The 144,179-nt window shown below is 38.4% G+C and overlaps 9 protein-coding genes, 1 long non-coding RNA gene, 1 other non-coding gene and 1 pseudogene across 22 annotated transcripts; 5 read left to right on the forward strand and 7 right to left on the reverse strand.

Annotated features, from left to right (window-relative positions):
* The first annotated feature begins 384 nt into the window (after window positions 1–384).
* LOC126609656 (uncharacterized) lies at window positions 385–1,929 on the forward strand. Its single transcript, XM_050277532.1, has 3 exons — window positions 385–491; window positions 559–634; window positions 718–1,929. Exons 2-3 carry the CDS (start codon window positions 625–627, stop codon window positions 1,875–1,877), a joined length of 1,170 nt encoding a protein of 389 aa, XP_050133489.1. The 5' UTR covers window positions 385–491; window positions 559–624; the 3' UTR covers window positions 1,878–1,929.
* A 10,607-nt stretch (window positions 1,930–12,536) lies between these two features.
* Window positions 12,537–13,220, reverse strand: LOC126609672 (uncharacterized). Its single transcript, XR_007618226.1, has 3 exons — window positions 13,085–13,220; window positions 12,873–12,937; window positions 12,537–12,611 (listed from the first exon to the last, which is right to left on the reverse strand). It is a non-coding gene; the product is annotated as an uncharacterized LOC126609672 (long non-coding RNA).
* Window positions 13,221–33,315: 20,095 nt separating this feature from the next.
* On the reverse strand, window positions 33,316–49,415 carry LOC126609647 (uncharacterized). 5 transcript variants are annotated; one of them, XR_007618218.1, is made up of 21 exons: window positions 49,055–49,415; window positions 47,564–47,716; window positions 46,861–47,039; window positions 40,610–40,717; window positions 39,802–39,972; window positions 39,157–39,720; window positions 38,837–38,911; window positions 38,559–38,687; window positions 38,399–38,473; window positions 38,097–38,306; window positions 37,733–37,885; window positions 37,430–37,644; window positions 37,137–37,254; window positions 36,915–37,047; window positions 36,638–36,833; window positions 36,455–36,560; window positions 36,234–36,374; window positions 36,018–36,143; window positions 35,753–35,864; window positions 34,618–35,050; window positions 33,316–33,781 (listed from the first exon to the last, which is right to left on the reverse strand). XR_007618218.1 is itself a non-coding variant. In XM_050277501.1 (20 exons), the coding sequence occupies exons 1-20, from the start codon at window positions 49,251–49,253 to the stop codon at window positions 34,677–34,679; spliced, it is 3,537 nt and encodes a 1,178-aa protein (XP_050133458.1). In that variant the 5' UTR covers window positions 49,254–49,414; the 3' UTR covers window positions 34,147–34,676. The 5 variants fall into 5 exon arrangements, 3 of the variants coding, with proteins under 3 accessions (XP_050133458.1, XP_050133459.1, XP_050133460.1); XR_007618217.1 differs by lacking the exon at window positions 33,316–33,781 and adding an exon at window positions 34,147–34,507; XM_050277501.1 differs by lacking the exon at window positions 33,316–33,781 and having other exon boundaries at window positions 34,147–35,050; window positions 49,055–49,414.
* LOC126609653 (protein PLASTID MOVEMENT IMPAIRED 2-like) lies at window positions 33,692–95,691 on the forward strand. 6 transcript variants are annotated; one of them, XM_050277523.1, is made up of 3 exons: window positions 92,684–92,907; window positions 93,222–93,352; window positions 93,591–95,690. In XM_050277523.1, the coding sequence occupies exon 3, from the start codon at window positions 93,618–93,620 to the stop codon at window positions 95,319–95,321; it is 1,704 nt and encodes a 567-aa protein (XP_050133480.1). In that variant the 5' UTR covers window positions 92,684–92,907; window positions 93,222–93,352; window positions 93,591–93,617; the 3' UTR covers window positions 95,322–95,690. The 6 variants fall into 6 exon arrangements, with proteins under 6 accessions (XP_050133484.1, XP_050133480.1, XP_050133483.1 ...); XM_050277526.1 differs by having other exon boundaries at window positions 93,629–95,690; XM_050277525.1 differs by having other exon boundaries at window positions 93,234–93,352.
* Window positions 40,890–46,034, reverse strand: LOC126609661 (uncharacterized). The gene is made up of 2 exons (XM_050277540.1): window positions 43,853–46,034; window positions 40,890–43,634 (listed from the first exon to the last, which is right to left on the reverse strand). Exon 2 carries the CDS (start codon window positions 42,690–42,692, stop codon window positions 42,018–42,020), a length of 675 nt encoding a protein of 224 aa, XP_050133497.1. The 5' UTR covers window positions 42,693–43,634; window positions 43,853–46,034; the 3' UTR covers window positions 40,890–42,017.
* LOC126609660 (thaumatin-like protein 1a) lies at window positions 55,482–56,876 on the reverse strand. Its single transcript, XM_050277539.1, has 2 exons — window positions 56,725–56,876; window positions 55,482–56,314 (listed from the first exon to the last, which is right to left on the reverse strand). The coding sequence occupies exons 1-2, from the start codon at window positions 56,789–56,791 to the stop codon at window positions 55,635–55,637; spliced, it is 747 nt and encodes a 248-aa protein (XP_050133496.1). The 5' UTR covers window positions 56,792–56,876; the 3' UTR covers window positions 55,482–55,634.
* Window positions 58,212–58,282, reverse strand: TRNAG-GCC (transfer RNA glycine (anticodon GCC)). Its single transcript has one exon. It is a non-coding gene; the product is annotated as a tRNA-Gly (tRNA).
* On the reverse strand, window positions 69,139–69,758 carry LOC126611955 (transcription initiation factor TFIID subunit 8-like; annotated as a pseudogene).
* Window positions 95,692–98,107: 2,416 nt separating the features above from the next.
* Window positions 98,108–100,618, forward strand: LOC126609649 (receptor protein kinase-like protein ZAR1). The gene is made up of 2 exons (XM_050277514.1): window positions 98,108–99,569; window positions 99,878–100,618. Exons 1-2 carry the CDS (start codon window positions 98,123–98,125, stop codon window positions 100,531–100,533), a joined length of 2,103 nt encoding a protein of 700 aa, XP_050133471.1. The 5' UTR covers window positions 98,108–98,122; the 3' UTR covers window positions 100,534–100,618.
* Window positions 100,619–121,323: 20,705 nt separating this feature from the next.
* Window positions 121,324–125,333, forward strand: LOC126609658 (putative lipid phosphate phosphatase 3, chloroplastic). Of its 2 annotated transcripts, none has more exons than XM_050277536.1 (8): window positions 121,324–121,627; window positions 123,072–123,293; window positions 123,413–123,500; window positions 123,641–123,723; window positions 123,839–123,929; window positions 124,072–124,260; window positions 124,341–124,400; window positions 124,907–125,333. In XM_050277536.1, the coding sequence occupies exons 1-8, from the start codon at window positions 121,565–121,567 to the stop codon at window positions 124,993–124,995; spliced, it is 885 nt and encodes a 294-aa protein (XP_050133493.1). In that variant the 5' UTR covers window positions 121,324–121,564; the 3' UTR covers window positions 124,996–125,333. The 2 variants fall into 2 exon arrangements, with proteins under 2 accessions (XP_050133493.1, XP_050133492.1); XM_050277535.1 differs by having other exon boundaries at window positions 121,327–121,627; window positions 123,614–123,723.
* A 3,743-nt stretch (window positions 125,334–129,076) lies between these two features.
* LOC126611956 (uncharacterized) lies at window positions 129,077–130,125 on the forward strand. The gene is made up of 2 exons (XM_050280259.1): window positions 129,077–129,672; window positions 130,027–130,125. The coding sequence occupies exons 1-2, from the start codon at window positions 129,077–129,079 to the stop codon at window positions 130,046–130,048; spliced, it is 618 nt and encodes a 205-aa protein (XP_050136216.1). The 3' UTR covers window positions 130,049–130,125.
* A 3,702-nt stretch (window positions 130,126–133,827) lies between these two features.
* On the reverse strand, window positions 133,828–135,523 carry LOC126609657 (agamous-like MADS-box protein MADS1). 2 transcript variants are annotated; one of them, XM_050277534.1, is made up of 2 exons: window positions 135,502–135,523; window positions 133,828–135,036 (listed from the first exon to the last, which is right to left on the reverse strand). In XM_050277534.1, exon 2 carries the CDS (start codon window positions 135,034–135,036, stop codon window positions 133,945–133,947), a length of 1,092 nt encoding a protein of 363 aa, XP_050133491.1. In that variant the 5' UTR covers window positions 135,502–135,523; the 3' UTR covers window positions 133,828–133,944. The 2 variants fall into 2 exon arrangements, with proteins under 2 accessions (XP_050133491.1, XP_050133490.1); XM_050277533.1 differs by having other exon boundaries at window positions 133,828–135,039; window positions 135,502–135,517.
* Window positions 135,524–144,179: the final 8,656 nt, after the last annotated feature.

Here is a 144,179-nt window from a genome sequence, read left to right on the forward strand (position 1 = left end):
AATTTGAGCCGCTCAAATACAGGTCGTATGGTGGAAAGTATAGTGCTTGATCATGCTTTTTGGACTCAAACAGAACATGTGTGTCAACTGTTTGAACCTCTTTACAAAGTTTTACGGATCGTTGACACAGAAGTGTATCCTACTATGGGGGCAGTATATGAGTTAATGCGTGTAGTGAAGGATGAATTGGAAAGAAAACATGGTGCAAGGTGGGTCATTAAGATAATTGAAGACCGATGGTATAAAACACTATACCACGATTTGCATGCAGCAGGTATAAATTATGTCATAATTTGCAATTCATTTCTTTAGTTGCATAAGTATTATTTCTCTTATTAGAGTATGTGTTTCTTTGAACAGCATATTATTTGAATCCCTGATACCAATACAGACCCGGTGTTGGAGATGATGGTAACCTTATACGTGCTGTACATAATGTATACTCTAAATTAGACCCTGCATCACCAGCAGTTGGCCAATTTGGAAATGAGGTACACAATTACTTAAATTATAATAATTACTTTGTTGGATTAAACTAACACAATTTATTGTATTCAGCTAACATGGTTTAAAGATGCAAGAAGAACATTTGGAGAACCAACATCAGTTGCTGCTCGAACAAATATGTCTCCTAGTGAGTATAAACATATTTCACTATAAGTTTATAATAGAATTTGTTGGAGTTATTAGGCTTATCAACATTATTTTTCATTGTAGCTGAATGGTGGATCATGTATGGGACCGATGCACCAACTGTGAGAAAGTTAGCAATAAAAGTATTATCACAAACAGCTTCCTCATCTGCTTGTGAAAGAAATTGGAGCACATTTGCACTCATACACACAAAGCAAAGAAATAAGTTGGCTCATAGTAGCTTGGAAAAATTAGTTTATTGCTACTACAACATGAAGCTTCAAATTCGAGATAAGGAAGCAGAAATCGATCATGTCGACCGTGGTGACCCACTAGATGTGTTTGATATTGTTGGTGAAGATGATGATACGGAGGGTAACCAACTTTTTCAATGGATTAGACCTCTTCATTTAGATGATGATGAAGGCAACCCAGCTTCCAGAGTTGCTGAAGAAGCACGTAATGAAGGGATAAATGTAGAAAGAGTATTAGAGGAGGAGGTGGGATCTAGCAGCTCTGACTCTTTCGAAGAACTTTTGCAGCCAAGACCAAGAAACACTGGAATTCCACATTCTTCCAATCCTACACAACCACAACATCGTGCTGATACTAATGATAGCTCTAGTACAAGATCAGGAGACTCACCTACCACCGGAGGTGGGAATGATGAAGGACATAGTGGAGCTGGAGGTAGTGGAGCTGAAGGTAGTGGTGGTGGATATGGAAACTATTATGGACCACCACCTCCCAGATATATGAGCCCCTTCACTAGTAAGGCAAACTTCACGCATGCAACACAGGATGATGACCATGGCAGTAGGCGGGCAGGACCAGGAATTGGTGCCATAGGGAAGGACTATACTCGCAGAGAAAGAGGCAAGGGGATTTTGTCAAGTCAAGAAGATGACTCGTTATCTAGAACTTCAGACTCTGTTGGATTGGGAAGTAGTAACTATGGTTATACTCATAACCAACCATTTCCCTACCCTTCATATCCCATTTCTGTTGGGATGGAATCGAGCGACTCATGGAAACAATCCCAGCCTCAATCTTCAAATGATTTTTCTTATGGACAACCTCAACCAATCTCGGATCCATATGGGTGGCATATTAACAATTACATGCAAAACTATTTTGGGGATTTATCATTTGATAACTACTCTTCACAATACACTCATTCTACACATAGAGATGATGAAGATAGTGACAAATTTGAACCTCATAGGAACTCTATGTGGTACTAAAGTGTAAAATATTGTAATAATTCATTATATATAAATGATTATGGTGTGTTTAGACTTCTTTCATTAATTACTACATATTTTCTACACTCACAATGTTTGTCAGCTCGCTATATAATCAACTTGATAATGTTAAATCCATCATGCAATGCATTTCCTTCCAATTTTTTGTGATAAACTAATAGATAATTGACTAAATAAACATCCTACAAAGTTTCAATAAAAATTTCCAAGTTTTTCTTACAATTTCCGTGGTTTCCATGTAATTTTTATCGATATCGATATTTTACCGATATTTCCATCGATATTTCCGTGTTTTCGGACTACCGATATTTCCGATATTACCGATATTTTCTTCCTTGACTATGATATATCTTTGTGTTCTTGTGCGTTTATGTGATTTACGGTCGGATTTATATTGAACTAAGATCGACCGATTTTGTGCATCAACATTTGGCGTTGTGTATGAGAATCAATATGAAAAGCCATGTCAGTTTTCTCTCATTTTTTGACCTCAACACCGTGAAACCCTCACAACCACCACTGTCCACCAGAAAAAACTTACAAACCGAGAACCCAAAACCCCTCTCTCTGGCCAAATTCTCCAAGAAGCCTAGACACCCCCACAATGAAACCCTTACAACATCCACATCTCACCCGACACCGTAGCCTCAACCACGAGGCATCCACCCCTAGAACTCCACTTCCCTCTCACGACTGCGATTTGGGTGAAATGGGCCGATCTATGAAATCCATACGAAACCACAGTCATCGCACTGCCGAAAACCCAGGCAAAACCAAGTCGTCACACCGCCGGAAATTTCTCTTGCGGCTGCCATGCGTGATTGGCAGCTTTCGCTCCGTCTCCTTGCGACACCACCGCTATCCTGGAATCGGGGAACTCGGACTGTCAGTTCCCCACTCAACCCAAGTGACGCCAGTTCGGGAAAATTCGTCGGGGATCGACAAAGGCACTGCAAACTCGCCGCGGCCACCAGTGGAAAACTAACGAAGAAGATAAGTCTTCTTCTAATTCATTAATTAGTTTATTATTGTTATTTGTGATGAATATAGTTAATGAGGATCCTCTCCGGAGGTTCTTTGTGAGGATTTTAAGGATTTTTAAATTGTGTCTATTCATCATATATCATACGGTCAGAAATCATTTTAAATACTTCTATTTAAAATTAAATATAAATAGTATCTGACAAAAATTGACCGCACGATGTATAATGAACAAATACGATTTGAGAATCACTAGGATCTTTCACAAAAAAGATCTGGAGAGAATCCTCTTTCAAATATAGTCTTATTCTAATTGCATAATCAATTGCCTTTTACCATTATATGATTATTTAATAATTTTATCACATGATTATACTACAACAGGTGACATATTTTGACCAAACTACTTATTTTTATTATTTGAATGTTAGGGCACGGTGGGCACGGTACACAATACAAAGTTCTGATACAAAGCACAAAGTTATGTGTGTATATATATGTATATAAAAGCAAAGATGTCCGCGCTTTGTTGCGGGTTTTGAAATCATACCCACAATTTAACACACCCATCTCCAAATAATCTAGAAACCGATCAAAGCATTTGAATCCAAATGGTAGAAATAATTCTTCACTTTGCATGTATGTTCTATTGAATTTACATTAAGAGATTATGTACAACTAAAATGACAGCATTCTAGGTACAAATCACAGAGTAAATAAATTGTTCCCATAATCAATTTGCACCTGATTATACTAACTTTATATTAACAACCTATGTACAATAAAAATGATACACATGCTTTACCTCTCAGGACTTAATTTCTTACTTTACTGTTCTTATGGCTCATCACATTCTTCTTGTCCTGCATTCGGAAACACTTTGAAACTTCCTTTTAAAACTGTAAAGACACAAATTTAATCAATTAAATACAAATATATTGAAACGCCGAGAAGTAGAAACAATATTGAGACATAAAGAGTTCATGGAAAGATCAAACAGTGAACAAATCATGATTTTTTATTTATTTAGAAAACATACTAACAAATAACTAAATGAGTACCGACTAATGCCCTTAAACCATTGTTGTAGAAATAAAGACAAATACTTTAGAATAAAGTTGAGATAATTATGTAATGAAATAACTGATTGATTTGGAAGCCATTAAATCCAAAATCTAGCCTCTTCTTCAACACCATATCTCAAGCATACATGGCAATTTACAATCATCAAACACAGAAAAGATAAATCCCATATACAAACCCACACTAAAGGGTGCTTAATTTGTCCGAGAGGTATACAATTCTAAGTATTGGGTTTACTTCATATTGTGTGAAATCCTATTTAGAGAATGTGGATAATTGTTGGTCTAATCATTAATAACAACCTCCATGCGATGTGCAAAACACTTTAAACGTTATCGACATAGAGTTGATTAGCAATTACACAGTGGGTGGACAGTCCTTGGTTTAACTACATACTTGGAGACGCTTACCTTACAACAACAACAACAACAAAGCCTTTTCCCACTAAGTGGGGTCGGCTATATGAATCCTAGAACGCCATTGCGCTCGGTTTTGTGTCATGTCCTCCGTTAGATCCAAGTACTCTAAGTCTTTTCTTAGGGTCTCTTCCAAAGTTTTCCTAGGTCTTCCTCTATCCCTTCGGCCCTGAACCTCTGTCCCGTGGTCACATCTTCGAACCGGAGCGTCAGTAGGCCTTCTTTGCACATGTCCAAACCACCGTAACCGATTTTCTCTCAGTTTTCCTTTAATTTCGGCTACTCTTACTTTACCTCGGATATCCTCATTCCTAATCTTATCCTTTCTCGTGTGCCCACACATCCAACGAAGCATCCTCATCTCCACTACACCTACGTGTTGATGCTTCACCGCCCAACATTCTATGCCATACAACATTGCCGGCCTTATTGCCGTCCTATAAAATTTTCCCTTGAGCTTCAGTGGCCTACGACGGTCACACAACACGCCGGATGCACTCTTCCACTTCATCCATCCAGCTTGTATTCTATGGGTGAGATCACCATCAAATTCTCCGTTCTTTTCCAAGATAGATCCTAGGTAGCGAAAACAGTCGCTCTTTGGTATTTCCTGATCTCCGATCCTCACCCCTAACTCATTTTGGCCTCTGTTTGCACTGAACTTGCATTCCATATATTCAGTCTTTGATCGACTTAGGCGAAGACCTTTAGATTCCAACACTTCTCTCCGAAGGTTAAGCTTCGCGTTTACCCCTTCCTGCGTTTCATCTATCAACACTATATCGTTTGCGAAAAGCATACACCAAAGAATATCATCTTAAATATTAAGTTTGTGATCTTCGCTAGATTGCTCCGGTCATTAGTGTGGATAAGTATGTTAATGGATAGAGACAGGAAGCAAACACAAGATGTACGTGGTTCACCCAGATTGGCTACGTCCACGGAGTAAAGGAGTTCTCATTAATTGTGAAGGGTTTACACAGTATATAGGTTCAAGCTCTCCTTTAGTGAGTACAAGTAAATGATTTAGTACAAATGACATTAGGAAATATTGTGGAAGAATTATCTCGTAATCACGAAACTTTTAAGTACCGAAGTGTGGTATCGTTTTCACTTGCCTTATCTGTCTTATAGGTAGATGTGGCATCTTCTTTGGAAGTACTCTTTCTCCCTCCAGGGGTGGTATCTTTAACTGGTGGAGATGCACAAGGTAATATATCAATTTCACTTGACGCTTACTTGTAGTTTCAGGCTTGGTCAAGCGCGATACAAACCATGTAGTAGGAGTCCCCCAAGTCGCAGAGCTAGGGGATCTGCTGAAAGAGGTGACAGACAAGGTAAGCAATCAGAGCTCCAAGCAATCAGTCCCAGATCATAAGTTTGATTTCGAGTTCCGGCTGATTGTTATCCTTCTCCTTATCTTGTAGGTAGCATGAAGGATAAAGAGAAGAAAATGAGAAAATGTGATATGAGATACTTTTGCTTTTGAAGAAGTAACTTTCCACAGGCTTATTCTTGAACTGGGCTGGAGGGTTTTCTTGTTTCCGCCAGAGTATAAGGCCGACTGAAGAATTTGAGGGTCAAAACAAGTCCATCAAATCTAGAGTACGTTCGACCCTGCTGATATGGGATACTTTTGTTGTTGACAAAGTAGTGGATGTATCGGCACGTGTTATGTTGCGCTTGTCTCCACATGCTTCCTTGTATCCTTCTCACTTGCCCTATTTGTTCCTCAGGCAGATGTGGTATCTTCTCGGGAAGCATAAAATGTTGAAGATGAGTACTCGAGAGCAATGGGGTTCCAGGCAGTCAGTTCCGGACTGGAAGCTTGATTCCAAGTGCTGACTGATTGCTCTCTTCCTTGTCTTGCAGGTAAGAACAAGGCTATAGGAAAAGACAGGGAAAAAGCATGATATGGGATACTCTTGCTTTTAACCCTGATGATATGAGATATTCTTGCTTTGGTGTAGCTTGTTTGCAGAGGTATTCTCGGGGGGAAAGAAAGTTGAGTATTTCGAGATGCTTCGTTGGGAGTGCCCTCTCAGATATGAGGAAGGGTTGAGCATTTTTGCAGGTCTGCCTCTCCGTTGAGGATGGAGGTCGACATATATAGGAGTTTCCCTAACAAGAAGGAGTAATACTATTCTTTTACCCTGCTTGGTCATAGCACGGTAGTGGGAGCTGCCAGCTTCACGTGTTTTAACTCTGTCAGAGCACTTTGAAAAAGTGGTCTGTGGTATCTGGAAAGCTGATGTTACGTGTGAAGATTACAGACAAGCTTTATCCAAGGAGATCTGGCTCTCGAAGTTAAGAAAGCGGTGTGAGGATTACAGACAAGCTTTATCTAAGGGCTCTCGAAGTTGAGAAAGCGGTGCCTCTACGGTTTTCGAACAAGCAATCCTGTTGGGGATCTGTCTCTCAAGATTCGGAAAACGGTGCCTCTTCGATTTTTGAGAAAGAAATCCTGCTAGGAGTCTGGCTCTCGATATTCGGAGAGCGGTGTCTCGTCGCTTTTTGAGAAAGTAATCATGTTGGGAGTCTGGCTCTCGAGATTCGGAGGACGGTGCCTCTTCGATCTTGAAGCAATCAATCTTGTTGGGAGTGTTTTCTCGAATGTGAGTAAAGGTTAGGCCTGTTTGCTAGTCTACCTTGCCACGGAGCACAGAGGTTGACACACAGGGACTTTCCAATTATCCAGCAGTGGTCCTGTTCCTTTGCCCTTGTGGGTAATAATATGGTAGCTAGACCTTCAAAATTTATGTGTCTAAACTTTGTTAGTGTTGTTTCTTTGCTATTCTTTTACCCTTCTTGGTCATAGCGATGTAATGGGAGCTGCAAGCTTCACGTGTCTAAACTTTGTCAGAGATTTTTGGCAAAGTTATCTGTGGTACCCGTGAGCTGATGTTGTGTGTGGAAAGTGGATGATTGAACAGTAACATTCACGTGCTTTCTACTTCACCAGAAATCTTCGACAGAATGCCCGTAATTTCCGCAAAGTTGAGTGTGCATGTGACAGGTGCTAACAAGGCTAAAAAAGCAGGTGCCTCTTCGATTTCTGAGATCGGCCCTCGTGGTCTCTGAGCAGCCCAGCTTTTGAGAAAGCAAGCGCCTCTTCGATTTCTGCGATTGACCTTCGTGGTCTTTGAGCAGCCCAGCTTTTGAGAAAACAAACGCCTATTCGATTCCTGAGATTGGCCCTCGTGGTCTCTGAGCAGCCTAACTTTTGAGAAAGCAAACGCCTTTTCGATTTCTGAGCAGGCGCCTCTTCGAAATCTGAAGCTTCATCGAGTGCAGATTTTTATAGAGGCTGGTATTAAGTTCCAAAGCACACTTGAATCTCCACCAGTAGAAGCTCCCTTCTTGCATTTCTAAGATCTTGATTTGTCCGACCTTTTTTCTCTTCAACACCTTTGAAAATGTCTGGCCCCTCCGACCGTCGTTTTGACTTGAACCTTATTGAAGAGGCAGCCACGCCTTCTCCAGACAACATAGGCGCCCATCCTTCATATCCCCTACTGGTCCTCTTACCATTGGGGATTCCGTGAGGAAGAATGATATGACCGCTGCGGTGGTGGCCAGGAACCTTCTCACTCCCAAAGATAACAGACTACTTTCCAAACGGTCTGATGAGTTGGCTGTTAAGGATTCTCTGGCTCTCAGTGTTCAGTGTGCAGGTTCTGTGTCTAATATGGCCCAACGCCTATTTGCTCGAACCCGCCAAGTTGAATCATTGGCGGCTGAAGTGATGAGTCTCAAACAGGAGATTAGAGGGCTCAAGCATGAGAATAAACAGTTGCACCGGCTCGCACATGACTATGCTACAAACATGAAGAGGAAGCTTGACCAGATGAAGGAATTTGATGGTCAGATTTTACATGATCATCAGAGGTTTGTGGGTTTGTTCCAAAGGCATTTATTGCCTTCGTCTTCTGGGGCTGTACCGCATAATGAAGCTCCAAATGATCAACCTCCGATGCCTCATCCTTCTAGGGTGCTGTCCAGTACTAAGGCTCCGAATGATCCCCCTCCGGTGCCTTCTCTTTCTGGGGCTCTGCCGACTGCTGAGACTTCTCCTAAGCAACCTTTGTGAAGGCTCCCTCTTGTTTGTTTATTTTGACTCATGTATATGTACATATTTGTAACTTCTTAGAGATATCAATAAATAAGCTTTATTTCATTTCAACGTATTGTGTTAAATACACCAAAGCCTTCTTCACTAAGTTCTTCGAATTTTTCTTTTGTTGAAGCTTGTATGTTGAAGCTTTGTGAGTGGAGCATGTAGGTTGAGGTAGTGTTCCCTTAATTTCCCGAGTGGGGAAAACTTCTCGATTAGAGACTTGAAAAATCCAAGTCACTGAGTCGGGTCGGCTATATGAATCTTAGAACGCCATTGTGCTCGATCCTGTGTCCTGTCCTCCGTTAGATCCAAGTACTCTAAGTCTTTTCTTAGAGTCTCTTCCAAAGTTTTCCTAGGTCTTCCTCTACCCCTTCGGCTTTGAACCTCTGTCCCGTAGTCGCATCTTCTAACCGGAGCGTCAGTAGGCCTTCTTTGCACATGTCCAAACCACCGTAACCGATTTTCTCTCAGTTTTCCTTCAATTTCGGCTACTCTTACTTTACCTCGGATATCCTCATTCCTAATCTTATCCTTTCTCATGTGCCCACACATCTAACGAAGCATCCTCATCTCCGCTACACCCATTTTGTGTACGTGTTGATGCTTCACCGCCCAACATTCTGTGCCATACAGCATCGTCGGCCTTATTGCCATCCTATAAAATTTTCCCTTAAGCTTCAGTGGCATACGACGATCACACAACACGCCGGATGCACTCTTCTACTTCATCCATGCAGCTTGTATTCTATGGTTGAGATCTTCATCTAATTCTCCGTTCTTTTGCAAGATAGATTCTAGTTAGCGAAAATGGTGGCTCTTTGGTATTTCCTGATCTTCGATCCTCACCCCTAACTCATTTTGGCCTCCATTTGCACTGAACTTGCACTCCATATATTCTGTCTTTGATCGGCTTAGGCGAAGACCTTTAGATTCCAACATTTCTCTCCAAAGGTTAAGCTTCGCATTTACCCCTTCCTGAGTTTCATCTATCAACACTATATCGTCTGCGAAAAGCATACACCAAGGAATATCATATTGAATATGTCTTGTTAACTCATCCATTACCAACGCAAAAAGGTTAGGACTTAAGGATGAGCCTTGATGTAATCCTACAGTTATGGGGAAGCTTTCGGTTTGTCCTTCATGAGTTCTTACGGCAGTCTTTGCTCCTTCATACATATCCTTTATACCTTGGATATATGCTACTCGTACTCCTTTCTTTTCTAAAATCCTCCAAAGAATGTCTCTTGGGACCCTATCATACGCTTTTTCCAAATCTATAAAGACCATGTGTAAATCCTTTTTCCCATCTCTATATCTTTCCATCAATCTTCGTAAGAGATAGATTGCCTCCATGGTTGAGCGCCCTGGCATGAACCCGAATTGGTTGTCCGAAACCCGTGTCTCTTGCCTCAATCTATGCTCAATGACTCATTCCCAGAGCTTCATTGTATGACTCATTAACTTAATACCCCTATAGTTCATGCAATTTTGTGCGTCGCCCTTATTCTTGTAAATAGGCACCAATGAGCTCTTTCGCCACTCGTTTGGCATCTTCTTCGTTTTCAAAATCCTATTGAAAAGGTCAGTGAGCCATGCTATACCTGTCTCTCCCAAGGCTTTCCACACTTCAATCGGTATATCGTCTGGGCCCACTGCTTTTTTATGCTTCATCTTCTTCAAAGCTACAACCACTTCTTCCTTCCTGATTCGACGATAAAAGGAGTAGTTTCTACACTCTTCTGAGTTACTCAACTCCCCTAAAGGAGTACTCATTTCATGTCCTTCATTGAAAAGATTATGAAAATAACCTCTCCATCTGTCTTTGACCGCGTTCTCTGTAGCAAGAACCTTTCCATCCTCATCCTTGATGCACCTCACTTGGTTTAGGTCCCTTGTCTTCTTTTCCCTTGCTCTAGCTAGTTTATAGATATCCAACTCTCCTTCTTTGGTATCTAGTCGCTTATACATATCGTCATAAGCCGCTAACTTAGCTTCTCTCACAGCTTTCTTCGCCTCTTGCTTCGCTCTTCTATACCTTTCACCATTTTCATCGGTCTTATCCTTGTATAAGGCTTTACAACATTCCTTCTTAGCCTTCACCTTTGTTTGAACCTCCTCATTCCACCACCAAGATTCATTTTGATGTGGAGCAAAGCCCTTGGACTCTCCTAATACCTCTTTTGCTACTTTTCGGATACAACTAGCCATGGAATCCCACCTTTGGCTAGCTTCCCCCTCTCTATCCCACACACACTGGGTGATTACTTGCTCTTTGAAAATGACTTGTTTTTCTCCTTTTAGATTCCACCATCTAGTCCTTGGGCACTTCCAAGTCTTGTTCTTTTTTCTCACTCTTTTGATATGTACATCCATCACCAACAAGCGATGTTGATTAGCCAAGCTCTCCCCCGGTATAACTTTGCAATCCTTACAAGTTATACGATCCCCTTTCCTCATTAGAAGAAAATCTATTTGTGTTTTTGACGACCCACTCTTGTAGGCGATCACATGTTCTTCTCTCTTCTTAAAGAAGGTGTTGGCTAAGAAGAGATCATATGCCATTGCAAAATCCAAGATAGCTACCCCATCCTCATTTCTCTCCCCAAAACCATGGCCATCATGAAAACCTCCATAGTTGCCTGTCTCCCTGCCCACGTGTCCATTTAAATCTCCTCCTATAAATAACTTCTCCGTCTGAGCAATTCCTTGCACCAAGTCTCTAAGGTCTTCCCAAAATTTCTCCTTCGAACTCGTATCCAACCCTACTTGAGGTGCGTACGCACTAATCACATTGATGAGTTCTTGTCCTATTACAATCTTGATTGCCATGATTCTATCTCCTACCCTCTTGACATCTACAACATCTTGTGTCAAGGTCCTGTCCACAATGATGCCAACACCGTTTCTTGTTCTATTTGTGCCCGAATACCAAAGCTTAAACCCTGAGTTTTCTAGATCCTTTGCCTTAAGACCAACTCACTTAGTTTCTTGTAGGCACATAATATTTATCCTTCTCCTCACCATAACTTCCACTACTTCCATAGATTTTCCCGTTAAGGTTCCTATATTCCACGTTCCTAAACGCATTATACTCTCTTGAACTCTACCCTTCTGTCCTAGCTTCTTCACCATCCCCCGTCTAATAGGATCAAAGTACTTCTTTTGTGTGTCCTGTGTAAAGTTGATAGGAGCATATGCTCCCAAACAACTTTGAGTGGAGTCGTTCGAAAAGAAGTTTCTATGGCCCCCTTGCTCATTTAACACTGCATCCGGGTGCCGATGGAGATACAGCGACCCTTGCTCACTTATCACTGTGCTCGGGCCACACAGCGCGCCACTTACGGGTGACGTTCTAGCTTTAGCGCGATTTCGTTCTAGATTCATTGTCATAAGGATTCGACGTAACTGTGGAGTGCCGGTTGTCGACTACATGACGCCCTCCCCCTCCTCCTTTATCCGGGCTTGGGACCGGCAGTGTAAGATAAACTTACACAGGCGGAGTTACTTGGAGACGCTTACCTTGATTGAAATATTTTCCTTGCGCTTTTTTAAGATGTCTAGAAACACTTGGGTTTAAAGTCTCCACACTCAAACACCATAAAACATAATTGAAAAAATCACAATTTAAAAATGGTTGAAAAAATTAAAACTTGGTAAGCAAAATCTAAGAGGGCTAACAAATTACCTGCACTTGGAACAGAGACTGGCAAATTTGCCGATCCACAATGATCAGCCTTTCTTTCATTCGTGTGTATTGGCTGTTCTGCACGAATGATTCATGCAAACCTTGAACCTCATTGCCCAAATTCAAACTCTCTAAAACCCTAAAAGCAAATAAAACAGAGCAATCAAACCTAAATATCTAAACCCCTTTTGACCAAAACCCATAAATTAGAACATAAAACCCAGCATTAACCTGGTAATTTTTTATTATTTTTCTTCTCATTACTCATTTACAAAATATATTAAAATTCATATAAACTAATAAAACCCAAAAAAAAAAAAGGAAAACAGAGTTTGATCGAATACACCATGCATATTTCCCACCACCAATCAACCATAACTGATTTCAATACCCTTAGCTGCTCTAGTAGACCATCTAGTGACACCTAACTGCCACCAAAATAAAAGACATGATCAAGACCATACATATTACAGACTAAGCTTAAAAACAACTGTTACCTATTAAGCAAAACTTGAACTCCTTGATATGGCAACCTCTCAATCCATTATGTAGAGTATAAAAGCAAAATTATTGACAAACCAAAAAATAACAATTTAACTTGCACAGTAAATGAATATTAATAAAGTTACAGAACTCAATGGATTACATATACTAGTAAAAAAGGAAAACATCAATGTTTGGGAAGTTACTTTGTTTGAAATGTCAGGAGCATCTGGTGTACATACCAGGTAAACAGTCCTTGCAAAATTCAAGGCTTCAAAATAAAATAAAAAATAAGTTCAAAAGAAATCAAAACTATTAATCCTAACAACTGTTTAGTAAACAATCTTTCCATAAAACAAATTTGAGAAACAAAAAAGGGGAACTAAATTTAAGTTGAATAGAGTTGACAATTGCTTACCTAGAAATCCAAGCGAAATCCCCAAAAATTCACTCCCCCAAAACCCTACAAATCACCAGAGTCGAAAACCAACGCTACACCAGGATCATCCACACAACGACAAACTCCGATCATCATCACCGATCTCCATCTCCTTACAAAGTCAAAACCCTTTTTAAGAACGAAAACAAAAGGTTCTAAATTTACTCAAACCCAACAATAACAGACGAAATTAAAATTAATTAGAGCAAAGTTAGGGTACAAATTTGAAATTCCAAAAACCCAAATTAAACGCAAAATATCAGAATTCATAACACAAAGACTCAAATTAACACAAAATCAATGTGCTTTCAAAAGAACGTGAAAAACTGTAACTTATCGAAAGTGCAGAAAGATTGAGATCGAAAATACAATCGGGGTTAAGTTCGTGAGATGAATGGGAGACGACTGGTGGTAACGATGAGGTCCGAGGCATGAAACAGCTGTTTCTTATTCCTGAGATGAAGGGGAGACGACTGGTGGTAACGATGAGGTCTGATTCGCCGACGTTCAGATGGCAATAGCTCTCTGTCCTCGCTAGCTGAGTCACGGAGAGGAGAGCGAGAGGGAAGAGAGATAACAGAGTAGAAAGAACCAAAAAAATATAAAAAAAAATTCAGTATATATAATTTATAAAACAATGGCATGCCTGTAATAACAAAAACTTAACAGGGGCAAAAAAGGAAGCACATTGTGCTTATGAACAGTGTTTCGGTTATATTTGAGTTGGATTGTCTGCCGTCCCCATCCCATACCCTTCCATGCCCTCCTATATTATGTGGTCACGGTTAAGCCACGTCAACATTTTATATTGATTTTTTTTTTATAAAAATAATAATACAAAAAGTAATGAGAATATAAAATGTTGACGTAGTTTAACCGTAACCACATAAATAGGAAGGCATGGGAAGGGTATGAGATGGGGAGGGCTGACAATCCAAGTCCTTTTAGTATATATTGAATTTGCCTGCATTCATCATGTCAAGATTAATATGCTCAGAATGCTTTCGGTATGCATGACTCATATTTCACTAATCTCAGTCGCATCATACATTTTTAAATAGGCATTTACTTGTGCAATCTTAACCCTAATATATTGTGATTGCCTTTAACGATGTCAGATATGAAACAACTCATTAACCACACAACTTACATAGTATCACATTATGCTTTTACCAAACTTTTTTGGTTAATTTATTGAGTATGCGTCCATGCTTATACTATCATTTATTGTCAAGACTCTATTGATCAACATTATTACTGATTAAAGAAACTTGTCGACCACTACTAATGAACTTATAGATGAATGAGCCACATCTTTATGGTGACAAAGATTTAGTCCCAACGGTGGTCTCCTGTTTGACCGAACACCTGCTTGCTCGAACACTAGCTCATTTGGACACCTAAGCGATCGGACACCTGCGAGCTCATGCACCAAGTCGTTTGGGCACCTACGAGATTGGACACCCACAAACTTGGACACCCTTGAGCTCAAATCTCGACTTACAGACCTAACTCAAAGTCCCCATGTATGGCCCCGACTCAAAGACTTGACTTGTGGACCTGATCCGTGGATCCAACACATAGACCCAATATACGAACTCGACAAGCGGACCCAAGTCATGTCGAGAGTTAACTAATAATGAGTGCACATTGACGTCGAGTGTATACTGTCACACCCCGACCCTGACATACGTCTAGGATCGATGCGCGAGGGTAGACTATAGGGGATGCCAAGAAATACAAACTGAAATACTGAACTGAAAATAACAATAATCACAACTGTTTAAGGAAAAATATAGGGGCAACCTAACACTCCAAGCTCTCTAAACTCTGTCAGCTACCCCAAAGCTCTTCGTATCTACTAAAACTTGCACAATTGCCCCTACACCATGGGAATGGTGCACCGGGCAAACAATAACCCAGATAAACTGCGAAACTCTTGTGAGTGACCATAATTCTACGTATGTGATACTATTAAAAACCAATCATCGATTCGGTTTATAAACGTCAAATATAAAATCATAATCAAGTCACTGAAAATCTCAAATGAGTCATCCAGACATCCAACGGCTCGTTTGAAACAAATCACAAAAGCTCACAACCATAAACTCATACAACACAATGAAAAGTAGGGTTAGAGTGACACAGTTCGACCGAAGCCTACATCACTGAAGCTATCTTAATCCAAACTCAATCCGAAGAATCAACAAAGCAATTAATCGGTTCCAGACCTCTCAACGGAACCATAATACCAAATGGATTCCAGACCACTCAATGGAATCCAAACAAGATATGATTCCAGACCACTCAATGGAATCGCGGAGTAGAAGGGATTCCGGACCTCTTAACGAAATCCGAGTAGATACAATTTCGAACCTCTCAACGGAATCGTGGAGTACAATGATATCAGACCACTCAACAAAATCCAAGCTGGATACGATTCCGGACCACTCAACGGAATCACGGAACACGAGGGATTCTGGACCACTCAACGGAATCTAGACGGAGCAAGGAACTAGACCACTCAATGAAAACCCAGTTCTGGATCACTCAACGGAACCAAGCGGAAGGCCAATAACCGTACTGTACAATGGCTTAAAGAAACGAGACAAGGCACAAGTTACTCAATTTACAAAAGCTCAACGAAGTGAAACAAGGCACAAATACTAATTTAGAACGAATCAATGAAGCGGGAAATGAAACAATATCGAAGCAACAAATCCCCATCACAATAGGTTAACGGTCCACTACTAGCCCTCACAGTTCATCACAACATGCCAATCATACAAATCAAACCATATTTCAAATATACATGTCAAATCTCATTTCATAAACATAAATCGATGGCTAAGTATTAAATATAACAATTCAATAGAAAACGTATTTATAAAAGCAAGTCATATCCACACAGGATAACAATTACAGAAATAGGGTAATCACCAATATCACATATATTAAAGTCACTCACCTGGAGTTTGCGCTAACGCACCCTAGCACAAGAATTGAGATGTCACGCAATATCGTCGCCTAAAACAAAGTACAAGTCCACTTTTAGATTTTCTTCGATAATTCACATACTCAAAAACTCTCATACATCCCCCACAACAACATTTAATGAAAATCAAACCGTCGTTCAAAGGTAGGGTCCATGATCCTACATCACTTGCTCTGTAAGATCCAACCTCTAGATTTTCGATTCGTAAATTCCTCAGGTCCTTAAATATTACATACTATAATGTATCAAAGTTTGGTGATGATTCAATGGTCGGATCGTTGATTGCTATAATGTTCAAGTGGCGGACCTTAACGAAATTTCGCCGGATTCTGCAGATTTTGCAGATTTTCTGGGCATCTTTAGAACTCCATATCTCACTCGTTTCTCAACCAAATCTGACCCATAATATACCAAAACGAAGCTAGAGAAGTGTAGAACAAGATTATACCTGCTTGGATCCAAAAGGTTGCCGGAGGTGGCCGGAAAATGGCCTGAAATATGGCTGTCTGCGGGAAAACTGGTAACTCGCTGGAATTTCTGGGCAAACTTTAAATTGTTATAACTTTCTCATTTCTTAACCAAATCACACGATCCAAACATGAAAATTTATCTACACATCACTAGGAATCCAATTATGGTGCTTAGAGTTCTTACCTTGGTCAGAATATATGAGAAATTGACCTGCAAAGTGACGGCTCAAATGGAGGTTCTTGATTTGTTTGATCCCGAGGTAAACTCGAGTATCCAACACATGAAACAGGTTCCTGGGATGATGGTGAACACAGTGAGGATGTTTGCAAGGTCCAATTTTCTGGAAAGGAAATGGTGGTGGATGATGGCGTGTCTCAGTGAAGAAGAGTGAATGAGAGAGAGAATAACGGGAGAAAGAAGAAATGGAAAAGAAGAATCCAGAAAAATGGGGACCAATATGTGGTCCCACGTGGTAGATAACAAATTTCACATGTGTTCAATTGTCAATTTACCAAAATGCCCTCAACAAGTACTATCCAAATATATAAAGATTAAAAAATACGTAGGGACTGTAGACATTGAAATTTCGGTGGCATAAATGTTAGCCATTGCATTAAGATCACATTTGTAAAACATTAAAATTTTAGTGTAATAAATGTTGACCATTGTATTAAAATTACAACCTTCATTCACTTCACCTACAACATACACCCAAGTTTCACCTACAACACCCACCAAAATTCACCTACAACACCCACCAAAAATTCACCTACAACACCCACCAAAACAAATGGATGGTGGTGATTCATTCCCAAGGCCTATAAATAGGCTCCTCCATCAAAGAATCAAAGGAGGATTTTTGGCATACACTTTCTCTACTCCCAAATTGGAAGAGAATTCACACCATACTAAAGCCTTGAAGCCTCGAAACTCTGAAGCTCTCAAGCAAATCCCGAAGGATCAAGAAAGCCCTCTTCATTCTTCGTGAAATCCTCATTCAAGATCAAGCCCTAACGCCCCCCTTGAAGAACTTCCACCAATTCAAGATCAAGCCCCGACGGCCCTTGAAGAAGGTGTTCATCATTCCTCAACCGTTCGTCCAAGATCAAGCCTCGACGGCCCTTGGATCAACAACACTACATCTACACGTTTCAAAGATAGAATCAGAGGATAAATTTGTAGAAGAGATTGTAACCCCTAAATCATTAATACAAATATTATTTTGTACACGTGTTCTTGTCTCTTTCGTTTCAGGAATTTCCGTGTTCACAAATTTGGCACGCCCAGTGGGACAGTCTCTACCTCTCATCTCTATCTGTGAACCCGCAACAAGCACAAATGGCGTCAAAAAAGGCCCGAGTTGTTCCCGCTGCCGATGCAAGAAACAAAAGCGTCATCACGGCAGGGGGCATCACTTCAGGCATCATAACTCGAAGCAAGGCAAAAGCTCTTTCCGCCGCCTCTTTCGCCCCTTCATCAACTCCGCCGAAGGCACAAGAGCACCCGAGGTTCGAACCGGTGATCACCCTGGCCTCACTCAGGGCGCCAAGAGAGGAAAGCCAGAGGAAGTACTCTGAATCCTTACTTTTCGATGCCGACTCGAGCAGCGGCATAGCTATGCAAGTCATGGTTACTGGAACAACTTCAATTGAGGAGCAGCTGGCTCAGATGAATGAAGCAATCGCAAAGCTCACAAGGACTGTGGAGGAAAAAGACCTGCAAATCGCAGCACTCGTTAACCAACTAGATGCAAAGCCCGATGAAAAAGTCAGGCAAGGGGATAATCCAGTAAAGAAGGAAAACGACGAGGATGAGGAACCTCCATTGGAGAACGTCGAAGAGACGCTGAAGCCAGACCAAGCGGCAACACTCATGGGGTCTCTCTCTATCCAGCAGCTGCAGGAGATGATCGCCAACACCATCAAGGCGCAGTATGAAGGAAGCTCACATGATTCCGTACTATACTCAAAGCCCTACTCCAAGAAGATTGACGCTTTGAAGATGCCGAGGGGTTATCAACCACCAAAGTTTATGCAGTTCGATGGAAAGGGGAACCCGAAGCAACATATCGCCCACTTCATTGAAACCTGCAGCAATGCTGGAACAGAGGGAGACTACCTCGTCAAGCAGTTCGTGCGCTCGCTGAAAAGCAACGCCTTTGACTGGTACACCGACCTCGAGCCCGAGTCTATCAACAGTTGGGATCAGCTAGAAAAGGAATTCCTCAACCGCTTCTACAGCACGCGCCGCACCGTAAGCATGCTGGAGCTGACCAGTACGAAACAGTGGAAGGAGGAACCCGTCGTCGACTACATCAATAGATGGCGTTCATTAAGTCTAGATTGCAAAGATCGGCTTTCTGAAACCTCTGCCATTGAGATGTGTGTTCAAGGCATGCACTGGGGTTACATTACATTCTCCAAGGCATAAAACCAAGAACGTTTGAGGAGCTGGCAACGCGTTCCCACGACATGGAGCTGAGTATCGCCAATCATGGAAAGAATGAGCCGATCACCCACTTCAAGAAGGATAAGGTGTTCGCCCCGAGTGCGGACAAGACTGGAAAAAAGCCTGCCAAGGAAACTTTTACTGTCAACATTACCCCCATCAAAACCCCATCCGCGCCTATCAAGACCACCTCTACGCCTATCAAGATTTCCTCCAAGACCAAGGCAAAGGAGACAAAGAGAAGTGAGCCTCCTCGCACCCAAGACAAGTATAAAAACACCTTGAGAGAGTTGGAGCAAAAGACGTACCCTTTTCCTGACTCAGACGTGGATGCGATGTTAGATGACTTGCTGGAAAAGAAGGTAATTGAGTTACCAGAGTGCAAGCGCCCTGAAGAAATGAATCGAACGAACGATCCTAGGTACTGCAAGTACCATCGTATCGTAAGCCATCACGTGGGCAAGTGCTTCGTCCTCAAAGAACTCATTATGAAGCTAGCGCAACAAGGGAGAATCGAGCTAGACCTTGAGGACACAGCCGCAACACATACTACTACGGTGGCGTTCGGATCCTTCGATCCCGTGCCTCTCCAAACGACACCTGACCATTCCCATCAATGTGCAAGCTACACGGCGCCTTCTACACAACCATCGCTGGGGGCAAACGAACAAGATGCGTATACCGATGATGATGAAGGGTGGACATTGGTGACCTATAAAAAAACAAGGAAACCAAAACCACAAGCCACGAGACCAAAGGTGGAACAAGTGAGAAAATACCGTCGCCGCAACAGTAGGAAGCCTAAAAGAAACGTAAAAGTCAATAAGCCAACGTATGCTGGGGAACCTATGGAGCAGGAACCACGCATTCCTGTCTCCTTGTACGAGTACTTCCCGAATGACTTCTTCCAACAGTGCACTATCGCTGCATGCCATATGGTCGAAGTAGAAATGGAAGAACCTTCAAAAGGCAAAGATATAACCACTGAGGGAGAAAAAACTTTCACGCTCGAAGAAGGTCTGCCAACACACTTTAGCATTGAGGAAGCGTTACGATTACCAAAGAAGATGCGAATAGCATTAGCAGCTGTCTTGGAAAGTCCCAATGAACACGAAGGGCAAGAAAGCAAGAACGAAGGCTTGAAGCCTCGGCCACATGAATGTGCCACATGTTGTGCCATCGAGGACGCAATCCATTTCACCGATGAAGACTTGCTGCTAGGATCCAAGCCTCACAACCGTCCTCTCTTCGTCTCTGGGTATGTAAAGGGGCACAAAGTCAACCGCATGCTTGTGGATGGTGGATCAGCCATAAACATCATGCCAAAGTCGACAATGACTACAATCGGCATCAAGGCGGATGAACTGTCCCTAAGTCGTCTACTAATCCAAGGTTTTAATCAAGGAGGACAAAGAGCGATGGGCATGATCCGAGTGGAGATGACTATTGGTGAACTCAAGTCGAGCACGATATTCCACGTGATTGATGCAAGAACTTCCTACGGCTTACTCTTAGGAAGGCCTTGGATCCATGCGAATGGAGTAGTACCGTCCACCCTTCACCAATGCTTAAAATTCTACCGAGAAGGAGTGAAGGTGATCTATGGCGACACCAAACCATTCACTGAAGCCGAATCACATTTCGCAGACGCCAAGTTCTACATGGATGAAGACATGGTGCCCGAAGCTCTTCCAAAAGAGATCAAATCCACGGGCAAAGCAACACCTAAAAAGCAGGAGCGACAAGCCATGCCCAAGAAGCAAGAAGAAGAAGTTACGCCGTCTCCAAGCAAGAACGATAATGAGCTGGCTAAACGTGCAACAACAAAGGGGAGTAGGACGCCCTCAAATGGACCAAACACACCCGTCTTCCGATACATCCCGATGTCGAGAAGAAAGAATGGTCAATCTCCGTTCGAAACTGGAGCAAACAAAGCCGATGCACAGAGGCATATGGATAATGTAAAGTTGCTCAAGACTATGGATAATGCAGTTTTACCTCTGACACAGCTAGGCGGCACTAAGGTCGCAAGACTACCGCAAGGCTTCATAAAAGCTTTACCAAAGGGGGTGGAACCAAGCTTTCTCCCAACCCAGAGGACCGAAGAAGGTTTTGATCCAAACGCCTATAAACTCATGTCGAAAGCTGGCTACGACTTCGCTTCTTCTTCGAATCATGGAAAGAAGGTTTCAAACACCATTAACAATAAAGAACGTGACCTCACCGAGACTCAAAAGAAGTTGAAGAAGCACGGTTACGGAGTTGATAACAACAAAGCTGGACTAGGCTTCACATCAAATGCACCCGTGAAGATTTCAAGCAAAGCGAAAAATGCTAGCACTCAACACATCAGCGTGAGTATTGAACAAGATCATGATGAGCCTAAATCCACCCCTTGGACGTCAGTCTTCGATAGGATGAATCGTTCAAAACCCAGAATGTCAGCACTTAACCGCATTGGTGGTCAAAACCGAACCTCCGTCTTCAAGAGACTTAACATGCCAGCATCCCAAAGCTCTGTTTTTGAAAGGTTGTCAAAACCTAAGAAGCAAAGCAACACGACTAGCTCTCTTCCTCGTCAGTCAGCTTTGGAAAGACTTGAAGACAACAAGAAGTTTTCTAGAAATAGGAACACAACGTCAAAGGAAGAAAAGCTCGACATGATAGCAGAAAAATGTGATATTCGAAGCTCGATTCCTTCAAGGATGAAGCGCCAAGCAATCTTGGAGGTGGACACAAATGGACCACTAAAAGTAAGAAGGCGCACCATCATCCACACTGGACAATCTTCATGCCAACCAGCCCAAGAGGACGACACCGAAGAGGAATTCCAAGATGTCTTCCACATCACGATCCAAGAAAGAAAAGAAGATGAGATCCCCGAAGAAGATGTCACTGCTGCGCCACCGCAACTTGAGGATGGGGGGCAATCCACGGTCGATGATCTCAAGGAGCTCAACTTAGGCACAAAAGAGGAGCAGAGACCTATCTTCGTGAGTGCGCTGCTAAGTGCGGACGAGGTAGACGAGTATTACCAACTGTTATCAGAGTACAAAGACGTCTTTGCTTGGACTTACAAGGAAATGCCCGGCCTTGACCCTGTCATCGCTGTACATCATCTTGTAGTTAAGCCTGGAACGAGACCGATAAAGCAAACTCAAAGGCGCTATCGATCCGAGCTCATTCCACAAATCGAGGTAGAGATTGACAAGCTAATCGAAGCAGGATTCATTCGAGAGGTGCAATACCCCAAGTGGATCTCCAACATCGTCATCGTCCTTAAGAAATCTGGACAAATACGTGTTTGTGTAGACTTTCGGGACCTCAATGACGCTTGCCCGAAAGATGACTTTCCCTTGCCGATCATCGAAATCATGGTGGACGCAACCACTGGCCATGAGGCACTGTCATTTATGGACGGCTCTTCTGGATACAATCAAATTCGTATGGCTCTCGAAGATGAGGAACTAACAGCATTCCGCACTCCAAAAGGTATCTACTGCTACAAGGTGATGCCCTTTGGTCTAAAGAACGCTGGAGCCACATATCAGCGAGCAATGCAGAAAATCTTCAATGACATGCTACACAAAAATGTAGAATGTTATGTAGACGACGTGGTGGTCAAAACAAAGAAAAGATCAGATCACTTGAAGGATTTGCGAGTAGTGTTCGAAAGGCTGCGAAAATACAACCTCAAGATGAACCCGTTAAAGTGTGCATTTGGCGTCACCTCTCGAAAGTTTCTCGGCTTCGTTGTCAAGCACTGTGGCATTGAAGTGGACCAATCAAAGATCAAGGCCATTCAAAACATGCCCGAGCCAAGAAACCTGCACGAGCTAAAAAGTCTACAAGGACGACTAGCTTTCATCAGACGCTTCATCTCCAACCTTGCAGGGCGTTGTCAACCGTTTAGTCGACTCATGAAAAAGGATGTCCCGTTCGTATGGGACGAAGCGTGCCACAATGCTTTTGAAAGCATAAAAAAATATTTATCAAGTCCACCTGTCCTGTGGGCGCCTGTGCTCGGGAAACCACTCATATTGTACATCGCCGCTCAGGAAAGTTCAGTGGGAGCACTCTTGGCACAGGAAAATGAATTCCAGAAAGAATGAGCGCTTTACTACTTGAGTCGAACACTCACCGGTGCTGAGTTGAACTACTCCCCAATAGAAAAAATGTGCCTTGCCTTGGTGTTTGCCATCCAGAAGCTCAGACATTACATGCATGCTTACACCATCCACTTGGTTGCTAAAGCTGACCCGGTTAAATACGTCCAAGCCAGTTTTGACAGGGCGACTAGCTAAATGGGCGTTGATTCTCAATCAATACGAGATCATTTACGTCCCAGCTAAAGCCGTCAAGGGACAAGCATTAGCGGACTTCCTTGCCGATCATCCAATCTCAGCCGATTGGAAAATCTCAGACGACTTGCCTGACGAGGAGATATTCTACATTGACATATTCCCGAGATGGACGATGTTCTTCGACGGATCCGCACGAGCAGACGGAGCGGGGGCAGGAGTAGTATTCATGTCGCCACAAAGGAAAATACTACCTTATTCATTCCAACTAAGCGAATTATGCTCCAACAACGTCGCTGAGTACCAAGCACTAATCATCGGGCTCCAAATGGCGATCAACATGGAAATCACAACCCTTGAGGTATATGGCGACTCCAAGCTCATAATTAGTCAACTCTTGACTGAATACGAGGTGAGGAAAGATGATCTCGTTCCGTACTTCCGACTGGCAACTCAGCTGCTACAAAAGTTCGAGGCCGTAACACTAGAACATGTGCCAAGAAAAGAAAATCAAATGGCAGACGCTCTCGCTAACCTGGCCTCGAGTATGACACTAGGAGAAGACGAAGCTGCAGATGTGCCAGTTTGCCAAAGATGGGTCATCCCCCTCGCCACTGAAATGCTACTAGATGATACAAATGTCATCTCGGTACTTCCAGTCGATGTTGAAGAATGGAGACAACCATTGATTGACTACTTGGAGTATGGGAAACTTCCAAATGATCCTAGACACCGCTCTGAAATACGTCGACGAGCACCTCGCTTCCTCTACTACAAAGAAACACTCTACCGGCGCTCTTTCGAAGGAGTACTTCTGAGATGCCTAGGTGAGGAAGAAGCCAATCAAGCCATGGAAGAAGCACATTCAGGCGTGTGCGGGGCGCATCAATCTGGACCAAAGCTACATTTCCAGCTCAAAAGAATGGGTTACTACTGGCCAAGCATGGTGAAGGATTGCCTGGAACATGCCAAAAGGTGCCAAGCCTGCCAATTCCACGCCAACTTCATTCATCAACCACCTGAACCATTACACCCTACAACTGCTTCATGGCCATTCGATGCATGGGGACTGGACGTCGTGGGACCAATTACTCCAAAGTCATCTGCAGGAGAAGCCTACATCCTAGCTGTAACAGATTACTTTTCCAAGTGGGCTGAAGCCATACCCCTAAGGGAAGTAAAAAAGGAAACTGTTGTCCGTTTCATCAAAGAACATATCATCCACAGATATGGTGTGCCTCGCTACATTATCACGGACAATGGAAAACAGTTCTCCAACCGACTTGTAGACGAGCTCTGTGAGAAATACAAGTTCAAGCAGCACAAGTCTTCCATGTATCATGCTCCGGCCAACGGTCTCGCGGAAGCATTCAACAAAACATTGTGCAACCTCTTAAAGAAGGTGATCGGCCGAACAAAGAGGGACTGGCATGAAAGAATAAGCGAAGCACTTTGGGCATATAGGACGACGCATAGGACTCCTACCCAAGCTACCCCTTATTCTCTCGTATATGGCGTGGAAGCTGTTTTACCGCTAGAAAGTCAAATCCCCTCACTTAGGATGGCTATACAAGAAGGCTTGACTGATGAAGAGAATGCAAAGTTGCGCCTTCAAGAGTTGGAATCACTTGACGAAAGAAGGCTCGAAGCTCAACAACACCTGGAATGCTACCAAGCATGGCTATCCAAGGCATTCAACAAGAAGGTCCGCCCAAGGTCTTTCCAAACTGGAGATCTCGTCCTTGCATTACGAAGGCCTATCATCACAACTCACAAGACAAAAAGCAAGTTCACATCAAAGTGGGATGGACCGTACGTAATACAAGAGGTCTACACGAACGGCGCCTACTTAATCATGGCAGAAGACGGCTTGAAGATCGGTCCCATCAACGGCAGATTCTTGAAGCGTTACTACCCCTAAAAGGCGACGACCAGACTCCTAGCCTGCATGAGCCTAAACTGCACAGGACACAAAGCTCCTGGCCCGCAAGAGCGTAAACTGTGTACGGCAAAATCATCATCAAAATCACCATAAAAAAAAAAAAAAAAAATTCATCGCTCATTTGAACTACGTTATGACTTGATCTCTTCTTTAGAAGAGTACGTAGGCAACTTGAGACTTCAAAATTTCAAGTACAGTCACATCATCATAAAAAAACACAAACACTTTGAAGAATAAAAAGCGAATTCAAAATATGAATACTTTATTTCTTTAAATGAATGATTTGGTTACAAAGCCGTATCACAAAGGTGAGCATTACGCCAACGTCACCACAGAGGAAAGTTGTGACCAAAAGGCACTACACAGCATAAACTCGTTGCAGTCTTTTGCACAACCCTACAAGGTAAAGGTGACGCATTGGAACAAGCTCCAAGCAGCAGCGACAACGAGCCCATGGCAAGCAGCAAGGTCAATGTGCACGGCAACGTCCCCCACCGAGGAAAGTTGTAACCAAAAAGGCACTACACAGCATAAACTCGCTGCAACCTTTTGCACAACCCCACATGGTAAAGGCGACACACTGGAACAGGCTCCAAGCAGCATCGGCAAATAAGGCAGCTATAAGACAGTCCTTCAAAGCACGCTGCAGTGGCAGAGGAAACCAAAATGCTACGCAAACTCGCGGCAGAGGCCCGCTGCAGTCCCTTGCACAGCTCCACACGGCAGCGCACCACCGAGGGAAAACTATGATCAAAAGGCACTACACAGCGAAACCTCGTTGCAGTATCTGGCACATCCATGACCTGCTACCACGACCCTACAAGTTTCGTGAAGATCCTGGCGTCAAGCTCCGCCTTCTCAATATTAGAGATTCCTGACATTATAAGCAAAGAAATCCATCAGTGGAGGCATACACGCATTGTGCATAAAAAAAATTATATATATATATATATATATATAATGAAAAAATCAGCTTATATATATATGCATGGGTGCAACCATCAGCCAACTTTCATATATATATATATAAAGGTATATATATATATGTGTACATGTGTGCGTGCGGTGATGGAACAAAGAAAGCCCGTGTGTGTATGTGTGCACGGGGTGATGTGACAAATCAGCAAACCAACTTCCATATATATATATAAAGGTATATATATGTGTACATATATGCAAACTGTGATGGGCTGTGTGAGAGGACAACCACCTGCAACATACATATATATATATATATATATATATATATATATATATATGCAAACCGTGATGGGCTGTGAGAGGACAACCACCTGCAACATATATATATATGCAAACCGTGATGGACAACCAGGTTCCGTATATATATATATATGAATGCATGCATGCACGACCCCAGAACATCAGAGTCGTCCTCAACTTGAAGAAGATAAGCCTTACCGTGTAAAGGCTCCGCAAAGGAAGGCTAGCGACTGCCTTCATTTCTTCCTTCACCACGGCCTTCAAACCTACACTTGCAGCTACTTTTTTGTCCAGCGCCAAGTTCAACAGACAGCAGAAGCGAAGAACGCAGTGTAGCGAGGAAGCAGTGCACGCAGTTGTGATTGCAGTCAGCAGCAGCGCATGATTGCCGGACAATGGTGCAGTGGCGATGCAAGGCAGTAAGCAATGCAGTGGCTGAGGTTGTGCAATGGTTGTGCAGTGACGGTGCGATCCCATGTATAAGTATACATATGTATATATATATGCAGAAGAGACTCAGAGGAGCAAAAGAAGTGCGGTGATTGTGCAAATAATGGTGACTGTCGCAAACAATGATCCGCGTGAAGAGAGGAGTGCAGAGAAGAATGCAGTACAGTAGTTGTGCAAAACAGTGATCCGCGTGAAGAGAGGAGTGCAGAGAAGAATGCAGTACAGTAGCTGTGCAAAACAGTGATCCGCATGCGATGCAGTGACTGTGTAAAAAGCAATCCGCATGTAGTGAAGAATGTAATAAGGTGACTGTGCAAGTGAAAAGATGGTCCGCATGCGAGAAGAACGCAGTGCAGTGAGGAAGGCCACCAAAAAAAAAAACCCAGCCGTGCTATTGTCAAGCCACTCACGAGTGTGTATTACTATTAGCAAGTCACCATCTAAAAGGAAATGGGTGGTGATGACAAAATGATGCTTCCAGTCACCATCTAAAAAGAAATGGGTGCACTAGTCACCATCTAAAAGGAAGTGGGTGCATAGGGAAGTAATGCATCTTAGTCAGATATGCGTTTTATTTGCGTTTCAACACAACATACTGAATAAAATAAGGCATGTCCATTAATATCTCCGAGAAATTACACAAAAAAAACAAAAAAACAAAAAAAAACAAAAAAAAACAAAAAAACAAAAAAAAAAACAAAAAAAAAACAAAAAAACAAAAAAAAAAAACAAAAAAAAAGAGCATTCACGAATGTCACTTGTGTGAAGCCTCAGTACTTGGAGCCTTGGTACTCGGTGGAACCCTAAAGGAGGGAGGCACTGAAGATAGCTTATTCGGAGCCTCAATACTTGGTCGAACTCCAGATGACGAAGGCAAAAAGTGCCTCTGGAATACATCCACGAACTTCCGATGGTCACTTTGAATTCGACCTTCGGAGTCCATCAGCTGATCAAGCTTCCTCTTCATGCTCGTCGAATAACTATTTGCAAGCACATGCAACTCTCTATTTTCACGCCTGAGCTGCCTAATCTCTTGACTAAGAGCTGCCACCTCGGCTGTCAATGATTCAACCTGGCGAGTTCGAGCAAGTAAGCGTTGGCCCATGTTGGAAACAGAGTTCGCACACTGGACACTGAGAGCCTGAGACTCTTGAACAGCTAACTCATCGGACCGTCGTGAAAGTATCCTATTATCTTTAGGAGTGATGAGGTTTCTGGCTACAACCGTAGCCGTTGTTGCATCCCTCATCACAGAGTCTTCAACTGTAAGGGGACCATTAGAAGAAAAAAAGGACGGGCGCCATACATTACCCTGACGCGGTGCGCCTGTGTCATTGCTGAGACTCAAATCTAAGCAAATGTTAAAAGGGGAAGCCATTTTCAAAAATACTAAAAGAACAGGGTTAGAGGAAGTAAAATCTCAGAGCAGCAGAGATAATTTTTCACGGGCAGGCAATCTTCAAATTGTGCATGTTGAATACAATTGACACCTCTTTAAAATGAGAGGCAGCACAACCATTCGTTCATAAGTCGAAGAGACACCACTCTCCGAATTTCAAAACCCGGATTTTCCTGCGTAAAGTCCGTCGACACTTTTCAGACACAATCTCAGCTTTCGGCTATCACGTGCAACTTTGTCAGAAATCACTGACAAAGTTGAAAACGTGTGAAGTCCATTACGCCAACTACCGCACTTCTGCCGACAAGCGTGGGTGACAAGGCCACGCTCACCCTACCACTTGATGTTGAGAGCTCACCATATAATTCGACCCCCATCCTATACCAAAACTCAGTTTTCTTCCTCCCTGAAAACACATCCAGCCTGACCCCTCTTCCTTGCCGAAGGCATTTGCAACCAAAACTCAGTTTTCCTCCTCCCTGAAAACACATCCAGCCTGACCCCTCTTCCTTGCCGAAGGCATCTGCAACCAAAACTCAGTTTTCTTCCTCCCTGAAAACACATCCAGCCTGACCTTTCTTCCTCGCCGAAGACATCTGCAACCAAAACTCGGTTTTTTCTTCCTCCCTGGAAGCGCCTCTTCAACCAAGCCACACTAGAGCAAAGGTATCTCATATCACAGGGGTTGAGAGCAAGAGTATCTCATAGCATGCTTTCTCCCTATCCTTTTCTTTGTCCTCCCTCTTCACTGCGAAGACAAGGATAAAGAAAGCAATATGTCGGAACCTCCACTCAAGCTCCTGATGATGCAGGTGAAGATGATGCAGATGAAGATGATGCATCGAAGCATATGGAGACAAGCGCGACGAATGCATGTGCTGATCGTCCGCTACTTCTTCAAAAGCAAAAGTATCTCATATCACTGGGGTCGAAAGCAAAGGTATCTCATATCATGCTCTTCCCCCATCTTCTCCTTTGCCCTTGCTCTTGCCTGCTGAACAAGGAGAAAGGAAGCAATCAGTCGGAACCTGAAATTAAATGTTCGACCAGAAACTGATTGCCCGGAACCTTTGCCTGGTTACTTACCTAGCGTTGCTCTCGAGTGCTCATCTTCAACTGCTGATATGTCTCGAATTCCCTCAGCAAACGCTTCAGGAGTATGGATCTGTTGACATCGGCGCTTTGCACTGAAGCTGCCAAGCATGAGTGAGTCGCTGAGAGGTGGTGCTCCGAAGAACCATTTAAAGGTAAAAGGTTGCATACCGCTTCAGCTATGCAAAAGAAACAAGCAGAGAAGAATGCAACACAACGAGCTGGAACAAATCATGAAGCACGAAGCCTTCCCTGCATGACCACATAATCCAGACAGAGGAGTTCAAGTAAAGATCCAAGCTGGACACCGTTGCTCTAACCAAAAGGCTCGAGAAGCTTTAACAACCTTTTGCTGGCACCGTCACCGAAGAGCAAAGCCTCGATAATCCTTAAAGATCAAGTCACCAACTGGAAGAAGAGCCCATCGATCTTGAAGATCATACTGTTAACCAAACTGCTCAGGGTTCATATGAAAATGCTGCGAACTTCCTTGATCTTTCAAAGCATGCATGTCCTGAAACTGCTCGTGGTCATGTTTAAGTTCGAAATCAAGCCTCAACGACCCTGACTCAAGATCAAGTGTCCACCACCCTTGAGTCAAATCCAGTTCAAGATTAAGTCTGTGGAAAGTCCTTTGGAGGAAACCAGAAAACTCCTCCAGCCTAGTTCAAGATCAAAGCTGTGGAAAATCAACAAGCATAACAAAATACGTGCTAATTCATCCATTATCAAAGCCAAGGATCGTCTACTACACGAAGCTCCTTGTGGTCCAATTTCATCCAAGATCAAGCCTCAACGGCCCTTGAAGAAATTCCAAACAAAATTCAAGAACAAGCCTAACGGCATTTGAAGAAACTCCCAGACCAGTCCAAGATTAAGCCTCAACGGCCCTTGGATCGACAACTGCATTAAGGGACTTCAAAACGCATCTTCTACATGCAACAAGCACATGTATACAACGCGTCTTGAAGTGGGGGCATTTGTAGACATTGAAATTTCGGTGGCATAAATGTTAGCCATTGCATTAAGATCACATTTGTAAAACATTAAAATTTTAGTGTAATAAATGTTGACCATTGTATTAAAATTACAACCTTCATTCACTTCACCTACAACATACACCCAAGTTTCACCTACAACACCCACCAAAATTCACCTACAACACCCACCAAAAATTCACCTACAACACCCACCAAAACAAATGGATGGTGGTGATTCATTCCCAAGGCCTATAAATAGGCTCCTCCATCAAAGAATCAAAGGAGGATTTTTGGCATACACTTTCTCTACTCCCAAATTGGAAGAGAATTCACACCATACTAAAGCCTTGAAGCCTCGAAACTCTGAAGCTCTCAAGCAAATCCCGAAGGATCAAGAAAGCCCTCTTCATTCTTCGTGAAATCCTCATTCAAGATCAAGCCCTAACGCCCCCCTTGAAGAACTTCCACCAATTCAAGATCAAGCCCCGACGGCCCTTGAAGAAGGTGTTCATCATTCCTCAACCGTTCGTCCAAGATCAAGCCTCGACGGCCCTTGGATCAACAACACTACATCTACATGTTTCAAAGATAGAATCAGAGGATAAATTTGTAGAAGAGATTGTAACCCCTAAATCATTAATACAAATATTATTTTGTACACGTGTTCTTGTCTCTTTCGTTTCAGGAATTTCCGTGTTCACAGGGACAAATACGCCGTAAATATAAAAGGGTCGAAACTAAGAATATGAAATACGGAATACGTAATTTTAAACAGTGAAATCCGAGAACGGGATTTCACATATACTCATAATGAGGAACGCCATGAGCCGAGCCGCCTCACAACGAGCACCGCCTCCAGCCGAGCAACCACCTCCCTGCGAGCATTGCCTCTATCCGAGCAACCGAGCAACGTGTGCTACCTCTAGTTGAGTATTGCTTCATGTTGAGCACCGCCTCATGTCGAGTACTGGTTCCAAATGACATCTAGTCACTTCAGCCTGCACATGGATTGGATTTGAAGTCTTCAGCCAAAAGACTCTCTTGACTGAAGATTTGGGGAACTCATGTTGTAGCATATATTAGGCACTAGTATGTGGGCCTCACAACCTAGCCTATGAAGCATGTAGGAGGTGAAGGGTTCCCTTATATTATACCTCACTTTAAAGGGAGAGAAAGAGAACAAACACGTCTATATAGCCTCCATGTACATTGTAACCTTCATTGATATAGTGAAACCAACTCAACACCATATGGACATAGCCCCAACTTGGGGTGAACCACGATATATCTTTGTGTTCTTAAGCGTTTGTGTGATTTACGGTTAGATTTACATTGATCTAAGATCGAATGATTTTGTGCATCAACAAATCTTCACTTCTTCTAGAATCTCGAAAGCATGGCCAAACAAGCATATGAATGGAACATTCGAAAGCACCAGAGCCGAAATGATCAATCTAAGCTCTGGAGCCAGAGTCTTAAAAGCCAAAATTGGCTAACACATTCGTAGTTAAGTTCGCTTCACCATACAAACGCATTATATGAAGAATGAACACATATTTTAATGACAAAATAGAATACAGATGCCCACAATGCATATAAGGCACTACTCATATTAATTAATCTATACGGCCCTAAGTGAGAACTACTATTCAGTAGCTCAAAGAAAACCAAGAAATAACTTTGAAGGCAAGTGGCAAATTGTCTTGGAGCATTTCTCTTCAATTTACTACGTTTCGAATTTAACTCTTACTTTTTAGTTTAGATGAATTTAGTGTAATTTATTCCATCATTTGGTGAAATTTTTTGAAGAAGCATATGACCAAATTTTTTTAATTAGATGGTCAGATTTTGTCATTATTATCCATGGGTAGTAATATCCATAGACCAATTTTTACTTCTTACACATCTCTCAAGTTTCGTTTGTCGGATTGAATAAATTGAAGAATATCAATAACAACAAAAGTGTGTAGGAGATAAAATTAAGTGTGTGGATTGCACTTTCCTTATCCAAATGAGTGATCCAAGTCTGATCCAACTAAAAAAATATGTGAGTATTTAACAGAGTCGGACAAGAAGTAGTAATGAATTCTCCGCCGAATAAAAAGAACATGTTGGAAAAACCTATGGTCCCGTTATCCCTAATTTTCTTAATTCGATTCTCGTGAATAATAAGTTCATTACCAAATTAATACGGACTTATTATGTGGCTTAACTCAAATTTTCATTCCTTAATTATCAAAGAAATTCAAGTTTTTTCAGCACTTGAAACCACTGTTTCACGAATTGATTTTGCAATTTCTCCTCACAAAAACATTAAAAGTGTTGTATAACTTAACTAATCATTTTAGCATTTAGGTTGAATGTTCTAAGAGGTTTGTAGTATAGTTAGTTAAGAGTATTCACCTCTACACTGGAGATCTTAAGTTCAATTTCCCCTTCTCAATACTTCTACCAAAAATAGTCAATCTTGTATCTGATTTAGGAATTTCTACTTCATATTATTCCTAAAATAAAAAATATAAATGATTCCAAAATTCGACGTGTGTCTAATTTCAGTTTAAATAAAATTAAAAAGAAGTTGTGAAGGTAAGAATATTTGAAAGCAACATTCAAAATGCGGGAAGAAAAGAATAAAACGGATGGGTGGCGGATGGCGGTAGTTCCAATATCAGCCAATCATCAGGAGTTGGATTGAGGACAGAACCAAAGCCAGTCCTTCCTCTTTTATATATTATATACATATATTGATATATGAAGATGTTAGTTTTATTACTTGCATTTTGTTGAGAGTCTGAATCCCACGTCGGAGAAAGAAAAGACCTTGCATGTACTTATAAATAGTTAAAATTCTTGCAATTGATGAAGTGTGTTTAATTAGATTCTAGTTTTTGCTTTAGAAATTTTATTCAAATTTGAAGAATAAAGTTGTATGGATTTTTGAAGAATTTGACAGAAATTGTGGTGCATGATGAATAGAGTGGTAAACAGGTGAATGTAAGTAAAGTTTGATAACAGAAGAAGATTTAGAAAAGCCAACAATCTGTATAAAGAAGATAGGATTCTTGAAGCTAGTCCTTCCCTCAAGAAAAGCCAACAGTCTGTCTACAAATTTCATGTCAAGTCTTCTGCAATAGTGAGAGAAGTCCATATGGCACGTAGGGAAATAGGTCGATTCAAAGAAAGCAGAACGGACACAGACGCCGTAAGAGCACAAGCTCAATCCGAGATGCTTGATGCAATGAAGAGAGCAAAAGATTTGTCATCTGTAATTGAGTAATCAAGCTCCAAGACGAAATCACATACGCGAGAGATTCAAGTACTACAGAAATCGTGAAGGCACGTAGGTAGGCGGGAAGATCAGGTATTGGTTATTGGGGCTGTGGACAAAAAAAAATATACAGAAGTGATGAGAGAATTCAAACTTGTGAGACAGGAACCAAGCATGCTTAAGCTTTGATATGGCATCGATTTTACAAGAGAAATTGGGGACAGAGAAGCAAACAGAGGCCTCAAAATTAAAGATGTTTTATACATGCTTAAGCACTCGTTAACAAGTTCTTAACGACCCAACTCGTTAACAAGTTCTTAACGGATACCCGATAACAACTCGATTCGTTAACAGATTGACTCGAAACTTGTTATTTTTGTATCATTTCGTACATGATTAACGGGTCGTAAGAAATTACCAAGCCTACAATATACTGTGGCTGAAGGGATACCAAATTTTTTAACTCAACAACAATCAAAGAGAGTATACTATTATATTATTACAACCATTCCTAATAACAGAATGTAGTAGTCAATAATACAGGAATGAATAGCTGAAACAGCTGTGTAAATCAAATTTAACAGCTAAACACCCATAGTATTGAATGGTACGTAAAATTGAAGTCACACCCTATAATAAGTTTAAACTAAAAAATGTAGGAAAAAGTTTTGGTTCTATAATTTAAACACAGTGCCATCAAATTACCTATATATTGTTCATAACTCGTACAATTTTAACTGCTCGTAAGAAGAAAGAGAGAAAAGGAAGAAACAACAAATTGGATTTTGGACGGGACTCGAACCAAATCCGCCGTCCATCCGATCATGTAATGAAACTGTCACAAAAAATGCAGCGAAGTATTGCTCTTCCTTTCTTGAAAACCCTTTTCTCAACGAGTGCACCAAAAAATGAATAAATTTTTTGTATTAACTGGATGATCCTCACCTGAGATAACGAGACACAAAGTAAAACTCTTGCCACCCCTTACAGAGACAAATCAAATTTTATTGGTTCTGAGTTTCCTCTGGTCCCTTTGCTTTGCCTCTGAGCATGTCAGTGAAATTCCCCCGCATTATTCGCCTTAATCTAGTGTCTTCTGCAGGTGGTGAAGGTGCGGCCTTTGGGGACTCAACGGGCTCTGGTGGTGGCTCGGGACTTTCTTTCTTTCCCAGTAGACCACCTTCACCAAAGAAACTACTCACGGAGGATGCAAGCCCAGCCCCCATCACCTTACTGATGGTATCAAAAGTTCCACCAGATCTCTCCTTCATTATAATTTCAAGGGCTTCTTTGTGTGCAGGGTCAAGCGCATCAGAGTCTCTAAATAAGTTCTGTATCGCAGGCATAAGAAAGTCCCGAACACTAGTTGCTGAAATATCTGGATTAATTACGTATATTTGAAATCAATATCAGCAACACATTACAAAAGCTGAAAATTCTGGAACATAGGGTTACGAATATAAACTATAACTGTAGGTCATTGTTTTAACATCATAGTAGGTCATCAAAACTCCGCACACATATTACCAATCAGTTAAGAATCCTATGAAGCTACAGTTTGGCATGGCACGATTTGTTAGGGCGCCACCAAAAACTAGTTTCGACACATGATTGTAAAGTTCCAACTATGTAAATAAGGTCATTAAAGTGAAAACTGATATGATCTAGGGATATTGACTCAAGCATCTTGTTTTTACATAAACATATGGTTTCAAGCATGGCTGCTCAAAAACTTAGAAGAACTGGTGATCTGTGTATTATATTGACATTATAGTCGTTTAATATTTGATGTTTGTTTGCATGCTAAAGAAACATAACCTCGTTTAGAGTAAAATTAGGGTTAAAAAATGCATACGATTCTCTTTGATAAAATGCATAACGTATTTAAGTCTGAAAATAATCTAGGTAATCAGACCAAATTTCTTTTACATGTTCCCAAGAAGTGTACAAGTGTCATGTTCTATATATACGAAGGAAAGTGAAAGATAATGTAGCTCAAGGTGTGTAATGGTGCAGAAAGGGAAGAGAAATTAATAAACTAACAATATATAGAACATCTGGGTCATAAGAAAAAGAAAACCTGTTGCATCCAGAGCACGGATTGCTTCGCAAAATGCATTGGCTCTCTCACGCCGGCGCATCAAGTCACTTGAAGGTGGAGTGGCCGTCAGTTGAAAAATCTTGGACAAAAGATGTACATGATGTCAAAGAAACAAAGTAACCCAATGATTATTCAAAAATGAATCCAATAGAAAATTTCCCAACCAACTAAATAAGGTGTGTGTGCTTATGAACACGTTGCTGAAAATGTGCTACTAGTAATTTTGAGTAAGCATGTAGAGGATATAATCTTTAAGTCTATCCGTTGTATGTGGTACAGCAACCACCAATGCACGAACCACAGCAATGGCAGCTTCATGAGATCCATCTTCAAGAAAAGCATCCATTTGAACACGTATCTTATCAACAATCTGGGAGTTTTATTTTGGTCAGCCAGATGTATGAAAACCGTTCAATTAAGTAAGCTAATATCTTAATTGCAGAAGGAAGAGAACTCATACCATGTCATTTCTAAAATGTTGGGCCACTGCTCCAAAGGCATCTATGCTTGCATACTTCACACTCAAGTTTTGGTCAGAACCCAGAGTAACTAGGGCAGGTAATATATGAGTAGATGCAACTTTCGCATCGATATATGGAACCTATAAACGAAGGAAACCAATTAATTATTTCTTAATCAGACACATAAAGAAATTAGTACTCCAAGAATGGATAGACTTACAATGACTTTCAACAGATTGGCAGCATTTATTTTCATATCTATGTTGGAGCTGACAACCATTTCCCAGAGTAAATTAAATATCATACCGTGATGATCTTCAGATGTGCTGCATTATGGAAAGCCCTTCAGTCAAAATTAAGTTACAAAAAGTTAGTCATAAAAGGTATTTATTGCTTTACTAACCAAAGGAACCGAACAGCATCAACAATCTCAGCATTGCACTTCGTAGATTGATTTGGAACACCTTCAACTAATAACTTTCTCAGGTACTCCACTAATTGTTCATGTTTGCTTGGACCACCCAAAACACCAGCCAAGAGAAGAGGTAGGACACACATAGTAGCCAATCTCTTAGCCACAGCCGTTCTTGGCCTCAAACCTGTTATGTAGATAATATCCACAATTAAGAGAACACACAACACTGGTGTGAAAGGATTTCAAGTAATTTTAAAGTTATTACCTTTGATTCCAGAATGCGTTGCAGATGGGAAAAATGTCAATTCAACTTCTTCCCCAACAGCTAACAAGAATACAGGCAGCATTATGTGTGTCAAATAAGAATCCCCGTAGAGTTCTGATACAGCCAATAGAAACTGCATTACCAACATTTAGATCAGAAACAATTAATAAAGTATTGTTGATGATGTAATATAAAAAAGACACCAAAGACAGAGAAAGATACCTTGGTGATTTGGTTTCGCAAATTGTCCTCTTTTGGAGGTAACAAGCATGCGAGCTGTATTAAAGCAGGAAAGCAGTCGACATGTAGCCACTCAAATGCAGGCAATTGAACATGTCCACTACCGGGTTAACAAAATTCTCATTAGCAGTTATAGTAAATCAATTTAACAATATCACTACCAAAAGACACAAGTCAAACGGCTATGTTCTGTCAGAAAATAGTAGACAGGCCTGAAAAAAGAATATATAACAAAGTAAAATAAAATAAAAAGGAAAAAAGAGAAAAGAGCTTACCCTGCATACAATTCAAGGAAAGATTTGGAAAATATTGATCCAGTTGTTTCGGGATCAGAAGAAACTGGGCACTTCTCAATTGCTTTCTGGTGCACATACGGAAGAATTTCCTCCAGCATTCGTAGTAAAACATCAACATTCCAGCGTTCTCGTTCACCTAAAACACGAAAATGTGACTCCACAGAACCTTCAATGCCCGAAAGAGGAGGACAGCGCTGCAATGTCACAAGGATGCAAATTAAAGAAAGTATCATTAGAAAGACCTTAGTCATAAGTGGAAAATATAATCAAACAGAAACAGACCTGAACAGAGCTTGATATATGAGAGAGTAGAACTCTTAAGATATGGTCTAATTTGTTTCCCCACTTGTTTACTGCAGGGACTAATTGCTTAAGCGTCGTTTCCACCACCACTCCAGAGGGATCACAGACCAATTGGAACATCAACTCCTCGACCTATAAATAAAAATACAGTAAAATATTGGAGAAACAGATCCTTGACCACTTTATCCATTTATTTCTTGTCAGTCATCATATTATGAGGAGAAAATTCTCCATGCCCTAGACCATGTGGCATCAACCTGTTCTAGAGCTTACATTGTAGCCATTTCTGTCAAGTCAGAATTCCTCTCCATGAGAGCCTCTGAAGCATATTAGTGAGGCTGACCTTGAAATATTTGTCCATGGTCGGGAAGAGTGGAAGCAGCAATGCAAGATTATGTGCAGCAGCCTCCCGGACAACAGTTGCAGAATCTTCTATAAGTTGTTGAACAATGGACAATATAAGAGAATCACGAATCTCAGGCCGGACAAACTCTGCAAGCTCTCCACATGATTGAGCAACTAGCAGCCTGCGTTCCTCATACATATGATTTATCTGCAACCAACAAACCGGAGAAACATAAGAAAAACTAATCAGAAATACGAAAAGGTTAGACAAGATCCTCTCAAGGTGTGGCTCAAACTTACTTGTTCCCAACACTGGGGAAGCAATTCTGTTTCTGTTCTCATCTCTCCTACATTCTTAGCAAGGTTAACACATGCCTGAAATGCAGTTAAAGATTCAGAAACAAGTCCAAAACAATGCAGCTATATTACAAATAATGTGGTACTTCGAATATTAGCCTACATCCATTATAATTCTTCTCTGCTGCTCATCTGGGCGTTTGATTAGGTTAAACAATGTGTGGGTTAAGGAATCCCGAGTGCTGCTATCTGGATGGCGTTCAATCGCACACATGATTAGGGGAAGAAGCTCCTGTGAATGCATAACCAATAAAAAAATTAAAAATATATCGTTCTATTAAAGGATCAATTTAAAGATCCATTCATACAATGATAATAACAATAATAATATATTTATACACATATATATATATACATGTACATATGAAAAGGTAAGCAAACCTCCCGATGGTTGATCAAAACATAAGGAACAATCTTCGGCAAAGCATCAGCAAGGATCTGAATGGTCTCTAGGCCCTGTAAAATATAAGCATAACTTAAGAAAAGGAATAGAAGGGAAGGGCAGTTCCAAAGCTTCTAAAAAATCATTCTATGTTCTATTATTCAAAATTTAGATGGGTGTCCCATCCAAAACGAAAAGAAAAAGGGATGTGCCAGGGTAGATATCAAAAGAAGAGCCAACCCTGGAAGAAGAAAAACATGTCTGATCCGGTCTCCTATAAAGGCATTGATGCAATAAAAGAAATGTAAAAGAAACTTGCCCTTTTCTCGGAAACATTTTCAGGACTAAGATTCTCTGACATTAGATGTAGGCTGCTGCCTAATGATGGTTCATCATTTTGTTTGGAGACGCTATCACCATTCACCAAGGTACTACTATCACTCAAAACACCGACAGAGACCTCATGTGAAACTTCCTTCAGTTCAACTGTGTTATCATGAAAACTTTGAGCAGCCAGAGACTGATCTTCTTCCTTTTCCACAACTTTCGATTCTACATCAACTGGTGGGATTACACTTTTATCTTCATCGACGACAACGACCTTTTCTTCCATTTGCACAGACTCTTTTTCAAAATTGGTGGTCTCTGAAAAATCATGAGCTTTTGTGTTTTTGGATTTTAAACTTTCTAGTTCCATCTGCAATGATTTAATTTCTTCCTTGTATCTTTCCAAGGAAAGAGGTTGGATTTGATCAGCATCAGCAGCTCCCATATTCGTTCCAGAACGATATGCTTCAATGTGCATTTTCAATGCAGTGACTTCAGCTCTACAATCATTGAGCTCCTTTCTCTGGTGTTCCAAGGACTGCTTCAAATCTTGTACCTGAAATAAAGGGTGTATTATTTTCTTACATATGATTTTTCATTAGATAACATCTCAATGCAGTGTACTAAAGGGACTTACAAGGTTTTCTTTGTCTTTAAGGTCCTTCTGAAGAGCTTCCAATGATTTGCTTAGTGTACTTATTTGGCCTTCAGCCAAATCTTTGTTTTTAAGTAAGGATAGCTTTTCAAGGTATAGACTCTCCTTTTCTTTCAATAACAACTCAATTTCTCGGAGCATGGAAATTTTTTCCTGTATATAGCAAAGTATTTATGTTGAGTTTAGAAAAAGAAAAAAAAAAATCCTACATTGGAGTAGAACCTGCAAAGTTTCAGTAATTAATTATTAACTTCAAGTCTTAAGCCAACAAGACAGTACTCATCCATAACATGTGTTGTTGCAAAAAAAGCAGAAAATAAGGAAAAGCACGGTACATATTGAGAAATAATTTAAGAGCAAAACTTAAGGAAAATTTCGTGACCCACAGATCTACAGATTGATATGCTTCATAGCCATCGTTTTAGAGGAAAAAAAATAGCAAACATAAATAACGAATGTTTTCAGCACATCAGAAAGTAAAAGAGATGAGTTTAGTTGTGGTCGTGGTGTTACCTCAGACTTCCAAAGTGCTAGACATGGATTACTAGATAGAATTACCAATAGCCAGAAACTAATGGTCGTACCCAGTGCACAAGGCTCCCGCTTTACGCAGGGTCTGGGAGAGGTGAAAAACATACAACAAATATGCTAAAGGACACAGGCCACATCCACAAAAGCAGAAGCAAGTGAAAAGCTTCGAAGCCCTTGTCTAACAAGGTCGGGGAAGCACGGTAAAAGTCTGTATATAGAACTTCAGAAACTTGCCAACATCACATATCCTAGGAATTACCTCAGCAGCCTCAGTAGTGGATGAAAGATACTGATAATAATAATGGCGCAATGCATCTGGTACACATGCAGGTGAGTTCTTCCAAACATCTAGATTTTGATCTGTGACCTGGGGAGAATGCACTGACAGGTTATTAGAATATTTGAAGATTACTTGAACTGGGTATGATATTATACCATGATTTGCCACACAAACAAAGTGACAATAGCACCGCATTCACCTGATGCAAAGTTTTAGAAACCTAGTGGGCCTTCCAAGGGATTAACCTAGTACAATAGCTCCTAAAAAGTTGTTCAGTGCTACTTATTACCGCAACAAACAGATCAGAATCAATCCCAATCTTGTAAACATCTTTTTTTTTCCTTTATTTTAAATATTTGTGTTCCTCAAACCATTTTCTTTCTTTTGTTGATAAAACAAAGTAAGCCTGTTGTTGTTACATTGTTAGAAAGCTTCCATTACTTAAATAACAAGTAAATCAAACTAACATTAAACAACTCATCGGCATGGAAGTTTGAACCATGACCACAACGGGGTTCTTCTCCCACTAGACCAGTTTTAAGCTTGATCAACATAAAAACAAAAAACAAAATAACTTGTTTTTTTTTTTATGAGGGTTGCATCATCCTTTTGGTGGCCCTCTTGCTATTGTAATAAATTTGTTGAATTGTAATAAATTTTTGTGTGACCGCCGTATGCCACTGAAGCTCAAGGGAAAATTTTATAGGACGGCAATAAGGCCGGCGATGCTATATGGCACAGAATGTTGGGCGGTGAAGCATCAACACGTACACAAAATGGGTGTAGCGGAGATGAGGATGCTTCGTTGGATGTGTGGGCACACGAGAAAGGATAAGATTAGGAATGAGGATATCCGGGGTAAAGTAGGAGTAGCCGAAATTGAAGGAAAGATGAGAGAAAATCGGTTACGATGGTTTGGACATGTGCAAAGAAGGCCTACTGACGCTCCGATTAGAAGATGCGACTATGGGACAGAGGTTCAGGGCCGAAGGGGTAGAGGAAGACCTAGGAAAACTTTGGAAGAGACCCTAAGAAAAGACTTAGAGTACTTGGATCTAACGGAGGACATGACACAGGACAGAACACAATGGCGTTCTAAGATTCATATAGCCAATCCCACTCAGTGACTTGGATTTTCCAAGTCTCCAACCGAGAAGTTTTCCTCACTCGGGAAATTAAGGGAACACTACCTCAACCTACATGCTCCACTCACAAAGCTTCAACATACAAGCTTCAACAAAAGAAAATTCAAAGAACTTAGCGAAGAAGGCTTTGGTGTATTTAACACAATACGTTGAAATGAAGGAAAACTTATTTATTGATAGCCCTGATAAGTTACAAATATGTACATATACATGAGTCAAAATAAACAAACAAGAGGGAGCCTTCACACAGGTTGTTTAGGAGAAGTCTCAGCAGTCGGTAGAGCCCCAGAAAGAGAAGGCACCGGAGGGGGATCATTCGGAGCCTCAGTACTGGACAGAACCCTAGAAGGAGGAGGCATCAGAGGTTGATCATTTGGAGCTTCATTACGCGGTACAGCCCCAGAAGACGAAGGCAATAAATGCCTTTGGAACAAACCCACAAATCTCTGATGATCAAGTAAAACCTGACCATCAGATTCCTTCATCTGGTCAAGCTTCCTCTTCATGTTTGTAGCATAGTCATGTGCGAGCCGGTGCAACTGTTTATTCTCATGCTTGAGCCCTCTAATCTCCTGTTTGAGACTCATCACTTCAGCCGCCAATGATTCAACTTGGCGGGTTCGAGCAAATAGGCGTTGGGCCATATTAGACACAGAACCTGCACACTGAACACTGAGAGCCAGAGAATCCTTAACAGCCAACTCATCAGACCGTTTGGAAAGTAGTCTGTTATCTTTGGGAGTGAGAAGGTTCCTGGCCACTACCGCAGCGGTCATATCATTCTTCATCACGGAATCCCCAACGGTAAGAGGACCAGTAGGGGAGACGAAGGATGGGCGCCATATGTTTTCTGGAGAAGGCGGGGCTGCCTCTTCAACAAGGTTCAAGTCAAAACGACGGTCGGAGGGGCCAAACATTTTCAAAGGTGTTGAAGAGAGAAGAGGTCGGACAAATCAAGATCTTAGAAGTGCAAGAATGGAGCTTCTACTGGTGGAGATTCAAGTGTGCTTTGGAACTTAATGCCAGCCCCTATAAAAATCTGCACTCGACGAAGCTTCAGAAATCGAAGAGGCGTTTGCTTTCTCAAAAGCTGGGCTGCTCAGAGACCACGAGGGTCGATCTCAGAAATCGAAGAGGCGTTTGCTTTCTCAAAAGCTGGGCTGCTCAAAGACCACAAAGGCCGATCTCAGAAATCGAAGAGGCTTGCTTTCTCAAAAGCTGGGCTGCTCAGAGACTACGAGGGCTGATCTCAGAAATCGAAGAGGCACATACTTTTCCAGCCTTGTCAGCACCTGTCACACGCACACTCAGCTTTGCGGAAATTATGGGCATTCTGTCGAAGATTTCTGGTGAAGTAGAAAGCACATGAATCGTACTGTTCAATCACCCACTTCCCACACGCAACAGTAGCTCATGGGTACCACAGATAACTTTGCCAAAGTTATCTGACAAAGTTGAGACACGTGAAGCTTGCAGCTCCCACTACATCGCTCTGACCGAGAAGGGTAAAAGAATAGCAAAGAAACAACACTAACAAAGTTTAGACACATAAATTTTGAAGGTCTAGCTACCATATTATTACCCACAAGGGTAAAGGAACAGTACCACTGCTGGATAATTGGAAGGTCCCGGTGTGTCAACCTCTGTACTTCGTGGCACGGTAGACTAGCAAACATGTCCAACCTTTACTCACATTCGAGAAAACACTCCCAACAAGATTGCTTGCTCCAAAATCGAAGAGGCACCGCCTTCCGAATCTCGAGAGCCAGACTCCCAACATGATTACTTTCTCAAAAATCGAAGAGAGGGTAAAGGAACAGTACCACTGCTGGATAATTGGAAAGTCCCTGTGTGTCAACCTCTGTGCTTCGTGGCAAGGTAGAATAGCAAACATGCCCAACCTTTACTCACATTCGAGAAAACACTCCTAACAAGATTGCTTGCTCCAAAATCGAAGAGGCACCGCCCTCCGAATCTCGAGAGCCAGACTCCCAACATGATTACTTTCTCAAAAATCGAAGAGAGGGTAAAGGAACAGTACCACTGCTGGATAATTGGAAAGTCCCTGCGTGTCAACCTCTGTGCTTCGTGGCAATGTAGACTAGCAAACATGCCCAACCTTTACTCACATTCGAGAAAACACTCCCAACAAGATTGCTTGCTCCAAAATCGAAGAGGCACCGCCCTCCGAATCTCGAGAGCCAGACTCCCAACATGATTACTTTCTCAAAAATCGAAGAGACACCGCTCTCCGAATCTCGAGAGCCAGACCCCCAGCAGGATTGCTTTCTCAAAAATCGAAGAGGCATCGTTCTCCGAATCTCGAGAACCAGATCCCCGACAGGATTGCTTGTTCGAAAACCGAAGAGGCACCACTTTCCCAACTTCAAGAGCTGGATCTCCTTGGATAAAGCTTGTCTGTAATCTTCACACGCAACATCAACTTTCCAGATACCACAGACCACTTTTTCAAAGTGCTCTGACATAGTTAAAACATGTGAAGCTGGCAGCTCCCACTACCGTGCTATGACCAAGCAGGGTAAAAGAATAGCATTATTACTTGATGTTAGGGAGACTCCTATATATGTCGACCTCCATCCCCAACGGACAGGCAGACCTGCAAAAATGCTCAACCCTTCCTCTTATCTGAGAGGGCATTCCCAACGAAGCCTTTCGAAATATTCAGCTTTCTTTCCCCCCGATAATACCTCTGCAAACAAGCTATATTAGAGTAAGAATATCTCATATCATCAGGGTTAAAAGCAAGAGTATCCCATATCATGCTTTTTCCCTGTCTTTTCCTTTGGTCTTGTTCTTACCTGCAAGACAAGGAGAAAGAGAGCAATCAGTCAGCACTTGGAATCAAGCTTCCAGCCAGGAACTGACTGCCTGGAACCCCTTACCTGAGTACTTACCTGGCATTGCTCTCGAGTACTCATCTTCAACATCTTATGCTTCCAGGGAAGATACCGCATCTGCCTGAGGAACAGATAGGGCAAGTGAGAAGGATACAAAGAAGCATGTGGAGACAAGCGTAACAGCACACGTGCCGATACATCCACTACTCTGTCAAAAGCAAAAGTATCCCATATCAGCAGGGTCGAACGTACTCTAGATTTGATGGATTTGTTTTGACCCTCAAATTCTTTAGTCGGCCTTATACTCTGGAGGAAACCAGAAAACCCTCCAGCCCAGTTCAAGAATAAGCCTGTGGAAAGTTACTTCTTCAAAAGCAAAAGTATCCCATATCATCTCTTCTCATTTTTCTTCTCTTTATCCTTCATGCTGCCTGCAAGATAGGGAGAATGTGAACAATCAGCCGGAGCTCTGATTGCTGTCACCTCTTTCAGCAGATCCCCTAGCTCGGCGACTTGGGGGACTCCTACTACATGGTTTGTATCGCGCTTGACCAAGCCTGAAACTACAAGTAAGCTTCAAGTGAAATTGATACATTACCTTGTGCATCTCCACCAGTTAAAGATACCACCCCTGGATGGAGGAAGAGTACTTCCAGAGAAGATGCCACATCTACCTATGAGACAGATAAGGCAAGTCAAGACGATACCACACCCCGGTACTTAGAAGTTTCGTGATTACGAGATCATTCTCCCACAATATTTCCTAATGTCATTTGTACTAAATCATTCACTTGTACTCACTAAAGGAGAGCTTGAACCTATGTACTTGTGTAAACCCTTCACAATTAATGAGAACTCCTCTATTCCGTGGACATAGCCAATCTGGGTGAACCACGTACATCTTGTGTTTGCTTTTCTATCTCTATCCATTTATATACTTATCCACACTAATGACCGGAGCAATCTAGCGAAGATCACAAAAAGCGACCGTTTTCGCTACCTAGGATCTATCTTGCAAGAGAACGGAGAATTAGATGGAGATCTCAACCATAGAATACAAGCTGGATGGATGAAGTGTAAGAGTGCATCCGGCGTGTTGTGTGACCGTCGTAGGCCACTGAAGCTCAAGGGAAAATTTTATAGGACTGCAATAAGGCCAGCGATGTTGTATGGCACAGAATGTTGGGCGGTGAAGCATCAACACGTACACAAAATGGGTGTAGCGGAGATGAGGATGCTTCGTGGGATGTGTGGGCACACGAGAAAGGATAAGATTGGGAATGAGGATATCCGAGGTAAAGTAGGAGTAGTCGAAATTGAAGGAAATATGAGAGAAAATCGGTTCCGGTGGTTTGGACATGTGCAAAGAAGGCCTATTGACGCTCCGGTTCGAAAATGTGACTACGGGACAGAGGTTCAGGGCCGAAGGCGTAGAGGAAGACCTAGGAAAACTTTGGAAGAGACCCTAAGAAAAGACTTGAGTACTTGGATCTAACGGAGGACATAACACAAAACCGAGCGCAATGGCGTTCTAGGATTCATATAGCCGACCCCACTTAGTGGGAAAAGGCTATGTTGTTGTTGTTGTTGTTGTTATAGAATTAAAATTAAAAGCCATCTCCAAAACTCTCAACACTCCCATATCAATTTACAGTGGAGAAATTGCCACATATGTTTGAAGCAAAACTTCTAATGTTTGGATGGAGAAGTTCCCCTAAAGAATTGCTAGAAATATAATATACTCACTTTTGATATAAAATTTTAAACTTTCCAACATCACTTGCCTACAAACTGGATGAATTCACATTTCAGTGCATCACAGCCTCCCTAAAGATGGGCCGTAAATCGTAAAATAAAATAACCTCTAGAAAGTAGTATCAATAACCCAACAAACCACAAACCCAACCAAACACCTAGCAAATAGAAATTCTAACTAACATAGAATTCTAATTACAACATAATTTTACACTGCATATGCATAAAAACTGGTACATTTTGTTAAGATGTGTTGTGTAGTTACCCTAGCTCCTGTTTACAATCCCGTACCATTAATCTACTATAGTCTATTGGAGGTTGAATCCAATAAACAATATGTGAGCCACAGAAAAGAAAGGACTCGTCCTTTCACATATAAAAATACCGGGGAGAAACAAGGAGAGAGATAACAAGAAATAAGAGAAGATAGATGCAAGAAGAGAAAAAGACAAGCATTCATGGTCATCCATACCTCCTCAAAAAATGTCATTGCAGTAAGCCGGTACCCTGCTATAAGCAAATATTCTTTTACAGCACAGTTAAGATCTCTGCGCTCATTATCTTTCAATGGACCCAAATCAGAAAAGGAAACATCTCTCTTTTGCCGCTGAAATTCTGGTCCATTATGTAAGGAAACATTGGCATTTGAATCTGAATACAAATATGAGTAGAAAGTCATGGAACAGAAACGTTTGTGGTTTATTAGTATTGGAGAATATTGCACATATAGTGAATCTCGCATTTTCCACTGTATACAGGTGCAATACTGATTCCCGAAAATATAAATGCAATGAACAGTAACAAGAAGAGGAAAACGTGGTGTGTGTCTCCACCATTGACATTCATTTGTTAGAAGGTTTTCTAGAAAACAATTCCAGTACATCTAGGAACAGGCATGGATGTCCATATCCAGTATAACAAACCCAACAAAGCTTGCCTCGTTATTTTACCTAATAACCTCACTATAGACATGCCTATGGCATTATGGTCGCACTTTATGACAAGATACGTCCAGAGATTTAATAACCAAACTCTGTAATAATGCAAAGTTACTTAATGCAAAGTTCTGCAGCAAACAATATCACAGTGACTACCGTTCGAAAAGATATATCAGACTAGAAGCTAAAACAAGCATAAGAATACAATTTGAAATTCTGGAAAGAAGGTAAACTTACCTCTCAAGTCATTTGAAGGTGATTCTGCTTTCTTCTGCAATTCGGCCTTCAGTTTTGAAATGTCCTCTTGGGCTAAGCGAAGCTCATATTCACTAATTGCTAATTTTTCTTCTACTGCTTCTTTCTCCTCTAGCAAACATTGAGGGTCTGCAACTGCATTCCAAAAATGAAAGCAGTAGAAAAATAAAGCATTAGTAATGTTCCAAAAGAAAATATTAGTATCAAGATTAATGAGGTACAAGAAGTTTTCCTTTTCAAGCTCCAATTATCAGTTCATCAAGCAGAGACATAAACCATTTGTAAATCAGTTCTGTCACTTTACTGAGAAAAGTTCAATTAAAGTTATTTTTTGTTAGCTCGGCTTCTGTTCAGTTGGCTTGTTAGGCTTTCTTGGCCACACCACACCCCAACACACACTCAGTCAATCACCACCAGCAGAAATGCCCTTTGCAGTTGCGCTTACAGGCTACAACATACAATACTAACGGAATTCCTTCCCTCGGCTAGTATTTTTTTCCCTTTTTATTAAAAATTTAACATTTATGGGTTGGGCTGGTAATGGTAGCCTCATTAAATATAAAAAAAAAATTAAAAAAAAAAAAAAAAGCATACGACGATGTTCTTAGTTGAGTTTTTTGAACTGACCATCAAGCTCGTTGCACTAATTTTGACAAACTTAATTTCTGAAAATTTAAGGTTTTAATGAATAACAGCAAAAATGTACCAGAAAAAAGGGAACCAAAGAAGCAAACACAGTTCCTCTTAACGGAAAACACAACTAAAGAATGAGAAAGCCAGAACAAAGCCATCAAGGAAGTGATATCAGATCTCACCCTGGCAGCCGAAAGCACAGGCAATACAGATATGCAGCCACCACGTACTCACACTTTCAGTTGCATTCTCTAAATATGTTAAGTAACTCCTCCGCAGAAAGTAACAGTTTCATAAAATCGATATGTTGTAAACTAATTGCTTTTCTCAGTTCAGGCTAATTCCTAGAATAAACTGGTGTTTTCGTCCAACCAACTGAAGTCCCACCTATCGCCATTCCTTTACACAATGCTTCTACATGATGGTTGAGGTAGCCCATTTGGGCACATAACAAAAAGAATTTCAAACACTTTTGAGTTCTGCAACTAGTTTCAAGTCTAACTTGTTCCTCAAACAAACAAAATGTAATTCGACTTTCGCTATAATTGCCAGCGGCAACGAGGTTTCAAATGCGAAAAAATTCAGTTAGCATTAACAAGAAGCCGCTAAGGAGATAAAGGATCTTTCAAAACTAGGCAAAGTAAACGATCACAAGCGCGCCAATTCGTGGCATTAACAATGCCAAAGAAAACAGAGTAGAAAACCAGAATTCCGAATCTATTAGCTCACCACATTCCCCACACTTTCTCAGCAACCAAACAGAAAACAAGAGAATTTCAAATTAACCGAATTCAAACAGATTCAGAAGTGCGCGTGCGAGTGTGAATTGATCGTACGAACCTCGGAGAGAGTTGAAACGAGAAATCTGATCGGGAGGGAATTTAGAGGAGTCGGCGAAGAAGTCCTTGAGTCGAATGGCCTGGTCGTCTCTGCCATCGTCGAGCAGCTCGTGGAGCAGCTCGAACGCCGTGAGCAGGTAGTTCTCCTCGAGCAGAAAATTCACGACGCAATTGCACAACGACGACCTCTCCACGTCCATCGGAGCTCACTATCTCCTCCGCAACCTTAGCGCGACGCCATTGAAGAACCAGATAACCAAAGCAGATCTCTCTCTCTGTCTTTCTCTCTGCCTATTTTCTTCAGGAGTACGTCCGGATCGAGTCGTTGAGTTGGGAGAGAGGAGGGAAGGACCGACCGAGGGAAAGTGGGATATTCGGTGCGACGCGTCTTTCTTTTGATCCGTGCTTCTTTGTATTTCGACCGTCGATCCTATGATTGTTGTTGATAGATCTGCCTGCATTTTTCATTAGCACGTTCACCACGTGTGATTTTGCATGGAAAACCGGTGCACCGCCAAGAAGGTCAACTGTTGACTCTTAAATTAGAGAAATTTTGCAGTGTACATATCATTATATAAATGAAAAGAAGTTTTATTTTTCAAATATCCCACCACTAACATATGATGTAGTATCCTTTATTTGAGCCCATTGAAAAATATCTTCACGAATTAGAGAAATGCCAAAGAAACTCTAAAAATGAAACTCTCGATAAATTATCTGCTACTTCAAATTTTTTTTTACATATGATTTTATAATTTTACACTTAAATTAATATTAAACTGTGAGATTTAATGGGCTCATCCTAGAGCTTCTATATTCATTTTTTTGCCTCTATGTTCATTTTTTGTGATTATCTATTTGGGTCTAGACTCTAGATACAGATAATGGGCTCTTATTGATTTATAATGGATTTGGAAAGAATCTTGTATTAACATGAGTTACAAAGCCCACTTTCTAAAGATGCATTTTTACGTATTTAGGCGAAGATGAATATTTTAAGTCTTATTATTGGAGAGCTTTTCGGCCAATGAGAAATGTAAAATGTCGATTTCATGGCGTTATAGAATACTAGACTCATCGTTATAATTACTTATAAGTAAGAGACCCTAAATTCAACCCAATAAATGACGAGTTCGATGTCAAATTATTCTTGTAGACTCTTTATATGACTTAACCCACATCTCCCATGCCTTAATGCAAACTAAAATATAGTTATTATGCATGTGTAAAGCAAAAAGTGGGGTAAATTAAACTTATATTTAATTGTCATATTACCAACACTGTTCTAAAAAATTTTACTTAGGTCGTGACTCTCACTTAGACAAAAAAATTAATAACTTTCATTTTGCATTTTATTTTTTCAATCAATTGTAAGAGACTTATTGAATACTTTGATGAACACTCATTATATGTGTGTGCCCCATGTTTTCAATGTTTTATACTTTATAATCGACATATGTCATTTCATTTTGTAATTTATAATCGACATATTTATACGATATGTAATAAATTTACTAAATCTGCCTAGTTCGCCTCGACCCCCGTTTAGGCCCCACCAAGGAGCTATGCCCCATCCAACCGCCTGAGTAGCGCTTAGCATTTTTTTAAACTTTGCTTACCAATGATTATGAAGTGATTAATTAAACTTAATTAACATAAAAAGAGTATACTTGTCATTTCACCCTTAGTTGTTTTTGTGTGAAATATATATGAGAATATGTTCCGTATTTTATTATATTTGGTTATCTTTTCAATCTCATCATTGCAAGCCTATTAGGATCAAGTTCCTTAATACGCAGGCGATTAAGGTGAACGAGATTGTGGTAATTACAATTCAGGCTCAAGGTGATTGATGACGCGTTCAAAGTTCTTTAGATTCATTGGCTTCAAGGAACCTTCGTTTCTTTCAATTTTTGCAACTTGGGTTTATTATGTTATAATTTCATATTTTTGTTTGCAAGCTTCCTCTTATATATATTGGATTCATATTCTTCGTTTGTATTAAATCTAGGCTTGGCAAACGGGTCGTGTCTGTCGTGTTCGTGTCGTTTTCGTGTAACACCTGTTATCTTAACGGGTCGTGTCGTGTCACACTCGTTATCTTAACGAATCCTTAACAGGTCGTGTCACTTTACCCAACGGGTAAAGTGACCCGACCCGTTATGACCCGTTAAGAAAAATATTTTTTTTTTAAATTTGCACATACCACATATTACCATATAAATATTACTTCAAAACATTAAAACATTTGTCATGTAAGTACTATAACTACACTCGAAAATAAGAGCCTAATAAAAAAATAATACATACACTACTAATCTATTATAAATATTAAAGGGTAAATTACATAGTAGCCCCTCAGGTTTGAGCTCTATTGCAATCTCATACAACATCTTTAAAACATTTCACTTTCATACCTCAAGTACTATTTTATTTCAATTTCATACAACCGTTAGATTTTCCATCCATGGATCTGTTAAATGCTGACGTGGTTGCCACATATATGACATGTGGCTGCCAAATGTCTGCCACGTGGCAAATAAAAATAATTTTTAATTTAAAAAAAAAAAACATATCTGCCACTTTTTTTTTTTGGGTAAATTACATAGTAACCCCTTAGGTTTGAGGTCTATTGCAACCCCATACAACAACTTTAAAACATTTCACTTTCATTCCTCACGTACTATTTTATTTCAATATAATACATCCGTTAGATTTTCCATCCATTAATCCATTAAATACTGATGTGGCTGCCACATTTGTGCCACATGGCTGCCAAATGTGTGCCACGTGGCATAAAAAATAATTTTTTGATTTTTTTTAAAACCACCTGAATCTTAAAAAAAAAACTAAACTAAACTGAAACCCACCTCCCGCAACTCCCCACCCCCGCAAACAAACCCAGAAACCTCACCCTTCCCCCCCCCCAACCCACCTCCTTCTCCTCCATTCTCTTCACCTTTCCTCTCATAAAAAAAACCCAGCAAACCCCCACCCCACCGCCACGTTCCCCGATCCTTTTCTTCTATTCACCCCACCCCCTTTCTCCCTTCTCTCATCTGCAAACCCATCCACCCTTAGCAAACCTAATTCCATTTCCAGACCACCACCAACCAAGCATAGAAAAAATTCAAAATTTGAAAGGACAAAATTAAATACATACCTCATTGTCAGAGTCAATCGATAAGCAGGGTTCGAGTTGCAGAGAGGAGAAAATAGTGGGTGAAGGGATAAAGGGGGTAGGGGTAGGGGTCGGGTTCTGGGTGAGGAGGGTCGCAAGCGCACGGGGGGGGAGGGGGCGAGGGGAGGATGAGGCGCGTCGAGCGCGAACGGGAAGGGGGGCCGAAGGAGGGTGGCGGGTTCTGACTGAGGTGAGTCTGGAAGGCAGGCGTAAGGCCTCTGTGGGTTGGGTGGGTGGGTGGGGGTGGGGGAAAACTGAACGAATCTGGGTTGTAGGGTGGGGAAAAGAGATCTGGGTTTTGGAGGGGGTTGCGGGGAGATGGGATAGGTTTAAGTTTTTTTTTTTTTTTAATAAATGAGAAAATTCAGGTTTTCTAAAAAAAAAAATTAAAAAAAAAATTTTGCCACGTGGCACACATTTGGCAGCCACGTGGGACAAATGTGGCAGCCACGTCAGCACTTAACGGATCAATGGATGGAAAATGTAACGGATGTATTATATTGAAATAAAATAGTACGTGAGGTATGAAAGTGAAATGTTTTAAAGTTGTTGTATGGGGTTGCAATAGACCTCAAACCTGATGGGTTACTATGTAATTTACCCAAAAAAAAAAGTGGCAGATATGTTTTTTTTTTTTTTTTAAATTAAAAAATTATTTTATTTGCCACGTGGCAGACATTTGGCAGCCACGTGTCATATATGTGGCAGCCACGTCAGCATTTAACAGATCCATGAATGGAAAATCTAACGGTTGTATGAAATTGAAATAAAATAGTACTTGAGGTATGAAAGTGAAATGTTTTAAAGATGTTGTATGAGATTGCAATAGAGCTCAAACCTGAGGGGCTACTATGTAATTTACCCAATATTAAATGTGCAAGGATATGCAAAATGAAAGAGTTTTTGTTTTCAAGGTTGTAAGTCTTTCTCAAAAGATTAAATCTCAGCCGATCCAAATGGTCATCAATTTTTTAAATTTAATTTAATATATATAATTATATTATATAATTACTATAGTTTTTAGGGGTATAAAATTGTTAAATTAATATATATAATTATTATAGTTGATTCATACTTTTATTAAGTATATAACATAAGATTTTGTGATATCCACATCCACTAGTGTAAATATTTTAAATTGAAGATCAAATTCATTCTTTGTATTCATATATGGTCAAGGACTGTAGCTCTAAAAAATCATCAAAATTGGAGTTAAAATAACCGTTAAATCGTGATTTTTCGTTTATAACCGTCGAAAAGTTTTGTCCCGTTACTTGATCTCTGAATGTTTTTTTTTTTGTGATTTTTTTCTTATGTGATCTCGAAGCATATACAAACAAGTTTAACGGTTGGGATCGTTGAAATTAGTTTCGGAGAATTTGTATCCCATCAAAACAACAGATTGACTAACACTTAAAGTTTATTTATACTTTCATTAAGTATAACATAAGATTTTGTGTTATCTACTTGTGTAAATATTTTAAATTGAAGATCGAATTCATTCTTTGTATTCATATAGGGTCAAGGAGTGTAGCTGTAAAAAATCATCAAAATCGGAGTTAAAATAACCGTTAAATCATGATTTTTCGTTTATAACCGTCGAAAAGTTTTGTCTTGTTACTTGATCTCTAAACGTTTGTTTTTTGTGATTTTTTGCTGATGTGATCTCGAAGCATATACAAACAAGTTTGACGATTGGAATCGTTGAAATTAGTTTCGGAGAATTCGTATCACCCATCAAAACAATAGATTGACTAACACTTAGAGTTTATTTCTACTTTCATTAAGTATAACATAAGATTTTGTGGTATCCACTTGTGTAAATATTTTAAATTGAAGATCGAATTCATTCATTGTATTCATATAGGGTCAAGGAGTGTAGCTGTAAAAAATCATCAAAATCGGAGTTAAAATAACCGATAAATCGTGATTTTTCGTTTATAACCGTCGAAAAGATTTGTCCCGTTACTTAATCTCTGAATGTTTGTTTTTTGTGATTTTTTGGTGATGTGATCTCGAAGCATATACAAACAAGTTTGACGGTTGTGATCGTTGAAATTTGTTTCGGAGAATTCGTATCCCATCAAGTTCAATGGTGTATGTATACATATATATATATATATATATTAAGTAGATTTAAATCTATTTATTTTGTATGTATAATTGACCGGTACACAGAGTAGTACATCACGTGTCATTATAAAAATAGTGGGATATATCATGTGCGATAAAAAGTTAATAACTTAAAAAAAAATATTCTCACCACTGCACTTCTATTAATTTTATTTTTTCCCTCTCTTTTTTGTTTCCTTTTCAACTTTTCATATAATTTTCACTTTTCCCTCCACCCTATCCATCCATCTTTTCCTAATTCCCTCTCTTTTTTGTTTCCTTTTCAACTTTTCTTATCATTTTCATTTTCCCTCCCTTTTTCTTCAAAAAAGGCGGCACTGCAGCAGGGAATGGAATGGATCAATTATGGAATCAAAATTCAAATCAATGGATGCATACATATTAATTAATAATTATTATAGTTTTTATAATTCAAAATTTAATATATATATATATATATATATATATATATATAATTATTATAGATAGTTAATATTTTGGGGTATAATTATTATAGTATATATAATTATTATAATTATTATAGTTAATTTAATATATATATATATATATATATTATAGTTTTTAGGGGTATAAAATTGTTAAATTAATATATATATAATTATTATAGATAGTTAATATTTTGGGGTACAATTATTATAGTATATATAATTATTATAATTATTATAGTTAATTTAATATATATATATATATATTTATTATAGTTTTTAGGGGTATAAAATTGTTAAATTAATATATATAATTATTACAATATTTTTTTAGGGTTCTAAAATTATAAAATTAATATTCTGCTTATCGTGTATCGTGTTACCCACGTGTATACCCGAATCAATCCGTTATCTTAACAGGTGCTTATCGGGTTACCCGATAACGACCCGAATCGTTATCGTGTCGACCCGAACACTTGTTAATTTCGTGTCGTATCGTGTCGGGTTATCGGGTCGTGTCAGGAATTACCAGGCCTAATTAAATCTTGTATTTACTCTTGTCATAAATGAAATATATCTTTTTTTTTTAATAAACGATATTATCTATACTAAAAATGGATGGTTTTAGCCTCACAATAAAATATATCATCTTTTTTAACAAAGAACTTTGAGCGAAATAAAATAATAACATATATATATTCCTTTATTTGATCTTGTAATTCATATTACAAATTCTTGACATCATCAATGTGTCAAGATGTCCACATTATTTATTCTTCTCCTTTACTTGCTACGTAAAGAGAGATACATCATCTATATGTAAATCCCATTTCATTACATGCTCATGGGCAGAATGTAATGACGTAGTCAGGTCCGCCATTGCAGGTGAATGTGCTGTTTTTATCATCATAAGCGTAGCTATAAGCTTGAGGGCACTGCTGCTCAAAGATCTGAGAGTACTCTGTGGGAGGACATGTCCCCGGCTGATCATTCGGCGGCGTGCAGCAGTACTTCGGCTCACCGAAAGCCACGCAAGCACTTTTGCAACCGATGACACTCCCATCAGCCGCTTTCACTTGTAACTCAGCCGGGCATGCCGCGTTAACATCCGCAGGGCAAGTTGAGGCCTTGCACTCGCCGGTGCCGCCTTGTGGGGCAACGGACATGGGCAAGTTGAAGCCGTCAACAAGGCTAACATCGTAAAAATCTTGACCCCCGTTTTCTGCGATTGTGATTTCTACTAAAGTTGCTGGTGGAGCTCCGCCTGCGCCGTTGCATGCAACCTGGCCAGAGCCACAGTCTGCAGTTTCACAAGAGAATTTTCCAGCGGAATCTGTGGAACATCTAGTTCTGGCCCAGAAGCGACCAGACCATGGGGATGGAGCGTCCACTGACTGGCTAGCTTTGGATGCTAGTTCAAACCCGGTGAGTGATAATTGAGGTTTTTGGTCACCGGTTAGGGTTGCTGGCCAGACAGTGTTGGGGCAGTTGTTTGTGAAAGTGATTTTCGCTGCATGTGCGCCTGCATTTATATTCAACATAAAACTAGATGCTAAGAATATTGATACAGAAAATCTTACATACAATTGTAAAATATATCAAATTAAAAATAAATAAATAAATAAACGATTTGAAATAATTTTAAGATCTTTTTCATAACTAATCAGTAAAATTTTATTATAAATATAATTTGATGATGATTCATCTAATCTCATGCTCTCATCACCGCATTGGCCGGCTCACTTCTATGTATCCGCATTCCTCATCATCTATCATTATTCTCCTTTACACTTCCTACAGTCACTTTTAACGTTGTTGCAATATAACGTGGACTAACCCATCTCAAATATTTGCATCCGGCAGGCATGCATATTAGAGACTAATACGAAACAAAATAGAAAAGAAATTAATAAGAAGTTTGTATAATAATACCTGAGAAGAAGAGGATGGCCAAGGTGAGGCCGAGGAGGGAAGCTACTTGGCTCTTCATCATCGTCATTGAATATATCTTAATTGCCTGCTTGTTGCTAATTAACTTGAACTTATGATTTGATGATAAACTTAGGAACCAAGGGGGGCTTTATATAGGCTTATAGCGCGCCTAACCTGTTTGATCTTTTGCATGAGTAGCAATTGCGGGTCTAAGTTCAACGGTGACTAGTAAAACGAACGCGCAAACTAACAAATAGATAAAGAATTACTAGCAAATAGATAAAGAATTATTTGGCATTAGACTGGTATCATCCTTGACCTACACTAACTAACAAATTCAGTTTTAATCCGTAAAACTAACAACCGTTTAATAATTATTTTGTTTTTCGTTTTTTATTTTTATTTTTATTTTTGTGTCAAAAATAGGAAGAAAAAAAAACATAGAAGAAATGAGGGATAGAGAAAGAAGGGGATGGTGAGAGACATACTTTTATTAATTGGATTATAACGTACTATCACGCAGTTCTAATCACTAATCCCATATTTATATAAATGGGTTGTGGACACATTTTCATATAATATAATAAGGCCAAATTTTTTTCTTGGTCCCTGTGGTGACACGTCACTTTCAATGTGACCCTTGTGGTGAAAATTTTATTAATTAAACTCCCGTGGTTCACCTTGTTAGCAATTAAGGTCCAAATCCAAAACTACCGTTAGTGTTCCGTTAAATAAACTCATGTGACTATCACGTAGATGAGTCAAATTCATCATTTCAATCCAAATTACATCCTATTCCATAGACATCTAGCATGACTTAGGTATACCGTATACGTGTGTTCTTTCTAGGCGAGTTATGACATACACTTGTTTCTCTTGTGAGTTGGCATTTGATTCCAGTGTACAAAGCAAATTGAAACAACGGAGAGATAATTTACATTAACCATTCACGAAAGAAAAAATAACTTCATCATTTCTCTTACCATAATGTATTTTGCACACTAATGACAAAAGCATATATCCAACCCAAAAACCAAAAAAAAAAAAACAAAGAACAAAAAACAAAACAAAAACAAAGATAAAAGTATGTCTTCCACAATATATTGTGGTTCATCATAACAAAAAGTCATTAAAAATGTTTTCCACAAAATAAACAAATAATCTAGTTTTTCACAAAACAAAATCAATTCCCTTTACTTCATCATTTTTTTTTGGCAAGGTATTGTGCTTTTTCATCCGTTGATTTTGCATGTTGTGCATTGGGGCCATTCCAGAAGGTCTCCAAGGATTTTTAGCATTTAATGATATTGCAGAGGTCATTCCAGGAGGTTTCCAAGGTGCATTGAAAGGTTGTGTACTGCAAGACTATGACCTGCATCAAACCACACCACCAATTAAAGACAAAATTGAAAGGCATATATGCAAATTGGTACAAATTGATACAACAACAACAACAAAGTCTTTTTCCACTAAGTGGGGTCTTTAAAAGCACCAGCCGGGAATCAAACCCGGGTCTATACCGTGGCGGGGTACTATTCTACCACTAGACCACTGGTGCTACTGCTTTGGCAGGGTACAAATTGATAGAAGAATTAAAATTCAAATAAGACTAAGTCTCTAACTCATGATCAAAGACGTGTTGGCATTGAAAAAAAAAACAATAGTTTATTAAAAGTATTAGGATTTCCAAACGAAATCATACTTAAGAAATTAGGCTAGACTTCACATTCACCTCTTCTCCTAGCCATTGACATGGTTTTATAGGTTTAGTTTCAAGCGTTTTTTTTTTTTTTTTTTTTTTGTAAAATCTATTTTTAGTTAATTCCCAAGTCATACTAGATGTCCACTGCATACAATGTAATTTGGATTGAAATGATGAATTTGACCCCTCCATGTGACAGTCACATGAGTTTATTTAACGAAAGACTAACGGAAGTTTGGATTGGAGCTCAATTGCTAACAAGGCTCACTACGAGGGTTTAATTAACAACATTTTCACCATGAGGGTCATATTAAAAGTGTCGTGTCACCACAAGGACCATGAAAAAACTTTGCCCATATAATAATGATAAAGTGAATGAACAAAATAGTGTTATATAAGAGTTGACTTGATTGATCATACAGTCTGATTAACCAACCAACTAGTACTACAGTTTAGTAATATTTCTCTCAATTGAGAGGTCTCAGATTCAAATCATATGAATGACAATGACGTATTATATTTTTTTTAGTTCAATACGTAATTAGTACCTGACCCATTATGTGGCATATACCCCAATACCAATGTCCAATGAGTAAAATATTTGTTATAGCTTTTTAATTGGCAGTTCATGCCTATTAGTTAGTCAACATGATCCATAAATTACGCATCCTATATGAGTGATGGCGAAGCCAAAATAAGAGAATTGAAAAAATGCCACGAGAGATCAATTAGAAGGTTGATTAGTAGTCGCATGATTTTGAATTTTGATAAACAAGCCACACAGATAACTGAGGTCGCGCCATGTGTGTAGGCTTGTAGCGTGACAGACTGGGCGGGCTGCCATGAAGGAGGAGTGATTTTTCAGCGTGATCGGAACACAGAATGATATATCATGTGTCACGATATAAATGGTGGGATATGTGTGTTAAAAAGTTAATAACTTAAAAAATAAAATTTCTCATCACTTCTATAAAAATACGTGATGTACTACCAATATTCCGGTCACAATGAAATTTTTTTCGTGAAGGAGATGGAACAAGCACTAGAAGGCTTGAATTGTCAACTTCGATTTTCCTCATCTCATCCATTTTTAATAGTGGCATTTAATACCACAGTCTAGTAGTATTCTTCTTCACTTGTCAGTGAGAGGTCTTAAATTCGATTTTCGCCAAATGCGAATTTGAACCATATTATTGCTAACCTATTGTGAGACTAAGCCCACCTCTCCTCCTTATTGTAAATACTATCTTTGTTAAAAAATAATAATAACTAGTCCCTGTGTGACTTGGTCTGCAAAGTTTTTTTTTTTTTTCAAACGGTGTGCAAAGTTAGTACATATTAGTCATAATACCCTATTACATTTTTATCTAATTTTGTTTAAATTTGTTTAGTATTAGGATTTTTAAGATTGAAGGTTTTAGAGATGACATATCAAGTCTTTCTCATTCTACAAATTAATTTGACTTTTTTGCCTAAATTTTTTTTTTTTGACTTTCTGATATTTTCTCTTTATTAAAACGGTCATTATCTCTCGTATATAAAATGTATATCAAATTTCAAATTGTAGGGAACAAATTCCACATGTTCGTAGAATTACTTGAACATCCTTGCAATCAAGAAATGATAAATTAGGCCACTTAGTACTACGGTCTGATGATATTTCTCTTCACTAGTAAGTAAAAGGTCTTAAGTTCAATTATCGCCAAAGGCGAATTTGAACCAAATTATGACTAGTTCATTGTGAGAATAAACTCACCATCTCTCCCTTAGTGTAAATAATATCCTTTGTTCAAAAAAAAAGAAAAAAAAAGAAATGATAAATTAGACCTGGTCAAACCGGTTTGGTGTTAATGGATTTGTGATTCTATTGAAGATACACTGATAGACTTATATTATGTAGTTTCACTTTTATTTACACTTTTCTTTATATGATAAAACCCTCACCCTATGTCGTATTGTGTACGTGATAAAATGAAGATTGAGAGACAATATATATGTGTGTGTGCGCGCGCGCGTGTGAGTGTAGTTATTAGTGAGCCGCTAATTCGTTCCTCTCAAACCTTCATGATATTGCTTTTGTGACATGCATATATTGTAGAATTATTAGAGAGACGGGTCAAAGGTCCACTACCAACAACACTGATATTATTCCTTACTTGGTAATTACCACATGCACAATTCATCATGTAATGGTTTTACCACAAAAAGCATTGGTATTTCAACGTATATAAACTTTTATTTTCTAAAAAATACGATCGATGTAGAATATTTCAACATATATACTAAGCAATAACATAAGAAGAAAATGTTAATTATGTTTTATGCGGTCGTATGGTTTGGCATGTAAAGACGTGGAAGCTTATAATCCCCATCGATTTCTAAGACACATCCAGTGGATCCAAACTTACAAAATCTGTTTTATTTGCATTTCACGCCAAGACTGTCTTTGTATGTAATTGTCATTAAACCTCACAAGTCACAAAAATGTTTATTTTTCATCCGGAATCTTTCTATTTTCACACTATTTTGGGGAAGGAAAAAACACATTCTGACCAAAAATAAAACCCAAGACTGTCTTTGTATGTATTTGTCATTAAACCTCACAAGTCACAAAAATGTTCGATTTTCATCCGGAATCTATCTATTTTCACACTATTTCAGGGGAACGAAAAAACACATAATGACCAAAAACAAAACATGACAAAAGCCTCCAAAAACTTTTTAATGGCAAGTTCGATACTAAACTTATTGGCGAGTTCAATAAGTCTTAGGTTAGAATCTTTTTAATGATAGATAAGTCTTAAATTAGACTCTTTTTAATAACGAGTTCGATACTAATTTACTTTTCTTATATCATTTGCGTACTAACTTATGCATAATGCAGTAGTTGTATTATACCCAATTAAAAACTATTTGACAATGGTCTTAGAACTAAAACCCTTTAAGCAGAGGTGCTTCTTGAAACAAGCATGAAGCATGAAGGGAAATCTATGAGGATGTGAAAGGTAAAGTCACACAATAGAGAAAGATCAAACTTTGCAATGACTTATAAAGAGATAGACCATACCTCTTATTCTGAATTTATTTTACGGTAAAACCTTAACTTCTTCTAGAATCTCGAAAGCACGGCCAAACAAGCAAATGAATGGAACATTTGAAAGCACCAGAGCTGAAAGAATCAATCTAAGGCCATCTCCAACCGAATGAGGGCTAGATGGCTCGTTTTAGCCCTATAGCCCTCCAAGAAATTAATATTTTAATGAACAGTGCATTACCACATTTCTTACCATCTCCAACCGAGGGCCAGAGGGTCATAGGCCAAATATAGCCATGTGACAAAAAACTATCTCCAACCAAGGGGGCCAAAGGGCCAAACATAATTTATTATTTAAATTTAAATACTACAACAACTTAAATTTAAAAACTACAACTACAACAAATTAAATGTAATATGATTAAATATTTAAAATAAATTGTGAAAACACTTACTTCATCGTAGTAATTGACGCCGCTTTCATGTCTACTTGCGGCGATTAACAGTTGTATGTTAAATTAATTTTTAATTTAACTGACCAATTACTAGTACAACTTAGTTTGAGATAGTCCCACATCGATCGTGAGAGAGAATTGAGCAAGCAAACAGGCATATAAAAGGAACACCCCAACATTGAACTAATCATACCTTTCTCGGCCTATAAATTTTTTTTTTTTTTTAATTTTGGCTAAAAAAAAATTCAAATCCAACCGTAACTGACGTCAGCTAGCCGTTGGTTTCAAATTTATGGCCCGGCCTGGGGCTAGCTGGCTGGCTCATTTGGGCCAGCCAGTTGCCCTTTTTCTCCTTTTTGGCCCGGTGAGGCCCACGAGCCCTTTGGCCTGTCCCTCAGTTGAAGACTGTTTTTCGTGTCATTTTGGGCTATTTTTGGCCCTCTGGCTGGATCTGTTCGAGATGGCCTAAGCTCTAGAGCCACAGTCTTAAAAGCCAAAATTAGCTAACACATTTGTAGGTAAGCTCACTTCACCATATAAACGCATTATATGTAGAATGAACACATATGCTGATGACAAAATAAAATACAGATGCCTGCAAGACATATAGGGGGCGTTTGTTTGCCCTCACTAAGTGGTACTGGACTAGACTGGACTAACAATTAGTCTAATTTAGTGTTTGTTTTGTACTAGGATTATCTTTAATGAGACTAAGAGGGACTCGCACGGACAAACTCCTTCGCTAGGAGTTCTTGGCCAGACCCCCCGATACCCATGGGATTGCTAAGACCTCGTCTACTCCGTCCTCAATCCTCATCGTGCTTTTATCTCTCTTGCTCTCTGTTCTTTTGAGCACCGACAACCACCATCACACCACAACTCGCCAACTCCAGCGAGACCATACCACCAACCTACCACCACTTTCTCCCTCTCTCCTCACCCTGAACCCAGAATTTCGAACTGAGGAAGATCCCGCTCTTACCGTTGTCTGTCCAACTCTAGTCGTCCTCCGATCCACCCTCGAGGAAGATCTCACACTCGCCGTCCTCGATTCAATACCGTCGAGGAGTTATGTAGGTTAATTTATTTCATTTCCTGTATTTTTTTTTGTTCAATTTTCAAACTCGTGATGCAACTCTAAAAAGGGCAGCAAAGCCTTGACCCGCAGCTCCAACACCGTCCCCTTTATCCAGCCCCACTAGCTTGTTAATCAGGTTTGTGTTAATGGGTTTGATAAAATTACGTTAAGTCTGAGACATTGCACCAAACGCTTCACTAAGTTAGTCCAGCTTAATCTAGTCTAAGCCAGCCCAGCTTAGTCCCTGAAGCTAGTCCAATCTGAGACTGTCCGGTGCAACAAACTCACCCATAAAGCACTACTCATATTAATTCATCTATATGGCCCAAAGTAAGTTAGAACTACTATTCAGTAGCTCAAAGAAAACCAAGAATTAACTTTGAAGGCAAGTGTCAAATTGTCTTAATGGATAGCGCATTTCTCTACAATTTACTACGTTCCAGATTTAAACTCTCTCCCTTTTTAGTTTAGTTGAATTTAGTGTAAATTATTCAATCATTTATCGAATTTTTTTGAAGAAGTATATGATTTAATGAGATGGTTGGATTTTGACATTATTATCCAAGGGTAGTGCTATATGTACACCCTTTTTAACTTCTTCACATCCCTCTCAATTTTTCAATCGTTAGATTGAATGAATTGAAGAGGATTCATGACAAAAAATTAATATAAAGGTGTATGAGAGGTAATACTGAGTGTGTAAATTGCACTTTCCTTATCCAAATGATTGTTCCAAATCTAGTCCAGTTAAGAAAATATGTGAGTATTTAATGGAGTCGGGCATGAAGAAGTAATGAATTCTCCCACAAATAAAAAGAATATCTTGTAAAAACCTATGTTACGTAGTGGTGGCAATGTGTTAAGCCTTTACATGATGGCGTGGATTCAAATCTCGTCGGTGGGTAATTTGATATCTAATCTTACAAAATCTATCGTTTGACAAAAAAAAAAAAAAAAAAAAAAAAAAAAAAAAAAAAAACCTATGTTATCGTTATCCCTAATTTTCTAATCATTTGAACGATTTTAACTGTCCTATTATGTATGAATGCTTTTGTAGAAAACACTTTTCTTTTCAATTTCTATATGTGGGAATACTTTTGTGAGAAGCATATCGAAATTTCAATCCACTTGGCATTACAATTTAGTGGTATTTTTTTTCACTTATAAATATGAGGTCTTATATTCTCGTGAATAATAAGTTTAGTACCAAATTATTACGATTGACTTATTATGTGGCTTAACTCAAATTTTTATCCCTTAATATAAATATATTATTGTATCAAAGAAATTCAAATTTTTTCAACACTTGAAATCACTATTTCACGAATTGATTTTGCAATTCCTCCTCACAAAAAACATTAAAAGTGCTCTATAACTTAACTAATAATTTTATCATTTTAGGTGGAATGTTCTAAGAAACTAAGTTAAAAGCATTCACCTCTATACTATTTATTAGGTTTGGCAATTCCTGACACAATCCGATAACCCAACACGACACAACACGAAATTAACAGGTGTTCGGGTCGACACGATAACAAATCGGGTCATTATTGGGTAACCCGATAAGCACATGTTAAGATAACGGTTTGGTTTGGATATACACGTGGATAACATGATAAACGATAAGCAAAATATTAATTTTATAATTTTATAACCCTAAAAAAATACTATAATAATTATATATATTAATTTAACAATTTTATACCCCTAAAAACTATAATAATTATATATATGGGATATGATCAAGGGACAAACAGTTTGACAAATATTTTTACACTTCTTTTAAACCTTTAGATTACAAAACATCCAAAGGTCCATATTCATTCATTAAATGACATGGATGCTTAAGGGATTTTAACTAATATTAATGACAAAAATTAAAACTGAAAAAAAAAATTCTGGAAAATTAAAAATAAATTTTAAAAATGGAATAAACCCTAACTAGTTGTAATCATGAAAACAAACTACCTGCAGACTTTGAGCCAATAACAAAAACAATGAAATCTCTTTTTAATTTGCCGATTGCGTATGCAAAGCTTGGATAAGATTGTTGCCAAAAGTCCCTTAATATCTACAGAAAAATCACCATTAGGTAAGCAAAAGTAGGCTTGGCAAACGGGTCGTGTCTGTCGTGTTCGTGTCGTTTTCGTGTAACACCTGTTATCTTAACGGGTCGTGTCGTGTCACACCCATTATCTTAACGGGTCCTTAACAGGTCGTGTCACTTTACCCAACGGGTAAAGTGACCCGACCCATTATGACCCGTTAAGAAAAATATATTTTTTTTTAAATTTGCACATACCACATATTGCCATATAAATATTACTTCAAAACATTAAAACATTTGTCATGTAAGTACTATAACTACACTCGAAAATAAGAGCCTAATAAAAAAATAATACATACACTACTAATCTATTATAAATATTAAATGTGCAAGGATATGCAAAATGAAAGAGTTTTTGTTTTCAAGGTTGTAAGTCTTTCTCAAAAGATTAAATCTCAGCCGATCCAAATGGTCATCAATTTTTTAAATTTAATTTAATATATATAATTATATTATATAATTACTATAGTTTTTAGGGGTATAAAATTGTTAAATTAATATATATAATTCTTATAGTTGATTCATACTTTTATTAAGTATATAACATAAGATTTTGTGATATCCACATCCACTAGTGTAAATATTTTAAATTGAAGATCAAATTCATTCTTTGTATTCATATATGGTCAAGGACTGTAGCTGTAAAAAATCATCAAAATTGGAGTTAAAATAACCGTTAAATCGTGATTTTTCGTTTATAACCGTCGAAAAGTTTTGTTCCGTTACTTGATCTCTGAATGTTTGTTTTTTGTGATTTTTTTCTTATGTGATCTCGAAGCATATACAAACAAGTTTAACGGTTGGGATCGTTGAAATTAGTTTCGGAGAATTCGTATCCCATCAAAACAATAGATTGACTAACACTTAAAGTTTATTTATACTTTCATTAAGTATAACATAAGATTTTGTGTTATCTACTTGTGTAAATATTTTAAATTGAAGATCAAATTCATTCTTTGTATTCATATAGGGTCAAGGAGTGTAGCTGTAAAAAATCATCAAAATCGGAGTTAAAATAACCGTTAAATCATGATTTTTCGTTTATAACCGTCGAAAAGTTTTGTCTCGTTACTTGATCTCTAAATGTTTGTTTTTTGTGATTTTTTGCTGATGTGATCTCGAAGCATATACAAACAAGTTTGATGATTGGAATCGTTGAAATTAGTTTCGGAGAATTCGTATCACCCATCAAAACAATAGATTGACTAACACTTAGAGTTTATTTATACTTTCATTAAGTATAACATAAGATTTTGTGGTATTTTATTTCTACTTTCATTAAGTATAACATAAGATTTTGTGGTATCCACTTGTGTAAATATTTTAAATTGAAGATTGAATTCATTCATTGTATTCATATAGGGTCAAGGACTATAGCTGTAAAAATCATCAAAATCGGAGTTAAAATAACCGTTAAATCGTGATTTTTCGTTTATAACCGTCGAAAAGCTTTGTCCCGTTACTTGATCTCTAAATGTTTGTTTTTTGTGATTTTTTGGTGATGTGATCTCGAAGCATATACAAACAAGTTTGACGGTTGAGATCGTTGAAATTAGTTTCAGAGAATTTGTATCCCATCAGAACAATAGATTGACTAACACTTAAGAGTTTATTTTTACTTTCATTAAGTATAACATAAGATTTTGTGGTATCCACTTGTGTAAATATTTTAAATTGAAGACCGAATTCATTCATTGTATTCATATAGGGTCAAGGAGTGTAGCTGTAAAAAAATCATTAAAATCGGAGTTAAAATAACCGATAAATCGTGATTTTTCGTTTATAACCGTCGAAAAGATTTGTCCCGTTACTTAATCTTTGAATGTTTGTTTTTTGTGATTTTTTGGTGATGTGATCTCGAAGCATATACAAACAAGTTTGACGGTTGTGATCGTTGAAATATGTTTCGGAGAATTCGTATCCCATCAAGTTCAATGGTGTATGTATACATATATATATATATATATATATATATATATATATATTAAGTAGATTTAAATCTATTTATTTTGTATGTATAATTGACCGGTACACAGAATAGTACATCACGTGTCATTATAAAAATAGTGGGATATATCATGTGCGATAAAAAGTTAATAACTTAAAAAAAAATATTCTCACCACTGCACTTCTATTAATTTTATTTTTTCCCTCTCTTTTTTGTTTCCTTTTCAACTTTTCATATAATTTTCACTTTTCCCTCCACCCTATCCATCCATCTTTCCCTAATTCCCTCTCTTTTTTGTTTCCTTTTCAACTTTTCTTATCATTTTCATTTTCCCTCCCTTTTTCTTCAAAAAGGGCGGCATTGCAGCAGGGAATGGAATGGATCAATTATGGAATCAAAATTCAAATCAATGGATGCATACATATTAATTAATAATTATTATAGTTTTTATAATTCAAAATTTAATCTATATATATATATATATATAATTATTATAGATAGTTAATATTTTGGGGTATAATTATTGTAGTATATATAATTATTATAATTATTATAGTTAATTTAATATATATATATATATATAGATATTTATTATAGTTTTTAGGGGTATAAAATTGTTAAATTAATATATATAATTATTACAATATTTTTTTAGGGTTCTAAAATTATAAAATTAATATTCTGCTTATCGTGTATCGTGTTACCCACGTGTATACCCGAATCAACCCGTTATCTTAACAGGTGCTTATCGGGTTACCCGATAACGACCCGAATCGTTATCGTGGCGACCCGAACACTTGTTAATTTCGTGTCGTGTCGTGTCAGGAATTGCCAGGCCTAAGCAAAACACAATCCTATATTCTTTATTATTTTCCTCTCTGCTTTTTAATTTTAATTTTAATTAACTTCTATATTTTATGCTTTTTGAATTTTATTTTTATGTTTAATATTAGTTAAAATCCACTTAAGCATCCATGTCATTTAATGAATGAATATGGACCTTTGGATGTTTTGTAATCTAAAGGTTTAAAAGAAGTATAAAAATATTTGTCAAAATGTTTGTCCCTTGATCCTATCCCTATATATATATTAAATATAATTTTTAAAAATTGGAGACCATTGGATCGGCTGAGATTTAATCTCAGCCGTCCATTGTGCATTAGGTTGGAGGCTAATATATTTTTATATGGTATAGTACTATTGTTTTATTTCTTTTCATAATTATTTTGGTAAACTTCTCATAATTTGAATTGTTTTTAATGTTTGATTTTTCTATACTTAGTTTATGCGAAAGAGAGTTATGATGTGGAAAACCTTACTGAAAACATCATTAACATAACTCTTGAAGGCAATAGATCATGCCAAAGTTCCAATACAATTTCTTCATGATGATCGATGAAAATTGAGGATTTTGTAAAAGGAATAACATGCAAGCTTTGAGTTCCATTGGTAAGGTTTAAACTTTTGAGAAAGGCTTCACAACATTGAAAACAAAAACTCTTTCATTTTGCATATCCTTGCACATTTAATATTTTGTAATAGACTAATAGTGTATGGATGGTTTTTTTTTAGGCTCTTATTTTCGAGTGTAGATGTAGTACTTAAACGACAAATGTGTTTTAATATTTTGAAGTAATATTTATGTGGCAATGTGTGGTATGTGCAAATTTAAGAAAAAAATTATATTTTTCTTAACGGGTCGGGTTGGGTAAAGTGACTCGACCTGTTAAGGACCCGTTAAGATAACAGGTGTGACACGACACGACCCGTTAAGATAACAGGTGTTACACGAAAACGACACGAACACGACAGACACGACCCGTTTGCTAGGCCTACTATTTATACAAAAAATAATCAATCTTGTATCTGATTTAGAAATTTCTCCTTTGTATTATACTTAAAATAAAGAAAGGGTAAATCTCAGTTTATTACCCTCAAGTTTCACGGTTTTCAACATTTAGTACATGAATTTTTTTTCGTCCAAGAGTCATACCTAAAGTGTTAATTTTGGGACAGTCTCAAACATCTGTTAGTCTAGCTGTTAAGTCTTTCGTTAACTGATGACATGGAGCTCATGTGGACAATGACTGGACGCCACATGTCATTAAGGGTCCACGTGAAAATAAAAAAAATAAAAAAATAAAAAAACCAAAATTTCAGAATTCAAAACTCCCTTCCCATTCCTCTTCTTCCCAACCGCCTTCCCGATGTCTGGAAACACTGGCAGCCATCTCAGCACGTGCAAGCCCCTACGGGAATCCAGTTCTGGCGGAATGGAACCTCATTTCCCCTTTTCTCCGCGCCCAATTCTCCACTCGCGAAATTGGCTTGGCGAATGGGGTTTCCTGATTCCACATCACGAACCCTACAAGATCGCTCAAAATGCTCGAACCCAATACACTATTTTCATGGAGGGTTGAGGCGCCTCTAAATCCCCGTACGGACTACAAGTCGTGGAGGGCGTTGGCGAAGTCGAAGACATTCGTGTTGGTGCGCTTAGCCATGGTAGCATAGGAGGCGGAGGCTACGACGCTGATGTGGGTTAGGGTTTCGAGGGTAGAGGGCTTCATGGATTTGAATCCGACTAATTGGGTGATCTGAGACTGGCTATGGCGAATTGGAACTCTGGTGGGATCAGGTTTTGGATTGGAGGTGCTGGGCTTTGTTTGAGTTTTGGGATTTTGTGTCATGATTTGGATTTTTGGGACATGGTGGTGGTGGCGTTGGCGGATTGGAAGAAGATTTAGTGTTGCAGATGAGGAATGGGAATGTGGTTTTGAATTTTAAAATTTTGGGTTTTTTTTTTGTTTGAAATTTTAATTTCCACGTGGACCCCTTAATGACACGTGGCTCCCAGTCATTGTCCACATGGACGCCACGTTATCAGTTAACAAAAAACTTAACAACCAGACTAACGAATATATAAGACTGTCCCAAAATTAACATTTTAGGTATGACTCTGGACGAAAAAAATTCCATGTACTAAATGTTGAAAACCACGAAATTTGATGGTAGTAAACTGATATTTACCCTAAAAGCAACATTCAAAATGCGGGAAGAAAAGAATAAAACAGATGGGTGGCGGATGACAGTAGTTCCAATATTAGCCAATCATCAGGAGTTGGATTGTGGACAGAACCAACATCTTTAAATCGGAATAAAATTAAAACTGTCTGACAAATATCAAAGTTTTTTTTTTTCTCTCTCTCTCTCTCTCTCTCTCTCTCTCTCTATGCCTTCCAAGCAAAAATTTCACTGTTCCAAAATCACAATCCCTCCCTTATTCAGCTCAATTTTTTTGCAAGTTTTTTAATTCTTAATCTCATGCTTTTTGTCTCTCAGAATAGAAGGAGAATATATAGATGGGCTTTTTAGCAAAATGGTCTCTAAGATTTGCATAACACATAACTTTAGTCCCTGAGATTGGAAATCAATAGAAGTAGTTCATGAGATTGTCCACTATCTGTTATTTTGGTCATTCAATTAAAAAACTCAGTTAAGTGGTCCCTGAGCTTTTTAACGTTTTAACGGAATGACCAAAATGATGGATGGTGGATAATCTCAGGAACCAAAGTTATGTGTTATGCAAATCTCAGAGACCATTTTGGCTAAAAATACCCTCAACTTAATGGAGCTTTTTAACAGAATGACCAAAATAATGGATAGTGGACAATCTCAGTGACCACTTCTATTGATTTTCAATCTCAATGACCAAAATTATGTGTTATGCGAATCTTAATGACCATTTTGACTAAAAAGGCTATATATATATATATATATATATATATATATATATATATATATAGAGAGAGAGAGAGAGAGAGAGAGAGAGAGAGAGAGAGAGAGAGAGAGAGAGAGAGAGTTTAGATGCGGTCGCTAACCACTAATACTCATTGATTATAACCTTAGTGGTTTTCAATTTTTGATCAAAATCCTTTAACTTTGTACACCTCAGCATATTAATATTAGGGTTAATCTCTGTTTACTACTCTGAAGTTTCGTGGTTTTCAACATTTAGTACATGAAGTTTTTTTCGTGCCAGAGTCATACCTAAAGTGTTAATTTTGGGACAGTCTCATACATCCGTTAGTCAAACTGATAACTCTGCCGTTAAATGATGATGTGGCGCCACGTGTCATTAAAAAAATAAAAATAAAAACTATTAAAATAATTAATAAAATAAAAGTAAAAAAAATTAAAAAACCATCATCTCCTACCTCTTTCCCCCACCCCGATCCCAACCATCATTCCCTCCTACCTTACCCCCTCCCCTTGCGAGAAAAAACCCATCATCTTCTACCTCCCCTGATCCCACCCAACCCTTCCTCTCTTTTCTCCTCTACGCCCACCCAACCCTCCCTCCCATGCCCGATCTAAAACCCTCTTGGACTGGCGAAGATGAACAAGATCGTGGTGAGATCGTTGGTCGGCGGTCTGCACGGTGCCCGAAACTACACCGCTGCATTTCCACGACGGTTGCTGCTAGGCTGTTGGACGACGTCGAGTTCCTGAGCAGCCGGAGCAACGACGGTGTTAGCAAATCTGGGGATGGCTTCGAAGTTTCTAGGTTTTGGTAAGAGAGAATGAAGGAAGGGTTTGGAGCTTGCTCAGTCTGTGGTGTCGCGGCCTTGAACCGGACTCATCGAGGTTGCACATAGTAGAACATTCCACATCGCCACCAACAACCTTGTCTGCCTGCCAACACCACACACATCCCTTACGCCGCCACCAGGATCCGATCCGACCCAGAGTCGCTCTTGGCTTGTAGATCCGAGTAGGGGTGTGGTGGGGTGTGAGTTAGTAATGAAATTAGTCAAACTTGGTTATTTGACTAATGAGGTGTAAATCAATAGGTTTGTAGGTGTAGGAAGGTGTAAATCAATGGGTCAACCAGATTTGGTTGATTGGAGTGGTTTGAGGTGATTTGCTCTGGTTTGGGTGGTTTGAGGAAGGGTGTTGCAGGTGCAGAAGAGAGAAATGAGGGAAAGGGTGCGAGTTGCAGAGGGAAGAAGGAAGGGTTTTGTGATGGAGGGGGTGGAAGGATGACTGTGCAGGTGGGAAAGTGGTGGAGAGGGTGGAGAAAATGGAGGGATGTCGGGGAAGACGACGGGTTCTGGGTTGGATCGACGCGCAGGTGGGGCATTCGGTGGTGTACGAGTTCGACGTGCAGAGGAGAAAGTGATGAACAGAGAAGGACTAGGCCTATGTAGAGGGAAAGGGAGAAAAAACAAAAGGGGATCTGGGGAGAAGGGGGAGGGGGAAGGGGAAGGATGGATGTGCAGATGTGCAGAGGGAGAAGGGAGGGAGGTCAGGGTGGGGAAGACAAAGGAGATCTGGGGATTTTTTTGTTTTTTTACTTTTATTTTATTAATTATTTTAATAGTTTTTTTTTAATTTTTTTAATGACACATGGCGCCCAGTCATTGTCCACGTGGACGCCACGTCATCATTTAACGGTAGAGTTAATAGTTTGACTAACGGATGTATGAGACTATCCCAAAATTAACACTTTAGGTATGACTCTGGGAAGAAAAAAATTTCATGTACTAAATGTTGAAAATCATGAAACTTCAAGGTAGTAAACACTGATTAATATTAATATATTTCTATGTCAACAATAAAACTTGAGATTTTATGGTATTTAAAATCTCACATCTAATGAGGTATAAAAAAAAGGGGCCAACAAAAAATATGGAATTTTTTTCAAAATTTTGATTGAATAAAAAATCAATATAACAATATAATTCCTTTTGAAAATGTATACTAATCATTTACGCATATATATGTATCAATCAATTGGAAACAGTGTTAAAAAGTGTCAACAGAATGTATCCAACATTGTTATGAATTTGACCAAAAGAAAACTTTGTTATGAATGACAAAATAGTCGTCACATGTCAAAAGAATGTACCAGTACATTCGTCATATGTAATTATCTATGGGGTACAATTTCAACATTGTTCCAAAAGTAAAATGTTTTAACATGTAACTCATATAAATGTTTTGAAAGAATGTACCCATATAATTATGGGAGCTTTATATATAAAGACAAAAACTTTCATTATATTTCAAGGAACTCCACTAGTTCTTAAACATGTCAATGAGAGACAAAAACATAAAAACAACTAAAGCCCAACCCAAAAACATGAAAACAATGTTTTAAAATACCAGTTATACCCCTAAGGCTTTAGATTAAACAAAACCCAGCCCTCACAACTCCAACAAAATTAATATATTCCATAAGCTCAACTCATCATCCACTATTTATGTAACATCCCACATTTCCCATGAGAGTGAATCATCTATGCCTTATATGTATATTCTCATCTCTACCTAGCATGAGACATTTTGGGAGCTCACTGGCTTTGGGTTCTGTAGGAACTTCAAAGTTAAGAGAGTTCGCACGAGAGCAATCTCAAGATGGGTAACCCACTGGGAAGTTCTCATGTGAGTTCTCAGAAACAAAACTGTAAGGGCGTGGTCGGGGCCCAAAGTGGACAATATCGTGCTACGGTGGAGTCAAGCCCGGGATGTGGTGGGGGGCCGGGCCGGGATGTGACAATTTGATATCAGAGCCAATCCATGGCCAGATGTGTGTCGACGAGGGCGTCGGGCCCCTAAAGGGATGGATTGTAACATCCCACATCGCCCAGGGGAGTGGATCATCTATGCCTTATATGTATATTCTCATCTCTACCTAGCACGAGGTTTTTTGGGAGCTCACTGACTTCGGGTTCCGTAGGAACTCCGAAGTGAAGCGAGTTCGTGTGAGACAATCCCAGGATGGGTGACCCATTGGGAAGTTCTCGTGTGAGTTCTCATAAACAAAACCGTGAGGGCGTGGTTGGGGCCCAAAGCGGACAATATCGTGCTACGGTGGAGTTGAGTCTGGGATGTAGTGGGAACCCGGGACGGGATGTGACAATTTATGCAGAATCGGTTTTGAAACTATATGCAAAATCAGTTTGTATCATATATTACTAAAATCAGTTCAATCTGTCCTTGACCATATTTGTAGAATCAGTTCAACTCGTCATTGACTATTTTTGCAGAATCAGTTTAACCCGTCATTGGCCATTTTTGTAAAATCAGTTCAACTCTTTGCTGACCATTTTTACAGAACTAGTTCAATCAATCATTGACCATTTTTGCAGAAACAATTCAACTCGTCTTCGACTATTTTTGCAGAATCAGTTCAACCCGTCTTCGACTATATTTGCAGAATCAATTCAATCAGTTATCAACCATTTTTGCAGAATCAGTTCAACCCGTCCTCAACCATTTTTGCATAATCAGTTCAACTCTTGCTCGATCATTTTTGTAGAATTAGTTCAACTCGTTATCGACCATTTTTGCAGAATCAGTTCAATCAGTCATCGACCATTTTTGTAGAATTAGTTCAACCTATCATCGACCATTCTTGCATAATCAATTCATCCCGTCCTAAACCATTTTTGCATAATCAATTCAACCCGTCTAAAACCATTTTTACATAATCATTTTAATTAGTCATCGGCCATTTTTGTAGAATCAGCTCAACCTGTCCTCAGCTATTTTTACAGAATCAGTTCAACCCGTCATCAACCATTTTTTACATAATTAGTTCAATAAGGCATTGATTATTTTTGCAGAATCAGTTCAACCCATCTTCGACGATTTTTGTAAATCAATTTTAAATATATGTAAAATCAGTTTTGTATATATTTTTTTAGTAAAATCAATTTATATAATTTCTCCATATATAAAGCTCCCTAGTATAATCAGTTTATATTTTTTCAAAAGAAAATAATTTAAAAATTAAAAATTAACTTAAAAAATTAAGTGGGAAGTGGATCCCACCCATACTTTCCACCTACCATCCCACCTCCTGACCTCCCATTCCTCTTCGTCACCCTTAAACTCACAATCCATCATTATTCACGACTTCATCCTCTCCAATTTGTTTCTTCTTCTTCGGACAAATTTCAGAACTTCCAATCTACAAGTCGGTTTGACAAACGGTTTTTTACTACGGAATCAGTGAATGTAACCTAACTAGCTAAGGTAATTTTTAGAAACATGCATTCTGGTTTTGAAAACCCTGAGCTTTGAGATTCTTTGACTAATTAGGCTCAAATTCTCATGTTTCCTAGTTTTCTTGGGTTTGTTTCTGACATTCGAATTTTCATTGGTGCAACTGAAGAATTATTAGAAGGATTGAGAAGCACTTTTGACTTCTCATTCTTCGTTCTTCTTCCTCCGTAGGTCTGAAATTGAGAAACAGAGAGAACAAAACCAGTGTTGGCCATGAGTCCATGACTGTTCAAGATTTTTTGCAGATAAACTTCACGATCAGACTCACGTTTCTTGCTTTCATCAACGATACCAACTCACCATTCGAAGTCGTTAAATCTGAATCGTCGGAATCGACGATGACTCACCCTGTGAAATGGGAATTCAAACAGGGGTTTTAGTTGGAATACCTTCCTTCATAACGCAATCAAACATGAACTCAGATCCTCGAATCAAATGTAAAAAAGAGAGAAAGAAATTGGAACGAAATCGAACGGAGACAGAACAAGAGTCAGTCACGCGAAGAAGGGCAATTTGGTCACTTACGCACCACCAGAGAAAATGTCCATGATGTCACTTTAAACTTTATTAAAATTTGTCTCTCCTTGAAATAATTAAAAAATGTTGTCTCAATTTAAAGTTAAGCATTAAAGGTGTATACTATATGTACTATCTATTAATCCGTGAGGATTATACTTTGAACTATTTGGCCGAATTCCTCATTCTTGAATCTTTCTGACTTTCTAACATTTTGGTTCGCATCGGCTCTGTTCGTAATCTCAGTATCACCTCCTGGTACTAAAAGATATCTTAGCTAATCTTGAGTTACCCTACTGCTCTTCGTATCATTTCTGAAGTAGATAGACTTTCTAGGAGGACCACTTAGACGTCAAAGTTTTTAGTTGAGATCGTCAGTCCTTCAATCACCGAATCAGCACCCTATCGAGCGAATCTTCACCACTAGTGATTTAATATTCTTGGAACTACTGTTGTAATGAATTTTTGTGAATTTTGGGTCGAGGAAAAATCTATATTTTTGTTCGTTAGTTTTCATTAGACTATCATTCAAGTTGAGTTAGCGTCCGACCATTTCAATTGCTATCACATAATCAAGTTAAGTATTTATACATATTCAAGCAGCTGAGTTGTATATTCAATTGAGATATCTTGTACTCTTTATTTAATGGACTTGTTTTGACCCTTAAACTCTGGAGTGTTCTTTTAGCCTTCTCGACATGGTTTCTCGCTAAATTCATGAGGAATTCACGATGGATCAACTTGGTTGAAATGTGCACCCAATTTCATGTCGATTCTAACAGTAACATTAAGAGTATAACCCTTTCGCAAGCTTACCATACTTACTAGGAAGAATTCTAAGTGGCCTTGGGGACTAAGCAGTCTTTTAGCATGGAATTGGTGAAGGTAGAAATGTAGATCCTAAGCTTGGCGTTTGTGGTGTCAATTTCTATGTGTGGCTCGAAATGGTAACCGTCAATTGAAGGAAGTGGTCAGAGTGAGAGTTCCTCTAATATAGGTTTCGAATCTTATACTTCTCGATCAGGAGAGCGATCATTGTGGTTAGTCATGAAAGATATGTTTTACGACAAGTGTTCGTCTTTACGCATCTTTCAACTATTTCACTCCAGGACCTTATTTTTCGTAGGTACGTGGATGTTGAAGCACTTCTAGCAGCTCTGATTGGTGCACTTTGGGGTAGTGCGGGAGCACAATCGAGGCATGAATTGGACGATTTTATGCACATTTTCACATTGAGGGGAAAATAGTATTTTGGCACCCTCGGGAACTTCTTACTTGCTTACCAAGACATCAGTGAGTTATCGGTATTACGGGCTATAGACTGTAATATCGAGGGCTTATTTGTTGGGTTTGCTAAGCAAGTGGGCAAGTCGGCCTGTCTACGGCAGTAGTTATTAATTAGCTATGGTTTGGACTTGACTCAAGACCAATGTTCTAAAAAACGCTAAGCGCTAGTCGGGCGGTGGGCTAGCGCCTAGCGCCTAGGCGGCTAGGCGGGATCTAGACGGGCGCCTAGGCCGATATAGGTAAATTTCTTATATATTATATGAATTAATTAAATTTATTATATCAGATATAAATAATTATTGAATAATATGTTATTTCTTATAGAAGAACGTACATATGTGAATGTTTTATGTACATATCTAATATGCTTGCCTAGGAAAAAAAAAACAAAATATTATCTAAATGATTTATAATTTATAATTTATATAACATTTATATACATATAATATACATCCCAAACTTTTAAAACTATAATAAAAAAATAAAAAAAAATAAAAAAACCACGCAAGTGGGTGGTTTCATATTTAAAACCATCTGATGAGTGGGTGGTTTCATAATTAAAACCATCTAACTCTTTCACATCACCCAAGAACCCATCACCAGCTTTTGAATTTCGTTTCTTCTTCTTTACCCTTTCAGAACCTAATCTTTTAGTCTCTCTCTCTCTCTCTCTCTCTCTCTCTCTCTCTCTCTCTCTCTTTCTCTCTTGACACTCTCTTCCCTCATGCCTCATCTTCGTTCTTCTTCTTCGGCCTTTCACTTTCAGAACCTCAAAATTGGATCTCAAATCCAACTTGCGCCACCACATATTGAAATGTTTAATACTTTCTCTCTCTCTCTCTCTCTCTCTCTCTCTCTCTCTCTTTTCCCTCATTTTCACAGAGACGCAGAAATTCGTCGGAGCTCTGCTGCTATGTACGAGATCGGAAGTTGTAGATTCGGTTGCAAAAATTGCAACGAGATTCAAACCGCCTAGCGCTGCCTCCTAAGTCCTCCCTGCCTAATTGAACGTTTTGGTCTAAATCGGGTCGGAGCTCCGCCGCCCAGCGCCTAAGCGCCGCCTAGGCTGATTTTTAGAATACTGCTCAAGACACACCCATTCTCGGAGTACGTGACGTTACGAATGCTTGAGCAAGGCCCATTTTCATTTTTTTTTTTGGTTTTGATTTTCAGTGCAAATATTTTACATTACATTACTATATTTATATATTTGTGTCTTTGCCATTACGAATTTTGGGTGAGTCATTTCCACTTTCGATTTTAAACTCAGTACAAGTATTTGAATCCTACGTTAGTATATACCTATTTTTTCTCGTCATCTTATTATACGCATATATTTTTGACCTTATGTTATTACATAATAATATGTATTTTCAACTTTATATTTTTACATAAGTATTATACTATACTATTATTATTGAGGAAGGAAAAAGGTATGAGCTTGGAGGCATGCAAGAGGAATCATTGCAATCCGATCGCGACGGAATGACATTCTCTTTTATGCAGCCACTCTAACTTGATTTCTTCTTTATATATGTTTTCTTCCTAGTTTCTAGTATGTTTATGTATAGCAAGTTATTTTAAATTTCGGGGACGAAATTTTCTGAAGGGGGTAGATTGTAACGACTCGTCTTCAAATATTATGATTTTTATAATTTTAAAGCATGAATTTACAAAAATACCCTTCGAGGCAAAAATGTTGACTTTTGTTGACCGCCTTGTTGTGTCACGTATGATTCGTTTCCTTGGCGTATCCTTGTAGTACTATATATGTGTTTTCAAAACAGGGGGTTAGACTGTTCAGAAAGAAAATAGTTTTCTTATTATTAGTATTAGTATTATAAACTTTGGTCCACTCACCCTTTGTTTTGCGCCCCCTTCAGGAGTTAGAATCGAGGCATTAGATCCCGGCATCAGGGCACTTCCGCATAGGTATCTTCGAGTCTTTCAGAGTAGAACCCACTCCTTTGTTCGTACCATTTTATATTAATTCTTTTACATTATTATTGATTAGTTGTATGCTCTAAACACGTTTCCACATTGGCATAGTTCTTTCTAATTACATATTTTATTTACCTGTATGTTGAAATGGCTTCGTCATCCTCGGGTGATGGCTAGCACGTGCCTATCCTGGTAATGGAGGAATATCGGGATTGGAGCATGTCAACAAATTTAGTCTCCCTAGCATATTCCCCATAAATAAATAACCGATTTGAAATCATTTTAAGAACTTTTTCATAACTAATCAGTAATTTTATTATAAATATACTTAGATGATGATTCATCTAATCTCATGCTCTCATCATTGCATTGGCCGGCTCGCTTTTATATATCCGCATTACTCATCATCGATCGTTATTCTCTTTTAGACTCTCTACCGCCACTTTTAACGTTGTTACAATGTAAGGCGGACAAACACCTCTCTAATATTTTCATCCGGCAGGCATGCATATTAGAGACTAATACGAAACAAAATAGAAAATAAATTAATAAGAAGTTTGTATATATAATATACATGAGAAGAAGAGGATGGCCAAGGTGAGGCCGAGGAGGGAAGCTACTTGGCTCTTCATCATCATCATTGAATATATCTTAATTGCCTGCTTGTTGCTAATTAACTTGAACTTATGATTTCATGATATACTTAGGAACCAAGGGGGGCTTTATAGCTAGGCTTATAGCGTGCCTTACCTGTTTGAATTTTTGCATGAGTAGTAATTGCGGGTCTAAGTTGCAACGGTGACTAGCAAACGAACGCGCAAACTAACAAATCGAAAGGGGATGACATTTGGGCTTGGACTGTTCTAGATATCATCCTTAACCTAAAATAACTAACAAATTCAGTTTTAATCCATAAGTAACGACCGTTTAATAATAATTTCATTTTTAGATTTTAGTCTTTATTTTTTTGTTAAAAATAAGAGAAAAACATAGAAGAAATGAGGGATATAGAAAGAAGGGGATGGTGAGAGACATACTTTTTTTAATAGGATTAACGTACTGTCACACAGTTTTAATCACTAAACCCATATTATATAAATGGTTTGTGGACACATTTTCATATATGACAAAGTGAATGAACAAAATAGTGCTATATATGAGTTGAGTTGATTGATCATACAATCTGATTAACCAACCAACTAGTACTACCGGTTCAGTAATATTTTTCTCCAATTGAAAGAATTCGGATTCGAATCATATGGATGACGATGACATATTATATTTGTTTGAATTCAATACATAATTAGTAGCTGACACATTGTATGCCTAGCCCAATCCTAATTTCCATTCGAGTAGAATATATAGTTGTCACATCTGTTTGATTGGTAGTACATGCCTATTAGTTAATAAACATGATCCATAAATTACGTATCCTATATGAGTGATGGCGAAGCCAAAATAAGAGAACTGAAAAAAATGTCATGAGAGATCAAATAGAAGGTTGATTAGTAGTCGCATGATTTTGAATTTTGACAAACAAGCCACAGGGATAGCTGAGATTCCACCATGTGTGTAGGTTTGTTGCGTGAAATACTGGCCAGGCTGCCGTGAAGGAGATGGAACAAGCACTAGAAGGCTTGAATTGTCAGCTTCGATTTTCCTCATCCCCATCCATTTTCAATAGTAACTTAGTCGCTGTGTGACTTGGTCTGCAAAGTTTTTCTTTTCTTTTTTTCGAAACGGTCTGCAAAGTATGACATATCAAGTCTTTCTCATAAATTCTACAAATTAATTTGACTTTTTGATATTTTTCACTTCATTAAAAGGGTGATTGTCTCTCATATATAAAAAGTATATCAAATTTCAATTTGTAGGGAACAAATTCCATATGTCCGTAGAATTACTTGAACATCCTTACAATCAAGAAATGATAAATTAGACCTGGTAACACCATTGAAGTTGGACTTATATTACGTAGTTTTACTTTTAATTACACTACGTTTTATTTTTAATGATAAAACCCTCGCCCCCTATCGTACCGTATACGTAATAAAATGAAGATTTAGAGACAATATATATATTTGTGTGTGTGTGTAGTTATTAGTGAGCCGCTAATTCGTTCCTCTCAAACTTTCATGGCATTGCTTTTGTAACATGCATATTGTCTCATACTTAGTAATTACTACCTGCAGAATCCGTCAAGTGTGTGTTTTATCATAAAATACCTTAGTATTAGTTGGTGTGAAATTGTATTTCAAAATATATACTAAGCAAATAAAATAAGAAGAAAATGTTGATTATGTTTTACGCGGTCGTATGGTTTGGCATGAAAAGACGTGGTAGCTTATATTCCCCTTCGATTTCTAAGATACATCCAGTAGATGCAATCTTACAAAATCTATTTTATTTTGCATTTCATGCCAAGACTGTCTTTGTATGTTATTTATCATTAAACCTCACAAATCACAGAAATGTTTGTTTTTCATCCGGAATCTTTCTATTCTCACATTATTTTGGGGAAGGGAGAAACAATGGCGGGGCCAGAAATTCATGTTAGAAGGGGCACACTTTAAACCAAAATGGACATAATATATGCATAAACTATCTCGTTCTTTTGGCCGCCTTGGTATCAAATTTAAAGGTGAGTGACCATGCATTAATTCTTCATTACAAATGATCAACTACATCAAGAGTTGAAAATAAAACATTATTATAAGCACATCCATTTATTCTTCATTCTTAATATCAAATTCAAATGTAACTGACCATGCATTCATTTTCTCATAGTGGCCAAGAGAACATTTTTTTCTAAAAACATGAAGGTATGAGAGCATTTGAAGGGTTTTTTGTGCTAATTTGGAAAAAGAAAATATTTCTCTTCTTGATTTCATAGACGATCTAATAGAGGAAAATGAGAAATTTACCAAAATAATAGTCTACAAGCAAAGGAAAAAAAATGTAGATAGGCAAGAAACAGAGAATATGATCAACTAATATTAGTATAGAACTATAATTTCGAATCTTTAATGCAAAAAATTTAAGGCTTTGTATTTGTTGGATTGAAGTTAATTGGACTGACCAATACAACACAAATTCAAGTTGATAGTGGTATTATAAAATTAATTAATGATAGTAAAAGTTGTTAGGAAAAAATAATTTTAGGATAGGCCCGAGCCTATCCTAGTCTAAAGGTGGCTCCGCCACTGGGGAGAAATACATTCTGACCAAAAATACATTATTTAGTGTAAATAAATATATTGTTGTATCCAAAAATATAACCACAAACTCAATGAACATGAAATATTTGGGGGGCAGGGGGCTTTTGTAACAGTAGAGTAGAGTTCAGCTTTGAAACGCATGTACTAACTTATGCATAATGCAATAGTTGTATTTGGAGAAATTTGAGGTTCCACGATAAAATCAATTGGCAAGATGAGAGGAGGGATGGTGGAACCTCAATTTTTTTCATGGTATCAGAGCAGGATGACCCACATGTGAAGCCCAACGCCCACACGTGCTCCACGTCATCCCGTTTGTGTTGTCCACATGTTAGGCATGAAAATTCACTATACGTAAAGGCCGGGGCATGTTGAGAATGTATCCCACATTGATGAGAGTATGGACCTTGCATGCGCTTATAAGTAGTTGGATTACTCTCCATATTGCCCGGTTGATTTTATGATGAAACCTCAACTTTATTCAGTATTGTACCCAATTAAAACCTATTTGACAATGGTCCTTGAACTAAAACCCTTCGAGCAGAGGTGCTTCTTCAAACAAGCACGAAACATGAAGGGAAATCTAAGAGGATGTGAATGGTAAGGTCACACTATGGAGAATGACCAAGCTTTGCAATGACTTATAAAATGTTAGACCACTCCTCTTATTCTGAATTAATTTTACGGTAGAACCTCAACTTCTTTTAGAAGCTCAAAAGCACAGACAAACAAGCATATGAATGGAACATTTGAAAGCACCAGAGCCAAAAGAATCAATCTAAGCTCTGGAGCCAGAGTCTTAAAGCCAAAATTAGGTAACACATTCGTAGTTAAGTTCCTTCACCATATATACAAACGCATTATATGTAGAATAAACACATATGCTGATGACAAAAGAGAATAAAGATGCCTGCAATGCATATAAAGCACCGCTCATGTTAATTCTTCTATATGGCCCTAAGTGAGAACTACTATTCAGTAGCTCAAAGAAAACCAAGAATTAACTTTGAAGTCAAGTGGCAAATTGTCTTAATAGACAGAGCATTTTTCTTCAATTTATTATGTTATGGATTTATACTCTCTTACCCTAGTTTAGATAAATTTAGTGTACATTATTCTATCATTTGGCGAAATTTTTTGAAGAAGCGTATGACCAAATTTTTTTAATTAGATCGTCGGATTTAGGCATTATTATCTAAGTGTGCTATCCGTACACTCTTTTTACTTATCACACATCTCTCTCAATTTTTGGTAATCGGATTGAATGAATTGAAGAAGATCAATGACAAAAAATAGCAAGAGTATATGAGAGGTAAAACTGAGTGTGTACACTTTCCTTATCCAAATGAGTGTTCCAAGTCTAGTCCAACCAAGAAAATCTGTGACTATGTGTTTAACAAAGTCGGGCAAGAAGAAGTAATGAATTCTCCACCAAATAAGAACATCTTGGAAAAGCTATGGTACCGTTATCCCTAATTTTCTAATCATTTGAAAGATTTTAACTGGCCTATTATGTTTGAATGTTTTTGTAGAAAACACTTTTTTTACAATATTTTTTATTTATGTGGGAATACTTTTGTGAGAAGCGTATCGAAATTTCAATCCATTTAGCGTTCTAGTTTAGTGATACTTATTTTCACTTATAAATAGAAGGTCTTAATTCAATTTTCGTAAATAAAAAGTTCAGTACCAAATTATTGCGACTACCTTATTATGTGGCTTTGATAGGGATTTTTACCACTTGCAAAAGTAGAGATAAAAACACTTAAAAATACTTACAAGAGTACAAGGTTGTCATAGTATAGCAGCTCAAGAAATGTCGTTTTCCATAGGGATTTAATGAATAATTTGTATTTAAACTAATCCTTAGCTAATTATTTAGAACAAAGTTTGGAAAAAGTTAATTTTGAATTTAAAAATAAAAAAAACGAATTTAATTAAAAATATTAAAGAAATTAGCAAAGTAAAGAAAATAAAGGAAAACGTTTTGAAAACCAAATTGTAAAAGCTTAGGGTTCCGCCGTCCCCTTAACAATCCTATGCAATTTTACTAATTACTTATGAATTTCTACATACATGCTTTGAAGATTAGGTTTTCCTAATGCATATTTTCCTCGTGATGTTCAAGCGAAAACGTATATCTAACATGCATGTAACCCGTATGTGATGTTCAGATCAAATATAATATGCAAGACTCATTAAGTTTTGTGAAAACCCTTTGAAAAATCATGCAACCCTTAAGAGCGTGATGTTCGTATCAAGTGAACTTACAATTATTAATCACAAGAATCCCTCTTCAATTTCAGGGTGATGTTCCAACATAAATTGTATTAAATTACTTGTCTAAAAACCCTAATGGTCACGAATCACTAAGACAATTAGATAGTTTAATCATGGTGATTAATAATTCAAAGCAAGCATGCATCCATTCTTAAGCAAATTAATAAAATCACATATTCATGCTAAGGCTCATAGCTTCACCCTAGCAAACAGAAATTAGTTAAGAACAACTATAAAAACTAAAGAAAATATATTAACTAGAAAAATGATTGAAAGTCTAAAGTTCTCTAAAATAATGCGTGCCTTCTCCCCCAAACCCCAATGGCTAAAAAGCCTTATTTATACTACTCCAAATTAAAACCCTCATAGAAAAGGTTTTCTTAAAACTAGGAAATAAAATAATAAAAGGATAACTAGGTATTACATTCCTATTATGACTAGGAAATCTGCCCAACACAAAGATAGCTACGTTTCTGGACCTTCAGAGCTTCAAAACAGGCCCAAAATGACTCAAATTAAAGATTAGGACCTCCTCTTCAAGTTCAAAGAAGAGCCCAAGTACAAAATCCATCATCTTCCAGCCCAAAAGTTGCAAAAAAGCTCTGCAGCCCAATCTGCCAGCACTGCACGTTGGGCATAAATTAATTCGCCACAATCGGATGCTTTGGGATAAAATTATGAAATTTTGAGACAACCTTCTTGACAGATTAATGAACCCGCTCCAATTGGAATTGCTCAAAAATTCCACTGTTTAACTACTTTATGCTCCAAACAAGTTTGCATGTTCTATATTAAAAATATATAACAAAACATCAAAATCTCACCAAAATAATAACCAAAATATACCAAGAATAGGGAAATAATATATAATATAAAATGGATTCATCAGGCTTAACTCAAATTTTTATCCCTTAGTATAAATATATATTGTATAAAAGAAATTCGAGTTTTTTCAACACTTGAAATTACTATTTCATGAATTGATTTTGCAATTTCTACTCACAAAAACATTAAAAGTGTTGTATAACTTAACTGATCATTTAGCATTTTAGAATGTTCTAAGAGGTTTGTAACTTAGTTAGTTAGAGCATTCACTTATACATTGAACATTTTAAGTTCGATTTCCCCTTCTCAATACTTCTACAAAAAATAGTCAATCTGGTATCTGATTTAGGAATTTCTCCTTCATATTATTCCTAAAATATAAAAAAAATTGTTTAATACGGTTTCGAGATCCGACGTATGTCTTATTTCAGTTTAAATGAAATTAAAACAAAGGTGTGAAGTAAAGAATATTTGAAAGCTATAGAAACAGAAAGTATCTCTGTAAAAAATGATTCACATTCCTTGAATAATTACACAGTACAATTGAGTATATATAGGTAGAAACCTGATGCATTAATACTCTTAATATCCTTAGCTCTTACAACTAATTACAGAAAAACCACAACTAAAGTTTTACAGTTTTAGCTAACTAACAGCTTGCTGATCTCTTTCAGTATCTGCCTTAATACACCCCCTCAAGCTGAGCTTGGGATCAACCATGGAACCAAGGGGAAGCTTGGATTTGAGATAACTGAACCGACTTTTGGACAAAGACTTGGTGTGAATATCAACCAATTGATCTTGACTACAGACAAACTGAACTTTGAGAAGCTTAGCCAAGACTAATTCTCGAATGTAGTGATAGTCGATTTCAATATGTTTGGTCCGGGCATGAAACACCGGATTAGAAGCTAGAGAGATTGCAGAAATGTTGTCACACCAGAGAGTGGGAACTTGGGAAAGAGAGAAGTTAATATCATGGAAAATTTTACAGATCCATGTAATTTCAGCAGCAGTGTGAGCTAGAGAGCGGTATTTAGCTTCAGTAGAGGAGCGGGCAACAGTAGGTTGTTTCTTGGCACTCCAACTAATAAGATTGGAACCCCAAAAAACACAATAACCACTGGTGGAACGTCGATCAAAGGTACATCCTGCCCAGTCTGCATCGGAGAAGGCAGTAAGGTTGAGAGAACCCTTTTTGAACCAAAGGCCTTCAGATATAGTACCTTTGAGATAACAAAGAACACGTTTGGCAGCCTGCAAGTGTTGGTCCCGAGAAGCATGCATGAACTGGCAGATTTGATTGACTGCAAACGAGAGGTCAAGACGAGTCCATGTTAAGTATTGCAGACCACCAACAATGGACCTGTACTCAGTGGGATTGGAAAGAAAAGCACCCGTGTGATCAAGTTTGGTGGAACCAAGAGGAGTATAGCAAGGCTTAGCACCATCCATATTAGTTTTACGCAGAAAATCCAGTAAATATTTGGTTTGGTGAAGAAAGAGACCTTCAACAGATCGATGAACCTCTAATCCCAGAAAATAGTGCAAGGGACCAAGATCTTTAACTGGAAAAATAGTACTGAGCTTGTGAATGAACCGATTACACGCAGAAGAACTGGGACCGGTGACTAAGATGTCATCGACGTAAACAAGAACAATAACCGGAGATGGACCTTTAAGAACAAATAATGACGCATCAGAAGAAGATTGTACAAATCCAAATGGAAGGAGAGCTTGAAAAAGTTTGTCAAACCAAGCACGGGGAGCCTGTTTGAGGCCATACAGAGATTTGCGCAATTGACAGACATGGTGAGGCTTGCTAGGATCAATGAAGCCAGGGGGTTGCTGCATGTACACAGATTCCTTTAAATCCCCATGAAGAAAAGCGTTACTGATATCCAATTGGTTCAAAAACCAATTAAATTGCACGGCAAGTGATAGAAGGACATGAATGGTGACTGGTTTAGCCACAGGACTAAACGTCTCTTGAAAATCAATGCCTTCTTGTTGGTGAAACCTCTTGGCAACCAAGCGGGCTTTAAATCTTTCAACAGTACCATCAGACTTTTTCTTTACCTGAAAGACCCACTTGCAACCGACAACATTGTGAGTAGGAGAAAGAGGTACTAATGTCCAAGTTCCTGTAGATTGCAAGGCATTAAATTCATCTTGCATAGCAGAGCGCCAATGAAGGTGTTTAGATGCTTGGAGATAAGTAGTGGGGACAACATCAATATCCAGTGGAAGGGGATGCTTGGTAGCTGCATAAACTTTAGGCTTGTAGATTCCAATTTTGGAACGAGTCACCATGGGATGAATGTTACTGGGAGGTACTTGAGATGAGGAAGAACTGGACGAGGCAGGATGCGAGACTGCACCAATAAGATCAGAAGAAGTATGAGGTAGGGATGCGTCAATAATGGATCCTGAAGATGGAGAGGTGGATGAGAGTCTCGAAACTGGAACAGAGAAATGTAAATCCATAGAAGAGGAAGTAGAGTCTTGGATTGCAGCAGCTGGTGGAGAGATTGTGTGAAATGGATAAGCAGTTTCATCAAACTGCACATGGCGAGAGATATATATCCATCCAGTTTGAGGATCAAGACACCGGTAGCCTTTGTGTTGTAAACTGTACCCCAGAAAAATGCAACTTTTGCTTTTAGGATCCAACTTGGAATGAACATAAGGCTTAAGCCATGGGAAACAACGACAGCCAAATACCTTCAATCGGGAGTAATCAGGAGGTTTTTGAAAGAGTATTTCCCAAGGAGATTGAGATAGTCCAGAAATTGGCAACCGATTGATAAGATACACAGCTGTGGAGAATGCTTCCACCTAATAAAGATGAGGAACATTAGATGCAATAAGTAAAGTACGAGCAGTCTCCACAATATGGCGATGCTTCCTTTCGGCACAACCATTCTGTTCAGGGGTATGAGGACAACTTAATTGGTGGACAATACCATGAGAACGAAGAAATGACCGAAATACAGTACTAGTAAATTCACCCCCAGAATCTTAGCGGACAATTTTCATTTTATTATCAAGTAAGGTCTCTACATACTGCTTGAATACAACAAAAGTAGAATAGGCATCAGACTTGGCCTTTAAAGGAAACAACCAACTATAACGACTATAGTCATCAACTAACAACATGTAATACTTGAAACCACTAGGTGAGATAACACTGGTAGGACCCCAAAGATCACAATGAAGCAGTTGAGGATTGTGACTGGTAGTAGAACTGGCAGATCCAAATGGAAGTTTATGGTTCTTAGCTAGAGCACAGTCTGAACAGAAGAAATCCACAGTAGTTTTGCTGAGTACAACAAGATTATTTCTAGATAGAACCCTTCGAAACAGTGAAGAAGATGGATGACCCAGTCTGCGATGCCAAATCTTCAGAGGAGCTTTGACACTAAGGAAAGCTGATGGTGAAGGAAAGACAGTGGAATTGAAACCGTGAAGAGGATAAAACCCATCTTCAACTCAGCCCCGCAAAAGCGTCTTCCCCGAAGCACGATCCTTTACAGTAGATCCATCAAGGTCAAGAGTTATAGAACAATCATTGTTTTTGAGAAATTGATAAGCAAACAGTAAATTGTGCTTCATATGTGGAACATGTAGTACATTACTCAATGTGAAGGCAGTATGAGGAGTATGTAAATATGAAGAACCAACATTTTTAATGCACAAACCTTTACCATCTCCGACGTAGACCTTGTCTTCACCAATGTAGGGAGAGGAGACAGAAAGATTGGCAATATCATTGGTAATATGTGATGTAGTTCCAGAGTCCAGTAGCCAAGAGGGAGAGGGTTTGGAAGAATAAGGAGTACATAAAGCAGCAAGTTTGGCTGGTGGTACTCTGCCAAAGATGTCAGGATTCATCCTATCAAAGCAGTCAATAGCTTCGTGGCTAGTGGAACCACAAATTTGACATTGAGTCTTGGTGCCAGAAGAGGAGGAAAAGCCGGAATAATTGGACTTAGAGCCGTGAGGATAATTCTGAGAACCACGAGGATTGCCATTAAAAGAGCCACGATTGGTATTGCGATTGCGATTGTCTCTGTTGAAGGTGCGATTCTGTCTCCCACGATTAGAGTTGTAATGGAAAGAAGTTTGGAGTGGTGGAGGATATGCAGGCGTAGGCAATAAAGGAGCCTGAGACTGAGCAGAAAATGCCTGAAATGGCTCAGTAACAGAAGAAGAACCAGTGTGTTTGCGACGAGCTATGGATAACTCTTTAATAAGTAGCATGCCATGTAATTCATCAAGAGAGGTAGAAGACAATCGAAGCATGATTGAGTCAATGAAAGACTCAAATTCATCAGGTAGGCCATGAAGTGTCGCTGCAATTAGGTCTCGATCAGAGATAGGAGCACCAATGGCAGTGAGAGAATCAGAAATTTCCTTGATTTGTTAAAGATACTTAAAGATCGATTGATGACCTTTCTTAATAGAGTGCAGACGAGAATGAAGTTGATGAACATGAGCATCAGAGGCGCCACCAAAACGTTGTTCAAGTTTCTGCCAGAGCTCTCGAGATGTAGACACTCAAACTGTGAAAGGAATGAGATCTTCAGAGAGTGTCGAATTCAACCAGATCAACAGATTTTGATCTTTCTCAAACCACTGCTCAAACGCTGGATTCATAGAGCGATCAGGGAGAAGAGGAGCCGGACATGGCTCAGTACCATCAATGAGACCAAGAAGCTTGTAGCGACGCAGAATAGGAGCAAACAAGGCACGCCATGGGAGATAGTTGATGCGCTTGAGCTTGATAGGAACCATACTGCCGATGTTCTGAATCGTAAGAGACAGATACGAATTTGGGGGATTAGGGGTTGGTAATGGCGGTGAAGCTGACACGCCCCGACCCTGATATTCTTTTGAATATCAGGATAGACACGTGTTGGCCGACACCCAAGGTGACGAAAGCCATTAATTGATTACAAGAGTAATGATTAGAAGAAAATATTCATGAATAACATCAGAATTTTTAAGAGTAATTAACAACATTCAAGGAAGCGTCTAGAATGAACCAGACATAGCCTAAAACCAGATTTACAAAAAAAGAAAGAACATTACAAGATATCACACATGTGGGTGATGGAGTACTACTGGTAGGGGAATGCCTCGTACGTCCAGTCGTAGTCCTCGTTTCTATGACCTGAATGGGGGCGCAAAACAAAGGTGAGTGGACCAAGTTCATATGTACGATAATAATGAAACAGTTATCAAGATACTAACCCCCAAAGTTTATATAAATGAAAACTACTAGCTTAATAAGCGATGGATTTAATAAAAATCCTAGCATGCCAAATATCTCAAAAATCATATTTAGCGGAATATCATCGCAGAAATCAAAACAATAAACGTATCATAAATCATCTCGTAAACGCGATGTGCTGCTAGAAAGATCATTGAATAAATATAACTCCCGGCCCAATGCCTGCACCTCAGTCTCTGTGCCCGTAGCCAGAGATAACTCCCTCCCGGCCCAATGCCTGTCTCCGTGTCCCTCAGCCTTCCGCTAGGGATTATTTCTCCCAGCCCACATGCCAACACCAGATCCTCGCCCTAGGCGACATAGTGTCTACTAGGTACGCACAAATATTTACGTCTCTCTTAAATAACCACTTCATAGCATAGGTTACCGATCATCGTCTACACTATAAAGAGGGGTTCAAAAACATGTTCTAGCATCCTATCGTCACCTATCAGATAGTCCACCAGTTCATGATTTTTATAGAAAATACGATATATTCAAATATAGCTCAATATAGGCTAACAATTAACTCCTCACTAAAACACGAGACGATAATCAATATATTAAATCCTCAGGCTTCACATAAATCAAATCATAAATCCGTAGGCATGCTAATCATTTATGCAATTGAATTATTAAATCATGTAATTTTAGAAGGGATCCACTCACAAATATTCCTTAGCAGAAGAGTCGTGCGAATAAGGATATAGAATTTCTCCACTAGCAATTTTACCTAAGAACAAGAATGTAATAATTAAATAAAAGGATTTTCTAAAATATTGGTTTAAACTAATAAAATAAGGGAATTAGGTTTGGATGGGTTTAGGGTTTGGAAAAAGGGGTTTGGGCTTAAGCCCAAACATATATTTAACCACACACACACACACATGCACGACATGCATGTGCATGCCTAACACACACCCACAGGCACAAGGCCTTAAGGCCTCACCAACAGAAAACAGGGCTTTAAGCCCTTGATTTAACACCGGCCCAAGGCCATTCAAAACTAGGGCCCGAGCCCTTTGGGCTTTAAAACTAAATAACTAAAAATAAAAACTGAATGGGTTAGGGTACTGGGCTAAGGCAAAACGGGCTGGAGGCCCGCGGGAAAGGAAATGGAAAAGGCCGGTTGGCCTTGGCTTGCCGAGAGAGAAGGCCGGAGCTGCTACAGCTCCGGTCACCTGAAAACTGGAGCTTCAAGCTCCGATCTAGGTACGATCATGAAGAACAAAGAGAGAGGAAGAGATTTATACCTTCCAAATACCGTAACTCGGTCGGAGGTGACCGGGAAAGCCCTCGGAGTGCACGGGTTCGCCGGAAAAATGGGTGTGCTCACCCCAAAACGATCCCGAGGTAAAACCTACGTAAAAATGGAAGGTTTAAACTTCCAAATCACAACCAAAGTTCAACCTGGGTAAGAGAATGAGGGATCGAGACTTACCCCTACTGAAATAGGAAGAAAACTCGTCGGAGCTTTGCTCCGAGCCATCTATCTCGCTGGGCAGGGATCCCTGCTTCGTAGAGAGTCTCTCCTGGTGGTGCTAGGGTCCTCGCGAGTCCAAGGGAGAGAAAGATATGAGAGTTTGAGGGAGAGAGATACACGGGAGAGTGAGAGAGCTTCGGGAGAGTTGAGAGGGACAGAGAACTACGGGAAAGGGACCAAGAAGAAGAGAGTCACGGGGGTGGGGGACAGAGAAAAGAAAAAGAAAGGGGGTTGAATGATTGACACGTGGCGGCTTGGGGTGAAAATAACAAATTTTCCAATTATTTTGGGGGTGGTTGTAACAGAAGCCATCGGAGATGAAGATTCAAAGGTGGATGCCAGGATGAAAAGAGACAGAAATTACAGATCGAAGACAGAAATTGATCAAGAAATCGGAAGAAATCGATCAAGAAATCGGAAGAAATCGATCAAGACGATGAGCGGAAGAAGATCGAGGCGGTGGGTGAGGGAGAGCCGTGAGGCGGTTGGCAACTTGATACCATATAGAAACAGAAAGTATCTCTGTAAAAAATGATTCACATTCCTTGAATAATTACACAGTACAATTGAGTGTATATATGCATTAATACTCTTAATACCCTTAGCTCCTACAACTAATTACAGAAAAACCACAACTAAAGTTTTACAGTTTTAGCTAACTAACAGCTTGCTGATCTCTTTCAGTATCTGCCTTAATAAAAGCAACATTCAAAATGCGGGAAGAAAAGAATAAAGCAGATGGGTGGCGGATGGCGGTAGTTTCAATATCAACCAATCATCAGGAGTTGGATTGTGGACAGAACCGAAGCCAGTCCTTCCTCTTTTATCTTGATTCCCTCTTTAAATCGGAATAAAATTAAAACTGTCTGACAAATATCAAAGTTTGCTCTCTCTCTGTGCCTTCCAAGCAAAAATTTCACTCTTCCAAAAATCGCAGCCGAGCCATGCATCTCAATTATTTGTAAGATTTTTAATTCTTAATCTCATGCTTTCTGTCTCTAAGAATATATGTATATAATTATATTATATATACATATACATATATATTTGTATATGAAGATGTTAATTTTAGCTGCTGAAATTACTTGCATTTTGTTGAGAGTCTAAATCCCACATCAGAGTCAGAATGGACCTTGCATGTGCTAATAAATAATTGAAATTCTTGCAATTGATGAAGCGTGTGTAATTAGATTCTAGTTTTTGCTTAGCATTTTTGTTCAGATGTTGTATGGATTTTTGAAGAAATTGACAGAGATTGTGGTGCATGATGAATAGAGTGGTAAACAGGTGAATGTAGGAGAGTTTGATAACAGAAGAAGATTAGAAAAGCCAACAATGTGTATGAAGAAGATAGGATTCTTGAAGCTAGTCCTTCCCTCAAGAAATCCCTGATAGATATCTCCGAGGTACATATAAAACCCAAAAAAATTTTAATTTTTAATTTTTTATACAAGTGGTATTGGTGAGTGAGAGAATCCAACTTGGGACCTCAGGTGCAAAGAGTTGAATGTTTTTAACCAACTCTTGAAACTACGGAAAAATCTCATTTCATAATCTTAGTTTTATTCGCTATGCAAGCAAAAAACCATCTGCATTGCTTCTGATCTCCCTTTCTCTCTGTCTGTCTACCAATTTCATGTCAAGTCTTCTGCAATAGTGAGGGAACTCCATATGGCACGCAGGGAAATAGGTCGATTCAAAGAAAACAGAACGGACACAGACGCCTTAAGAGCACAAGCGCAATCCGAGATGCTTGATGTGATGGAGAGAGCTAAAGATTTGTCTTCTGTAATTGAGGAATCAAGCTCCAAGGCGAAATCACATACACAAGAGATTGAAGTACTAAAGAAATCGCAAAGGCACGTAGGTAGGGATGAAGACCAGGTATTGGCTATTGGGGATGTGGACAATAACAAACATACAGAAGTGATGAGAGAATTGGAACTTGTGAGACAGGAACTAAGCATGCTTAAGCTTGATATGGCGTCGATTTTAGAAGAGAAATCGCAGGCAGAGAAGCAAACTGAGGCCTCAAATACAAAGACGTTGTTTTATACAAGTTCAGTGGAGGCAATCAGGGACGAGATTGAGGAAGCAACTGAAGAGCAAGTGCTAGCTGAGTTGGCCCGGATTGAAGCTGCAAAAGAATTTGGAGATATAGAAGCTGAGAGAGAAAGGGAAGCCAGTCAATTCTCATCGGCAGTGGACAAAACCAGGAAGAAAATGGAAGATATTGTTAAACAGGTTGATTACTCAAGAGACCTCGAAACCAAGTTAGCTGTCACAATGTCTGATGTGCATGTGTTGCAGAATGAACTAAAGGTAGTTAAAGAAATGGACAAAAGGATTCAAAGGATTGACAGCTTGAGTCGTTTAGAACCCAGTTTTCGGAAAGAGGAAGACTTGGAAGGCTCAGAGCTGTTACAGTCAGTTACGGAAGAACTTGAGGCGGGAAAGACAGAATTGGCTGCAGTAAAAGAAGAATGTTTTCAGTACATGGCCTCCATGGATGTTATAAGAAATGAGCATAAGCATTTAACAAACAAGACAGCTCGGTTAAGGAAGACAGAAGAGAAATCAAATTCGAGGGTTCAAAATCTCAACTCAAAGCTTCTCCGAGCAAAAGCCAAGTTGGAAGATGTATCTGCATCCGAAGAGAAAGAAAAATCGATTGTGTCCAATCTATCTGTCACTCTTGACAAGCTCAAGGTAGAAGCAGAAGCTGCAAAGAAAGAAAAGGAGCTTGTCTGCGAAGAGACTGCAAGTATCAAGTCCGAAATTCTGAAAATGGAATTGGAGATAGAATCAACCGAGGAAAAGTTACAGGCTACAATGCAGGAGCTTGAAACAGTCAAATCATCCGAAGCTGTAGCGCTTGAAAATCTCAAAACTCTGATTGAGAACACCGTACGAGCTAGAGCTTTTGAGTCACAGAGTAGTTCTTCAATTACCATATCCAAGTTTGAACACGAGTACCTGACTGGACGTGCAGTCGCAGCTGAAGGAATTGCGGATAAAAAGGTAGCAGAAGCTCAGGCATGGGTTGAAGCTCTAAGGGCCAGTGAGAAGGAAATACTGATAAGGACAGACTTAACTATGAGAGATCTTAAAAAGATGAGAGTGGACGAAGAGCAAGGAGAAGAACAAAACTGGGGACAAAAAGGGGAAAGAAATGTAGTATCTGGAAACTGGCAACAAGCCACACCTAGAAAGGCTATGAAAAGTAATGGATACCAGACTCCATACAGGCGGGCGAGGTATAGAAAATCTGCTTCTCCTGGAGCTCGGAATAATTTCCCCATTCAAAAGAAAAAGAAGGTGATGCCTAATCTGACTAAGTTATTCAGTGGTAAGAAAACTGCCAAAGATGAGTGAGCTGTTTGAAGTTTACCTACATCTTAAATCTTAATATGGTAAAGTGAGTCCAGTCCATCAATTAAATAAATCGCACTGCCGTATTTTGCCTTGGGATCTTGTAGCTTTGCTTTTTCTCCAATAAGTGCAGCTCCTAAAGCTTTTGATTTACCGAAAAAACATGGAACTCTGGATCAAGTGAGCTTTGGGCTGAGAGTGTGGATCATTCTGCTGTAACAGTAATTTGGAATGTTTTCATATCAACAAGTAGAAGAGACGGCTGTTTTTTGTTTTGCATCTCAATCTGAAACATGCTTTGTATACATTTTCGGTCCTTCTCGTAAGAGCTTTTTGGAGTCCAATTGTTGTCTAAGATGGTATCACAGCCATCGGTAATTCACAGGGTGTTTCAAAACATCCAATCCCCATTCTCTACTTCTTGTTAGCTTGTGCAGGATGTGATTGCACCTTCGTGCATTCACTTGAATCAAAGCAAACAAGCTTAATTATCTCTTCATGCAACCACTACCATCCTATATTGCCTATATTGCTGTTCAGCCATATTTTGATCTCGGGCCATGGCTGCTTGTCTTGTGTTGCGGTTTCTGAGGGGGCATCAAATATGTTCAAGGGCTGCAAAGCGATCTCCAATCCATACATGTTGAATGCAACAACCAGCCAAGAGCTTTCTGTATGAATTGAATTCCAAAGAATACATTAAAACCATACCTTCCAGCGGTTCCTCCTTGTTCCAGAAGGGTCAGTGTAATTTCTACCTTTTAGTGTTGGCGTGCCAACAGTCCGGTAGAAATTGTACCGGCAACAACTTCACAAGCCTCATCTCCAATGTTAACAACCTCAGCAGAAATCATGGTGAAAACACTGCCTGCAACTCCATACCATCAGCAACAAAAGAGAAGAGAAGAAGCGTGCGCCTCTGCTGTTTTGGAGAACGATCTAACCAATCTCCTGTATGCCAAGCACAATCGGAGAACTTGAATTTTCAACTCGTGATGGTGTTTCGAAGATTACTTGGGGTGTAAGCAATGAAGTAGTGTGTTAAATACCATCTAATTGTACTACTATTGTCGAAAAGCACGCACCATCTCTCAAATATTTAACTTGAAACACAAAATTTGGAGTTGAATTTGTTCAAACAAAAATTTTATTTTTCCACAGCTTGTGACGAACGCGATTTCCATAGGTGTTGGTTTATGGCAGGATAGGAAGTCGACCGATCTGTTTTAATGAGGCTCATCTCATGTGTTGTTCGCCGGATCAACAACGATTTTAATGGCTTGCTTCGATGCACCCAGAGACAGATATGGGTATAAAGAAACAAATGAAGAGGTCAAATAAAATAACCGAGGGAAGTGATTTTTGCACGTTCTTTTTCATTTTCTACACACCTTGTATTAATTTTGATCGATGATTCTCTTTTGCTTTGTTCAACATAATAACTTAGTGTATAGGAGGAGGTAAAAAAGAGTGCACAAATAACATATCTTCTTGGAAATACATTCAACGTAGTAAATGCCACTTAGTACTATGATTTAGTGGTATTCCTCTTCACTTGTACGTGAGAGGTCTTAAGTTCGATTCTTGCCAAGGGCAAATTTGAACAACATTTTTGTTAGCCCGTGTGAGTCTAAGCTCACCCCCTCCTCTTTAGTGTAAATATCAATTGTTAAAAAAATGTGAATAATATTCAAGCACTCATCTCTAGACTCACCCCCTCCTCTTTAGTGTAAATATCAATTGTTAAAAAAATGTGAATAATATTCAAGCAATCATCTCTACCAAACGAGGCCCAAGAATACCAAAATGTAAATTTTAAGGTGAGAATCAGACCGTGGCAGTTAATTATATTAGTTGGTCAGTAAAACTGAAAGGAAATATATTGAAAGGAAAAATAACCAATGGAGTAGATAAATTAAAAGAAATAATCCTTTAGGGAAAAAAAAAAGAAACATGATTAGCCTTGCATTTTCATCAAATCAAACTGCATTTGCGTGAGTCAATTTGTTGGGCCATGGAGGATCATACAATCAAATTGACCACACCAAATCTCCATTTGCTTGCACTTTCAGCGGCAATTCAATACACAAACAACGCCCCCAATTACGCTTAAACCAAAGGATGGACCACACCTACAACCACTAGTAAACTGCCCGGTTGTTTTCCCTTTACCCTATGTCTGGGTGACGGATTTTCTAAGTCCCGGAAGATTGAGGTCAACCTAGTAAGAAATTGATCATAAAATGTTAGATAAGAGGGATCAGATTTGCACAATATGATCCCTTCTGCTTAACATTTTGTGTTTTCTTTCTCACTAACCTGGCCTCAATTTCTTGGAACTTGAAAACGTATCACCCAAATGTAGCTTAGTGTAAATCAGATTTCTCACGTATCAACAAGTTGAAGCAAATAATCAAGGCTTGCATAATTGCCTTCACATATGACCGTTAATCACTCCTGTTGATAATAATGCACACAGGCTTAAGTTTGAAGAAGAGCACTATTTTTTTAATTTTTCCTGGTGCGTGGTGTCTTTTTTTTTCTTCGATCTGATTGAAATTTTGGACAAAATTTTCTCTTTTCACCGCACCACAATCGTTGACAATGAATTCGTATCTCCTAGAAAAAAGAGACAAAAAGACATTGCGCTTATATCTAATTAGTTGCAACAAGGACCCACAAAAGCACCATTAAGGAGAACTTTTTGCCCTTTTCTTTTTTGGCATTCCATCACAAGTCCTCCTAAAACCCATTTTCTTTGTTCTGCATAATTTCTTTAGGACAAGAAGTTTGCTTTTTCCAGGATGGTTTTGCAAGTTCTTTGCTTGGCTTTCCTTGTATGCAACTCTCTCTCACTTGTCAGTTGTATAAATGAAGAAGGATTGGCTCTACTTTCGTTCAAGGAATCCTTAACGAAAAACCCCGAAAGCTCTCTGAGTACCTGGAACTCATCAGACCAAACCCCATGTTCATGGGTTGGAGTTACATGCAGAGAAGAAAAGGTTGTATCTCTCAGTATTCCAAACAAACAGCTTTCTGGGAATTTCCCTCGTGCTCTTGGGAACCTCTCCGCCCTGCGCCATCTGAATCTCCGGGGGAACAAACTCTCCGGAAGCTTGCCGTCTGAGCTTTTCAATGCAAAAGAGCTCCAGAGCTTGGTGCTGTCGGGAAATTCATTATCTGGTTCTGTTCCAGCTGAGATAGGGAAGCTCAGTTACCTGCAAACATTAGATCTTTCGCAAAATTCATTCAATGGTTCGATACCTTCATCTATAGTTCAGTGCAAGAGACTAAAGATCCTTGTCCTTGCTCAAAACCATTTCTCTGGCTCCCTTCCACAAGGTATGGGAATCAGTTTTGTTCATCTTCAAAAGCTCAATATTTCCTTCAATATTCTCGGCGGTTCGATTCCTGAGGAAATGAGCAACTTGTCAAGTTTGAGATCAACACTTGATATGTCTCATAACTTGTTCAACGGTTCTATTCCGCCATCCCTAGGAAGCTTGCCTGAGACAGTATACATTGATCTCAGTTACAACAATCTCAGTGGACCGATTCCACTGAATGGTGCTCTGATCAATATAGGACCAACGGCTTTCGTAGGCAATCGTTTACTCTGTGGACTGCCGTTGAAGATTTCATGCTCTTCAGGCAGTCAAAGCTTAAATTCTCAAAATTCAGGCAGCAGCTCTGGTACAAATGGGAAACACAACAACTCAAGCAGAGGTATTTTTGTGATTACTGTTGCTGCAGGCGTCATGGCTGGAATTTTTATTGCTGGGTTTTTGTTCTCCAACTGGTACAAGAAGGTTTGTACCTGCAAAATACGTGAACATTTTGCTGGCTGCAAATTTGAACAAAAACTAAAGGCCGGAAATGACCTATTCTGCTTCAAAAGACATGGCATGGATACCGTACCAGAGAATTTGGAGCATTACTATTTTGTGCAAGTGGATCTGCAGGTGAATTTAGATCTTGACAAACTGCTGAAATCATCTGCTTTTCTTCTGGGTAATAGTGGGATCGGGATTGTGTACAGAGTTGTTCTTGAAGACGGAAGAACTGTAGCAGTGAGAAGATTGGGAGATGGAGGTTCCCAAAGGTTCAAGGTATTCCAAAATCAAATTGAAGCAATAGGAAAGATGAGGCATCCAAATATTGTGAATCTTTTAGCATATTGCTGGTCTGTTGATGAGAAACTGCTTATCTATGATTATATCCCAAATGGTGACCTTGCTTCTGCAATTCATGGTAATTAGTATTATAGTTTAACTTATGAAGTTTTCGCCGATTTACCCCGGACCTTGTACCCCAATGCCAATTTTCCTCCTAAATTTGACCAATTCCCCTCTTCAACTGCTACAAATGGCCAATTTCATCTGATATTCATCAGATGAAGTGTTTGTAGAAGTTCGAAGCGAGAAATTGGCAGTGGAATACAAGTTCAAGGCAGAAATCAGCGAAGTACTCTTCAACTTATCATATGTTTTTTCTTCATCTTATTCTTAAGTTTTTTTTTTTTTTTTGACACACTAAAGAATCTGATATGACTTTACTAGGAAAACCTGGAATGGTATCCTTCACACCTCTTTCTTGGCCTGCACGTCTGAAAATCATGAATGGCTTGGCAAAAGGATTGGCTTATATTCATGAATTTAGTCCAAGAAGATATGTGCATGGAAACTTGAGGCCTAGAAACGTACTGCTTGGACAAAACATGGAACCCCGTATCTCCGACTTCGGACTAGGCCGCCTTGCTAACTTAACTGAAGAGTCCTTGTCATCATCGTCATTTCAACTGGAACAAATAATGGCTGAAACACCACCTCAGAATTCTCCATATGTGCAAAGGACATCGAGCTCACTAGCGGCACCTGGACCTTGCTATAAAGCTCCTGAAGCATCAAAAGTAACCAAGCCATCACAGAAATGGGATGTTTACTCATTTGGGGTAGTTATACTGGAGATGATTTCTGCTAAGATGCCATTTATGAGAATTGGTTCTTTGGAAATGGATTTGATACAACAGTTTCAGCTCTGCATTGAGGAAAGGAAGCCACTCTGCGATCTGTTGGATCCGTTCCTAGCTCCTGATGTAGACATGAAAGAGGAGATTGTCGCAGTGCTGAAAATCGCTCTTGCTTGTGTTCATAAAAGCCCTGAAAAGAGACCTTCTATGAGGTTTGTCTGTGATAATTTGGCCAGGTTGGCCTAGTATTGTGGACTAGTTCAAGGTTAGAAACATAATATTTGTGGTTCTATGGGTTATTGTACATCATAATATCATATATTTGTATTTATTCCCCCATCTTCAGAAGCAAGTCACCAACGACTAACTTATATTGCATCGATTGTCAAAGACTAACATAAGAACTTAGCAGACACGCCTAACTTATATGTGAATGCACATTCAAAGTAACTGGTAGGGCACAAATAGAATAACTAACCACGGTAAACGCCTTAAGCAAAAACTGCATTACTGTTTCGTTTTCCTCAAACATACGTCCACCTGAATGGATGATTTTTTTCCCACCTTGCTTTGGTTTCTTATATAGATTCTGGGTGTGAATGCATCTTAAATCTTAACGGCTATCAACATATGAGATTAAAGTGGCAAGACAGAGAACAAACCAGAAAACGGTTCAAATGACAAGCATCAATTTGCAGCACCTCAAAACATATCTACGGAGGTATACCAACTACAATTGTATAATCATTAGAACACTAGATCTAGGGCCAGATTCAGCAAACACTGAATTACGAAAATAAGAAATTCTTGTAACAATTTGAGAGTTCTATCACTGGTAGTAACAGAGGAAGAAGAAAAAGAAAAACACGAACGAAGAAGAAAAAGAAATTCTCTGTTCCTATAACATACAGATAACACACTCACATGCAAAAATGAGAGCCAAAAAAGAACGGTGAAGTTACCATCAGTCATCTATCGAAATCATTTCTATTAGAGTCTTTTCGAGAGTATAACTACTGCGGATCCAAGATTCCGTTCTGGTGCTCATGGTTGTCTATATGCAACTGAGTCGACGTTTCTGATAAATGTAGTGTTGTATCTTTGGTCATGCTTTGGTACATTGAACCGAGTGGAGGCTGAGATTTGTATATCTGGCCACGCACAAGATTGTTCTCTGGCGGATTACCGGACATAGGAGATTCCCGGAAGCAATAGCTGACTTTCGTTATATGGTACATGTATAAGTGGCGCCCCTACACAATGTGTAATTTCTGAGTGGACTGGTCTCTGAACACCTGAGGTGAATTAAAATTTTGAAAAACAAGAAAAACAGAACTGTGGAAACTTCCAATCTCCCTCCAAATTGTTGCAAATCCTGCTCCCCCAACCCTTCTCCCTATCTATAAAATCCCCCACCTCTCCTTCTCTCAAATCATCACAATCATTTGCTGGAGGAAAAAACAAAACAGAGAAAACATGAAATAGCTGCAAGTTAACACTGATATGAAAGCGTTCATAAAAGCTGTGGACATGTTCAAGCCAATCAAGCCACAGTTACTTCAAGCACTCGAAGGCGTCTCCCAGTGGCTTACTGTGGGTCGAAACCCTCTCAGATATGGAGGCTGCTCAAAATCTCAAGCAACGGTTTGATTGGACAGGCACCGCCGACGCCCATCATCTCAACAATGAGTTCGCGAAGGCAACGGAAGTTCATAGATACAGAGGATAACAGAGAGGTGAAGGTGAAAGCATGGTAGGACCTTCTGGCAACCAATAAACAATTTTTTTTTTTAACAAATAATTACTTAGTAAAACTAATGAAAAAGACTTGAAAACTTTGTGTTTTAATGATAAGGACAAAATAAAAAGTAAAGTGAATAGTACCAGAATTGATTTTTTAGTGTAAAAATGTGGTTTTTCGTTAAAGTGAACAGTACTTGGTGATTTTCGTTAAAGTTCCTCAATTACTTTAAGTAGAGGATAAACAGTGTTTTGGGATGGATTCCACTTTCTTTTTAATTCGGTCATTGGTTTAGAGACCGGGCTTTGTGGCTTTGGGCTCCTTGTGGCCCTGTTGTTTTGGCTCAGTCTGCCCTGCTTTCCGCTTGCCAGATTTCAATTTGGAAAGGAGGGACTGCGATTGCGTTCGATCGATGGGAGGGGGTGAGGTAGCTGTAGCGAGATAAAGGAGGGGCTGCGTTTGGGGACGGAGTTAGAAATTTATTCTAGAGGACAACCCAAAAAACAACTAAGAAAACCTTACTATAGTATGGCTTATACATAATATGATAATAGTGATAATTTCAAATGGAAGTCCTCCCTGCAACAATCTCTCTGCTTTTCTCCTCATGTTGAACTTTGGTTTCATTCAAAAGATCAGTGTCCGATTTGAACTATTTTTGTCCTTATTTAATTGCTCATCTTTTGATATGGAACTAGAATGGATGTTTTTTCAGTGGTTGATTTATTATTTAGTTTTGGTTCAATTGTCCACCTTTTCAATGGAAGTACAAGAAATAACATTGAATTAGGAGGTTTGGAAGATATTTGTGCTGTTCTCTCTTTCTTACTTCTGTTTTTGTTCTTTTGGTTGCTCTCCTGCTCTTATTTTCTGTCTTTCTTGCTTTTGTGTTACTCTTTCATTTTTTCAGTCTCTCTGCAGAGATTGCAAAGATTACATTGTACGTGTCTTTGCCTGTTTTTGGGACATAGATTAGACATGACAAATGCATGATTCTAAAATTGGGCAGTCTTAGTATACAAAGTCCAACAAAAATTAGACAAAAAAAAAATTGGAAAGAAGATGAAGAACTGAGCAAATTAAGCATAAAATTTGAGTCTGTGAGCTTAGAAACAGAGGTTTTGGTGAAAAATGCACAATTTGATTAGACCCAGATGAAATTTTGAAGTTCTTTTGGAAATTAAATTTGGGTTTTGTGAATTGATAGGGACTAAAATATTAAAAATATTATTCATTTCACTGAATTATTGTAACCATTGATAAAAATAAAAAACTATCTCTACCATTGATTTTGCGAGAATTAAAAAAAAAAACCAAAAAAGCAAATGAGAAGTTGCCCCACTTGGGTGGGTTCAAAAAACAATGAAAAAAACATAAAGAGCAACAACATTTCCCACTCAAAATTAATACGAAGTCTACTATTTGAGTTCCTATATGTAGTCCTCATATTTGAGAATTTTACTGAAGTATCCGGCGAGTCCTATGCATTGAGATAATTTAAAGACTACAATTTCGGCCCATTGGAAGTCATTTGTCCCTATATTTAGGGACTATACGGTTATAGGGACTCCATTTAGGGTTTTCATTGGAGATGCTCTTATAAACCCCACATCAATAAGCAAGTCTTTTCCAAGCCATTAAAAATTCCTAAGGCCATCTTCAACTGAATGAGCTATGTTTAGTCCCGTGCAAATTATAGTTGTGCAAAAAATTATTTTTTAATGAACATTGTCAGGCTATATTTATATATCATCTCTAACTGAATGAGGCTATTTTTTAGCCCCCTCAATAATTTATTATTTTTAAGTTTGTTCTTTAACTTTATTGGTTAATTGAATTAAACTACCATATTTATAAATGAGTAACTCTTCATATTTTTTATATTTATGTAATCTTACTAATTTTTCGGAATGTTATGTTTGTTTTGCTTAAAAAAAAATTAATTGTTCGGATAAGAGTTTAAAGAATGCGAAGAATTGAAATAAAATAAGGCAAGATAGTATGGAATGGTGAAAAGAATGTGAGAAATGACTTAGATATTTATAGGGAAAAAAAATAGATTTTTAATAATTTTTTTTAATTTTGTCTTTAAAAAAAAATCAAATCTAACGACTAGCTGACGTCAGCTAGCATATGTGTTGCTGACAGCTCGGCCCAGCTTTCGAGCTGGCTGGTTGGCTTGAAATGCGTAGCCTGATAGCCATGGGCTTGAGTTTGGCCCAGTGGGTTCCCCTTTTCCCTTGTCCTGGATCTCCAATGGAGATGAATTTTCTACATTAATTGATGAAATAAAAAAATTGAGGAATGGGAACATAATCTTTCCTTTTAGATATTGATATAGTAAACACATTTCAATATTTTCTTTCTCATAAATCATTTTGAGATTAAATAATCAAAAGCAATCTTTAATCATAAAATAAAAAAATAAAAAAATCCTATTTGTCGTTTTGTTTTACAAAATAAAATTTTGTAAAACGTTTTGAAACGGACGCTTACTTTTTGGAAAATAATACTCATAGGCTTTTCGTAAGAGTTTGTTATATAATTTGCCGTCTTACTTATATACATGATAAGAAAAACTTGTGTGGGACTCAACTTGTCAATGGATATTTTTGAATATTGTGTTCTTCAATTTCCATAATTATTTCTTTATAAATCAATGGCCAAATACATTTTACACTAATTATTATATCTGATAACTGAAAACTAATTTTCAAAATATAACTAAACTAGCTCCAGGTTTCCACCACCTCTTTAGTAATAAACTATCTTCGAAAGTATTATCTTTCAAATAAGATTTGAATTTATGATTAAGTCGTTACAACCTCTAGATGCCACCTTCTAGATGCCACCTTCTAGCATATCTATCTATGGTAAGGAAATTCCTTTAATAAATCTAATGGGGGTATTCAATTTAGATTTTGAGGGATTTTAATTCTTTTAATGAATCTAGAAGTATTCAATCAGGATTTTAAGTGATTCTCTGAAATTCAAGGTGTATTTAATTAGAATTTTAAAATAGTTTATTAAAATACTTAGAAATATAGGTGTATTCAATTAGGATTTTAAAGAAGTTTATAACATTCCAGGTGTATTCAATTAGAAATTGATTTTAAAGAATTTAAGAAAGTTGAGGAATTAGAGGGAATTAGAGGGAATTAGAGAGATTTCGTAGTGTATTTTAAGTATACACAAATCTCACCTCTTCCCATGAGATTTCGAGGGAATTGAATCAAAATTTTATATGGAATCTCTACAAATCAATTAAACTCTATAAAAATCCATAAATTTATAAATCCATTAAGGTTTCTCAAATTCTCAATTGAATACACATCCCTAAAATAAAAGTACGACAATTGACAAGAGCTAGGGCAACATAAGATGGACCCTTTATATGTACGAACTTGGATGTGGAGGGAGATTTTGAAGTCCTTATTGATTGTTAAACGGTGCTATTTTCATTTATCATTGAATTTCATCATATTTATGAAACAAACTTTGTGACTATGCTATGGCTGATGCCTTTTTGTAGGAACGTTGGTTGCAGACTCTTCCTAATGTGGGATTATATCGATTTTAGTAGCCTAAGAGAATTTTACGTGTATTTTTTATTTTATTTTTATAGAAAAACATAAGGTGGATCAAGAGCAAATTTTGGGTTTGGGTCACAAAAGTTGTGATTGGAGATGTACCTACCATTGATGCTCTTAAGGATGTTTTGGGACAGGGACATGACAGATGCATGATTCTAACATTGGGTAGTCTTAGTATATAAGGTCCAACAAAAATTAGACAAAAATAACATTGAAAAAATTAGACAAAAAAAAATTGGAAGGAAGATGAAGAACTGAACAAATTAAGCAGAAAATAAGTCTCTGAGCTTGGAAACATATTTTTTTGGTGAAAAATGCACAATTTGATTAGACCCTGATGAAAAATTTGAAGTTCTTTTGGAAATTGAATTTGGCTTTTGTGAATTGATTGAGTTTTAATTAAACGGCACTCATAAAGCTGAGAAAATGCCATAATTGGTAAGAAGATGAAGAAGAAATGAGCAAATGGAACAGAAAATGTATGCCTTTTTGCTCAGAAAAACAGAGACTTTGGTGGAAAATGTTAAATTTGATTAGACCCAGATGGAAATTTAGAAGCTTTAATTGAAATTTTGATTTTGTTCGCGCAGGAAATCTGGCTGGTGGGCGTTCCTAACTCAAGCACACAACTCCATGAGGAGTTGACACTTTGGCTGATTGTTGGGCTTCTACTTGTCACAATACTGCAAGAGGAGAACAAAGTTAGTTCTGAAATGTGCCTTTGTGGGGGCCTTAGGTGTTGAGGCTCGCAATCAAAACCAACTAAGTGATTAGGCGTGCCACTGCCATCTCTGTATGGCAGATGTAGAACAAGTGTATTTTAAGCCGATTACTTACGCCCTAAGTTATTTATAACTTCATGTTTATCAAAGGATTGTTGTAGATGGGTTAAGTCTACGTTAAATTCATTTCTATGCCTTGAGATCAAGGACTTTTAGTTATCTTGTATGCTCGAGGGGTGAAGGTTCAGATATGATCAAGTCATCAGTTTAATTCATTCCAATTCTTGATAAAAACCACTAAGTGAACTAGATCTGAGAACTGATGGGGCTTTGAGTCATCAAAGGACTGGAAATAACTTGAATATAAACTAGGGAATACATTATAACACCAAATCTGTTAATTGAAAGACAAAAACAAAGAGATTCGGACAAGATTTCACCTTGTCGGGCAAGGTTTAAACGTCTTGCGGTCTCTTTTCTTTGCAGTTTACAAAAGGATTCAGTATTAAAGGAGATGACTGGAAAATAGTTTATACACGAGGGATCGATACTACAACATTTAGAGAAAGGTAGCAGAGCTTTTACATAGACAAAGATGTCTTTCTAAGGAAATCTAAGGCTAAAAGGGTGCAGAGTCTGGACAAAACACGGCTTTCTAGGTATTTGTTTGGTTGAGAGTCAAGTTGTATGTTTGTTTGTTTAATTGGTTGAATGCCCTTGTCTCTAGGCCCTCACCCCCCCCCTTTTATAGATGAGTTAACTTGATTTGTGTTGTTTCTGTTCTTGCCCGAAAGTAATTTGGAAGGTAGGGAACCCTTGGTATTTACATGCCATGCCATCCATAAAGTGTTTTTGAGCCAATAGTTGGTGGATTTCTATCTGTTATCACTTCCTTTGTAAGCACACAATCTTTTCATTTAATGGAGAGTCATCAAGTTGTCCTGAAGTGGACATTTGGGCTCGGTGCTGGGCTTCGGGCAAAGCTCTTCTTATTGAACTCTTTTGGGTTTTCTCTCCTCTAAGCCCAAAATTAAATATTAACCCAAATAGGTTTTAATTAAAACAAAGAGAAATTACCAGAATTTGAAAGAAGACGAATAGCAAAATTATCAAATTAAACAGGAAACCAGTAACTTTAAGCTCAGGAGTTGAATTTGATGAGACCCATATGGAAATTCAAAACCTTTTTCATGAAATTTGATCTGGGTTTTGGTTAACTTGCTTGGAATTCGCTGGGACCTTTGTGCACATGGCTAGGGTAAGGGAAAGAGAACTGACTTTGGTTTTTTTAAATAAAAAGGGTGAGGAAATAAAATGCATGGAAATAATAAATAAAGCTTGAAAATAAAATTCATGGAAATAATAAATGGAAAACATAAGAAAACATGTCTATTTGAATTCATCGTAACCAATCTTACTTAATCCTTTGATATGTTATGAACAAGTTGTTTTCTACTATTGACGATCGATTTTTCCCTAAATTCTTCAGGGGACATGGCATTTGGTCCATCAAAAGTATTTCTATGTGTCAATTCTCTATATGATATCTAGACGAATTCAAACAAATAAGAACCCTATAAGCGCTATGGAAATCGCTGGAAAATAAAAAACTTCACACAAACCCTATAGGGGATCTTTGCCTTTTTTTTTGGGGGGGGGGGGGGGGGAAGGGGCTATTCATTGGGCCATCCTTCCAGCCCGGCTGGTCCTACTGGAGAGGAGAGTTTTACATTCTTTTTGTTTCGAAAAGTCTCGATGTCAATCAAGAGAGAAGTAGGTAGTTGACCAGCGAAATAGTCTCTTGACATTTACAAATAGGAATTCATGATATCAATTGCAAGAAACTAAACTCAAGTTAAGTATGATATCTGCTCTAACTTGCATAGCTCAATAAGACCTAGATGATGATAAAACATTTAAATAAAAATCAAGCTCATTGCAATGAACGAAGGATATTCCATATAAAAGATAAACTTGATAATAATAATGATACAAAGAAATTAAATATTCATCATAGCCCTAGCAAAGAAAGAAAAAAAAACTAGAAATTTTTGGCTCAATAATCACAAGTAGAAGGATTCCCCCTATGAACTCCAATGTAATAAGCAAGTCTTTTCCAAACCATTAAAAATTCCTAACCTAATGGACTTTTAAGTCCTTATCAAAAAGAGAGAGAGAGAGAGAAGCAAATCATGAGCTAGTAATTAAGGCCATCTCTAACCGAGGGCTGGCCAGATGGCTCGTTTTAGCCCTCTGGCCCTCCAAGATTCCCCAAGATATTAATATTTTAATGAACAGTACAGGGCCATATTGGCCTCTGTCTCCAACCGAGGGCCAAAGGGCCATAGGGACAAACATAATTTATTATTTAAAAACTACAATTTAAATTCAAATCTAACGGCTAAATGTTTTTTTATGTTGTATAATTTGTATGTTGGTTAATGTTATTTAATGTTGTTTCATATTGTTTAATGTTGTTTCATGTTACTTAATTTAATTTAATGTTGTATAAATGGCCTAGGAAGTTATAGGAAAAAAATAGAATTGAAAAAAAATATGAAACAAATTTTGTGAAATAGAAGTTATAGGAAAAAAAATGGAATTTAAAAAAATATGAAACAAATTTTGTAAAATAGAAGTTATATGAAAAAAAAAATATGAATCAAATTTTGTAAAATATAAGTTATAGGAAAAAAATAGAATTTAAAAAAAATTGAAACAAATTTTGTGAAATAGAAGTTATAGGAAAAAAATGGAATTTAAAAAAAAATATGAAACAAATTTTGTAAAATAGAAGTTATAGGAAAAAAAATAGAATTTAAAAAAAAATTGAAACAAATTTTGTAAAATAGAATTGAAAAAAAAATATGAAACAAAATTTGATTCATATGAAAAGGAAAAAAAAGGGAAAAAAAGAAGTTTAAATTCATATATATATATAAAAAAAAAGTTAATACAACGGCTACTAGCCGTTATATTAAAAAAAATTCAAACTATTAGTGTCGGTTATAACCGACACTAATAGTAATTAAAATAAAAATTTTGCCTTTGAATAACTATTACTGTCGGTTATAACCGACAGTATTAAAAATTCTTCTTTAATGCTGTCGGTTATAACCGACATCAATAGGAAAACATTAAAAAAAAAAATAGCCAACCTGGGGCTGGCTGGCCGGCCGAAAGCAGCCAGCCCTCTCCGATCCCGTGGGGCCCTCCTGTTGGAAATGTGCCCTAAAACCAATCATATGATGATACTTTACGGACATTTCACAAAGTTAAACTAATGTAGTTTAAATATAAAGGGGCAAAGATTATTGTTTGAGCTGTCTCATATAAATGTTATATGCTTAAACGATAAGTCCAAGGAATATGTGATTGGGAGAATGCAATCTAAAGAAGTTAGATTCATGAGACCATTCTTTCGTAGACACATCCTAAACGTTCCTGATCATAGGATTGCCAATTGGGCATTGACAGTCCGTTAAGATCAGTACGTGCTGTGTCTTCTCTCAGGGAGAGTGACTAGTCTCGAGTCATTGGTGTGTGTGACATCAAGACAAGTACGTAGGTGCTCAATAGAGAATGAGTTCACTGAACACGATCAACGAAGAGTTCTCATATTCATGTCACATGAGAACTCATGGTTGGGATAATGCAAAGTAGTCCTTTGACCTGAGGCATCACAGTTGTCTTGTGGTTAAGTCCTTGATCTTTGATTATGTCAAAGTCACCCCATCCGCGGGTGTCCACGACATCGTTGGGGTTAAGCCACTTAGCCATGGAGGCAATTGAATGCGCAACAAGGGATCTCTAACCTTCAAACCGTTTGGGGGAGAATACTCTATGATATGATTGAAAATCTCTGATCAGAGTATGAATGAGATTTAGGAAGGCGTTCCAAATCACATTCAAGGTAATCATATAAGCACACGAATCACATTGGATAGTAGACATGAATAAACTATCAAACCAAACAATGTGGTCAAGAGTATTGTATTAGAGAAAGACCGTATTGCATTTGTAATCCTAAACTGAATAGGTTCTCCACCTCTTCTGATTAGCTTGGGTAACCATGATATGCTGCTAGGTGTCACTCATGGTTTGTGGAAGCCCTAAACGTGTATAATCACTAAAGGGAGAATTGAAAGTAAGTTTCAATTCACAATCGATTTGAAAGAGTTCTAATCGCCCACTGCCTCGCTAAAAGGAACCTAATGGATCGTACACCGTGTAAGGAGGAGATTGAAGAAACAATGGAGATGAGTAAGAATAATTAAATGGTTTAGTTATTTAATAATTATGGCAAGGATTAATTAATATGTTAATTAATCAAACGAATAAAGTTCGTTAAAAAGACCACGGGTTAGTTTTGGGCCTCAAGGCCCAATGGGCTTCGAACGTCAAGCCCATTGACTTAAGTTGTATGACAACTTAATTCACAAAGGCCCAAAAGCCCAATAAAACCCTTATGGCTGGCCATGTTAGAAGAAAGGCTTTTTGGTTCTTTAGGTCACTTATTTGAAGGGAGTATATAAAGAACTTTATAGCCTAAATTCAAAAAAGGGGTTTCTTTTGGAGAAAATTGGAGAGAACATGTCTCTCCCTTTCTCTCTAAAGAGGCCGGCCCCCTTGGAGGGATTTGCTAGCAAACCAACTCCTCCAAGGTCAATCATTTCTTCTCCAATCTAACCTTGGTGTGGAAACTTAGAGGTTCTCAATTTTGGGAACTTGGAGAATCTATTCTTCCATCCAAATCCATGGATCTAAGAAGCAAGGAATGAAGGCCCTCTCCTTGGGTGATTAGCCTTTGCTTATGCAAAGAGGAATCTACAAAGGTATAAATTTCTCAACTCACTTTGTTTTGAGTTGAGTCTTGGTTCACCAATCTACTAGGCTTTGAATTTCATGGGTAATGTTTTGTTTTTGAGTGCATGCTAGCATGATTCCGCCTTTAATTGTTAATTGCATGCTAATAGATGTTGCTTAAATGAACATGTTTTCACAAAATCATCCTTCAAGTGGTATCAGAGCCTAGGTCTAGTAGTTGGTGAATCCTTTTGGGTTTTGTAGTTCATAGTTTTGATTTAAATGTTGTAATATGTTACAAGCTTTATTCTTGTTTCTTTGAATGTAAATTTTGTCAGAAAATTTGCCATCTCAAAAGTTGTAGATGTAGTTCATATGAGCATGAATATTGGAGTTAAAATTTGGTGCCATGTTTTTGGGAATTTTCGGCCAAATCCAAAGGGTGGATTTTTGGGTTCTTGTTTGACTTGTTAAAAGTGTTTTCAAGTGACTTTTGGAACCCCTATGTACCCTAGTTTGGTTATATGTTATTTCCCTAAAGTTTGAGTGGTTTTGGGATGTTTTTTGGGTGAAAAATGTTCATGGAAATTTTTGAGTTTTTCATGAGTGTTCTTCATTGTTCTTGACATTTTTGCCAAGAACAAAAAGTTTGGTGTTTTGATTCAAAGTTTTGATTTATTTCATAAAGTTTTTGTTTTATGATTTATCATATATTTAAATGTATTAGATATTTATTTAAAAGGTGTAAGAAATATTGGTGGGTGTGCAAGGATTAATTTCCTTTCACACACACCACTTGCATGACATTTATGTCATGCACCACTTGCATGCTTTATGTCTAAAACTACAAATCAACACACACATCACTCCCTTTGCTTCCTATAACCGGCCACTCCCTCAAAGGGAATACTTTTGGGGCTTTTATGCAATTACATAAAGTTTTGATACTTTTGTGTATTTGCACTTTGGTCCAAAAGTTTACGTTTTTACGTTTAGGTCCAAAAACGCTAAAGGACAAATTGTTTTGCTCCTTTAATGAAGTTTTTGCATTGTTTAAATTTTGGGTTCTAGTTGTAATTACATGAAGTAGTGGACTTTTGTGTTTTTACAAAGTGATCCCAAAAGTTTATGTTTTTGCAATATGGCCCAAAAGTTGTGGTAATTGCATTTTGGCCCAAATTAGGTTGAGAACAAAATTGTTTTGTCTCTTTAAATGAGAATTGGATTTTCATTTCATTTAGCTCCATTTAAATCAATTTTATGGATACAAAAACCAAATGAAAATGTTGCATTCAATTTAATTAGTTAAAGTGTTAATTAATTAAAGGGTGATTATGAACCTAAGCCTACGATAATTGAGCTATGTGAAAGGCCGTTTCAAATTTGTTTGAACCATGGAAATGTGTAGATTAGATTTTGGTTGTAATTTGATTTGATCAAATGTTGTAAAAGAGCATAAGCTCTTCTTTACTTTAAAGTAATTTGAATTATTCAAATGTTGTAATGAGCATAAGCTCACCTTTACTTTGAAGTACTTCTTTCTTGCTTTATTTGATATGCATGAAAATGAAGTAGTTGGGTCTAACGCCCCTAAGACAACGCGCCTTAATGTGATTAAACGCGTAACTAAAATCAATCACCATCCCTAGACCAAGATTCAACACAAGGCTCGTGTTGAATCTAATCAAAGGTTCATAGTCATCCTAAGGCCCTAAGGCAACTATATAGTCCATCAAATGAATGCAAAAGGTTATGTTAGTAGTATCATATACTCTTGCTTTAAAAACCGTTTTATAAGCATAGTGGGAGTATTATATACAACTAAAACAATCAAATGGACCAATAGTTGTAATAGGACCAAAATTGTTTTAATAAAGATTAAAATGAATATTTATATGTGATGAGACCTAAAACCCTCAAACCAAACCATTATTAAGTTTGATAAGCGTGAGAGTGCTTTGAACACGCTTTTGTGGCCTTCCACCATGGTAGACTCCAATCGTTTATGACTTGTACACCGCCTTCACCCTATCATGGGGGAGTGCAAAGTGCATGCTTATACTCAGGAGGAGTTTATTTAAAACATTTGATGAGGTTAAGGTAGGCAACGAGTGTGGCCAACATCGTATCATCGTGAGGTCATACTTGAACCCCTTTCTAAACCGGCATGGTGGGAAAGAACTTAACTAAGAGGAATGGAGCCAACATCATATCATTGTGAGGTAACATTCTCTAGAGGCCAAATAAGATGGGTACTTGCAAGAGATGCAAATGAGTAAGCGTACTCTCTCATTATTATTAATGCTAGCCAACATCATATCATTGTGAGGTGGGCTTGGTAATAGTGAGTCTCTCATACCCTACTAAGAGTTTCATCCAAAACTCTCAAATTCCAATGAGGGATATGGAATTTGCCAAAAATAGTAGGTGGTGCTATTTGATTTAAAGACCCGGATCAAATGGCTTAAAATCAATCAATTTATATTCGTTATGTATTTATTTACCAATATATTTGCAAACGCTATCCAACACTTGACAAATAAAAGCCGAAAGCTTTAGTCTCCGGACTTGGTACTACAAAACCATAGATTGTCTTTAATGGCTTGTAAATGTACCTAAGTAGTCTCATCCTCACAATCTTCCTATTGATAATGTATCATTAGAAGAATATGTTAGAAAAAGTCTATCATAAAGAGGACAACCCTTTTTTATGTCATAATTCTTCAAATACAAATTGTTGTATGAAGAAATAAGAGTTTCTTTGAACAACCCTTAGTCAATGCAAACACTAGTGCTTGTTTCTTTGTTAAATGAACAAAGAACTTGAGAAGAAAGCACAAGGGCATGGACACTTTATGTGCCATGATTCTTCACTTACAAATTGTTGTATGAAGAAATGAGAGTTGCCTTGAACAACTCTTGAAAAAAAAGCACCCATGAAAAAAAGCACCCATGAAAAAAAGCTGTGAGGGTTTTAGGTGTTTGGTAAACTGAAAAAAAAAGGGCTTATTTTGGAAGCTGCTGTGAGAATAAGCTGAAATCAAAGGAAAAAGAAAACTGGTTTTTTTTTTCAAAGCACACTGAGCTACAGTGCTCCTTTAATGAAAAGACCCACTATCAGACTGCTTTTTTTTTTTCCAAAAGCACTTTTACAAAAAAGTTTACTAAACACTCTGCTGATTTATTTCACAGCTGCTTATTCTCACAGCACAACCGCTTATTCTCACAACAGCTTTTTTTTCAAAGCACAACAATATCAAACCAGCCCTAAGTCTTTTGAGTCCATTTATTTTAGTGAAGTCTTGTGACCCCAAAGTGAGGTTTAGCTTTCTAATAACTAGTCTCTTACCACAAACTTGTATGACAAGTTGTTCTTTGACATCTTATTCTTTATTATTTATTTATGTTTAGTTATAATTTTTTTTTAATTTAAATTGTTTTATTTTAGAATTTTAATTAAAAAGAGGTATTTTGGGATATTGTAAGTTTTATTATTTTAAAGTGCTCACTTCATATATATAGATAAAACTTTTCGCCCAATTTCGGATTTTCTTGTTTCAAAGGCTTTGAGTCTAACTTGTTTTGATGAAGTCTTTAATCTTGTGACCCTAAAATAGAGTTCTACCATTCTAATAGTAAGAACATTTATCATAATAGCAAAGGCTATATATTTTGTGTGTGAGAGAAATATAGCAAAAGAGGTATTAGGAGAGTCCAAGGGCTTTGCCCCACACCAAAAGGAATCTTGGTGGTGGAATGAGGAGGTACAAGCAAAGGTGAAGGCTAAGAAGGAATGTTGTAAAGCCTTATACAAGGATAGGACCGATGAAAATGGTGAAAGGTATAGAAAAGCGAAGCAAGAGGCGAAGAAAGCTGTGAGAGAAGCTAAGTTAGCGGCTTATGACGATATGTATAAGCGACTAGATACCAAAGAAGGAGAGTTGGATATCTATAAACTAGCTAGAGCAAGGGAAAAGAAGACAAAGGACCTAAACCAAGTGAGGTGCATCAAGGATGAGGATGGAAAGGTTCTTGCTATAGAGAACGCGGTTAAAGACAGATGGAAAGGTTATTTCCATAATCTTTTCAATGAAGGACATGAAAGGAGTGCTTCTTTAGGGGAGTTGAGTAACTCAGAATAGTGTAGAAACTACTCTTTTTATCGTAGAATCCGGAAGGAAGAAGTGGGTGTAGCTTTGAAGAAGATGAAGCATAGAAAAGTAGTAGGCCCAGACGATATACCAATCGAAGTGTGGAAAGTTTTGGGAGAGACAGGTATAACATGGCTCACTGACCTTTTCAATAGGATTTTGAAAACGAAGAAGATGCCGAATGAGTGGCGAATGAGCACTTTGGTGCCTATCTATAAGAATAAGGGCGATGTACAAAATTGCATGAACTATAGGGGAATTAAGCTAATGAGTCATACAATGAAGCTCTGGGAGAGAGTCATTGAGCATAGATTGAGGCAAGAGACACGGGTTTCAGACAACCAATTCGGGTTCATGCCAGGGCGCTCAACCATGGAGGCAATCTATCTCTTACGAAGATTGATGGAAAGATATAGAGATGGGAAAAAGGATTTACACATGGTCTTTATAGATTTGGAAAAAGCGTATGATAGGGTCCCAAGAGACATTCTTTGGAGGATTTTAGAGAAGAAAGGAGTACGAGTAGCATATATCCAAGCTATACAGGATATGTATGAAGGAGCAAAGACTGCCGTAAGAACTCATGAAGGACAAACCGAAAGTTTTCCCATAACTGTAGGATTACATCAAGGCTCATCCTTAAGTCCTTACCTTTTTGCGTTGGTAATGGATGAGTTAACAGGACATATTCAAGGTGATATTCCTTGGTGTATGCTTTTCGCAGACGATATAGTGTTGATAGATGAAACTCAGGAAGGGGTAAATGCAAAGCTTAACCTTTGGAGAGAAGTGTTGGAATCTAAAGGTCTTCGCCTAAGCCGATCAAAGACAGAATATATGGAGTGCAAGTTCAGTGCAAATGGAGGCCAAAACGAGTTAGGGGTGAGGATCGGAGATCAAGAAATACCAAAGAGCGACCGTTTTCGTTACGTAGGATCTATCTTGCAAAAGAACGGAGAATTAGATGGAGATCTCAACCATAGAATACAAGCTGGATGGATGAAGTGGAAGAGTGCATCCGGCGTGTTGTGTGACCGCCGTATGCCACTGAAGCTCAAGGGAAAATTTTATAGGACGGCAATAAGGCCGGCGATGCTGTATGGCACAGAATGTTGGGCGGTGAAGCATCAACACGTACACAAAATGGGTGTAGCGAAGATGAGGATGCTTCGTTGGATGTGTGGGCACACGAGAAAGGATAAGATTAGGAATGAGGATATCCGGGGTAAAGTAGGAGTAGCCGAAATTGAAGGAAAGATGAGAGAAAATCGGTTATGGTGGTTTGGACATGTGCAAAGAAGGCCTACTGACGCTCCGATTAGAAGATGCGACTATGGGACAGAGGTTCAGGGCCGAAGGGGCAGAGGAAGACCTAGGAAAACTTTGGAAGAGACCCTAAGAAAAGACTTAGAGTACTTGGATCTAACGGAGGACATGACACAGGACAGAACACAATGGCGTTCTAAGATTCATATAGCCGATCCCACTCAGTGACTTGGATTTTCCAAGTCTCCAACCGAGAAGTTTTCCTCACTCGGGAAATTAAGGGAACACTACCTCAACCTATATGCTCCACTCACAAAGCTTCAACATACAAGCTTCAACAAAAGAAAATTCAAAGAACTTAGCGAAGAAGGCTTTGGTGTATTTAACACAATACGTTGAAATGAAGGAAAGCTTATTTATTGATATCCCCGTTAAGTTACAAATATGTACATATACTTGAGTCAAAATAAACAAACAAGAGGGAGCCTTCACAAAGGTTGCTTAGGAGAAGTCTCAGCAGTCGGTAGAGCCCCAGAAAGAGAAGGCACCGGAGGGGGATCATTCGGAGCCTCAGTATTGGACAAAACCCTAGAAGGAGGAGGCATCAGAGATTGATCATTTGGAGCTTCATTACGCGGTACAGCCCCAGAAGACGAAGGCAATAAATGCCTTTGGAACAAACCCACAAATCTCTGATGATCAAGTAAAACCTGACCATCAAATTCCTTCATCTGGTCAAGCTTCCTCTTCATGTTTGTAGCATAGTCATGTGCGAGCCGGTGCAACTGTTTATTCTCATGCTTGAGCCCTCTAATCTCCTGTTTGAGACTCATCACTTCAGCCGCCAATGATTCAACTTGGCGGGTTCGAGCAAATAGGCGTTGGGCCATATTAGACACAGAACCTGCACACTGAACACTGAGAGCCAGAGAATCCTTAACAGACAACTCATCAGACCGTTTGGAAAGTAGTCTGTTATCTTTGGGAGTGAGAAGGTTCCTGGCCACTACCGCAGCGGTCATATCATTCTTCATCACGGAATCCCCAACGGTAAGAGGACCAGTAGGGGAGACGAAGGATGGGCGCCATATGTTGTCTGGAGAAGGCGGGGCTGCCTCTTCAACAAGGTTCAAGTCAAAACGACGGTCGGAGGGGCCAGACATTTTCAAAGGTGTTGAAGAGAGAAGAGGTCGGACAAATCAAGATCTTAGAAGTGCAAGAATGGAGCTTTTACTGGGGGATATTCAAGTGTGCTTTGGAACTTAATGTCAGCCCCTATAAAAATCTGCACTCGACGAAGCTTCAGAAATCGAAGAGGCGCCTGCTCAGAAATCGAAGAGGCGTTTGCTTTCTCAAAAGCTGGGCTACTCAGAGATTCTCAAAAGCTGGGCTGCTCAAAGACCACAAAGGCCGATCTCAGAAATCGAAGAGGCTTGCTTTCTCAAAAGCTGGGCTGCTCAGAGACCACGAGGGCCGATTTCAGAAATCGAAGAGGCACCTACTTTTCCAGCCTTGTCAGCATCTGTCACACGCACACTCAGCTTTGCGGAAATTATGGGCATTCTGTCGAAGATTTCTGGCGAAGTAGAAAGCACATGAATCGTACTGTTCAATCACCCACTTCCCACACGCAACAGTAGCTCATGGGTACCACAGATAACTTTGCCAAAGTTCTCTGACAAAGTTGAGACACGTGAAGCTTGCAGCTCCCACTACATCGCTCTGACCAAGAAGGGTAAAAGAATTGCAAAGAAACAACACTAACAAAGTTTAGACACATAAATTTTGAAGGTCTAGCTACCATATTATTACCCACAAGGGTAAAGGAACAGTACCACTGCTGGATAATTGGAAAGTCCCGGTGTGTCAACCTCTGTGCTTCGTGGCAAGGTAGACTAGCAAACATGCCCAACCTTTACTCACATTCGAGAAAACACTCCTAACAAGATTGCTTGCTCCAGAATCGAAGAGGCACCGCCCTCCGAATCTCGAGAGCCAGACTCCCAACATGATTACTTTCTCAAAAATCGAAGAGAGGGTAAAGGAACAGTACCACTGCTGGATAATTGGAAAGTCCCTGTGTGTCAACCTCTGTGCTTCGTGGCAAGGTAGACTAGCAAACATGCCCAACCTTTACTCTCATTCGAGAAAACACTCCCAACAAGATTGCTTGCTCCAAAATCGAAGAGGCACCGCCCTCCGAATCTCGAGAGCCAGACTCCCAACATGATTACTTTCTCAAAAATCGAAGAGACACCGCTCTCCGAATCTCGAGAGCCAGACCCCCAGCAGGATTGCTTTCTCAAAAATCGAAAAGGCATCGTTCTCCGAATCTCGAGAGCCAGACCCCCGACAGGTCTGTAATCTTCACACGCAACATCAGCTTTCCAGATACCACAAACCACTTTTTCAAAGTGCTCTGACAGAGTTAAAACATGTGAAGCTGGCAGCTCCCACTACCGTGCTATAACCAAGCAGGGTAAAGGAATAACATTATTACTTGATGTTAGGGAGACTCCTATATATGTCGACTTCCATCCCTAACGGACAGGCAGACCTGCAAAAATGCTCAACCCTTTCTCTTATCTGAGAGGGCACTCCTAACAAAGCCTTTCGAAATATTCAGCTTTTTTCCCCCCCGATAATACCTCTGTAAACAAGCTATACTAGAGCAAGAATATCTCATATCATCAGGGTTAAAAGCAAGAGTATCCCATATCATGCTTTTTCCCTGTCTTTTCCTTTGGCCTTGTTCTTACCTGCAAGACAAGGAGAAAGAGAGCAATCAGTCAGCACTTGGAATCAAGCTTCCAGCCAGGAACTGACTGCCTGGAACCCCTTACCTGATTACTTACCTGGCATTGCTCTCGAGTACTCATCTTTAACATCTTATGCTTCCAGGGAAGATACCGCATCTGCCTGAGGAACAGATAGGGCAAGTGAGAAGGATACAAGGAAGCATGTGGAGACAAGCGTAACAGCACACGTGCCGATACATCCACTACTCCATCAAAAGCAAAAGTATCCCATATCAGCAGGGTCGAACGTACTCTAGATTTGATGGACTTGTTTTGACCCTCAAATTCTTCAGTCGGCCTTATACTCTGGAGGAAACCAGAAAACCCTCCAGCCCAGTTCAAGAATAAGCCTGTGGAAAGTTACTTCTTCAAAAGCAAAAGTATCCCATATCATCTCTCCTCATTTTTCTTCTCTTTATCCTTCATGCTGCCTGCAAGATAGGGAGAATGTGAACAATCAGCCGGAGCTCTGATTGCTTACCTTGTCTGTCACCTCTTTCAGCAGATCCCCCAGCTCGGCGACTTGGGGGACTCATACTACATGGTTTGTATCTCGCTTGACCAAGCATGAAACTACAAGTAAGCTTCAAGTGAAATTGATACATTACCTTGTGCATCTCCACCAGTTACAGATACCACCCCTGGATGGAGGAAGAGTACTTCCAGAGAAGATGCCACATCTACCTATGAGACAGATAAGGCAAGTCAAGACGATACCACACTCCGGTACTTAGAAGTTTCGTGGCTACGAGATCATTCTCCCACAATTTTTCCTAATGTCATTTGTACTAAATCATTCACTTGTACTCATTAAAGGAGAGCTTGAACCTATGTACTTGTGTAAACCCTTCACAATTAATGAGAACTCCTCTATTCCGTGGACGTAGCCAATCTGGATGAACCACGTACATCTTGTGTTTGCTTTCCTATCTTTATCCATTTATATACTTATCCACACTAATGACCGGAGCAATCTAGCGAAGATCACAAAAAGTGACCGTTTTCGCTACCTAGGATCTATCTTGCAAGAGAACGGAGAATTAGATGGAGATCTCAACCATAGAATACAAGCTGGATGGATGAAGTGTAAGAGTGCATCCGGCGTGTTGTGTGACCGTCGTAGGCCACTGAAGCTCAAGGGAAAATTTTATAGGACGGCAATAAGGCCAGCGATGTTGTATGGCACAGAATGTTGGGCGGTGAAGCATCAACGTACACAAAATGGGTGTAGCGGAGATAAGGATGCTTCGTGGGATGTATGGGCACACGAGAAAGGATAAGATTGGGAATTAGGATATCCGAGGTAAAGTAGGAGTAGCCAAAATTGAAGGAAAGATGAGAGAAAATCGGTCCCGGTGGTTTGGACATGTGCAAAGAAGGCCTACTGACGCTCCGGTTCGAAAATGTGACTACGGGACAGAGGTTCGGGGCCGAAGGAGTAGAGGAAGACCTAGGAAAACTTTGGAAGAGACCCTAAGAAAAGACTTGAGTACTTGGATCTAACGGAGGACATGATACAAATGAGCGCAATGGCGTTCTAGGATTCATATAGCCGACCCCACTTAGTGGGAAAAGGCTTTGTTGTTGTTGTTGTTGTATTTTATATAAGTACCGATATATTTTTAACGGGTTGGAAGTTACAGAAAGTGTGAGAGAAAAATGTGGAAGAGAGAGGGAAGTGGATTGAAAAACAAGGAAAAGGATCCTTGCCCGATCCTTTTATTTGGAATGATCATGACCGTTTATTTTATTTTGTACGGTCAGTTTTCATTAGATACTATTTATATTTAATTTTAAATTTTAAAGTTTATATAATTTTTAACCGCACAATGTATGATGAACCGATACAATCATAACAAAGTATTTATTTGGAAAAGGCGATCCTTTTCCGAAAAACAAAGTTAATCTTGAGAAAGAAAGGTATTCCGGGTCCTTTTCCGAAAAACAAAGATAATCTTGAGAAAGAAAAGTATTTTATGGAATTTACTATTGCGGCAATTGCCCATCATTTTTATTTAGTAGTTTCCTCCTGGTTTTGAGATGAACCGCCTTACAGTGTAGAGAAATACGAAGTTTTCACCGCCCATGCAACTCAATACCGCCACTGTCACTACAGCGTTCTCATTTCATCCCTTGAGAATAAATTCTGAAACCAGAAACAGTTGGTATTGTATCGTAGCTCTTGGTGAAGGTTCGTACAATGCCTTGGTGGGATCTTGGATTGCTTTCTCGTCTCAAAAACTTGAGTGGCGTCGTCTTTCAGGTCAGTGGCTTTCTCTTCTTTCTGCGTGTTTTACTTGATGTAAGATTGTAATCCGATGCATAGTTCGGAAGCATATGGGTAATTTCCATGGGGGTTTTGGTCCTTTTTGTTGCAATTCATTGTGGTTTTGGATGATTTCTTGTTTTGGTTCAAGTTACTGTGTGATACTGATCCAACACCACAAAACCACTTCATTTTTATATTTATATAATTATATGTATATGTATGTATTATTATGCCGCATAATTTATGCGGTGATGGGTTTGTGCCATCTTTGTATTATATAACTGTTACTAGATGCAATAAAAAAAGTTGTTTTTTGGGACCTCATCAGTTATGCAGACAGATGTAAATATCATGCCCTGGCACAGACTTAGGGTTCATACATCTAAATGTTCAACACAAGGGCATGCCACTTTATATGTGTACTTTTTGAAATGATGAAATCTGTATGGCTGGTATAAAGCCGTAGCATAGTTGTTCTATAAACTTCTTCCTTAACAAACCTGTTGTAACTGAAAGAAAATTAAGTAAATACTTCTCTGTTTGAGTAAGTAATAATAGCAGTGTGTTATTTTCTTTAGAAAATGTGCAGTATGATAATTCTGCACACTTTCTAGATGAATGAAGTTGATGTCTTTGTAACGTTTAGCGATCTAAGGCGTCCAATACAGGAAATGTCCTTCTAATAGGCTAGTACTTTTCTTGTCACTCATGAAAAGTTGAACCAAACAATAGTCAGACATTATTTTGTATCCAACGGTGAAGAGAATTTTCCTTCCTATGTCTGGTATTGGTTATTGATCTAATAATTTCTTAAGCTTATTAGATGTAAAAGCAGCCATAGCAGTCCATACTATTTAACGAGGCAAGCATGCAGTTCTGTCTCTGGATTCTGACAGATCTATCCAGCTAGTCGTTGCTTACATAGAGATTGCTTGCCGCGATTGTGGGTCAAAATTGCATTTTGTTCAAGAATTTACCAGCTTATGCAACAGAGCTCATTCCCTGGTTATTGATAACGTTTTGGTCATTTCCCATGGCTGTTATTCCTAATTACCATTCACCTTTATTGCACGCAGAGCTCACCTTCTTGATTTGTCTTCTCTTCTGTATCTGTTTCAGTGTCATTTCTTTTTGTTTTTTGGGGGTGCTGTAATTATTTTCTTTTACTTGCCTTTTATTGTAGCTTATTACAATTTTTTTCTTGCAATGCTATGATCTTGTGAAAACATGTCTATAATGTACATATCTAGTACCAGTATTACTATTTTGGTTGTGTATGTTCGGTTACTGATAAAAGTATTTGGTAGTTCTGTAATATAAAAACCGATAAAAAGCATTTTTTTTGGAATCTTCTCTCTTTTTTCGTGGCCATCGAAGTCTTTTAGTTACGCTGACGCACTGTAAGGAGTACACATCTGATGTCTATTTTCATTAGCAGAACAAAATGCAGGAAGTTGAGCTTGGTTCACATACTGTAAGGTCCCATGGGGTGACAGTTGCAAGGACACACATGCATGATTGGGTGATACTGATGCTTCTTGGGTTGATAGAGGTCATCCTTTATGTGATTCATCCATTTTATCGCTTCGTAGGAAAAGATATGATGACTGATCTTAAATATCCCTTGAAAAGTTGCACAGTACCTTTTTGGGCTGTCCCTGTAAGTTGTTACCGTTCTGTTCTATTCTAATGAGACCATGTTTACAAGTACATTACTTGAATTCTGAATTGATGTGATTTGTGATGCCTGCCCCCCTTGTCCCCTCTTTGGATGCTTAGATGTATGCAGTTGCACTGCCCATAGCAATTTTTGTTGTTGTCTATTTCCGCAGGAGAGATGTCTATGACCTTCACCATGCCATACTAGGTGATCAGTTTTCCGACCTTTGATTTTACAAAGAATGTTCAAATATCTTACCACATTTACTGAGGAAATACAATAGAACGACAGGACCTGACGGTTAAAATTTGCTAATGCAGGTCTATTGTTCTCCGTTCTGATAACAGGGGTTCTTACAGATGCTATAAAAGATGCAGTTGGTCGACCCCGACCAGACTTCTTTTGGCGCTGTTTTCCAGATGGGAAGGATGTACGGCATTCTAGATTCATAGTTATTCAGATTGTAATGGGAGGGCAGTGTTCTTTTAGCTTATTCATACATGATGCCATTGGTAGTCGACGTTAATAACTAGTTTTTTCCTCAGGTGTATGATAAATGGGGAAATGTTGTATGCCATGGTGTGAAGAGTGTTATAAAGGAGGGGCACAAGAGTTTTCCAAGTGGCCATACTTCATGTAAGTAGCACCGTAGTGTCTGGTATTCACTGAATATAGTTTACATGCAAACAACTTGGTTGATCATGTCTTACAAGCACTATATTTACCTGAATCTCTTGTAGACTTGTTAACATCGAGGAAATTTGTATTCAATATGCAGGGTCCTTTGCTGGTCTTGGATTTTTCTCACTGTATTTGTCAGGAAAAATACAAGTATTTGATCGCAAAGGCCATGTTGCAAAACTTTGCATTGTTATTCTTCCACTACTTGTTGCATCACTTGTCGGAGTTTCTCTAGTAGATGACTACTGGCACCACTGGCAAGATGTGTTCGCTGGAGGTCTCCTAGGTTTGTGCCGTAATGAATGGTAACTAAGCTCCTTGTTGAACCATATTTGTCAATAACAATCAGGGAATCATTTTTTGCAGGCCTTACGGTTGCCACCTTTTGCTATTTGAAGTTCTTTCCACCCCCATACCATGCCCAAGGTATGCTACCAAGAAAAATCGATATCTGGTATTTTTGTTATGGGGAAATATTTCCTAGAGATGTTGTTTTGTTGGTACTGTGACAATATGTCAGTTACATTTTCGTAGAGTCATATTTGTGGTGCTTATCAATGGCGATGCGCCTTTCTCGGTCTCTTCAGTGTTACAACTCATGAAATATTTTGCACATAATTTAGCTCTATTGCATTTGTTTTGATGTGTGCGCGTGCAGGTCTGCCAAAGAATACAATTGGTAACACAAACTGAAAGTGTATATAATTTGGAATCAACAATCCAATTTTTACAACATAATTTTTTAATTTGGCTCGATGTTTTAAGAGAATTTCCATCCTTATCTACGAAATTAACATAGATTTTGATTCACTAATTGGTTGGACATGCCTGTCTGCTAATTAACAAAGGCCTTTGTTCGATCAAATTGTTTTAGTAATGTTTCAAGGTGCGTTTTTATACTCATCTGATTTTCAATACATCCCCATTTGTAGGTTGGGGCCCTTATGCTTACTTCCAAGTGTTGGAGGAATTGCGTTCAGGGGCACAAGTAACCAGCACAATAAATGGGAGCAACGTGTAGGTCACAGAGGCTCGGGTTGAGAATCAAGTAGACGAAACAAGCAACCATGGATGTATGGGGTTAACATTAGCACGTGGTTCTGGTTCAGCGTTGGAAGATTTAGAATCTGGGAGGAGATAGTTTTGTGCATTTGTTTAGAGCTCGTGATAGATCCTGCCGTTTGGAGCTTGTGATAGATCCTGCTGGTGTACCTATATGTAGAGAAATGCCACAGCTTAAACTGATAGGAACAGTACCTTCGCTTCCAAGTTTGTTTTTACAGAATCGTGTGGTTTCTGTTTATATTGTATGCGACCCAGCCGACAGGCACGATCAATGGAATAAATGTTTATTAATAAGCTCATATTTATATATATTTTACATCAAATTCACTTGTTTTTTCTTAGTTAGTTCCTTATATTTTTGAGCTATTTACTTTGGTTTTGTGTTTTGTAAGAGTTGTCAAGTAAAGAAAAGAAAAATAGCACAAGTGGGATTTTGAGTACAAATTCGTCAAAACTGCCGTGCAGATCAGCTGCCTTTGGAAGCAAGTTGCGAACAGCTTAGAATGAATTAGAGAATGAGCCTTATATGCTTAGAAAGCTACAGATGTCTATTTTATGGAGCATTTCATGGATTGTTAATATCATTTTTTTAGAACAGGTTATGGTCGTTTTAACACTGAAAGGTTCACAAGAAGTTGAGCAGTTTGTAACTACTATGAAAGTAATAAATCCAATAAATCTAGCAGCCAAAACTGATGCAGTCAAGAACAAGCCAGTTGACACCTATTCAAATATAAGAGGAAATGGAACTAAAGATGAGGATTAAGTGGGAGTAATTGGCATAAAGGCTGCCCAAAGAGTTACAATTATTTTACCATTTTCTCTCACTTGTTGTCACCACTAAATTGCTATTAGTGGGGGGAGTTATGGAGAAGACAATGATGTAGCAAGAATTGGTTTAAAAGTAGCGTTGGGGGAGGAAATAAAGGGCAGTTTTTACAGAAATAAATTTTGGAAAAAGAAGAAAAAAAAAAAGAAAAAGCTGCAGGTTGTAGCGGAAAGGAAGGAAAAAAAGACAAGGCATCAGCGTTGGGGATGGAAAGCAATAGAGGAGGAAGGAGGAAATCTCGACATTCTCTTCTTTCGGTTTTATCTTCTCAAACTCAAGTCTTTCTTTTGGTTTTATTTAAGGATTATGTGTAATTAATTTTTGGAAGTTGGGGGTTGTTTTGAAACCCTGAATATGATTGCAAGTTTGTTATGACATTTCGTTTGAATTACTTTTATGAATGGATGAAAATTGGTTCACTACTTGTCTCATTGATGAATTTTTTAATGTGTTTTCTACAGATGCATACTTAGTAAGCATATCTAGGATTTTAATGCTATGAATATGTGTGTGTCTACCCTTGTCGAATGAGAACCTACATATGTTCTAGAGTAGTTCTTGTTAATTGCGATTAACATGTGAACCAATTTCTAGGATAAGTAAGACAATGCTAGTACTTACGATGCATTGTGATGACTCAAACTCTTTTCGTTCTTAATGATTTCTACTTGTTAAATCTATGAACATGCTATTCTAGATTGCATGCTAGGGACTAAGTTAAGTTGAAAACACCATTCTCTTAACATACTACATAAGAAAGAGTAATATGTTGAGTTTTAACATTGAGCCAACTTGAGCATCTTCATCCGGAAATAAAAGGAATTTGAATGGAACATAACATGTTTGCATGATTATTTGGTGGTGGATAGCAATTCCCCTAACCCGTTTTTCTTAATTTGTGAACTATTTAAAATTTGTTTCTGTCCTATTTTTGTTCACTTTAATTTAAATAGAAAATCAACTCCAAAAATCCCAAAATTTTGTGTGAGTGTAGCTCTGTGTGTCTACTGTCTGTGTGTAAAATTTCGTAAACTTTAGATAAGTGTAAGTCGGTCTAATAATTATTTTTCGGTGGCTGGTCAGTAGGGACAGCAACCTAGTTTTTGTGACATTTTAAGTAGTTAGATAAAACAATCTTTTGCGGGAAAGACCCTTATTTTCATATGCTACAATTGACAAATCTTAATGTTAATAAGGAAAATTAATAGGATATTTGTGTGCTACTTTGTAATGTGCTTTTAATCCTATCCTTTATCGTTTAGCAGAAGTTGTCCATCTGAAATGGCTTCAAAATCAATGAAGTTTCTTTTACAGTAGACATGTATCTTTTACTAGAAAAAAAAATGTATTCGACGAAATTTGATTTTAATGTATCGATGAAAATTTGGGAGGAAAAACACGAGGTAAACTCTATTTAAATTGGACTACGGTATTTCTCTATGCATGCACAGCACAGTATAACTTTTAAATTCTGCGTGATATTTGGGATGTAGAGGATCGTTTCTAAGCAAATATGCCGACTGGTGACCACTATTGTAATACTGGATTATCGGACATATTGATCAAATATTGACGGTATACTAAAAATGGTCATATCGGGATTTGAAAAAAAAAAAGGTTTATATTTTGGCCAATTTTGCTTCTCTGAAAATATGGCTCTAAAAGAGATTGTGTTGATGTATACGCCAAGCTATCAAGTCCTCAATCAGTCTTTGGCCACCACAGAATAGAGCAATTTGCCAAGATGCAGTCACATTTGCAATTCTGTCCAGCCAACTTTTTCCATTACCCACAAAAAGACTATCTTCTAGCTACATCCAACATATATGACATCATCTCAAGTGCGCTCTAGGAGAAACTTAAATGGCACACAGACCGCTATGGTGGTATCACGTGTCAATGAAATAGAGGCATTTAAATTTTTGTTCATATGTCATCGTTTAATTAGAGCACAGAATGCGTCACGTGATGATGTACTCGTATTATATAAGTTGTTCACATATCTTTATTGCATAGCATGAAATGCTGCCTAACAATGTACCCGTAATATGTAAGTTGTTCTCGTGCTTTGAATAAGAAAAAATTAAAATTAAAAGAAAAAACATTTACAATAGGATGATTTGAAGCGTCATGTTGAGTTTGTTGGATTTCTGCTGGTACATTGATTCATATCATGTGATATCTCTTGCGATTTTGGTCTAGGTTTCTTTGTGAATTTGTAGAACACTGAATTGATATCTGCAAAATGGTTGATTTGGGATTCTGTCATGCTTCTCTTAATTTGGGATTTTGTTATGTTTCTCATAATTTGGTGATTGAAGTCTGAGATGTATGATGAGATAATTGGTTACAGTGATATTCGAATTGTTGTTTGGATATAAAAGTTTCAAGAAAGTGCCTATCTTTCAAGATTTGGTTGCAAGGAAGTGTCAATCTTTCTTGTTCTGTCTAGAGTGTTAATCTCTATAGTTTCTTAATCTGTAATTGTCAAAGTGTCAATCTATCTATCATGACTACATCATCTTTCAAAGTTGAAGGTGTTTTGGGTATGCTTACCATAAAGCTAAGGGATGACAATTTCACCAAATGGTTTTTTTTTTTTTTTCAGTTTTAGTTTGTGCTAAGAGGGTATACACTGTTTTGACACTTTGATGGTACAATTGCTTGGCCACCAAAGTATATAATAAGTTCGGATATTAGGTTACTATGAAAATTACAGTAGCATATATTGAATGGGAAACAACTGATATGGCCTTATTGAGTCTATTACTTGCCACTTTAACTGATGAGGCAATGAAGTATGTTCTTAGCTGTAGAAATGCACATGAAGAATGGACTAATCTTGTAGATCGACATGCCTCAATTTCTATGTCCAGGATTAACCATTTGAAAACTGAACTGCACACTATTCATAAAGGGTCAAATACATAAATAAGTATTTGTTGAGGCTCAAATACATAAAGGAACAACTTAGTGCTGCAGGAGAATCTGTTTCATATAATGATATCATGATTGCTAGTCTTGCTGGGTTGCCTAAGAAGTGTGTTTTGATTAGTACTGTTATATTGGCTAGGGAATTTATACTCACACTGAAAGAATTTAGAGCATTATTACTTGGTGCTGAGAGAGAAATTGAAGGAGAAATGAATGCAATTACTTAGAATTTGTCAGCATTGTATGTTGCCCAGTTAGAATTTGTCAGCATTGTATGTTGCCCAGTTCAAGTTCAAGTTTTGGTTCTAATTCTTCTGCATCAACTTCAAATCCTCATAGCCATGATCATATTCCTGCTATAACTGCTGGTACTATCATTACTGTACCTTATGATTCACCACCACCACCTCCTCAATTTCAACAACCATACTATCCACCATCTCAATCTCTAAGTGAATCATATGGTTATGGTTTTTCTGCCAACTCTACTGGTCAAAATGCACCTAGATCACAGTCTTCAAATGATCAGTTTGCTTCTAATGGGAACAACTACAGAGGTGGAAACAATTATAGAAATAACAATGGCTTTAGAGGCATGGGTTATAATTCTGGGAATTCAACCAATTATTACTCAGGTGGTTCAAGACAAGCCAGTAATGGGAATGGTACTTGGTCTGGAAATGTTGATACTAGAACTACAATGGTAATTGAATGTCAGATATGCAACAAAAGAGAACACATTGCAGTTAATTATTTTCACAGGAACACAAATGCACCAACCACTGGGTTTGTAGTTGAATGTCAAATCTGTGGGAAGAAAGGTCACTTTGCATTGGATTGCTTATCAAAGAGGAAATTATGCATATCAAGGTCAGCCTCCACCATCTTCATTGTCTGCAATGAATGCACAACATACTACACAATTTCTTCCTCAAGATGACTGGATTGTAGATTCTGGTGCTTCACATCACATAACTTCTGATATTAATGCCTTAAATCAAATAACACATTTTAAGGGATCTAAGAAGATAACAATTGGGAATGGTACATGCCCACCAATTAAGAACATTGTTTTTACTAAGCTTCAGACTCCTATACTATTTGATTCTTAATAAAGTTCTGCATATACCTAATATTGCTGGAAGTTTACTCTTTGTGAAACAATTATGTGTTGACAACAAAAGTTGGTTTATATATGATGAATCTGATTTTTTTTTTTTGTAGGATAAGAAGACAAGGGAGATAGTGTACCAAGGAAAGAGTATGCCTGAGGAATTGTTCCAAATCCATATGGTTACAAATTCAATAGGTTCACAACTCATTACAAAGGATGCAATAACATATTTGGATAAAATAGTGAGGTATAATGTCTGGCATCGAAGGCTAAGACATCCAGCTCATGAAATAATGGCTTCAATGTTGAAACAATCTAATATTTCAGTTCACACAGATGATATACATAGTGTTTGTATTTTTTGCATTCAAGGCAAGATGTCTAGGACTTCATTTCCAGTTAGAATTGATCGGTGTACATTTCCCCTTGAAAAAGTACACACTGATATCTGGTGTCCATCACCTGTAAAATCTCTAGGGGTTATATGTTTTATGTAACATTTGTGGATGAATATAAAAAGTATGTTTGGATTTTTCCTATGAGCAATAAATCTAATGTGTTTACAATATTTGTCAAGTTCTACAAGTTTATTCTTACTCAATTTCGAGTATCAATAAAATCTTTACAAACAGATGGGGGGAGTGAATATACAAGCAAGTGTTTTACTAATTTTCTGGCTGATAAAGGTATCCTACAGTTAGTGTTTTGTCCTTACACTCCACAACATAATGGAGTTGCAAAAATGAAATGTAGGCACATTTTGGAAACTGCAATCACTTTCCTTACTGCAGCTGGTTTGCCTTCTGAGTTGTGGTACTTTGCATGTGCCCATTCAGTGTTTTTGATAAACAAAATGCCTTGCAAAAGCTTATCTTTTAGTTCTCCTTATTTGGTTTTTTTTTATAAGAACACACCTGATATACAATCATTAAAGATCTTTGGTTCATTTTTGTCTTTCCCTGGTTAAGACCATACAATGTGAATGAATTACAACCAAGATCGGTCATGTGAGTTTTTGGGATACTCATTAGGCTATAAAGGAGTTATCTGCTATAATACACAAACCAAGAAGTGCCTTATATCGAGACATGTATGTTTTGATGAATCTTTGTTTCCTGCAAAATCAGTAAGTTGCAGAAGTAATGGAATGGTATTTAGATAATATCAACAAAGGTCTTCACCAATCATTGTACCTATACCAGTTTCAAATAGACAACAAAATCAATACATGTAACTTCACAGAATTCATTGTCTAGAATCAAGGCTGAGAGTCAAGTAACATCTGAGACTACTAATATGAAAAACAGTAATTCAATGCATTCATCAGAGGGTAATGTGTCAACGTAATCAGTGTTTCAGGGATTTGGATCTAGAACATCAAATACATCTGGCTATACTCTTTCATCTTCACCAAACACTGCTCATTTGCTTCCTGTCATTGACCCTGCACAATTACAAGTAGTTCTTCCTTTTACCTCATCTCCTAATATCAAGGATTCAGTCATTACAGTTACAAATTAAAACTGTGTTCAAACCATATTACAAATTGGTGCCATTACAAGAAAGGGTTATGTTGGATATCTTGCTTCATTACCCCAGTTATCTTCTTTACAAATTGAAGACTCTATAGTGATAATACTTCTAGCAATCTCAATGACAATTTATCTGGAGGATTTTCTTTCTTAGCTGACATAACAGACAATGAGGAACCAAAAACATTTAAAGCTGGTTCAAGCAAGCAAGAATGGTAAATTGCAATGCAAGAAGAAAACAGGTATGGATAGTTGTAAATCGATATCAACACCATCTAAGCCTCATACTTAGATTCTTGCAGGAGAAGGAACCTTATTATCTGATCCAAGTCACTACAAAAGCATAGTTGGGGCTCTCTAATATCTAACCTTTAATAGGCCAGATTACCCATTTTGTGAACATGGTTTGTCAATTCATGACACAACCAACTGAAATACATATGTTTTTAGTCAAGAGAATATTGAGATATATACAAGGCACTATTGGGTATGGTTTGCAGTATAAAAAGAGCAAGGATTTTAATCTCACTGCCTATTCAGACTCGGATTAGGCATCATACATTAATACTAGAAGATCAATCACATGGTTTGTTGTTTATTTGGGAGCAAATACAATGTCATGGCAGTCAAAGAAATAGTCTACTGTATCAATAAGTTCAACAAAGGCTAAATACAAAGCCTTAGCTCACTGTGCAGCTGATATTTTTGGATTCGATCAGTGTTCAAGGACATTCATCAACATCTATCAATACCACCATCTCTATATTGTGACAACTTGTCAACTTTGGCTTTGAGTTCAAACCTGTTTTTCAATCCAAAATAAAACATCTAGATATTGATTACCATTTTGTGCGTGAAAAGGTTCAAAAAGGAGATCTTATGGTTCACTATATCCTATTGATGATCAAGTGGTAGATGTGTTTACAAAAGGACTGCATGGTCCAGTTTTTCTCAAGCATTGCATAGGTCTTGGATTGGGAGCAAATTATGCATTAACAACAAACTCAGCTTCAGTAGCTCAGCTTCGTTTGAGGGGAGGGGGGTAATAACCATATGTACATGTCATTAATCCATGTGGCATTGTATTATTGGTTAAGTAGTTATAGTTGTTAAAAGGATTGAGTTAGTTAAAGTAATGTTGTTAGAAGAGGTAATTGAGTCATTTGCACTGAAGATTAGTTACTACAAAAGGTTATTGTAAGATTCATTCACTGCATATTGTAATATTTGCTTTATCGAAATACACTGAGCTTTCTCTCCATCTTTCTTGCTGTTCAACCTTTCTGCTTTCATTGTTCTTTCTATTCCTTCATAACTTCATAGGTCAATAGTTTGCAAATTTGGTTTAAAAAATTTGGTAGCCTTCTATCTTTAAAGCCACATAGTTTCTATATGAACAATAAAATTAATTAGTTGTTTAACCAAGGAAGCCACTTATACAAATACAACCACATTTTATTTAATGGTCACAAATAACAAACTTATAAGGGTTTATATATGTTAGTCAACAATTGAAAAGTACAATTTGACTCTCTTAAGGTCATTAGCAATAAGAGTGATTCAATATTTTTTTAGTGAAAGTTTAGTCTTCATGAGTGTTATTTTTTTTGTTAATTGGATGTCGTGGATAAAAAATTGTATCGTATTCTTATTAAATTTGTAATTGTAAAGTTGTTTTTTTTTTTGGCTTGTGTGAGTCGTGTGACCATTTCATTACATTTAGCAATGCCCGCCGTATGTACATTCTGTTGAATTGTAATCTTGTCTTGGCCCAAGGATAATGGATCTAGCCCATACACAAAGAAAGATCCATGCACATGCTAGAGAATTCTAGCAAAGTTCAAGTTGGTGGAAGAGTCTAGAAGAATGGTGAGGATTCCACCAACATACAAGATTAGTGTAGATAATTCTAGCATAGGAAGGTAGTGGAATTGTCTAGATATATCTAGCATGATGTTTCCATGCTTCTCCAAGGTTCCATCCATGCCTATAAAAGGAGAAGGCATCCACACCATTTGAAACAACCAAGAGAGCAAGTAGTGAGAAGTGAGAAGAAGCAACAAAGCTTCTAAGAGTGTTTGAGTGTTTCCTCTTGTACTAGTTTGTGAGTGAATAAAAAAATCTTGTGTAATACATTGAGTGTTCTTTCTTTCTCTTGCCTATCAATTCCGCTGCATTACATTTTTCTTTGTGAGATAAACATCTCCAAAGTAGTGAAGTCTTTTTAAGCCCCAACACATTCTTGATCGTTGTTAATGAAGTTTCATTTTATCTGAAAAAACACTAAAACTTGCTATTTTATTTTATCAGATGTATAATGACAATAATAACACATGGCTTTTCTGGAGGATTATTTTATTTTAGTACCCGGTACTAGTTAGCATATCGCATAAACCTTAACGATCTGAAAGAATTGACCCAAAAGTATTGACTGAGTTCACACAGAAAGATAAAGTAACTAATTAAACAGTAATAGTCGTTAAACCATCTTGCTAATCATGACCAGAGATAATGGTTGATATCCTGGTACTGATCATCTTTGGCTTGAGAAGCACGCAATTGAACCGGATGAGATGAAATACTTGCTGGCATTACTGGATACTGCATGTAGGGCACAGCCGGCTGCATTAGTCGATCATAGTACTGCTGGCTCATGTATGACGATCTTGGAGGATTAAGATTATTATTCACCATCACCATATTCATATTCGTATTCTCCACTGTAGAATGAATCATCATTGGATCACTGAAATTGCCTTGATTCCCCGCCACTGGAAATTCAGAATTACTGCCGCTGGCACCTGCGCTGAATTGAAGACTATAGTTGCTCTCCCTCAACATCCACATTGCCGTTGGACCCGGATTTGGAGCCAAAAGATTGCTCAAGTATACATTTGAATTATCAAATTGAAGCATTTGATCACAAGGCTGATGTGGATACTGCTGGAGGATATGATCTACCATGTTGTTACTGAAAGAGCTCATATGGTTTTGGTCCTCCTCATAGTTACAAGGATGCTTTCGGCTTGATGATTCACCAACATCAAGGTTTCCACCCATCAATAGTGTTGGTGCTACTTTCTTCATGACAAGTATTTGATGCCCTGCAGCTTCTTTCTTTCTATTGAGTAATATTCTCTTGCCAGACTCGAGCTTACCATCCAACGCATTAAGAAGTGCCTCTAGTTGACTTTCTGAAAAAGTGTTGATGCGTTCATCCCATGCTGGGTACTTGGTCTCATACATCTCCTTACGCTTTCTGTAAATATCAGCATATACCTTGTTCTTTCGGTCCATCAATAGATCAGACAAATCGAAGGTTTTCTTGGGCGGTTTGCACATCGTGCTTGCCTTGTATTTGTTGATTATCCGATTTACCTCTTCCGGATTTTTGGGCCAAGTCTGGAGCTCCGGAGGCCGATCAGTCAGTTTTGGTCCGTAGATGATCATGCACACATCTACTTCGCAAAGAGTTGAAAACTCATAAGCCTTCTTCATTATTCCCTTCCTTCTCTTTTGAAATGTTGTTTTCCGAGACCTCTCGTTTGCAATTAGTTCCATGTTTAGCCTTCCGCGGCCCATATTCATCTGCTGTAAGAATAAAAAAAGAAATAACTGTGTTTAATCTTTTGGGAGAATATGGGATCGGTTCAAAGAGCTGTATATGATCATAAACAGTAATTTTTGTTTTGGTTGTTTTTACTTTTGTGCTGTGCAATAAGAATAACTAGATTCTTCACCTTCAAAACTAAACCCTAAAAGAGAAGAACAAATGATTTCAAGTGTATAAACATATATATATGACATGTGCTAAACGAAACCGAAAAAATAATAAATAAATAAACAAATTAAAGGTAAATACAGCATCTAGGAGACACTTCAAATGATTTTACCAGTACTGCCATGAATATCAAAAGCTTTTGAGGGGATTTAACTTAAATATGCAACCATAAAGCCATAGGCAGTGAAACTAGCTAGGGAAACTGCTATGAATGCGTACAATTACGTAAAGAGAAGAGCATAGATAATTAGAAAAGTAATTCAACAACGTACCTTCTCCAAGAAAATGTTCCGTTTAGAAAATGGCTGGTTTCTTAAAACCCTCCTTTTGAGCTGGCTTGACCTAATAATAATATAGCACAGGAATTCGCTTCCCGTTTACTCAAGAATCTAATTATTAATTATAAACTCAATCACAATTTCTGATTGTTTTGGTCAAGGTAAATAAAATATAAATATTACAAGGCATAAACAGATCTTGATCCCATCAAATCAATTAGCTCTTATTCAAATTTCATTTGTCTTCCTTAATTCTTTCGTGTTTCAATTCTAATTTTACGTATTGTTAAAAAAAAAAAAATCTAATTTTATGTACAATGATTATTTAGCCAGCACCATTAGACTTTTGTCTTTGAGTCCGTGGAGATTTTCTTAATGTTTATTGGATGCGTATTTTATTTATAATAATTTTATTTTTTTGAGGCAATTTATAATAATACTTAAAAAAGCTTCAATAAACATATTTTTGTTGTAGACCTATTTGATTAGGGTTTAGAGAGAGAGAGGGGGCCGGCCACAATTAGAGAGAAGAGAGATTGATTTAATTGTGAGGTGTGTTTGATTCATCCCATTGTGCCTTTATTTATAGTAGTAGGAAGGGTAAAATCTTTCATTTTAGGATTACAACATTTAATAGGTAATCTAGTCCTAATATGAATATTAGATACTTTCCTAGATTCCCTAGGATTTACACAATCACATTCCTATTCTAAATATGACTGCAACACTCCCCCTTGAGTGTGTAAATACTCAACAAACCATCGCATCAGATCTTCAGCAGATAAGGTAGAATCGTTAATGAAGTCATCGGCACAACGGGTGATCGCGAGTCTCAAATTTAAGTGAAGTATGCATTTCTAGTAAAACTCACAAAACCTCGCTATGGTAAAACCCAAGGCATGGGGAAAACCCATAGACTAAGGAGAAAAGTGAGAAGTATGCATAATGTCTAAAACGAACGTCAAATTGGACGAAGGTAGTAAACCCAACGGAGTATGATCATCCCAGGATGGGTGCCTTATTAAAACCTCGTTAGTGGCAAAAACCCAATGGGAAAAAATGCTCCTAATCGTAGGAAAAAGAGTATATTAAGATCATGTGAGTATGCTTCTAGATACTCCCCCTGAGTTAGACATAACTTCTAAATAAAAGAATTACAAGCGATTCAACTCAGATAATTTACGCATACCGATTCCTTGGACGAGCTTCTGAAATGTAGACTTGGGCAATAACTTGGTAAAGAGATCGACCAGGTTCTCCTGGGAACGGATTTGCTTGACTACAATGTTTTGATGCTGCTGCTTCTGGTGTGAGTAAAAGAACTTCGGTGCTATGTACTGGTGTTGTCTCCCTTGATGTATCCCTTTTTCAGCTACTTGATACATGCTGCATTGTCTTCAAAGATTGTCGTATGAAGGTCAACGACTGATGTAAGACCACTACTGCTTCGAATATGTTCCATAACTTCTCTCAGCCAAAAGCACTAATGTGATGCTTCATGTAGGGCGAGAATCTCAACATGGTTAGACGAAGTCACAACTAGTGTTTGCTTGGTAGACCTCCAAGATATAACGATGTCTCCAATGGTAAAGATAGAACCCATTTGAGAACGTGCTCTATGTGGGTCAGACAGATATCCAGCATCTGCGTAACCAACAAGGCAAGAATCAATCGGAGGGCCATAGAGGGTGGCAACACTTGGAGATTCGCGGGTTTAGAATAAGCCCAAATTCGTATTACCCTTAAGGTAGCGGAAAATGTCTTTAACACTATTCCAGTGCTTGCGTGTGGGCGCATTACTGTATCTAGCCAATAAATTCACAGAAAATGAGATGTCGGGTCTAGTGCACTGAGCCAAGTACAATAAAGCCCCAATTGCACTTAGGTAAGGAACTTCGGGTTCCGAAATCTCTTCCTCATCCTCCTTTGGACGGAAGGGATCTCGTTTAGCATCTTGAGTTCGAACGACCATGGATGTACTCGAAGGCTTCACTTTATCATCATTAAAACATCACAACACCTTTTGGGTGTAGTTCGATTGATGTACTAGGATTCCATCCGAACAATGCTCGCTCTCCAGGTCGAGATAGTATTAAGTTTTCCCAAGATCCTTCATCTCAAATTATGATTTCAAGTGTGTAGCAATTTCCTTAAGCTCTGCGGGAGTCCCAATAAGGTTCATGTCATCGACATAAACTGCAACAATTGCAAATCCGAAATGTGACTTATTTATGAACACGCATAGGCATAGTTCGTTGTTCACATAACCCTCACTTGTTAAATATTCACTCAGACAGTTATACCACATCCACCTGGATTGTTTTAATCCGTAGTGACCTCCTCAACCTAATTGAGAGAGTGTTCCGTGGTTTAGAACTATTTGAACCAGTCAATGGAAGTCCTTCTAGAACTTTAATATAAATTTCCATATCTAGATCCCCATAGAGATACGAGGTTACTACGTCCATAAGCTGCATATTTAGTTTTTTAGAAATTACCAACCTAATTAGGTAGCGGAATGTTATAACGTCCATTACAGGGGAATACGTCTCCTCGTAATCAATCATTGGGCGTTGAGAGAAGCCTTGCACTACGAGGCGTGCTTTGTATTGTACTATTTCATTCTTCTCATTATGTTTCCTCACAAAAACCCACATGTAGCCAATGGGTTTCACGCGTGGTGGTGTAGGAACGATAGGTCCAAATACCTTACGTTTCACGAGCGAATTAAGTTCAACCTAGATTGCTTGTTTCCAATTTGACCAATCAGTTCTACGTCGGCATTCATAGACATAACGTGGTTCAATGTCATCGCTAAGCATGATGTCAGTAACTACTGAGTACGAGAATGCATTGTCGACGATTATCTCATTCCTATTCCAAACCTCATCCAATACTGTGTAGTTGACCGAAATCTAGCGATTCTTGGGAGGCCGGCATGTTTCACCTGAAACATCACCATAATCTAGAATAACCTCATGTGTTGGAACGGATGAGTGAACGATGGTTAAATTCAAACTAGGGTCACTAGTTGGTGCCATTTTCCTCTTCTGGGGTTGTGAATCCTTTGAACCAAAGGGTTTTCCATGCTTCAGGGTCGGAGCAGATGATTGGCTAGCAGCCAATGTACCTTGCCGCGTGGAAGGTGCGGCCTCCCCACCTTCGGGGATGGTCTGACCTTCCTAGGCGGGTTGTTGACGTACGTAGGGTACATCTATCCTTGTAGGTGTGTTTGCAGCTGGTATGTGTGATCTTGTCACCTTTGCTAGATCATTAAAAGCATCCGGCATGCTTTGAGCAATGCTCTAAAGATCCATAATTCGACGCACCTCAGTTTCAGACTAGGCAGTGCGGAGATCTAAATAAGACATAATGGGAGCATTCCACCATAATTCGCGGCGTTCTACGGGAACGTTAGCATGCTTATCTCCCCATAACGATGGGAAGACTGTCTCATCAAAGTGACAATCCGAAAAACTTGCGGTAAAGAGATCTCCTGTCAAGGGTTCTAAGTAGCGAACAATTGATGGCGAATCATAACCTACATAGATTCCCATTTTTCTCTGAGGACCCATTTTGGTACGTAGCGGCGGTGTTATTGGCACATAAATGGTGCACCCAAACACCTGTAAATGCGAGACATCAGGTTCGTATCCAGTGACCAACTGTAACGGTGAATATAGTTGGGTAGCGGTGGGCCTCAGGCGGACCAACATAGTTGCGTGCAATATTGCATAGCCCCAGGCAGATACCGGCAGTTTGGTTCTCATAACCAAAGTCCGAGCTATCAATTGAAGGTGCTTTATAAGAGCTTCTGCTAGGCCGTTTTGGGTATGAACATGGGGTACAACATGTTCCACATTAATCCTTACTGATATGCAATAATCGTCAAAAGTCTGTGACGTAAACTCTCCAGCGTTATCTAGTCAAATCAACTTGATCGATTAATCAGGGTGGTGAGCCCTTAGCTTAATGATTTGAGCTAGAAGTTTAGCAAACGTGGCGTTGCGTGTGGACAACAAGCAAATATGTGACCATCTTTTCAATGCATCAACCAACACCATAAAATATTTAAATGGTCCGCAAGTTGGTTGGATTGGTCCACAAATATCCCCTTGAATCCTCTGAAGAAATTTAGGGGGGTCGTGAATAATCTTTGTATATGAGGGTTGAGTATTCAATTTCCTTAAAGATCACACTTTGCATGGTGGGAGTCCAACATAGGGATGTAACTTATGCCCCGTGTGAAGATTTGAGGATACGGCTCATCTTGTCACGTCTAAGATGTCCCAAACGATCATGCCAAAGCAACAAAGTGTCTAGGAACTGATGTGAAATATTCTAACTCACAAATTAAACCCTATTAAGATAGTTGTAGTATATGAAAGTAAGGATTGTTCTAGGCCTGGGATTAACTAGGGCTGCTAATCTACACAAATATGACTCAAAAACACAAAACTAGACTTAAAAACACTTAACTAGACTCAAAGAACTCAAAACAAACTAAAAAGACTCAAAACAGCACAAAACAATCAAATAGACTCAAACTAGACACTAAAGGGTGAATTGGACGAAAATTTATTTTAACTTGACTCAAAACACTTAAAAACACTTAAAAACACAAATTGGACAGATTCTAACTAACTTGACACAACAAAATAAAGGGGATTGGGTTTTTGACGAATTTAAAGTAAAGATAATTAAATTAAAAAACTTAGACAGATTAGACACAAGTTTGGGGGGAAATATGGGTGATTGGCTAGCTAGAGGGTTTTTCTCCACACATGACACACTTGCATACAAAACGATTTCCAGTTGCTTTTCCTTAACTCATTGAATTGGATGGACAACGCATCGGCAACCAAATTATTCTTCAATAGTTCCCTACATGACAACATAATAGAGATAAATCAAAGATCATTAAGCTTTGTGAAAATCATAAGCATTGACAAGGCATTTGTAACTACAAACAGCATGATACTCCTGCCAGGAATTCACTTAACGCAATCGTGACTAGCAACCTCCACTACTTATAAATATAAGTTCATAACGATTAGGTGAAACTCCCTTATATTTTAGCATCAAATCCCTGCATGCAAACTAAGTGTGCACCCTTAATCAACAAACAAGAATAAGTTCTTAATCAAACTGTTAAGTAAATTGCATTCACGATTCATGAAATCGCAACTGGAAGTAATCAATTCATATTGCAAATATGTTCATGGCTTTGAATTTCCCCCTAGCTAAAACGAGTTTAGCTCCTCATGTTCACAATTAAACAAAGACAATTAAATTTAAACATTAAAACAATGGATAGAATACACCTAGAAACGCTCCAACAATCCAACGTCTTGAATGACAAGCACGGTTCCAAGGGTCTCCTCTCCTTTTTCCTTGCAAATCTGCAGCACAATGGGATGAATGTGTATGGGTGTATATGGCACGAATTTGTAGTGAATGGTGGTAAAGGGTGGTGATCTGAATGAATGCTGCAGCAATTATATTTATAGGGAGAAAAGGCACGGCATAGGTAGCATTGGAAAAGGATTGGCACTCCAAAACCTAAGTGAAATGAGTTAAAACAATCAGAAACCAAAGGAAATTAGGATGACACATCAAAAACCATCAGGAACAAGGATATAGGGTGCGGCACAACTAGGAAAATGGGTTCTAGAAGGGGTTGGGGCACTACTTTTGTAAGGAGAGGAGATAAAGCTTCTAGAATCTGAAATATGTATTTTAAATATATAATTATCCCTTATAAATGGCTGGAATTAAGGCATAAACTGATTTGGATAAGATAAGATTGGATAATGCTAGATTAGGAAAGGATAAGATAAGATAAGGTTAGTTTGGATAAGATAAGGTTGGATAATGCCTCATTCTTTTGAGCTGATTCCTTATCTTCTTTGTCTTGGATTTATTTTCTTCATCTTTTCAGCATATTCCTAGCCTCTTGAACTTCAAATTCATCCATCCATCTTGCTCCATTCATAAGCTATCCATTTAATGCCCAAAACTGCCTCAAAATGCTCCAAATTGCACTTTCTTGCCAACTTTGTCATTTGGACCTACAAACACACGAAAATAGCTTAAAACACTATAATAAACACAAACTAACTATGAAAATGCAAGAAAACAAGCTAACTTAGTTGCATAAATATGCTCCTATTAGGAACTTAGGCATAGGGCCGGCCACACTATGGGCTTCTATGCCGCGAATGGTTGTGATGTACAACCCATTCGGCAAGCGTTCCAACTTCTCGTGAATATGCTTCTGGCTATATTCATACGAAGTGATACAAAGAAATTCGGAACCATGATCTTCAGTGGTTTCAAGATGATATTGATTATCTCGAATATCTCTAAAACTCAACAACGTTCTTCTAGAACGTGGAGAATAGAGTGCCTCCTTAATGGTTAGAATTGTACCATTAGACAATATGATATGTGCCTTTCCGTATCCTTCAATCAGGTTGGATGAGCTTGAGAGAGTTGTTAAATGAGCTTTCTTGGGTATGAAGTTAGTAAAATAGTGTCGTTCACGCAAGATGGTATACGCGGTTGCACTATCTGCCAGACAACTAACTTCCTCACTAGACATACCTAGAAACAAATTGATTGAATTGGTCACATGTATAAATATAAGTCTATTCATTCAATTAAGTAATTCGAGAAAATAATATCCATTCAAATAACAATCCATAATTCAAAACAAACCAAAACCAAACAAATTATTCCAAATACATAGAAAAATTGTTCAAAATTAAACCATAAACCTAGCAAAATAAAGGGGGAGGGGGGGAGGGCCGGCCACTCCTAGTGGGTTCGGCCACTAGGGGTAAACACCCTAAATACATGTCTAATTTATTCATCCATAGGTGTTGACGCCTTCTGGAAATCCAATATCTCCATTGATGTAATTGCATCTTTCGGATGATCCACATGTGCAAAGTTAGACTCACGACAAGAATAATACTTGGCAGTAGCCTCAAGGGAAACTCGGCATATGCGCGACCAATGATCCCTTGATCCACAGCAATAGCACATGTCCAGTTCAGTAGAAGCAGCCTGAACGGGAGCTTTGCCCTTGTTCTTGAAGTTTGGGACCTTAGGGGCGAGTGGTGGATGTTGCTGGGTCATATTTCTTCCCTTAGGTGTGGCACTTTATTGACCTTGGGCCCGTGATTGGGCTTGCCGCCTATTGCCAAGGCCACGACCGTTCTTTCGTTGTTTATGGCTGCTAGAATAGGTCGCATGCGCTTCAAGTGCGGCGTTCGAGCCAGTGGGTTGAGCTTGTTGATTCTTCATCAAAAGCTGGTTCTGCTTAAAGAGAAGTAAAACAGAGATCAAATCCGAAAACTTGGTGAATTTATGTGCCCTATATTGTTGCTGTAAGACAATATTGGTGGCATGGAAGGTCGAATAGGTATTCTCTAGGAGATCTAATTTTGTTAGTTCCATTTTGTAGAATTTCAACAGAGAACAGATTCGACAAACTTTAGAGTTGTATTCGTTCACGAACTTAAAGTCCTGGAAGCGAAGATGCTGCCAGTCGTGTCTTGCTTCAGGCAAGTATATGTCTTTTTGGTGATCGAAACAGTAGGCCAGAGCAAGCCAGAGGGTGCGTGGGTCCTCCTCAATGAGATACTTAGTATGCAGTGCATCATGAATGTGTCTTCGGATGAAGTCATTGCAGTAGTCTTCTGAGCTTCGTCAACAAGTTTGTCGGCGATAGATGCCTCGATGATGGCTCTAATACCCTTTGCAGTGAGATGGAGCTTCACGTCTTGAAGAGATTTTGGATGATGAAGAGATTTTAGAGCTTGAATTTCGTTATCTAAGTGCGATAGACGCTTTATTGTACTTAGCTCAATACACTAAACCTGACATTTCCTACGCTGTTAATCTTTTGGCAAGATACAGTAATGCACCAACACGTAGACACTGGATTGGTGTTAAAGACATCTTCTGTTACCTTAAGGGTACTACGGATTTGGGCTTGTTCTATCCTTACAGATCCTCGAGTGATGCCGCAACCCCTATTTCTCTAGTCGATTCTCTCCTTGTTGGTTATACCGATGCAAGATACTTATCTGATCTGCACAAGGCGCATTCTTAAACGAGTTATGTCTTTAGCATTGGAGGCACCATAATCTCTCGCAACAGGCCTCAAGCGGACCAACATGGCAGCGTGCAATATTGCATGGCCCCAAGCAGCAATCAAGAGCTTGGTACGTATGACCAACGATCGAGCAATCATTTATAAGTGCTTAATGAATGCCTCTGCCAGGCTGTTCTGGTTGTGAACATAGGGTACTAGATGTTCAACTTCAACCCCAACCGACATGCAATAGTCATCAAAAGTTTTAGATGTGAATTCACCATCATTATCCAATCGAATAGATTTGATAGGATAATCAGGGTGGTAAGCCCTGAGCTTGATACCTGAGCCAATAGTTTGGAGAATACAGTATTCATTGTGGACAACAAGCACATGTGTGACCAACGTGTGGAAGCATTAACCAAAACCATAAAGTATCTAAATGGTCCGCATGGAGGGTGAATCAGTCCATAAATGTCCCTCTGAATCCATTGTAGAAAAATGGGAGGATTCGAACGAATCTTGTCATAAGAAGGCTTAATAATAAGCTTTCCCATAGAACATGTTT

This window comes from Malus sylvestris, chromosome 17 (assembly GCF_916048215.2).
Source record: "Malus sylvestris chromosome 17, drMalSylv7.2, whole genome shotgun sequence".
In the NCBI taxonomy this organism is placed as follows: domain Eukaryota; kingdom Viridiplantae; phylum Streptophyta; class Magnoliopsida; order Rosales; family Rosaceae; genus Malus; species Malus sylvestris.

Coding starts and splice junctions, on each gene's coding strand:
- LOC126609661 (XM_050277540.1), bottom strand. CDS start 42,692: ATGTTTGGCCCCTCCGACCGTCGTTTTGACTTGAACCTTGTTGAAGAG.
- LOC126609647 (XM_050277501.1), bottom strand. CDS start 49,253: ATGGACGTGGAGAGGTCGTCGTTGTGCAATTGCGTCGTGAATTTTCTG. Junction 37,645..37,732: donor ATATATCAAGCTCTGTTCAG/GTCTGTTTCTGT, acceptor GTGACATTGCAG/CGCTGTCCTCCTCTTTCGGG. Junction 36,144..36,233: donor AACATTTTAGAAATGACATG/GTATGAGTTCTC, acceptor TAAAACTCCCAG/ATTGTTGATAAGATACGTGT.
- LOC126609660 (XM_050277539.1), bottom strand. CDS start 56,791: ATGACGATGATGAAGAGCCAAGTAGCTTCCCTCCTCGGCCTCACCTTG. Junction 56,315..56,724: donor GGCCATCCTCTTCTTCTCAG/GTATTATTATAC, acceptor ATATAAATGCAG/GCGCACATGCAGCGAAAATC.
- LOC126609649 (XM_050277514.1), top strand. CDS start 98,123: ATGGTTTTGCAAGTTCTTTGCTTGGCTTTCCTTGTATGCAACTCTCTC. Junction 99,570..99,877: donor CCTTGCTTCTGCAATTCATG/GTAATTAGTATT, acceptor TGACTTTACTAG/GAAAACCTGGAATGGTATCC.
- LOC126609658 (XM_050277535.1), top strand. CDS start 121,565: ATGCCTTGGTGGGATCTTGGATTGCTTTCTCGTCTCAAAAACTTGAGT. Junction 123,724..123,838: donor GTTTTCCAGATGGGAAGGAT/GTACGGCATTCT, acceptor TTTTTTCCTCAG/GTGTATGATAAATGGGGAAA. Junction 123,930..124,071: donor TCCAAGTGGCCATACTTCAT/GTAAGTAGCACC, acceptor TTCAATATGCAG/GGTCCTTTGCTGGTCTTGGA.
- LOC126611956 (XM_050280259.1), top strand. CDS start 129,077: ATGTTGCCCAGTTCAAGTTCAAGTTTTGGTTCTAATTCTTCTGCATCA. Junction 129,673..130,026: donor AGGAAATTATGCATATCAAG/GTCAGCCTCCAC, acceptor TTTTTTTTGTAG/GATAAGAAGACAAGGGAGAT.
- LOC126609657 (XM_050277534.1), bottom strand. CDS start 135,036: ATGAATATGGGCCGCGGAAGGCTAAACATGGAACTAATTGCAAACGAG.